Raw genomic sequence first — 144,179 nt, 5'->3', positions numbered from 1 at the left:
CTCACTCTTGGGATTATCTCCATGGCAACCAGGAATGCATCCACAACCTTGAGGATATATCTATCTGCCTTTCTGCCTTTCTTGGGGTTAACTTTGTTAACCTAAGTGTGTCAAAACATGAATGGTTTCCAGCGCACTTTTGAATTAACTTAGTGATACATTATGAAATCCTGGGAATCAAGCTGCCCTTTTTCAAACCCATGAGATGCAGTTTGTTAACTGTGAGCAAGTTAGCCTCAGTGACACTCAGCCTCCTTTCTCATGTGTACAGTGAGGATAGAAATATAAGAATATTAGGAGGATTGGATGGATTTTTTGTAACATGTGAAAATAAAACCTAGGATCATAATTGGTCTTTAGGAGTGCTCCAAAAATGTCAGCTCCATCGTTGGAGAGCATCCCTTTAGCTGTATAATGTGATTTAATGGGCATGGCAGGTGTGTCCCAGGCTTTTCCTCTCTGCTGCTGCTGCTGCTGCTAAGTCGCTTCAGTCGTGTCTGCCTCTGTGCGACCCCATAGACGGCAGCCCACCAGGCTCCCCTGTCCCTGGGATTCTCCAGGCAAGAACACTGGAGTGGGTTGCCATTTCCTTCTCCAGTGCATGAAAGTGGAAAGTGAAAGTGAAGTCGCTCAGTTGTGTCCAACTCTTCGCAACCTCATGGACTGCAGCGTACCAGGCTTCTCCGTCCATGAGATTTTCCAGGCAAGAGTACTGGAGTGGGTTGCCATTGGCTTCTCCACTTTTACTCTCAAAGGTTTCCAAATCCTCTTCTTTTTGAAGATATTGATAGCGCCTTCCACAGTGCAATAAGTCAATTACATTTCCCAGTTGAAATGAGTCTGTGGCTCATCTCAGAAGCCTGGTGGAAAAAAATTGGGGACATCCAGATTAGAGAAACCTGTGGTGAAACATAGGTTAGGAAACAGCCAGCCTCACACACTGAAATCCAAATACATTGATGGTTGAAGAGAATTGGCTTTAATTACCAAAATACCCTTGTGTAAATTGCCTCTCTGTTTGAGAAAATGAGCTTGAAAGGGATTGAAGAAAACCACTTCTTTCCTATCTTCAGATCTTCAGAGGTGGAAGGAATAAAGCCCACCTCTCACCACACCACCTAAAAGGAAACTGGAATGGCCAGTTTTCTTCTGGGAATTTGACAAAGGAAACCTGAGTGAATGGTTCTGAATGGTCAGCTGTTCCACAAGAGATGCCTCACGATGAGACTCAAATTACAATTAAATCCAGTCCAGCCTCCCAGATGTCCACCAACTGAAGCAAAACCTTTTCTGTAACAAATGGCAGAGCTAAAGTTTGTGTGCTGGATTCTTTTAAATGTTTCTATATTCCAACTAATAACAAAATCAGTAGTAATTCCTACCTTTCCCCAGTGCACACCATCTAACCTGATCAAACCCATTAACTTGCTGCCACCACACAAGAACTTTGTATACACGGGTCTTCGTACCTTTGTACACATGCAGAATGCTTCTCTTCACTTCCACCTCGCTATTCATCCTCTAACCCTAGAGCATCCTCTATCCCTTCCACGTGGTTTTCTCTGCCACCTGCTGCTCTCACTGATGTCTGTCCTCAGAAACCCAAAGGAGCTTACCATCCCTTCTGAGCAGCGTTTCTTATACCATATACCATTTACTCATTTTCTGTAAATGCTAACAATTGCTTTTCTTCACAACTAGTAATTATTTAAAGACAAAAACTAACTCTACCAAAAATTTAGAGAAGAGCTAACACCTATCCTGCTCAAACTCTTCCAGAAAATTGCAGAGGAAGGTAAACTTCCAAACTCATTCTATGAGGCCACCATCACCCTAATACCAAAACCTGACAAAGATGCCACAAAAAAAGAAAACTACAGGCCAATATCACTGATGAACATAGATGCAAAAATCCTTAACAAAATTCTAGCAATCAGAATCCAACAACACATTAAAAAGATCATACACCATGATCAAGTGGGCTTTATCCCAGGGATGCAAGGATTCTTCAATATCTGCAAATCAATCAATGTAATACACCACATTAACAAATTGAAAAATAAAAACCATATGATTATCTCAATAGATGCAGAGAAAGCCTTTGACAAAATTCAACATCCATTTATGATAAAAACTCTCCAGAAAGCAGGAATAGAAGGAACATACCTCAACATAATAAAAGCTATATATGACAAACCCACAGCAAACATTATCCTCAATGGTGAAAAATTGAAAGCATTTCCTCTAAAGTCAGGAACAAGACAAGGGTGCCCACTTTCACCATTACTATTCAACATAGTTTTGGAAGTTTTGGCCACAGCAATCAGAGCAGAAAAAGAAATAAAAGGAATCCAAATTGGAAAGAAAGAAGTAAAACTCTCACTATTTGCAGATGACATGATCCTCTACATAGAAAACCCTAAAGATTCCACCAGAAAATTACTAGAAATAATCAATGACTATAGTAAAGTTGCAGGATATAAAATCAACACACAGAAATCCCTTGCATTCCTATACACTAATAATGAGAAAACAGAAAGAGAAATTAAGGAAACAATTCCATTCACCATTGCAACAGAAAGAATAAAATACTTAGGAATATATCTACCTAAAGAAACTAAAGACCTATATATAGAAAAAACTATAAAACACTGGTGAAAGAAATCAAAGAGGACACTAATAGATGGAGAAATATACCATGTTCATGGATTGGAAGAATCAATATAGTGAAAATGAGTATACTACCCAAAGCAATTTATAGATTCAACGCAATCCCTATCAAGCTACCAACAGTATTCTTCACAGAGCTAGAACAAATAATTTCACAATTTGTATGGAAATACAAAAACCTCGAATAGCCAAAGCGATCTTGAGAAAGAAGAATGGAACTGGAGGAATCAACCTACCTGACTTCAGGCTCTACTACAAAGCCACAGTTATCAAGACAGTATGGTACTGGCACAAAGACAGAAATATTGATCAATGGAATAAAATAGAAAGCCCAGAGATAAATCCATGCACATATGGACACCTTATCTTTGACAAAGGAGGCAAGAATATACAATGGATTAAAGACAATCTCTTTAACAAGTGGTGCTGGGAAATCTGGTCAACCACTTGTAAAAGAATGAAACTGGACCACTTTCTAACACCATACACAAAAATAAACTCAAAATGGATTAAAGATCTAAACGTAAGACCAGAAACTATAAAACTCCTAGAGGAGAACATAGGCAAAACACTCTCCGACATACATCACAGCAGGATCCTCTATGACCCACCTCCCAGAATATTGGAAATAAAAGCAAAAATAAACAAATGGGACCTAATTAACCTTAAAAGCTTCTGCACATCAAAGGAAACTATTAGCAAGGTGAAAAGACAGCCTTCAGAATGGGAGAAAATAATAGCAAATGAAGCAAACGACAAACAACTAATCTCAAAAATATACAAGCAACTCCTACAGCTCAACTCCAGAAAAATAAATGACCCAATCAAAAAATGGGCCAAAGAACTAAATAGACATTTCTCCAAAGAAGACATACAGATGGCTAACAAACACATGAAAAGATGCTCAACATCACTCATTATCAGAGAAATGCAAATCAAAACCACTATAAGGTACCATTTCACACTAGTCAGAATGGCTGCGATCCAAAAGTCTACAAATAATAAATGTTGGAGAGGGTGTGGAGAAAAGGGAACCCTCTTACACTGTTGATGGGAATGCAAACTAGTACAGCCACTATGGAGAACAGTGTGAGATTCCTTAAAAACTGGAAATAGAACTGCCTTATGATCCAGCAACCCCACTGCTGGGCATACACACTGAGGAAACCAGAAGGGAAAGAGACACGTGTACCCCAATGTTCATCGCAGCACTGTTTATAATAGCCAGGACATGGAAGCAACCTAGATGTCCATCAGCAGATGAATGGATAAGAAAGCTGTGGTACATATACACAATGGAGTATTACTCAGCCATTAAAAAGAATACATTTGAATCAGTTCTAATGAGGTGGATGAAACTGGAGCCTATTATACAGAGTGAAGTAAGCCAGAAGGAAAAAAATATAAATACAGTATACTAACGCATATATATGGAATTTAGAAAGATGGTAACAATAACCCGTGTATGCGAGACAGCAAAAGAGACACTGATGTATAGAACAGTCTTATGGACTCTGTGGGAGAGGGAGAGGGTGGGAAGATTTGGGAGAATGGCAATGAAACATGTAAAATATCATGTAGGAAACGAGTTGCCAGTCCAGGTTCGATGCACGATGCTGGATGCTTGGGGCTGGTGCACTGGGACGGCCCAGAGGGATGGTATGGGGAGGGAGGAGGGAGGAGGGTTCGGGATGGGGAACACATGTATACCTGTGGTGGATTCATTTTGATATTTGGCAAAACTAATACAATTATGTAAAGTTTAAAAATAAAATAAAATTAGAAAAAAAAATAAAGACAAAAACTATGTGAGATGTTTTTCCCATCTTTTCACAGCATAACAGGCTCAGTAAATATTTGTTGGTTGGTTAATAATGACTTCTAGGTAAACAAATGCTGCCAAATTTGTAACAAATGATCAGTTCGAATACTTGACAGTAAAATATCTTTTCCCCAGCTCTCATCTTAAGAATATAGCATTTTAAAGCCAGAGATAAGAGTCTCAACCCATCTCCTCATCTTTAGATGAATCAACTGAAGCTAAGGAAGGTGCAGTGACTTGATTAAGGTCACACATCTAAATAGAAGCCAGTTAGGGCCACAGCCCAAATCTGCAGACTTCTAGAGATGTACCTTTTTTGATAACACAGCACGACGCCCCAGGGTTACACTCTACTTGTAAAATTTTTTGAACTTTTTATTTTATATTAAGATATTGGAAAGATCCCCTGGAGTAGGAAGTGGCAACCCACTCCAGTATTCTTCCCTGGGAAATTCCATGGGCACAGGAGCTTGGTGAGGTATAGTCCATGGACCTGCAAAGAGTCAGACACAACTGAGAAACTGAGCATGATAGCTGATCAACAATGTTGTAATAGTTTCAGGTAGACAGCAATCTACTTGTAAACTGACCATCACAGTTCAGTAAAGAAAGACTGGGAGCTAGCTGACATGGGGCCACATCCTTGTTCCTTCACTAATTCATTGTGTGGCCTTGGGAAAATCATTTAGCCCTTTGGCCTCAGGCTCCACAGCTGCAAGATGAAGGATGATAATTCTGCACAATCTTACCTCAAAGTTCAGCATACTACAGCCTACAAGCCAAATCCAGTACACACCTGTTATGGCAAATAAAATTTTACTGGCTTATCCATTTATTTACCTATTGTAAACACCTGTAATGCCAAAGTTGAGTAATAGTGAACACAGAGGCCATATAATCCACAAGACCATATTTACTGTTTGGCCTTTTGCAGAAAAAAAAATATTGGCTCTCAATCTAACCTGTTATATGGTACAGTTGTATGACTCTAATACAGTTTAATAGTGTATGCAAAGATTATTTGCACCTGCAAAGGGCTAAGCCCACCTTTAAAAAATCATTGTCATTGACAACAATAGTAGCAATAGTAAATTGTGAAATATCAATATCAAAAAATTCTCTTTGTTACTAGGTGTCATCTAATGACAGTATTGCTTGATTAGAGGTTGCCTCACCTCTGTATTGTTCATCATAATGAGTTTTTCCAGAACCAAGTGACAACTTTAACAGATCCAGGAATATTTCAGAAATAATTAGAATGCTTGTATATAAAATATAAAACCAGTGTTTTCAGAAGAATAGCAGGTCACCCGTTGAGGGCATCTGCCCTCATTTTCATCACTAATCTGGCTCACTAGGTGCACACCATCCTGTGTCACAAGTACCATGTAACGAAATTGACATTCACCTGGAAATAGTGATGACACACACTGACCTTTGACAACTGATTCTGTGTCTCTAAATGTATTAAGCTTTTTCATTGGCAGGGTTGTTTTTTTAGAGTCTAATTGCTTTACAATGTTGTGTTAGTTTCTGCTATACAATGAAGTGAATCAGCTATATGTACACACATATCCCCTCCCTCTTGAAGCTCCTTCCCACCTCTCCATTCCACCCATTTAGGTCATCACAGAGCACCGAGCTGAGCTCCCTGTGCTATGCAGCAGCTTCCCACTAGATATCTATTTTACATATTTTTTTGTTTAGTCACTTTAGTCGTGTCTGACTTTTTGTGACCCCATGGGCTGAAGCCTGCTAGGCTCCTCTGTCCATGGGATTTTCCAGGCAAAAATACTGGAGTGGGTTGCCATTTCCTTCTCCAGTTTTACATAGGCTAGTGTATATATATCAATGCTACTCTCTCAATTTGTCCCACCCTCCCCTACCCCTCACTGGCATTTTTGAGAAGGAAATTAGTGCCTCTCAGTAGTTTTCCCCTGCCATGTACTCTGGGCATAGACATTAGCCAAGGAAGACAAACTGTTTTCAGGAAAGTGCGAGATTAATTATTGGCCACGTCCAACTTGGAAGCTTCCTGGTGGCTCAGAAGGTAAAGAATCTGCCTGCAATGTAGAAGACCCGGATTCAATCCCCTGAAGAACAGAATGGCCGCCCATTCCAGTATTCTTGCCTGGAGAATTCCATGAACAGAGGAGCTTGGAGAGCTACAGTCCATGGGGTTGCAAAGAGTCAGACACAACTAAGCAACTAACACACACACACATACACACATCCATAGACATAATGGATCCATATGATCTATGGATCCATAATGGCATGAGATTTGATCCTAAGAAATACACCAGTCATTGAAAGGCCTTAGAAGAGCTCTTTCTCTGAAACTGGAACCGCAGTGTGGAGAATAAGTAGGGTGGTATAAGAGCAGGTATGGGAAACGGCACAGAGGCTAGAGGACTAGCCCAAGCAGGAGACAGGAGTGGCTTTGACTAGAGTTGACATGGAGATTCCCAGGTGGTTCTAGTGGCCAAGAATCCACCTGCCAATGCAGGAGACATAAGACATGCAGATTTGATCCCTGGGTGGGGAAGATCCCCTGGAGGAGGGCATGGCAATCCACGCCAGTGTTCTTGCCTGGAGAATCCCATGGACAGAGGAGCCTGGCCGGCTACAGCCCATAGGGTCACACAGAATCAGACACAACTGAAGTGACTTCGCATGCACTCACGACATGGAGATGGGGATTTGCAAACCATCGAGGACAAGCTGAAGCCAGGGGGTGCTGTGGGAAGAGTCAGGGGAGGCAGGACAGGCACTGACCCAACCTAGTGCTGCACGAGGGCAGATAGTGAGAATGCAGTGAGATTACCTTTGCCTCAAATCCATCTCCTGCCCCTATTTCAATTGGACTGAGAGGCCCATAAACCCAATTCCTGTTAGGGCTCTTTATTCTTCACCAATAAAACTTAAAACTTTCGATTCAGTAAAATTCTTTTATTTATTTTTTATTTCCTTCTTTAAAACACTATTTTTACATGGTCTAAATATAACAGTTATTTAGTAGTGACAAATACATTCCTAATTAAATAACTATTTTCTTACACATTTTCAGCCTAAAAATGTTTAAAGCCTGAGATCTGTCAGGAAATATATTATTTTATTTATAGGAATTGATATGAGAGACCTGATCTTCCTGGTATAAATGAGTCAGAAATGACCTGGATAAGATGAGGCAGGATTTATTAGGTTCTATGGCTGGGGTTCCTGTTTTCTTCGAAGTATTACTCTGCCTGCCTATATTTGTACGTGAGCGATTGTTCATACGTGTGTGTGTGTGTGTGTGTGTGTGTGTGTTTAGTCACTCAGTCATGTCTAACTCTTTTCAACACTCTGGACTCTAGCCTGCCAGGCTCCTCTCTCCATGGAATTATCCAGGCAACAGGGTATGAATGGGTAGCTTTTCCCTTCTCCAGAGGATCTTCCCAACCCAGGGACCTAACCCAGGTCTCCTGCATTATTGGCAAATCCTTTACCATCTGAGCCACCAGGGAACCCTGTATGTATGGGTATACAGCGCAATTTCCCGTGAAAGATAAGAAATGTCTATGTGATATGAATCCTCTCCTACCTCCATCACTAAAACATTCCTCTGAAATTTCTATGTCAAAAAAAGGGCCTGACAGCTTCCCTCGTGGCTCAGTGGTAAAGAATCCACCTGCAAATGCAGGGGACACGGATTCAATCCCTGATCCTGGAAAATCCCACATGCAGAGCAACTAAGCCTGTGCGCCACAACCATTGATCCTGTGCTCTTGAGCCTGGGAGCCACAACCTCTGAGCCTTCATGCAGTGACTTCTGAAGCCCAAATTCTCCAGGGCCTGTGCTGGACAACAAGAGGAGCCACGGCAATGAGAAGTCCGAGCACTTGCAACAAAGGGTAGCCTCTGCTCTCTCCTCTGCCCATGCAGCAGTGAAGACCCAGTACGGCCAAAAATAAATAAAATTATTTTTTTTAAAAGAGCCTGAAACTTCTAAATGTTAAAAGCATATACCCCTCAGAGAGGTGAAATAGGAAACTTTGATCAGCTATTAATGACTCAATGGAAACTTACGTATCTTCTCCAACAGCTAAGAATAAAGCATTGAGGCCCTGGGAGTTTTGATGGAAGATATGTTGAAATCACAAATTGGGACCTGGCACTTTTAGACACCACGATAGAAGTATCTTGGATACTAGACACTGTTATTCTATTTCTTGAGAACAGCAACCAAAGACCAGATTTTCAGTTTTGTATTTTTTTTTAAACTTTACATAATTGTATTAGTTTTGCCAAACATCAAAATGAATCCACCACAGGTATACATAGATTTTCAGTTTTATAACTTGGCAGAGGCCAGCCCTTACTCCTAACCAAACCATATATTAAACTTGGGCTTTATTTCTGCCCACTTGTATAGGCTTCTCCAAGGCTTGTCTTGGCCCAACCCAATGCTGCAGAAGTTGATTTTCTTTATGTTATGAGAATGAGGTTTCTAATAATGTGGAACATTCACCCAGCCTTGTGAGTTAGTTTTTGAATAACAAGAACGGGTGTATATAAACCTAGCCACACTCTATTTTTTTGGAACACCTCAACATCAAAGTCCATATAAAGAGGCCGGAATAGGGACTGAAATGTAGACCATCTGTGCCCACATAATAAGAAGAATGATCTAAATTGTGCATCCTTCTGTGCAACCATTTTTTTCATCAGTTCATTCCTTTATTCAACTATTCAGCAGTTATTTCCTCAATACCACCTATTCTGGACCCTGTGCTAGAGACTAGAGATATAGGAGCAAGAAAGACAGTCCAGATCCTGGGCTCATGAAGATAAGACCTGGTAGCAGGCCAAGGCTGAACTTCATTGGAAAATGTCATCCATCCTAGGACAGTGGATAAAGTCACCAACTCTGTCTCTGTTTTACCTCATGACCTTGGGAAATTCTCTTGCCCTCTGAGACTCAGGTTCCTTATCTAGGCTTTAGACCAGATGGTCTCCAGGATCTAAACCATTGTTTCTTGTGGCCTCCAAACACACATGACCTGCTGATTGGCAGCCATGCTTCTCAGCAACATATATATATATATCTGGATTTCTAGGAAACGCCTCTGGGGAGTTTGGAAGCGGATAAGACTGTGTCATTGGAGGTGGTTTCACTGAGCATCCTGGCTTTTATTTTTCCATTCTCCCTTCACTTTTCTAAATCTCTGCTATATACTGGTTAGAGAAAGGAAAGCACATGCCTGGCACTCTCCATGTGTTTTTTCTGAAAGTGAGAGTGAGGAGGAGGAGTGTGCATCTTAGGGATTCTTTATCCAACCTCTTCACTTTTCAGGGAAATAACCTAAAAAAAAGGGAGCAAAGTAACTTGATTAAGGCCCCACAGCAAAAAGGAGTCAGTCTAGGGCCAAAACATGCACCACTAGCCTTGCAGTGGCATGCACCTTCTGACACCAGCATGCTGCCACAGTGTTCCACCATCCAGGTCACTTGGTCCTCATGGTCCAGTGGGGAGTCCGTGCTCTCTCCCCAGTCCACTGTGCAGCCAAATCACTTAACTCCTGTGGCCTCAGCGCCCGCAGCTGCAAGAGGCCAGATGTCTAATGTATAATGCTGTCGTGCAAACAGAATTCAGGTCACTGGTCAGACAAAGGAGCTTTTCAACTCAACAGTGCTACATCCTTGCAAACCGCTGGAATCATTGTAGAAATAATAGCCATAGTAAATCATGAAAGATACACTTCACCCAAGTCCATCAGGATCCTTGTCCATTAAATGTGTGGCAGCCAAATCGCCTCTGTGGTATCCGTAAAAAAAATGTTTTATAAAACTAGATTATTCCTTAGAAGATTTGTTAATAATTCTAGAAGCAATTGATATAAAGATTTGTGTACAAAACACAAGTGGATGTTATCAGATAAGCAGCTCACCCCCGGAAGGCATCAGCCACCACTGCCATCACTAATGTGACCCACCAGGGGCTCCTTTATGAGCCATAAGTGTGTCGTTAGAGCTCCCACCTGGGACCTGACTTTGGAGCAAACTGACTTTTTATGTTCAGATGCTGTTGCTGTTCAGTCTCCAAGTCGTGTCCGACTCTTTGCAACCCCATGGGCTGCAACACACCAGGCTTCTCTAAGGCATTGGATGTATTATTATTATTTTGTTAGAATCATTATTAGCATAGGATTAGTATTTGCATTTTTGAGAGAGAGGTTTGTGCCTCCAAATGGTTGATTTCCTGGTCTGCTATGGACATGCTGTTTCCTTAGTTGAGGAAAATACTATTCTCAGAAAAATAGGAAAATGAATCATTGAACCCATCCAGCCCCCTATCCTTCCAGCTCTTGGGAGAGGATTTACTTATGGAAAGTGCCAGCTTCAAAATCAGAAATCCAGTTTCTGCTTTATGTTCCAAATTCCCCAAACACCATTCTGGGTTTGTTTTCTCCTTAAATACATGGAGCCAATATATTTTTTTTCCTCCTTATAAAGGGTTTTGAGAAGAAAATGAAAAACAAAATAACAGTTATGATCAACGTGGGATGTTTAAAAAGAATAAAGTACATCCCAGGTAATTGTATAATATAGAGAAAAACTAGCCAATATGTAAAAGTATTTTGTGCCAGACACCATTCTAAGCACTTTACATAAAATAAACAGTATTGACTAGTAATAGCAATAAACAGTACATTTAATAGAAATTTATCCATATGGATAAAGCAGAGCGTCAGCACTTTTCAGCTCTATCCACATACACAGCTGTGTCTCAGTTATAGGACAGGAAGTAGAAGAGTCAAGGAGCCTTCTGCAATCTGTAGGAAAATCTGTGCAGACCATTCCACCCCTACAGAGCCTTGAGTGACTGGCGCCTGACCTAAAGTCCTCAGTTTAGTGGATGGAAAAATAGCCTTTCCCACAGGGAAAGGGGAAGAGAGTGAAACTGTTTGCTCTCCTTCTGATACAATGCCCATGCCAGGATTATGGTGTGAGCCTCAGTTGTAAACCCCATAGATAAAAAGATAACTTAAAAATGCACATTTCATCCCATCTGTGGGTATTTCAAAGGACTTCAGAGTTCTCAGGGGACAGAAGTGTAATGACATGGTAGTTATTTAAAGACCCAGAGGATTGAATGACTTTGTTCGACTACTGCTGAACTGTTGTTGTTCAGTCGCTCAGTCGTGATCCACTCTTTTGAGACCCCATGCACTGTTGCCCAGGCTCCTCTGTGGCTGCTGAACTGATGTGTCCACAAAGAGAAGATTTAAAATGCTGACTTCCAGCCGCAGGAGCTAAATAAACCCTCTTTGTGTTGCTATCACTGTTGTCATTGTTTTCTTTTTGCAGAAGGTAATATTTGCTGTGTAACAATTGGAAGTTTCTCCAAGACAAACACCCATTAACAACTTCTAAAAGGGATGGAGCATGGCTGGGGTCAAAAGGATGTGCAGTCTTGTTGCTCATTGGTGGGAACAACTTCAGAACTAAAAGAAAATGGAGACTGCCTAGCAGATGAAGTCCTGTGAGAAGCAGCAGGGCACCTGGCGTGAGGAGCTGAAGGAACTGTGGCTATGTATATATATACTGAAAAATTACTTAGCCTGAAAAAGGAATGAAATATTTTCATTTGCACCAACATGCTTGGACCTAGAGATTGTCATACTAAGTGCAATAAGTCAGATGAAGATACATCACTTGTATGTGGGATCTGAAAAATAATACAAATGATTTATTTAAAAACAGAAACAGATTCAGTCATAGAAAGCAAACTTATGGTTACCAAAGGGTAAAGGGAGGTGGTGAGAGATTAATTAGGAGTATGGGATTAACAGATACAATTTACTATACCTAAAATAGATATTCGACAAGGGTTTACTGTACAGCACAGGAAACTGTATATGTTGAATACTGTATATTCAACATCTTGTAGTAACCTGTAATGGAAAAAAATCTGAAAAAAAATATATACATAACTGAACCACTTTGTTGTACACCTGAAACTAACTCATTATTTTAAATCAACTGTACTTTAATTTTTTAAATGAGGTAGATGCTGTTATTATCACTACTATACATATGAGGAAACTGAGACACAGAGAGGGTAAGTAACTTACTCAAGGTCATTGGCTAGTGATTGGCATTGCTGGGCTTTGAGTCCCAGCAATCTGGATTCCTAGACACCATATTAAAAAGCAGAAACATTACTTTGCCAAAAAAGGTTCATCTAGTCAAGGCTATGGTTTTTCCAGGGGTCATGTATGGATATGAGAGTTGGACTATAAAAAAAAGCTGAGCATGGAAGAATTGATGCTTTTGAACTGTGGTGTTGGAGAAGACTGTTGAGAGTCCCTTGGACTACAAGGAGATCCAACCAGTCCATCCTAAAGGAGATCAGTCCTGAGTGTTCATTGGAAGGACTGATGTTGAAGCTGAAACTCCAGTAGTCTGGCCACCTGATACCAAGAACTGACTCATTTGAAAAGACCTTGATGCTGGGAAAGATTGAAGCCTGGAGGAGAAGGGGACGACAGAGGATGAGATGGTTGGATGGCATCACCGACTCAATGGACATGAGTTTGAGTAAACTCAGGGAGTTGGTGATGGATGGGGAGGCCTGGCATGCTGTAGTCCATGGGGTTGCAAAGAGTCGGACACGACTGAGCGACTAAACTGAATCTTGATTCAGTGCTCATGAGACCAACGACTGCACTCTACCGCCTCTCCTATGGCAGAGGGGACAGGACAGGCATAGGCATGATCACACCCTTTGCTGAGTGTTACCCAAGTGCTTTGTAACTATGTGCTTCAGAAAAGGTACATGGTTGATTAAAGAAGGCTTCATGGAGGCAGAAGGCTGTACTAGTCTTCTCTGTTGCCTTTTTGTATGAAGCATGTAGAGCTCCACAGGTAGGGATGGGTGGAGGTCACCTGCAGCTAGTGGGAATGGCATGAGCCAAGTCATCCTGGTATAAAAAGCTGCTTCTCAAACTCTAATGTGAGTACAGTCACCTGTTGTTGAAAGGCAGTTCAAGCACAAGTTAGTGAGATTCCAACTAGATGAGGCTTTTCCCCAAATTCATTCTCTGCCCCTGTTTAAAATGAGCATGCTGCTGCTGCTGCTGCTAAGTCGCTTCAGCCGTGTCTGACTCTGTGCGACCCCATAGACGGCAGCCCACCAGGCTCCCCTGTCCCTGGGATTCTCCAGGCAAGAACACTGGAGTGGGTTGCCATTTCCTTCTCCTAAAATGAGCATGCAGGTACATAAAACCAAGTCCTATTAGAGTCTTTATTTTTCTCCAACAAAACTTGAAAAATTCATTTGATCCAGTAAAATTCTTAATAACCTCTTTTATGTCCCTCTTTTTAAATCAATTTTATATGTTCTAAGTAAAAATAATCACTGACTAGTGAGAATGTTTCCCTGATTCCACAGTTACTTTCTTAAAATTCCCTACTTAAAAATGCTTCAAGCCTGAGATGTGCCCAGAAAATAAATTATTTACTTAATGCATATTATAATTTTCTCTTAAATAATTATCTAAGGGTTGGAAAGAAAACAAATTGGGCTGAAAGCTCAAGTATGTAACCTTAGACCTGATCTACCTGAAAGAAATTGAGAGAATTTGTTACCATGCAATGAGGATTGATGAGCCTCCGTGATTGAGGCCCTGGTTTTCTGTGGAAAGTGTGTGTGTGTGTGTGTTTTCACATAAGTGTATTGCCTGTGCACAGGCATATGTGTGTACCCATGAATGATCATTAAGGAATAGGTGTCTTTAAACAAGAGCTTCATTTTCAGCCCCAGTGGCTAGAAGTTGAAGTAAGTGCCTATGTGGCAAATCTCCACCCACTCCCCTGAAAGGTTCCTCTCTCTTTCTCTAGGACAGCAGTTGAAATGTGTGTTTTGTAGCTAACTCCCTAGAAAGGTGGTAGAGGATATTTCAGTTAGCTACTTAATGTGTCCGTGGAAGTATAATTATCAAATACTCTGTGCTGCAGGAAGTGGGGTTGAGGGCGGGGAGTCCCTTCCAGGGTCCGAGAGTCGGCTGTTGTCGAACACTTGGAAATAACTTGTCAGAGGAGACGTGCATGCTGACAAACCGAGAGACCTTGTTGGGAAGGGGTACCCGGGCAGACAGCAGCAGAGTAAGGGAACCCAGGAGAACTGCTCTGCCACATAGCTCACAGTCTGGGGTTTTATGGTGATGGAGTTAGTTTCCATATTGTCTCTGGCCAATCATTCTGACTCCAAGTCCTTCCTGGTAACATTCTCGTTGCTCAGCCAAGATGGATTCCAGCAAGGATTCTGGGAGGTTGGTAGGACATATGAACTGGTGTTTCCTCTTTCCTTTTGACTTTTCCCAAATTCTTCTGGTTGGTGGTATCTTGTTAGTTCCACATGCCTTACCAGGACCTCTTGGCTTAAGTTAACTCATGCAAGTGTTACTATCTTGCCTGGACAGGATGGGCAGCTTCTGCCTGTGCTCTTCAGGTCATCTGATGAAACAAATACAGAGCCCTGGGCACTAATAGTAACTCTCATCGACTGAAAAAACAAATGTGTGACCTAAAAGTTGAGAGATATGTTTTTTTTAGTGGACATTCTGAGGACTTCAAAACTGGGAGACAGAAATCTCAGATTGCTCTGAGGAACTGCTCCAAAGATGCACAGGGGCAGGAGCAGGTGGAGGGGCCAGGATATATGAGAGTTTTTACAACAAAGATCAGGTAGTTGAAACAGCAAATAATTACTGTTAATTAAAGAAAACCAGACATCTCAGGTTAATAAAATTAGTGCTTTTCTACGTATGGAAAGATGCAAAGCCTGGGCTCGTTGAAATCATGCCTTTGACATGCACCACAGCTATCTGGGGCCAGTGTCTGGTGTTTACTCATCCTGAGTCTCCTCAGCGTGCACTGTTGAGGGGTGACTGCAGCAGTTGACTGCTAGAAGGCAGGTGTTCTGTTTCCATCTCAAGTTCCCACAGGGTTCACCTTCTATTTTGGTGCAGCCTAAGTTTGCAATGAATGGGGTGTAGACACTTGAGGGTTCAGTTCAGTTCAGTCACTCAGTTGTGTCCAACTCCTTGTGACTACATGGATGCAGCATACCAGGCCTCCATATCCATCACCAACTTCCGGAGTTTACTCAAACTCATGTCCATAGAGTCGGTGATACCATCCAACCATCTCATTCTCTGTCATCCCCTTCTCCTCCCACCTTCAATCTTTCCCAGCATCAGGGACTTTTCCAATGAATCAGCTCTTCGCATCAGGTGACCTAAGTATTGGAGTTTCAGCTTCAGCATCAGTCTTTCCAATGACTATTCAGGACTGATTTCCTTTAGGATGGACTGGTTGGATCTCCTTGCAGTCCAAGGGACTCTCAAGAGTCTTCTCCAACACCACAGTTCAAAAGCATCAATTCTTCGGCACTCAGCCTTCTTTATAGTCCAACTCTCACATCCATACATGACTACAGGAAAAACCATGGCCTTGACTAGACGGACCTTTGTTGGCAAAGTAACGTCTCTGCTTTTTAATATGCTGTCTAGGTTGGTCATCTCTTTTCTCCCAAGGAGTAAGCGTCTTTTAATTTCATGGCTGCAGTCACCATCTGCAGTGATTTTGGAAGCCAAAAAATAAAGTCTGTCATGGTTTCCACTGTTTCTCCATCTATTTGCCATGAAGTGATGGGACCAGATGCCGTGTTCTTAGTTTTCTGAATATTGAGTTTTAAGCCAACTGTTTCACTCTCCTCTTTCACCTTCAAGAGGCTTTTTAGTTCTTCTTCACTTTCTGCCATAAGGGTGGTATCATCTGCATATCTGAGGATAATGATATTTCTCCCTGCAATCTTGATTCCAGCTTGTGCTTCATCCAGCCCAGCCTTTCTCATGATATACTCTGCATATAAGTTAAATAAGCATGGTGACCATATACAACCTTGACATACTCATTTCCCGATTTGGTCCAGTCTTTTGTACCACGTCCAGTTCTAACTGTTGCTTCCTGACCTGGATTTCTCAAGAGGCAGTTCAGGTGGTCTGGTATTCCCAACTCTTTAAGAATTTTCCACAGTTTGTTGTGATCCACACAGTCAAAGGCTTTGGCATAGTCAGTAAAGTGGAAGTAGATGTTTTTCTGGAACTCTCTTGCTTTTTCAATGATCCAATACGTGTTGGCAATTTGATCTCTGGTTGCTCTGCCTTTTCTAAATCCAGCTTGAACATTTGGAGGTTCACAGTTCTCTTACTGTTGAAACCTGGCTTGGAAAATTTTGAGCATTATTTTACTAGTGTATGCTGCTGCTGCTGCTAAGTCACTTCAGTCGTGTCCGACTCTGTGTGACCCCATAGATGGCAGCCCACCAGGCTCCCCCATCCCTGGGATTCTCCAGGCAAGAACACTGAAGTGGGTTGCCATTTCCTTCTCCAATGCGTGAAAGTGAAGTTGCTCAGTCGTGCCCTACTCTTAGTGACCCCATGGACTGGAGCCTACCAGGCTCCTCCATCCATGGGATTTTCCAGGCAAGAGTACTGGAGTGGGTTGCCATTGCCTTGTCCTACTAGTGTATGAGATGAGTGCAATTGTGTGGTAGTTTGAACATTCTTTGGCATTGCCTTTCTTTGGGATTGGAATGAAAACTGACCTTTTCCCATCCAGTGGCCACGGATGAGTTTTCCAAATTTACTGGCATATTGAATAAAGCACTTTAACAACATCATCTTTTAGGACTTGAAATAGCTCAACTGCAATTCCATGACCTCCACTAGCTTTGTTCATAGTGGATGCTTCCTAAAAAAGATCTTCATGACCTGATAATCACAATGGTGTGATCACTCACACTCATGTAGAGCCAGACATCCTGGAAAGTGGAGTCAAGTGGGCCTTAGGAAGCACAACTGAGCAACTGAACTGAACTGATGCTTCCTAAGGCCCATTTGACTTTGTATTCCAGGATGTCTGGCTCTAGGTGAGTGATCATACCATTGTGACTATCTGGGTCATGAAGATGTTTTTTGTACAGTTCTTCTGTGTATTCTTGCCACCTCTTCTTAATATCTTCTGCTTCTGTTAGGTCCATACCACTTCTGTCCTATATTGAGCCCATCTTTGCATGAAATTTTCCCTTGGTATCTCTAATTTTCTTGAAGAGATCTCTAGTCTTTCCCATTTTATTGTTTCCTCCATTTCTTTGCATTGATTGCTGAGGAAGGCTTTCTTATCTCTCCTTTCTATTCTTTGGAACTCTGCATTCAAATGGGTATATCTTTCCTTTTCTCCTTTGCTTTTCACTTCCTTTCTTTTCACAGCTATTTGTAAGGCCTCCTCAGACAGCCATTTTTCTTTTTTGCATTTCTTTTTCTTGGGATGGTCTTGATTCCTGTCTCCTATACAATGTCATGAACCTCCATCCATAGTTCATCGGGCACTCTGTCTATCAGATCTAGTCCCTTAAATCTATTTCTCACTTCTACTGTATAGTCATAAGGGATTTGATTTAGGTCATACCTGAATGGTCTAGTGGTTTTCTCCACTTTCTTCAATAAGGAAGAAATAAGGAGTTCATGATCTGAGCCACAGTCAGCTCCCAGTCTTGTTTTTGCTGACTGTATAGAGCTTCTCCATCTTTGGCTGCAAAGAATATAATCAGTCTAATTTCGGTGTTGACCATCTGGTGATGTCCATGTGTACAGTCTTCTCTTGTGTTGTTGAAAGAGGGTGTTTGCTATGACCAGTGCGTTCTCTTGGCAGAACTCTATTCGCATTTGCCCTGCTTCATTCTGTACTCGAAGGCCAAATTTGCCTGTTATTCCAGGTGTTTCTTGACTTCCTACATTTGCATTCTAGTCCCCTATAATGAAAAAGACATCTTTTTGGGGTGTTAGTTCTAGAAGGTCTTGTAGGGCCTCATAGACCCATTCAACTTCAGTTTCTTCAGCATTACTGGTCGGGGTATAGACTTGGATTACTGTGATATTGAATGGTTTGCCTTGGAAACGAACAGAGATCATTCTGTCGTTTTTGAGATTCCATCCAAGTACTGCATTTCAAACTCTTGTTGGCTATGATGGCTACTCCATTTCTTCTAAGGGATTCTTGCCCACAGTAGTAGATATAATTGTCATCTGAGTTAAATTCACCCATTCCAGTCCATTTTAGTTCGCTGACTCCTAAAATGTCAACGTTCACTCTTACTATATTCTGTTTGACCACTTCCAATTTGCCTTGATTCATGGACCTAACATTCCAGGTTCCTATGCAATATTGCTCTTTACAGCATCGGACTTTGCTTCTGTCACCAGTCACATCCACAACTGGGTATTGTTTTTGCTTTGGCTCCATCTCTTCATTCTTTTTGGAGTTACTTCTCCACTGATCTCCAGTAGCATATTGGGCACCTACCAACCTGGGGAGTTCATCTTTAATGTCCTATCTTTTTTCCTTTTCATACTGTTCATGGGGTTCTCAAGGCAAGAATACTGAAGTGATTTGCCATTCCCTTCTCCAATGGACCACATTTTGTCAGAACACAGTTGATGGTTAGGAGGAAGAAACTCAATACTACAGACACTGAGACAGCACAACAGCCTTAGCTTAGAAACAGCTCCAGAGTGGGGGAGAGGGGAAATCTCTTGAACCACTGTAGGTCACAGCCCCAGCCCTTGAATCAGCATAGCCAGAGCTAACCCTCAGGCAGACTTGGCAACAAAGCACATCCTCCAGCAGAAGTCAGCACCTAAAAAGACACACGTTAGTGTTAGAAAACTGAAGTCTTAGAAATATGGATTCATGGGCGTGTGAATTAGTACAACCACTTTGAATCATTTTCCAACAGTCTGGGTAAAGTTGAGGACACGCACCTCTTGTGACCCAGAAATCCTTCTTCTCGGAATGGGCCCAATAGAATCCAGCCCACAGGTGCCCATGGAGACACGGGCAAGACTGTGCTAGCAGCATTGTCTGTCATTCCATCAACACAAGAATGGATGCATAAATTGTAATACATTCGCACAAAGGAGAAGATACCTGGACAAAAAAAGGTGTGTATTACATGCATTTGTCTCACAGATCTACTTTTTTTTGTAAATGCAAGTTTCAGAAGAATACAGTATGGTTGCTGCTGCTGCTAAGTCACTTCAGTCATGTCTGACTCTGTGCGACCCCATAGGCAGCAGCCCACCAGGACCCCCTGTCCCTGGGATTCTCCAAGCAAGAACACTGGAGTGGGTTGCCATTTCTTTCTCCAATGCATGAAAGTGAAAAGGGAAAAGTGAAAGTGAAGTCACTCAGTCATGTCCAACTCTTCTGACCCCATGGACTGCAGCCAACCAGGCTCCTCAACCCATGGGATTTTCCAGGCAAGAGTACAGGAGTGTGGTGCCATTGCCTTCTCAGATACAGTATGATAATATCTTGTAAATTTTTAAAACAGGTCAAAAAATACCATAATTTTTGTTAGAGATCCATGCATATGTAGTAAAGATATAAATGATGAACAGTAAGTTCAATAGCTTCCCTGAGAAGGATGAGGGCAGATTGGTACAGGGAACCACATGAGACATTCCCGATATGAATCACTATAATATAATTCATCCTATTAGTCTTTATATATCTTTTTGCATATCCAGACTTTTATGCAGTTTTTTTAATTTAATATAAAAAATAAGAGTAAGATTTACTTGTTCATTCATCCATCTGTATGTTCATTTATTCAGTATGTATTTATGAACATCTACTCTGTGCCAGGCACCTCCCTAGAGCCATAGAGGAAAATGAGGAAAATAAAAAGGATAAGTCACTGACCTCAAAGTTCTCTTCAGGATAAAGAGACACAAGGAGCTTAGACAACAGTGTAACTATTCACAGTGAAGGAATCTGTGTGGAAAAAGACACAGCTTGGGGCAAAATAGGCACAGAACCTGGCTTCCAGGAGTGTGGCTAAAGATGAAGGAGGGAAGCCACCCCAGCTCCAGGGTCATGGGACACATGGGATCCTCCCCTTTCCCTCCCAGGATGCATTGCTTCCCATCATCCTGGCAGGTGCACCAATGCAGGCCTAGGCTGTTTCAGACAATTTGCACGACCGCTGAAATTCTGCACAGAGGGTGATTTCATGCTGTGTTGTGCTTCTTTTTCAGTATAAGTGTCACAATCCTTGGCAGAGAGGTGTAACAATGATAGCAGTACATTCATCAGTCATTTTAATGCCTTGTATTGGAAGAGCTCTTTGAAGCTATTTTTCCCCCCAAGAGTACTTTATATCAGAACATATTGGTTCAGACTACAGCCCTCTTTTCTGCTGTCCCTCACAAACCAAGGAATGCACTGAAGGAAGGCCCTGTCGTCTTTGTTACAACTATTTGTGGGGAGCTGGTGGGATGTCACTGGTCGTTACATGTTGTCAGAAACTGAGCAAGTCAGGAGGATGGGTCAGTGTTCTATCACATCCAAGATAAAAATAACTTCCAATCTTCTTTTACAACCTGTATGATGCTGATGACGGCAATAAACTAAATAGGAAATGATATACATACATACTACTTGAGTCATAATTCCAAGGATATCAATTATCATTAAATGACACACAGAAAGTCCAGAAGTAGTTTGTGGTAGAAATAATATTACTCTTGCATTCAGAGCCTATTAGACATCTGGAACGAAAAAATGATGGCTAAATATTACTAACATTTTCAACATCCGCAGTTCTAAATGCTTTTAAAATATGCCTGTGTGTTAATTTGTACTTTATAGCTTTATAGCCTTTTGCAGGAGGATTAAGTCTCTCACACACACACTTGTGCAGATGGGTTAAACAGCAAAATCTAATGATTTGTGAGAGCTGGAACAAGAAACGGATAATTCTGAAATAACTTGGCCTTTTATTCCTGGGCACCCAGGGGCTGTAAACAATGAAGATTGTTTCCCTTCCGAGTAGTGGGGTGGGGAAGTAGCTGCCTGCTGTATGCAGGATTCATTACCCGTGAGGCTCCCTTGTTTAGAAATACTTAATAAAGATGACGTCTCTCCTCTGTCAAGGGTGGCATCCATGCTGCAAAAAAATCAGAGTGTTTGAGTGCAAGAAACATGAAGTGTATCAAGCCCAAAATAAAAAGCAAGGGCTTTAACTTTCCTTGAAATATAAGGTGAAGTGAATCACTGGGTGCAGCTTGGTTGGTTTGTTTGTGTTACTTTTAGCTCTAGGAGGAAAGGAGATGTAAGATTTTCCCTGGGCCTGGACCATGTGTCTGTGGGCAAACTTTGGTGTCACCACAGAAGCCCTGGCATCTTACCACTCACATTGGAAGCAAGTCATTCATTTTATTAATACTTTCCATTAGGTCCTTCAGGTCTGAGTGCTGATGTCTGAATTGCTCTGGGGTATAAAACTCTCTGGAGTCCAAGAGAGGTCCATGCAGTCATAGAAATGCCTGCCACTTGCATATCTCACCTGAGTTCTCCATGTGAGGGCTTTTTGGGGGTCCAGCTTTTTCCAAATCAGAGATAGGGGTCACCTAGATGCCCCTGACTGCCCCATCTTACCCAGCAAGCAGCGATCATAGGGCTCATTTGGCAGCCTCTCAAGAAGGCTCTGGATTTAGCACAAGCGCCCTCTGTTGACCACGCAGTACTTATTTTCCCAATGCACTGGTCTCCAGACTTGAGATTCTCCTGTGTTTGTCTTGTTACTCTGACTCTAATCACCTTACCATCCATGGTTTACAGTCTCTGGGAATTGGCTGAAAGGTGGTATCAATCTTGAACTTGCTGTTTTTCCCAGGGTTAGGCACATCTCAAGCCATACATCTTTCAGAGAACTAGCAGCAGGGTCAAATCCTGCCCTGATCTGACACACCATGAGCTGCACCAACAGGGCCTCTGAGCTGGTACCCATAGCACCACATGCTGTAAAGAACCAAATGGTTCAATGTGGAAATGACCCCTTGTCACATAAACCACAAAGCCACCAGAACAGGAAGGCAGCCAAGATGTCACAGAGGCAGGTGTTGATCCCTTGTGACTTTACCTCTTTTTGTCCCTTATTAGCTGGATGGTGTAGGGCAGTTACTTCCTCAGCCTTAATTTCATCATTTGTAAAATGGGAATAACAATACCAACTCAATTCAGTGGGAATTACACCTAATGTTTCCTGCTGGGGGGAGTGGCTAGTACTAAAGAATTTTTAATAAATGGTGGCTCTTATCATTATTACTCTGATTAGTGGAACATGTGAAAATGCCCGGAATATAGTAGTTGACAAACAGGTATTTGTAGAAAGATGTTGGCTTATTTCAAGGCATTTAAAAAAATATATCTCCTTACAGATATGGAAAAGCAGGTGCCCATCAATCCTTTCACTGACTCCTACCTTTACTTGTCTTTGCTTTCCTGCACCATGTAATTATCCCTATGGTTTTGTAGAGCCCAGAAAGCACAGCATCATGTCAGTAGTGACGCTTCAGCATTTGCATGGCACTGAACAGTGTTTTCATCCACATCTCTTGCATCCTTACAACGGCCAGGTGGTGCATTTGAACAGGTGCTGTCCCCTTTCAGTCGACAAGGTCATCAAACAGCATCTAACCAGTTAAGTATCAGAAAAGAAACCAGAGCCCAGATTTTAAGATTTCTCACAACAAACTGTGGTTCCATATTACAGGCTGAGTCTATTATATGTTCCACATTTTCCCAAAACCTGATATCAGAGAGTTAAAAGTAACTATGTCACCTGTAACCCCTTTCATCTGTCATAAGTCTGTATTGAACAAAGCCATTCTGCAGGGCATCAAACATTAACTCTGTGTAGGGGACAGGGTGACCCTGAGTCACCTCTGTTCACACTATGTCTGCCGTCTCTTTGGAGGGGACAGAATGACTGTGATGACAGCAGCCTAGGCTAGATATAATTTTGTAGCCACTATGTTAAGAAGCATTAGAAGACTTGTATTAGAACCTAATCCATGTAGATCAGGTGCTTGATTTTGTATAATTCATTAGTATTCTCTGATAGCAAATTACTCACAAAAGGGTTTTGGCTATTCCTCTCCTAGAAGAGACCTAGAAACAAAATGAGCAAAAGGAACTCTTAGGCAAACAGAGATTAATAGGATTGCTGACTGAAAATCTTCCCTAGGTTGGAGAAAAAAATTCCTCTCTCTCTCTCTCTCTCTCACACACACACACACACACACACACACACAACACACACACACACCAAGAGTATTGGCATGATAGAACTGGAAGCAAAAGGTATTCCATTATTTTTGAACCTGTCTAGGCCTGGGAGGCATCACTTTACTTCTGATGACAACGTCCTAGGAGCTGCCATTGGGTTTGTCAAAGTGCCTTAGCTTCGGATGAACATCTTCACATCAGACAGAAATAAAGCTCTGGGTAAATAGAGTTAAGACATTGCAGGATGGTGACCCATTAAGAAAGGCAGCCCACATTAAGGGGAATGAAATTTGGGAAGAATTGTTGAAGCCACCTATGTCATTAGATTCCTTCCCAAAACATGTTGCTGTGCATGGAAAAGAGATATTTGTAACACAAGACTTCCTGGAAAGTGGGCAGTTCTAAATATATTCACAGCTGTCTCCCCTCAGGGTTTGAGTTTTGCTCCAGAGCCAGTTTCAAAGACTTATTTCAATTGAAAACTTTTACCCAATCTGATATGTATTAAGATTCCATCAGGTAGAATCCATTGAGGGAAATTGCTTCCTGCAATGATATATGATTCATTCATTCACATCTCTGAGCTATTTTAGAGGAAATTATCCATGGATTGTATCATTAGTTTAAAAGCCACTGCAGTTGTTTTTCTGTCAGTATAATTTAAGCCACGTAAGATCATTAGTTGGGAAAACATATATGAAAAGAGTATATAACTTGTTCTCTCCCTGGAACAGTATGATTTATGTCAGAGAAACCTAGCATTGGAAATTAAACTTGTAAGCATAAATCATCCTGGGGAATGACATCCGAGCCCCTCTTCTCCCTTGAAGTGCCCCATTGCAAAGGTGTCCCAAAAGTGCAAGGATATTTCCAGGGGTCCAGAACACTATTGTGAAGATATCCACGTTGCAGGTGCAAAATTACTGTGATGACAAAATCCATCTCCATTGGCTCACTCAGCAAAAAGCCAAGAAGTTTATTTGCCATTATTCTGTTGTACCATTCATCAGCCAGAGCTTCCTTTCTCAGCTTGGTGGCCTCCTTGAGGGTTATCAGTGTCTGGCTGCCGACAGCTTCCTTAGGTATGAATTAGGAGGTAAAAGTGCCAGTAACCTCTCTGCCCATATTGCTGACACGGCCATCTTATTTAGAGACCTGTTCTTGACTTTAAGATCACCTCTTCCTCTCTCTTCTATATGAGAGTAAAATTCAGTGTGAGATGAAATTTAGTATGAGATTCATAAATGTCATGTTGTGGTTTTACCATCCAGAAACATCAGGACAGAAATGTGCTCAGAATCTTACCTTTTGTTCTCAGTGTACTTAACTATCCAGCACCAGCTGAGTCATTCGAATCTTTCTTAGGAATGAAATATAGTCTGAAACATTTCCATAAGCGACATAAGGAGAGAGGGCAAGGGTGAGTGCAGCCAAACAAGTTTAATAGAAGGGAAAAAATGACGATTTGCTTGCCCATTCTCTGGGCTACCATCAGAACTTGATTTTGATGGTATGTGCTACATACTAGGAGCTACAGAGGGGTATTCAGTGACATTGATTCTCAGGGAGCAGAGTTTGGGGTCAGTTCCACAGCATTCCCTTGATTCCTCTGTGACAAAAGGGCTGGAGTTCAGTCTCGGCTTTGTCACCTTAATAGTTTTGTGACGTTAAGAATTATTCAACCACGCCAAGTTTATAATCTTCATATGTAAATCTAGGGCCATAGTAACAAGCATAATTTTGAAAACTACGTAACAGAATGTATGCAAAGCACTTAGTACAGTACCTGGTTTATATCAAGCAAGTAAAAAATAGTCATCACTGTTAAGTAATAATAATGCTACTATTATATTTCTTCCTAATGAACGTTTTGCAGTCATTTTAAAAATCAGTTTATCACCCCAGTGTGAAAATAAAGGGGAAAAAATATTCCCCAAATTTCAATTCACATGATTATATAATAGTCAAAGCCTTTTAAAACAGCCCACTCTTTCCAAAGTACATGTTTATGGAAGGTAAACCAGTATAAACCAGCATAGCACTGGCGGAATCTGTAGGATCTGTCTTTCAAGAAAGGATAGGCAAAATTTCAAAATGGAAAGCAATATGAATATTTGCTGCTAAGAGCTTATTTTCTCTTTATATCAGAAAATAATTATGTGTACCTATTCAAGATTTATAAATACCTGTCATTACAATAATATCCTTCAGTTATACATGATGCACAAATCAGAATCATGTATCGCATTTTAATGTCGCATCATATTTGTTTGGCTTTCCTTGTGGCACAGTGGTAAAGAATCTGCCTGCCAATGTAGGAGATGCAGGTTTGACCCCTGTCAGGAAGATTCCCTGGAGAAGGAAATGGCAACCCATTCCAGTATTCTTGTCTGGGAAATCCCATGGACAGAGGAGTCTGGTGGGGCTATAGTCCATAGGGTCACAAAAGAGTCAGATTTGACTTAGCAACTAAATAACAACATATCTCTTTGGTCTCTGTGTGTAACAGTTCCTCGGTTTTTCCTTGCTTCTCATGACCTCACCATTTAGAAAGTCCTTTAAGTTTTTCTACTGTTCCGTCATGATTTTTGCGTTTTAAAAAGGAATCCCATAGAAATTATGCTTTGCTGGTCTCAGTGCATCATATCAAGAGGCACGTAGCAGGGGCATCATATCCATGAGCCTTGTCATGACAGCTGTGAACTTTCATCCCTTGTTCTGGTGCCAGCCAGATTTCCCCTTTGTAGAGTTAACTGATAAATATGTTGTACTTACTTGAAGTCATGTCTCAGGAATCTTCAGTTCTGAAATCATGAAATGTCTTCCTATCTGGTGTAAAAAAGTGTTCCCTTATTCTCAGGAGATAGCTGACTGTCATGGTTTTAAACAAAGAGTGAGGATTATTTAAATAATTCACATAGATTAATAGAAAAGTCTGACTTACCTCATTACCTTGTCATTAAAATCAATGGATAGATCTTTATCTTCATCTTATTTGACATTTTAGTAGCATTTGACATTTTGACCCTTCCTGTATGAGACTCACTTCTGTGTTTTCTGTGATGTCAGTCTCTAGTGCTTCTCTTCCGAAACAGGTGGCCAGACTTTCTCCTCTGACTACTTCTATAAACTTTTGGTTCTCTATTTTTGTGATGATATATAACAATAATAATATTTTAATAGCAAGGAGAGATAAGAAAGCCTTCCTCAGTGATCAATCCAAAGAAATAGAGGAAAACAATAGAATGGGAAATATTAGAGATTTCTTGAAGAAAATAAGATACCAAGGGAATATTTCATGCAAAGATGAGCACAATAAAAGATGGAAATGGTATGGACCTAACAGAAGCAGAAGATATTAAGAAGAAATGGCAAAAATACACAGAAGAACTATACAAAAAATTTCTTCATGACCCAGATAACCACAATGGTGTTATCACTCACCTAGAACCAGACATCCTGGAATGCAAAGTTAAGGGGGTCTTAGGAAGCATCACTACGAACAAATCTAGTAGAGGTCATGGAATTCCAGTTGAGCTATTTCAAATCCTAAAAGGATGCTGTGAAAGTGCTGTATTCAATATGCCAGCAAATTTGGAAAACTCAGCAGTGGCCACAGGACTGGAAGAGGTCAGTTTTCATTCCAATCCCAAAGAAAGGCAATGCCAAAGAATGTTCAAACTACCACACAATTGCACTCATCTCACACTAGCCAAGTAAGACTCAAAATTCTCCAAGCCAGGCTTCAACTGTATGTGAACCGTGAACTTCCAGATGTTCAAGCTGGATTTAGAAAAGGCAGAGGAACCAGAGATCAAATTGCAAACATCCATTGGGTCACTGAAAAAGCAAAAGAATTCCAGAAAAACATCTACTTCTGCTTTGTTGACTATACCAAAGCCTTTGACTGTGTGGATCACAGGAAACTGGAAAATTCTGAAAGACATGGGAATACCAGAACACCTGACCTGCCTCCTGAGAAATCTGTATGCAGGTCAAGAAGCAACAGGTAGAACTGGACATGGAACAACAGACTGGTTCCAAATCGGGAAAGGAGTACATCAAGGCTGTATATTGTCACCTTGCTTTTTTACTTCTATGCAGACAGAGTACATCATGCAAAATACCAGATTGGGATAATAACAGGCTGGAATCAAGATTGCCAGGAGAAATATCATTAACATCAGATATGCAGATGACACCACCCTAATGGCAGAAAGCGAAGAAGAACTAAAGAGCCTCTTGATGAAAGTGAAAGAGGAGACTGAAAAAGTTGGCTTAAAACTCAACATTCATGTTACTCTTCCATACATCTTCCCCTCTCCCCGTGTCCATAAGTCTGTTCTCTATGTCTGTGTCTTCATTGCTGCTTTGTAAATAAATTTGACAGAAAACAACAAATTCTGTAAAGCAATTATCCTTCAATAAGAAATAAATAATTAAAAAACTCAACATTCAGAAAACTAAAATCATGGCATCCAGTCCCATCACTTTATGGCAAATAAATGGGGAAACAATGGAAACAGTGACAGACTTTACTTTTGGGGCTCCAAAATCACTGCAGATGGTGACTGCAGCCATAAAATTAAAAGACGCTTGCTCCCTGGAAGAAAAGCTATGACCAACCTAGACAGCATATTAAAAAGCAGAGACACTACTTTGCCAGCAAAGGTCCATCTAGTCAAGGCTATGGTTTTTCCAGTAGTCATGTATGGATGTGAGAGTTGGACTATAAAAAAAGCTGAGCGCCAAAGAATTGATTCTTTTGAACTGTGGTATTGGAGAAGACTCTTGAGAGTCCCTTGGACTGCAAGGAGATCCAACCAGTCCATCCTAAAGGAAATCAGTCCTGAATATTCATTGAAAGGACTGATGCTAAAGCTGAAACTCCAATATTTTGGCCCCCTGATGCACACAAATGACTCATTGGAAAAGACCCTGATGCTGGGGAAGATTGAAGGCAGGAGGAGAAGGGGACGGCAGGATGAGATGGTTGGATGGCAATATTGACTCGGACATGAGTTTGAGTAAGCTCCTGGAGTTGGTGATGGACAGGGAAGCCTGACATGCTACAGTCCGTGGGGTCTCAAAGAGTCGGACAGGACTGAGCAACTGAACTGAACTGATGTCCAAAAAAAAATGAGTTACAACGTTCCAAACTGTTCACAAGAAGCAGGGCTTAACCCTTTCCAGCCTGGACACAAGCCAGCCTCAAACAATGCTCATTAAATTGCAAAGCAATCAAGCTAGAAGGCCTAAAAGACCCAAATTTGTTTTATAGTGAGAACCAGGATATCCCAAATTGTGACGTGAAGTCCCTCTTGAGTCAGTGATAAAATTGGAAGGAGAGAGCTTTTTCACTGCCCAGGACAGTAGAGTTTCCCACACCATCCTGCCACCCGGCCGGGTGCCTTACAAGAGCCACGTTTCTCTTCTGCCAAGAACAATCATTGGTTGACCCAGAGTATCCTTGGAAGTTTTGTCCAGTGCCTCTGTTTATCCCAAACTAAAGCTCGACTGTGCTCTGCCTTTCACCTTGACAAAAGAAAGAGATCGGGAAACTTGGGCTAGGAAAAACTGGCCTGGAAAAGTAGTTTGTATGTTTAACAACTCTCATTACTTTATCACGATTTTAGCAAGGGAATAGACATTTAGGGAAGAATATTTGGAAACTACATGAGCAAAAAAGCTCTCAAATGAAAATAAAAATGAGCTGCAATCCTGTCACAAAAGCATAAGTATTTGTTCTTCTAAATCTCTGTATGTACATATATAACAATAGATAATATTTTTTTCTAGCTGCTAACCTGCTGCTTTTTTAACAAAACAAATGGAGCTTACTAGAGTTTCATAATTGTTTGTAGACTTTTTTACTAATTTATATCCTGGCAACTTTTTTCTATGTCATTAATATTCACATAAATAATATTAATGCTTGCTTAGCAAGCATTAGTGTGTCCCATAATGCATCATTATTTACTTAACCAATTTTGGAAACTTTAGAGCATTTTCTGTTAAAAAAAATGCTTCAGTACATTTCTTAATAGAATAGTCTATAAGTATAGCTATGATAAGGCAATGCCAAAGAATATTCAAACTACCGCACAATTGCACTCATCTTACATGCTAGCCAAGTAATACTCAAAATTCTCCGAGCCAGGCTTCAACAATACATGAACCATGAACTTCCAGATGTTCAAGCTGGTTTTATAAGGCAGAGGAACCAGAGACCAAATTGCCAACATCCGTTGGATCATTGAAAAAGCAAGAGAGTTCCAGAAAAACATCTACTTCTGCTTTATTGACTACACCAAAGGCTTTGAGTGTGTGGATCATAACAAACTGTGGAAAATTCTGAAAGAGATGGGAATACCAGACCACCTGACCTGCCTCCTGAGAAATCTGTATGCAGGTCACGAAGCAACAGTTAGAACTGGACATGGAACAACAGACTGGTTCCAAATAGGAAAAGGAGTACGTCAAGGCTGTATATTGTCACCCTGATTAGTTAACTTATATGCAGAGTACATCATGTGAAATGCTGGACTGGATGAAGCTGGAATTAAGATTGCCGGGAGAAATATCAATAACCTCAGATATGCAGATGACACCATCCTCATGGCAGAAAGTGAAGAAGAACTAAAGAGCCTCTTGATGAAAGTGAAAGAGGAGAGTGAAAAAGTTGGCTTAAAGCTCAACATTCAGAAAACGAATATCATGGCATCCGGTCCCATCACTTCATGGCAAATAGATGGGGAAACAATGGAAATAGTGACAGACTTTATTTTGGAGGCTCCAAAATCACTGCAGATGGTGACTGCAGCCATGAAATTAAAAGACGCTTACTCCTTGGAAGGAAAGCTATGACCAACCTACACAACACAAAAAGCAGAGACATTACTTTGCCAACAAAGGTCTGTCTAGTTAAAGCTATGGTTTTTCCAGTAGTCATGTATGGATGTGAGAGTTGGTCTGTAAAGAAAGCTGAGCGCTGAAGAATTGATGCTTTTGAACTGTGGTGTTGGAGAAGACTCTTGAGAGTCCCTTGGACTGCAAGGAGGTACAACCAGTCAATCCTAAAGGAAATCAGTCCTGAATATTCATTGGAAGGACTGATGCTGAGCTGAAACTCTAATACTTTAGCCACCTGATGCAAGGAACTGACTCACTAGAAAAGACCCTGAGGCTGGGAAAGATTGAAGGTGGGAGGAGAAGGGGACAATAGAGGATGAGATGGTTTGATGGCATCATCGATTTGATGGACATAAGTTTATATAATCTCTGGGTGTTGGTGATGGTCAGGGAAGCCTGGCATGCTGTAGTCTATGGGGTCGCAAAGAGTCAGACACAACTGAGCAACTGAACTGACTGATAACTATGATAATCTCCTAGGAGAGAAAATTAGGTCATTGTATATATATAAATCCTGGAGGAAGAAATGGCAACCCACTCCAGGATTCTTGCCTGAAAAATTCCATGGACAGAAGAGTCAGGAAGGCTACAGTCCATGGGGTTGCAAAGATTCAGACACAACTGAGCAAATGGACAAACACACACACACGCATTTTAAGGATCACTGCTTTCTCAAAAGATTATACCAACTTTTTGTCCTGTCCCTGGTGGCTCAGAGGTTAAAGCGTCTGCCTGCAATGTGGGAGACCCGGGTTCGATTCCTGGTTCGGGAAGATCCCCTGGAGAAGGAAATAGCAACCCACTCCAGTATTCTTTCCTGGAGAATCCCATGGATGGAGGAGCCTGGTAGGCTCCAGTCCATGGGATCACAAAGAGTCGGAGATGACTGAGAGACTTCACTTTCACCTTTCACTTTCATTGTCCTGTCAGAAGTACATTAGCAAACTCACAGTGTGTAATCATTAGGGGGGAAAAAAGCAACTTTGCTAATATAAGTGAAAACATTTTTTTTTAATTGTGGTAAAATATACGTAACATAAAACTTATTTCAATTATTTTTAATTGCACTGTTCAGAGGTCTTAAAGACATTCACTTTGTACAAGCATTACCACCATCCATCTCCAGAATGCTCATCTTTCCAAATGAAACTGTATACCTATCAAACACTCACTACCCATTCCCTTCCCCGTCAGTCTCTGTCAACCACCATTCTATTTTCTATCTCCGTGAATTTGACTATATTACTTACCTTATATAAATAGAGTCAAACATTGTCTTTTTGTGACTGATTTCACTTAGCGTAACATCTTCAAGTTTCGTTCATGTTATGCCATGTCAGAATTTCTTTCCTCTTCTTTTTTTTTTTTGATCACGCAGTGTGACATGAGGGATCTTAATTCCCTGATCAGGGACCAAACCCATCCCCCCTGTATTGGGAGCATGGAGTCTTAGCACTAAACCCCCAGGGAAGTCCCTTTTTTGATAACATATTATTTTAATTTAGTTCCTCATATTGTTTATCTGAATCGCTAGTAAGTAATGTAGAATTCTGAACCAAAGTATAACAAATAAATTTTTCTAAACCTCTGAATTATATATTTGAAGAAACTATAAAGGAGTCATCAGGCTTTTACAGTTGTATTAAGGAACTTTGGTGCATATTACTGTGTATGATTGTGCATTATGGTGGTAGTTAAACAAGGTTGGATTGCTGAAGAATAGAACCCAAAATGATGATGCTTGCAGATCCCCAGTTCGCTACAGAAAATGCACACTCAGGATAGCAAGGGCATTGAATAAAGACGTGCATCACAGCCAGAGTCTGGAGCACCCAGGTGAAAGCTGCTCGTGCCCCCACCGTAAGGCCCCGGCAGAATATACTTTCTCAGAAAGATCAGTAATCACCGATGTGTGCAGAGAACACCCCAGAGCCAGGAAATCTAAAATGCAGTCTCAGCTGGGAACTTTCATATTTTCCTGGTCACATAGGCATCTTTCTGCTAAGTAACCAGCCTCCACAGCAGAGCCCTCCAGGGGGCTCACTGAGACCAGTTGCAACTCATCAGTCTCACTGTTAAAGAACACTGGCAGTCAGCCCTGAAACTCCTCAGACCCAAGATTGCAAAGCAACATTATTAATCAGTTACACTTCATGCCTTGATCAGGGGCTAGTGCCATGCAAAACAGCTCACCCTGATTCCAGATCTGCTGAAATTAACCCTCATGGCACAGAGTGTAGCATTTCAGGGCATGCGTGAATTACCTGGTTCTATTTCCATTTACTGTAAAGGTAGCTTCAGGTTTTCACAAATACTGGTTACTAATATAATATGGCTATGGAATGGTGTTATGAAAGAATCAGATATTTACTCTTTATCTCATCCCATCATTCTTTAAACAAAGAGGCAAGTCTTCTCACATCAGATACTGCCAGGAGGTATCTATTAAACTGCTGCTACTGCTAAGTCATTTCAGTCATGTCCAGCTCCGTGCAATCCCATGGACAGCAGCCCACCAGGCTTCTCTGTCCACGGGATTCTCTAGGCAAGAATATTGGAGTGGGTTTCCATGTCCTTCTCCACTATTAAACTGCAAATATCCAGTTTACGTATAAATATATAGTGTTGCATCTTCTCCTAGAGCAGATGACCCTATGGTTTACTGAAAAATTCTATCCTGAAATGTCTTTCAAAGTAAATGTTACTGTTTGCCTCTTATACTTTTCCTTTTATTACTTTTATTTTTAGGTTAGCCATACACTGGACTCTGCTGGAAAGAAAACATAACAAACAAGCTGAAAAAGACTTAAATCTTTTCCGTATTTAAAAGAAAATTCATAAAGTTAGTGAGCTTTAACTTTTCATGATTTAATAGCTGAAATTGGGCTTATTTCTTTTTTTTCCTCCTGTTCTCTTTATTTTTGTGCATGTGAAAAGAACATTTAACATGAGATCCATACTCTTAGCAAATTGTTAAGTATACAGTACAGTATTGTTGACTATAGGCTCTATACTATACCATCGCTCTCTAGGACTTATTCATCTTATATACCTGAAACTTTGAATCCTTTGACTAATACTTCCCCACTTACTCTTTTCTCCAGCCTCTGGCAACCACCACTCTGTTCACAGCTTCTATGAGTTTAAATACTTCAGATTCTTCATGATGGTATCACATAGCATTTTCCCTTCTATGGACGGCTTATTTCACTTAGTATAAGTCTCTTGAGAGTCCCGTGGACTGCAAGGAGATCCAACCAGTCCATTCTGAAGGAGATCAGCCCTGGGATTTCTTTGGAAGGAATGATGCTAAAGCTGAAACTCCAGTACTTTGGCCACCTCATGTGAAGACTTGATTCATTGGAAAAGACTCTGATGCTGGGAGGGATTGGGGGCAAGAGGAGAAGGGGACGACAGAGGATGAGATGGCCGGATGGCATCACTGACTCAATGGATGTGAGTCTCAGTGAACTCCGGGAGTTGGTGATGGACAGGGAGGCCTGGCGTGCTGCAATTCATGGGGTCGCAGAGAGTCGGACACGACTGAGCAACTGATCTGATCTGATCTGATAATGTACTCCAGTCCAGATTCAACCATCTTGCCCCAAATGGCAAGATTTTCAGCTTTTCAGGCTGAATAGCATTCCAGTGTACATATATACCATATTTTCTTTATCCATCCAGCCATCCATTGATGGACATTTAGGTTGCCTCCATGTCTTGGCTAATCTGAATGATGCTGCAGTGAATGTGGGGGTGCAGATATCTCTTCAAGATGCTGATTACAATTCCTCTGGATATATATTCAGAAGTAATTGCTGGATCATATGGTAGTTATTTTCTTAATTTTTTGAAGAACCACCATACCGATTTCCAGCTGACTGCATCAACTTACATTCCCACCATCAGTGTATAAGGGTTCCTTTTTCTCAACATCCTCACCAGTATTTGTTATCTCTTATCTTTTTTATAAATCTGTGTTTTATTTTATTTACGATTCATAACAACCGTGTACTCCTTTTTGACTTTTGCATTTTTTATTGTGTATTGGGGTGTAACCAATTAACAATGTTGTAGAAGTTTCAGGTGAACAGCAAAGGGACTCAACCATACATATACATGTATCCATTCTCCCCCAGACTCCCCTCAACATCCAGGCTGCCGCGTAACATTGCACAGAGTTCCCTGTTGACAACAACCATTCTGACAGATGTGGGGCAGTATCTCAATGGATCTGGATTCTCCTAATTATTAGTGATGTTAAGCACTCTTTTGTAAAACTATTTGTCATTTGTACATCTTCTTTTGGAAAATATTCAGTTCTTTTGCTTGTTTCTAATTGGATTATTTTGGTAGTTAGTTTTTTAATTTTTTGAAGAATTTTTTGAGTTTTTTTGCTTTTGATTTCTGTGAGTCCCTTATGTATTTATTTAGCATCATTGATGTACAAAGAAGTACACATGTTTAATGTGTACAGTCCATTGTAAGCATTTACCATATTTTGTTTATCCGTTCATCCAACAGTGAACACTTGGCAGCTTTTACTTCTTGGCTATGGTAAATAATGCTGCAGTGAACATGGGTATCATATACCTGTTTAAGCCCCTGCTATCAACTCTTTCGGGAATACTCCAACAAGTAGAATTGCTATATTGCATCATAACACTGTTTTTAACTTTTTGAGTGAATAAATAGTTGAATATATTTAAAATTTTCAATTTATATATCTTAAATTTTTTAGCGAGGAGTGACATTTAGAATAATTTTATAGGTCTTGGCATTTCTTTGGTTGTGATTTATGAGTCCACATTTTTGAACATTTATAATTTTTATGAACATTAATAACAGTAACTATTTCCTCTTAATAGAATTTGCAAATATTTTTCCATTTATTACTTACTTTTTACTTCATTAAAGGTGGTGTGTGTATTTCTGCATGTATTAATTTTAGAAGTGGGATGAAAGGAATAGAAACATTCTAAAATAAATATGTGCACTGTGAAAATTCAGAGTTCATATGCTGACATGAAGCACAGTCTGACCAAAGTGGTTTCCAGAGAACAACACATGTGGCATTTGGTTCTGCCTTTGCCACGATCCTTGACAAGCAGGCACAGCTGTTCACAGAATAAGTTCCCTCTGCCCAGTGTTTAAGGAGGAAGATGTTCTCACAGGAAAAGCAGTAAATCTACAGGAGAGATGCCCATAAAGTCTCATTCAAGATGCTTAGTGTGAGAGACTCTGGTGGAAAAAGAAAATTCCGACTATATTGTCACTGAACTGTTTGAAAAACAGGCAATCGGGTCTTGATTAATGAGCATTTCCTGCATCATCTGTGCTCAACCTCTCTGCAGCTCGCTTCTGTAAACTCTAATACACGGTCCCGGAGGAAGTACTATTTTCTCTGGTTTTGAGGTTTCTTTGCTTCCTATGTCACTCCTGCTTTCTTGATCACACTCATGGCAATCAGGTGACAAAAAGAGCAGAAGAATGATCAGGCTTAAAAAACAAAAAGACAAAGAAAAACCAAACAATTCTCAAATATGAAGAGTCTAGTTTAAACCTTCACCCACAGATATATTTAGATTTCTTAAGGCTCTTTTTCTTGATCTCTAGACTATCAATTAGCTGTTTTTCTTTCTCACAACTCAATGTGGCATCTGTATGAATTAGTCAAACTGAAAGGCAAGTGGGAAACCTATATCTTTGCTCTAATCCTAAGCTCAAACCTACTTCCTTTACAACAGTGTTTTCAAACATTTTTTCCATTATTATCCCCCCAAAGAGCCCTTTCAGACAATTTTTACTAATTACCCTCCTTTAATGAAATTCACTGGAAGGACTGATGCTGAAGCTGAAGCTCCAATACTTTGGCCACCTGATGCGAAGAGCTGACTCATTGGGAAAGACCATGATGCTGGGAAAGATTGAAGGCAAAAGAAGAGGGCAGCAGAGGATGAGATGTCTAGATAGTGCCATCAACTCAATGGACATGAGTTTGAGCAAACTCCAGGAGATAGTGGAGGACAGGAAAGCCTGGCATGCTGAAGTCCATGGGGTTGCAAAGAGTCGGACAAGACTGACTGGGGTTGCAAAGAGTCGGACAAGACTGACTGAACAACAACAACAAATGAAATTTTAATATCAGGGATACATTTATGAGCTGATGGGATTTACTTGCTCTATGCAATAAATTCCAGAAGCATCTCCTTCACAGTTCTGGTTGATCTCTTTTCCTAGGACAGAGTCATACTCCTAGAGCCTTTGGTGATAAATTAATTCCTTGACCCTAGGACTATTTCCTTGTGAAGCTTCTGATTTCATTGAGTGGTATCTGCATATCTCCTCTGTAGTAAAACCTCATTGACTTGTATAAGAAGACTAATAGAGAATAGGAAGATATGAAAAGAGAGGAAAAATAGGATCCACAGAGAATATATCCACTTGATAAATTCATGCAGCTGGATAAAGTCAATGAGGCATGAGTCAGGCATAGAAAGTAGAGAAAGTCAGTGGTTGAGAAAAGGGAAGGTGACCTCTGAGGAGGATGAGGACAGAATACTGAGAGAGGAGGTGATGGGCTTCAAGGAGTGTGACCTGGAGAGAGTGTGCACCAGTGTGAGATCTGCTCAACCACTCATGGGAGATTTTAAATCAAATGATTGGGTGTCTGCACATCTTTGGTATGAAATCTGGACTGGCCCAGGGGGAGATGTTGACTTAAGAGAAATGAATGAGGTTGGTCCCATGGAGCTTTGCAGGGGAACAGGCAGATGGCTCTGGTGGATGAAAAAGAGACCTTCCTGGCCGTTCTCTGCCATGGTCCCTTCTCTGGGTGGGGCGGGAGGCATTCCGTTCCCTCTGATACATTCTTTCTCTTCCTGTATCAGCCCACAAATAGATATTCTTTTGCCTCCAGATAACAACAACGACCCCAAAGCCATGCTTTTTTTTTTTTTTTTTAAGAACTTTTATTTTATTTATTTATTTTTGGCGGCACTGAGTCCTCGTTGCTATGCAGGGGCTTTTCTCTAGTCATGGCGAGTGGGGACTGCCCTCTAGTGGTAGCGTGTGGGCACTCATTGCGGTGGCTTCTCTTGCCGTGCAACACGGGCTCTAGCGCACACAGGCTTCAGCAGCTGGGGCGCAGCGACTTAGTTGCTCCACAGCATGTGGATCTTCCCGGACCAAGGATCGAACCCAAGCCATGTGTTTTGATTCCTACCAATCTGTGCCCTGCTTCCAGCCAGGCCTCCTTGCTAAGTGAGAATGGAGGCAAACAAGGCTCTCCAGACTCAGGTTGTGCATCTTCCCCCAAAGTTTCCTGGCTGAGGCTTTACGAAGTGAAAATTTCCTTTTTAAAAAAGTGCCCTGCAAAGGGCAGCCCTGTATTTCTCTGTGACTTGAGCAATGTCGTTACTGCCCAGAGGATGGAGGGAGATAGGATTTACTGCTTAAAGGGCCCCTCCGTAAGTCACCACCCTCGGCAGAGATGCATATCCATAATTTATGGAGGAAGTGATGAATCACTAGAAAATACATCCTGCCCATTAAAGAGAGCTGCTGGCCTCGGGACTCCTGTCAGCCCATCACGCTGAACTGAAGGGTCTGGGCCAAGGACATGATACTACCTTTCTCTGCCACTGGTATTTAGGGCACAGACAGGAATTTTGTCATTGTCTCAGAGGCTTCAGGGGCTTCCCTGGTGGCTCAGATGGTAAAGAATCTATCTGTAATGTGGGAGACCCCAGGTTCTATCCCTGGGTTGGGAAGATCCCCTGGAGAAGGGAATAGCTACCCACTCCAATATTCTTGCCTGGAGAATTCCGTAGATAGAGGAGCCTGGCAGGCTACAGTCCATGGGATCACAAAGAGTCAGACACAACTGAGCAACTAACATTTTCACTTTTCAGAGGCTTAACGACCTCTAATGGAGTCCAGGTTTGGAAAATAGGTTCATATAAGGGAAACTAGGAGAAGCAGAGGGATCTATACTTCATCAGGTCCACCTTAAAGGGAGAGAGAAACTGAAAGTGAAGTCGCTCAGTCATGTCCGACTCTTTGTGACCCTATAGAATGTAGCCTCAGAGAAGGCAATGGCAACCCACTCCAGCACTCTTGCCTGGAAAATCCCATGGACAGAGGAGCCTGGTAGGCTGCAGTCCATGGGGTTGCGGAGAGTCGGACACAACTGAGCGACTTCACTTTCACTTTTCACTTTCATGCATTGGAGAAGGAAATGGCAACCCATTCCAGTGTTCTTGCCTGGAGCATCCCAGGGACGGGGGAGCCTCGTGGGCTGCCGTCTATGGGGTCACACAGAGTTGGACACGACCGAAACAACTTAGCAGCAGCAGACTGTAGCCTACCAGGCTCCTCCATCCGTGGGATTTTCCAGGCAAGAGTACTGGAGTGGGTTGCCATTTCCTTCTCCAGGGGATCTTCCCACCCAGGGATCGAACCTGGGTCTCCCGCATTGTAGGCAGATGCTTTACCGTCTGAGCCACAAGGTTCAGCTCTTCCTGCAGGTGATGCGGAAGCATGCAGGAATCAAGTCTTCTATATGTGGCCAGAAATGAGATTTAGAGATTGAAAGCTGGTGGTCAAGCTGAGGATACAGAGACACACAATGAGCATTGGCTTATCTAATCCACTTGCAAAATAAGAGGAAGGGGCAAGAGGGACACTGAAGGGAAAGCAAGGGAACATGTGAAAGACAGAAATAACCACAGAAGAAAAATGAAAATGAACTCTTTACTCATTAAAGAACCAAAGGGAACAAAAAGTTGAAACCTAGAACCATAATATGTCTAGAATTGCTCAACAGTGTGGCAAATTTGGCCCAGATCTAATATTATTCTCATTTTCAAAAGCTCAGGAACTTTAAGAGGTACCTGTTTTGGGTCCCTAGAATTTACCGAAATGGAAAAACCCAGACACCAGAGCAATTCAGCAGACTTTCACAACCCACTGGCCTGAACTCCTGCTGTTTCTTCAGACCACACACACCCATCAGGCCCTCTGGAGAGGAGGAGGCTTTGACCAATAGGAGCAGCCGGGAGATATTTTCCTCCTGGTTCCATTGAGGCAATGCTATAAGGGCCTCTATGGGCGGAAGTAAGAAGCAATGGCCCTCCGCCCCATGTTCTTTGTTCTTCGTTCAGGACTCCCACTCTTGCCCTAACACAGCCTGCTCACAGAGACATCATTTATACCAAGATATCAGTGGAATTTCCTCTTCTCTGTGTTTTCACATTTTAATGGAGACCAAGACCTAAATCTAAAAGAATGAATTGCTAAGAATCGGATTTTAGTAATAGCCAGCCTTATGAATAGGCTGTGCATGTGTGCATGCTCTTGCTCAGTCATGTCCAACTCTTTGCAACCTCACGGACTACAACCTGCCAGCTTCCTCTGTCCATGGGATTTCCCAGGCAAGAATACTGAAGTGGGTTGCCAGTTCCTCCTCCAGGGATCTTCCCAACCCAGGGATCGAACATATACCTCCTGAGTCTCTTGCATTGGCAGGTGGATTCTTTACCACTGCATCACCTGGGAAGCCCCATGAGTAGGCTGGTTCCAGGCAAATCACTCTTGATATGGCCTGTTAGACACAAGGATCCAGCCTCTGCCCAGGCTGACTTATGTCCACCTGTGATACTTGTCTCCCTTCGCAAACACACCACCCTGTCATCAGCCCCAGGGCCTTTGCACTTGCTCTTGTATCTATCTGTAGCTCTCTTCCTCAGCCCTTCACATAGTTAATAGTCCACGACTATTTATCCCAGGACAAATGTCACTCCTTCAGGGAAATCCTCCCTGCCTCCCAAGATAAGGTCCTGCTCCCTAGTGGAGGCTCCCCAGGACTGTGCACCACACCTCCATTCCTTCTTTGTCCTAAAGGCCTCAGATCACAACAAGCTTGACAGTCTCTGGATACCTTATAAAATATCAGTGCGACTGGGGTATAGTGGGCAGGAGGGCTCAGTAGGTCAGAGAGGCAAATTAGCCAGGCCCGGGAAAGCTTAATTCAGGATTTTATTCTAAGGACAATCAGAAAACTCTGGGGTTTTAGGGCAGTGGAGTGGATTTATATTGTAAATAATTGCTCCAGCTACTGTGTGGAAATGGATGGAGGTAGGAGACAACCTTAGAGGCAAGGAGGTCAGTTGGAACACTGCTGTGCTATGTGCTAAGTCACTTCAGTTGTGTCTGACTCTTTGTGACCCTATGGACTGTAGCTTGCCAGGCTTGCTTCCATGGGATTCTCTAGGCAAGAACACTGGAGTGGGTTGCCATTTCCTTCTCCAGGGGATCTTCCTGGCCCAGGAATTGAACCCGCATCTCCTGCATCCCCTGAATTTCAGGCAGATTCTTTACCACTGAGCCACTAGGGAAGCCCAGTGAATTGTACCAGAGGTGTTTAGTGGAGGTGCAAAGGAGCAAATGGATTCAGTGCGTGTTTGGGAAGAAGACACCAAAGATGTATTCATAGATTGAATGTGGTGTTTGAGGGAAAGAGAACAACTAGTTTTTTACTTGAATACCTAGTAAATGCAGCATTGTTTATTGACACGAGGAAGACTGATAGGAGTAGGAAAGTGAGGGAAATCGATGATGTTTCGGGAAGTTAAATTTCAAGTCTGTTAGACCTCCAAGTGGAAATGTCAAGAAAGCAAGTGGAATTGCTAGGAAAGGTCAGAGTGGGAAAAAGATATTGCACAATTATTGATTTATAGATTGGTTTACCAGGGCCAAGGTTCCTACTTAAGTACAGTGGAGAAAGGGACTGACATCAGTGTTTGCAAGTTAGAACCTTGGAGCCTGACTGAGTGAGAAGGGAAGAAAGGACACAAGAGCAGTGAGAACAGGGGAAACGTTAATAGCATAAGAGATTTGAAAGCATCAGTGAGGGACGTCTCTGGGAGTCCAGTGGTTAAGAATCCATCTGCCAATGCAGGGGTCACAGGTTCAATCCCTGGGCCAGGAAGATTCCACATGCCCGGGAGACTAAGCCCCTGTACCACAACTATTGAGCCCACATTCTGGGGCCCTTGAGCAACCACTGAGCCTGCGTGCCACAACTCCTGAAACCCACACACCAAAGCCCATGCTCCGAAACAAGAAAAGCCACTTCGACAAGAAGCTTGTGCACCATAGCTAGAGAGTAGCCCCCACTCTCTGCAACTAGAAAAAGCCTACCCTACATGCAGCAACAAAGACCCCAGTGCAAAAAAAGAAAGAAATCAAAAAGCAACAATGAGGTTATGTAATTGCTCATGAAGCAGATCCAGAGTAGGCAAGATGGAAGCACAGAAGATGGTTGTCAGAGAGTGGATTTAAGAGACAGAGACCTTACACATTCCAGATCCCAAGCCTTTGTTTTGGTGCTGGTGGTGTTGCCCTGCTCCAAAACATCTTCCCTCCTTTTTCAGCATCAGCCCCTCCATGGATGTTGTTACCCACTCTGTAGCTTTAAACCAGCTTGATGCCCATTAAGCCGCCTACACATTGACCATGAAGTAGGCACTGAACAGCTCCATCAGTGACCACCTTCCCACATCACTCCTGCTGCTGTGGCTCTGCCTGATTCCTCACCCTGCAGAACTCTGTGGGGCTCTTATCATCTTTGCTCTGGTCTAGAGTCTCGGTTCCTTTTTCCATGCGACATCATACCTCCAGCTCTGGATCCTCTCGGAACTACTGCTGCGGTTTGCTTTTTGGAACTCTGCCTCTGGCTGACAAGTCACCCCCAGCAGGCTCCGCCTGGTTCTCCAAGAGGGAGAGGATGAGAAAACACCCACGACTTCCTCCATCCTCCCTTCCCCACAGCCTTCCCTCACAGATGCCACACTGATGAGCTCCTCTTCCTGTTTTCTCTCCACGCCTAAGAATACGTTCCCGTCAGCTGTGTAAACATATTCCTCTGGCCTGCTTTGACTGTAGGAATCTTATGCTGCTCCTTATTCCCTTTTTTTTTTTTTAACACTTTTATATGAAATTTGATCTTGATCTTTTTGTCATTCATTTTTACATGGAATTGGTTGTTTTCCTTCCTCGCTTCATGGCTCTCGAGCTCCCTCTTCTGCTGTTTTTGTGAAATGTTCAGAACATGTTCTTTCTGAAAATTTCACCCTGGTCTCTCCTCATTCCTTCGGAACTTTCTTCCTTCCTTGCCTCTGTTGACCCCTGCTGCTCACTTTGAATCTTATTCCCGGCAGATTCAATTCAGTGAGGGGTGTCATCTTAGAAGGAACTTCGTCTGGTTAGCATTGAAAGTTCACCGGGTCCTGAATGCCAGGACGCAAGGGTCCTGGGAACTCAGCAGAGGCACACAGGCTGGCAGAGTCTGAAAATCTCCTGGTTTCAGCAGCTGTTCTCAGGTTGGCCCTCCAACCTCCACTGCATACCTGTCTGCTTGTGGTACCCATCAGATGCCCACTGCTTTCCTTCGCTTTCCCAACACTCGTGTGGCTATAATTCCAGTTTTGGAATTTTGATGGTTTGACTCCACCTACTCATATTTACTGTTCATGCAGATACTTTGTCAGCTAGCTTTTTTATAGATGTTGACTATAAATTTGGAGGAGTTGGGGTTTTTCCTACCTAATTGGTCTGTTTAACTTTATAGGTATACTTGTGTTCAGTCGCTCAGTCATGTCCAACTCTTTGCGGCCCCATGAACGGTAGCCCACCAGGCTCCTCTGTCCACGGGATTTTCCAGGCAAAAATACTGGAGTGGGTTGCCATTTCCTTCCAGAGAAATGACAAAATTATGCCACCACTGCTGTTTTCCCAGACTCCCTTGGGTTACCTGTTTAAGCCTTTTAACAATCCTCTTAAGTACTTACCATCATTATTCTCATTATATAGATGAGAAGACCAGAGCCTAGGGAAGTTAAGCAGATTTCCCAAGGTCAAATACTATAAGCAATAGAAATCAGATAAGAAAGTGCCATTACACCACCAGAGGAATAAGTAGAAATTGGACAAATGATCAATAGGGAGAAACCTGTTCTGGGTTGAAAGAATAAAATAGACGAAAGCCCTGAGGCCTTCCTGCTTCTGAGGAATTAGACGCCAGGGTGGCTACAGACTTTCTGAGACACAAGGTGGTGCGTGAACAGGAATCAATGTAGATTATTCAGGACACTGCAAGACAGGAAGAGATTTTGGATTTTATTCTATATGCAATGCAAAGTCATTAACAAGGCTGCCTGCAGCATTCCAAAAGAGCTTGGAGGAAGGATCACTCTGCTCCACTTAAAGAACGGAGTTAGGTATCTTTGCTGTTTTATCCTTCCAGTTTTATTGATGTATAATTGACATACAGCGCTGTGTAAGTTTAAGGTGTACAATATAATGATTTGACTTACATACATCAAGAAATGGTTACCACAGTAGGCCTAGTGAACATTCATCACCTCATATAGATAAAAAAGAAAAGAAAAAGGAAAAATACTTTTCCTTGTGATGAGAACTTGAGGACTTATTCTCTTAACAGCTTTCATATATAACATTTAGCAGCATTAATTTTATTAACCATGTTGTACGTTATATCCCTAGTACTTATAACTGGAAGTTTGTATCCGCCGGCTGCCTTCGTCACCAAAGAGACTGCATAATTATGGACTGTATCCCTCACACTGCACCTTTCATCCCCATTACTCCTTATTTTGTAACTGGAAGTTTGTGCCTCTTAATTCCCCCATCTATCCACTCATCCTCTCACCCCCACACCTCTGAATTAGGTATCTTTGAACCTAAAAAATGATTAGGCCACAGACAAGATGAATTGTGTTGTTGTTCAGTCACTAAGTTGTGTCCAGCAGCACACCAGGCTTCCCTGTCCTTCACTGTCTCCTGGAATTTGCTCAAACTCACATCCGTTGAGTTGGCAATGCCATCCAACCATCTCACCCTCTGTCGTCCCCTTCTCCTCCTGCCTTCAGTCTTTCCCAGCATCAGGTCTTTTCCAGTGAGTCAGCTCTTCAAATCAGGTGGCCAAAGTACTGGAGCTTCAGCTTCAGCATCAGTCCTTCCAATGAATATTCAAGGTTAATGTCCTTTGAGATTGGCTGGTTTGATCTCCTTGCTGTCCAAGGGACTCTCAAGAGTCTTCTCCAGCACCACAGTTTGAAATTATCAGTTCTTCGGGGCTCAGCCTTCTTTATGGTCCAACTCTCACGTCCATACATGACCACCAGAAGGGGAAGCATCATGAGAGAGGAGGCTAGAGAGCTTGTCTAGGGGCCAGACTGAGAAGGCCCTGGGCAAGTCCTTACTCAATGGGTTCCCGGGAGCAATGGCCTTTCTTCACACCAATTGCTTTTGGGAGAAGTGTGGTGACAGAGCCACAGAACCTGTGACACAGTCAGAACTAAAGAGAACCGCTGCTTTACACTGAAGAGAGCAGCGCGTTTTTTCAGGAGGCTGCTTCCACTTTTACAGCCTTCTAGACTCTGCCTCAGAAGGTCAACCACACTCCCCTGTTGAGATATTTTGGGTAGTAATGACTCCCTTTCTTGCTGTTCACATCAGTTGCCTTTTGTTACAGTCACTGAGGCTTTGTGAGCTGCCTTTGTGAGAAGTGTTCTTCACAAAATATATGCGGCATTTTCCTATTCTTCTTTAAACCTCACAAAAGTATCAGGGAAAATGAAAAAAAAAAAGGATGATGCCTATGACATGGGTATTATTTTTATCTACATCTCATGGAGGAAAGATGCTTAAATGTGGTGGGATTATTTTTCTTGGAGGTCACTATGCAGTAAACAGATAAAGCAGACTCCCTTTTCTATACCCTTGCTGATGAGTCTACTTCTAGAGCTGCTCTGGGTTTCTACTTGAAACCCTGCCTTCTTGTTTTAAGTCTGCAGTCTTTGGGAATTCTCTGTGGAAAGGCCACTGAATGAACAGACAAAGGCCATAAGCTGAAGGAAGATTGAGACAGGTCTAGTCAGCCAGGGGTTATCATGTGGAAGAGACTGCAAGTGTGAGTCACTAGCAGCAGCGGGGGGAGGTGGGCACCAACCCGACCAAGGCAATCTGGGTGAGGCACCAGGAGCACCCGCCACCTGGGCTTAGGTGGCGCCACTGCCTTAATATTTCCAAGAACACTTTGGTCTGGTTATTAAGGGATCTACTCAGTAATCAGTCAGTTCAGTCACTCAGTTGTGTCCAACTCTTTGTAACCCCATGGACTGCAGCACCCCAGACTTCCCAGACCATCACCAACTCCTGGAGCTTGCTCACAGTCATGTCCATGGAGTCGGCAATGCCATCCAACCATCTCATCCTCTGTTGTCCCCTTCTCCTCCTGCCTTCAATCTTTCCCAGCATCAGAATCTTTTCTAGAGAGTCAGTTCTTCACATCAGGTAGCCAAAGGATTGGAGTTTCAGCTTCAACATCAGTCCTTCCAATGAATATTCAGGACTGATTTCCTTTAGGAGGAACTGGTTGGATCTCCTTGCAGATCAAGGGACTCTCAAGAGTCGTCCCCAACACCACAATTCAAAAGCATCAATTCTTTGGTGCTCAGCTTTCTTTATAATCCAACTCTCACATCTATACATGACCACTGGAAAAACCATAGCCTTGACTAGACAGACATTTGTTGGCAAAGTAATGTCTCTGCTTTTTAATATGCTGTCTAGTTTTTCATAGCTTTTCTTCCAACGAGCAAGGGTCTTTCTATTTCATGACTGCAGTCACCATCTGCAGTGATTTTGGAGCCTACTCAGTAACATCTTAGTGTTTTCGGAAATGTTAACAAAGACCGTGACATTTGTTTGCTCTGCAATTTTGTCTTGGGGTCATGCTCTGGCTTTGGTCTTGGTGCTAAACGTGGTTCTGGGGGCAGAGGAGGGGGACTGCTCTCCTACATCCCACTTCATAAGAGGTGATGGTGATTCTGTTCCTACTGCTGCTGTTTATGATGGTGATGGTGATGATGATGGTGACAGATTTGTCCTTCTAAAATAATGAGACGGATGTGCTGTGGAGGCTTACGGAAGGGCTCAAAAGACAATCTCCTCCAAGAATCTTCCCTACTACGAAAGGAGGCAACATTTTTCTCCTCTTGCCCATCACTCAAAATCCCTTGTAGAATCACTGGCATAAATGTTTGAAATAAATCTAAGCTGGAGGCACGGATTTTGTTCTTATTGTTGTATAGTATTCTTTTTTAAATAACATTTTGAAGTAGAAATTTTGGAATCAGAAAATTTGCGCTTGAATCTGAGGCAACTTACTTATTGTATATCTTGTTGTCTTAAGCAGTTGACTTAGCTTTACTTAACCCTTCTAAGTCTTAGTTTTCTCATCTGTTTAGTGGAGATAATAATATCTGCCTTATAGCGTTATTGTGAAAATTATAATACAATTGCTTATGCTTACTAATAGAGTAAGTACTTTTTTGTCTCTTCTTTTATCTCTTTTGGGGCTTCCCTGATAGCTCAGTTGGTAAAGAATCCACCTGCAATGCAGGAGGCCCCAGTTTGATTCCTGGGTCAGGAAGATCTGCTGGAGAAGGAATAGGCTACCCACTCCAGTACTCCTGGGCTTCCCTTCTGGCTCAACTGGGAAAGAATCCGCCTGCAATGGGGGAGACCTGGGTTTGATCTCTGGATTGGGAAGATCCCCTGGAGAAGAGAAAGGCTACCCACTCCAGTATTCTGGCCTGGAGAATTCCACAGACTGTATAGTCCATGGGGTCGCAAAGAGTCGGACATGACTGAGCGACTTACACTTTCTCTTATCTCTTTCACTTGCCTTGTGTAATATCACTGCACACAGGAACCCCAAGGGTGGGATTCATTTTCACAGGGGAAAATGAAAGGCATAACCTTGTACTTTCCAGTTTCCAGTAATCCTTATATTAGTAATGATCAAATTCCCCCACTGAACAGATACATTCCTTAAGCCTTCGAGGTTTGTGTACCATCTTTCTAGAATGTTAGAACCAAAATGGGTCTTCAAATTGGTCTATTTAATGAAAGCTCTTTATTTTTTAAATGAAAAAAATAGTGTCCACAAAAGTTGAAATAACTAATTCAAAGTCATTTGGCCAGGTGGGAGCAAAGCACAGATTACAATTTGTTCTAGTTCATCTTCCTCTCTGTTATCCTAATAGCTGAAACTGAAGACACCAGGATTTTCTCCTGCTAAACTTTTAGCTTGAAAAAGGGAAAAGAATCTGATTTCTCTTCCCACTTCATCTTGGCTCCAGATCAGGCACCTAAGTTTTTAAAACAGAGGACAATGGAATAGACATGATTATGGATGTATTCAGAGAGCAGCAAGAGCAAAACAACTCCATGGAACTCAAAATACTTTTTAAAAAAGAAGATAATCTTTGCAGAATCCAGTAAGGAAGCACAAGAGCCCTCCCAGACCACCCACATGGTTGTGCGTTCAGAAACATCCAGAAGGAGGCCAACAATGTGACCCAGAGAGAAGGCAAATTAAAGCACGCAGCAGGGAATGAAGCTGGCACACCTGCATCCTCAATAACTAGGGTTTGTTTGAACAACTGTAGCCCTGAGAGAAGAAAAGTCCACTATTGTAGTTGATTCAGAGAGAGGCATGCTACAGTTTCTTTGATATTCTACTGGAGTGGATCTGCAACAAGCAGCCAGGCTTGAGAATACAGAGCTCTTCGGTGGGAAGGTTTAGCATTAAGACCAAACGATGTCAGGAAAGCTCAATGGGAGGGACCCGGTGATTTCTACACGTGTGACTTGGATGCAGGGCAAGGCTGTTTACCCCTGATAGACTTGTGTGGCATCCATCTCTGTACCATGCCCTAAGGTGGCCAAGACAGTGGCGGGAGGTAGACCATGGTCTTCTTGATCTAACTGGAGAGGGACAAGGCAGCCCCACACTAATGATACTAACTGCCAGGAACATCAAACCCCAGTGCCCGGTGAGTGAAACAGCAGTGACAGCAGGAGGAGTCCGGCTGAGCAAAGACCCCCTGGAGTGGAGCTGAAGGAGAACTTTAATTAGACAGGAGGTCCTGACTCTCTCGCCTTCCTGACCACCTGCTCCTGGGCCTGTGGAACTTCACCTTGATAGTTCATTTAGGGCCACTGTAGTATCATCCATTACTGCCCTCCTTGTTCCTACTCAGGACTGATAGAAAAGTTGGGAACATAAGCTCCAGCTCTTCTGCCACTTCCTCGTGTTCCCAGCACTGGCCAAGGCTGCCTGGGAGGCTCTTCACCAGCTCAACCTTAACACCATATGGTGATGATGGTATCATGGTCCTGCTAACACACTCTTCAAGCCACATGTCTTCCTCGCAAGGCCCCTAACAGTTTTCATCCCCATTTCTCCAAATCTTCATGACCCCTTTCCCCAAAACACCTCTGAAACAGTCTCCTTCCTTCCCCAAATTATTAGCTTATTGATGTGCCTCATGGACCCCTGCAACCACTGGGGGTTTCTACTCCCTAGTTCCCTTTATTCATATCTTTAAATGATGCAGCTTCTGGGTAATTGATGATTTGTGCTTATCTGTATAACATCAGTGAATCTCTTCACTCTTCTAATACAGAGTTAACTTGGACTTAAATATTCCAGTGAGCTACCCACAATATAAGAAAAATTAAAAGTTATCTAAAAGCCTCTTAGTTTCCCCAAGACATACTCCAAGGTTGTTATCCTTAAGTATTATTGTATTATTTAACAATGCACTGGCTTCTGGGAAGAAACAAAGGTGTGTTTCAATGAGTTAACAATTTAAATCAGAGAAAGAAAATACACATGCATATATGTATATACATATACATATTTCTAGGAAGTCAGGGAAAGCACAACAGGAAAGGAAATAAAATACTAAGAGACTGTTAATTACTTTGTAAGAATGATTGAGATGCATGGAGTGGTGTGTGTTTCTGGGCATGTGTTTAATAAACCTGGGAACCCACCAGAAGGTACTTTTGAGACTCTTGGAGTGTTGCTTTGATGACTTAAACCAGCAGCAAATTAGTTTCCAAATGGAAAAGGTTTCCTTTACTCAGTTTAAACAGTTGGTGTTAATTGTTCTAATTACTTTGACCAGTCCACCCACAGGTCTCTGGATCCTGGTGGTTAATCTCTGGCCATTTCCAGAAGGGTCATACCTTTCTACAAGTAGGCTTGTCACTGAGCATGGGCTGTAACCTACACATTCTTCCTACAGGAAGGAGTAAGATTCCAGAAAGGACAGAAATTCAAAGGTCCAGGGGATACAGTGGTGAGCAAAGCAGACAAGGTCGCTGTCTTCTTTGAGTTTACAGTGCAGTGCAGTGGACATGTTCGCTTGTGCACCTGTGTGATTGTGTGTCAAATTATACCTGCTCTGGAGGTAGAGTCCTGGGAGAGCTCAGGTGAGGGACAGGGATACAAACTAGTCCAGGAATGGAAGTGGCCAGAGTTTTCTTTGATTAAGCAAATGGTGTGAGAGGTGGAGATGGGGAGAGAGCATCTGGACGTCCATTAGCACAAGAAAGGTGACACATTTGAGAAAACCGAACAATGCTGATCAGTGTAACTAGAATGCAGGCAAGACTGGTCAGATACGGGTCCCAGGAGCCAAACCAGGACCAGGTCAGGCAGGTCTTGTGGCTCACATGGACAATCTTGAATTTTATTTCAGGAACAATGGTGAGTCACTGAGGTATGTGAAACGATTGGATTTGTGGGGCAGTATCTACGAAGAGTGGAGCAAGGCATGAATGTTCAAAGTAGGCTTGCATCTGACCGATACAAAATAGTTCTTTGAATATCTCTCAAAGGTGTGTATGTCTTTCTACAGGAGAACCTTAAAACTGTCAGGGGAGGCTTTTATACTCTCAACATCTTCCTGGAATCTCTGCCCTTGACTGCCCAGATGGGGTGAACCCGGCTCTGCTTTGGCTCTGGAGAAAGTAGAGCTCTCTTGTGTGCTGTACGCCTGCCTTCCTGTGCTTCCTTCAGAGATCTACCCCGTAAGCTGGAGCTCGATCATGGAGTAACTGGGGAGGTGACCTAGGGAGCGGGGCGTGGGTCAGGTCAAGTTCCCACGTGGAAGAGGGTAGCTGGTACTTCCTTACCCTCACTCCCAGCTCTTCAGGGACAGGTGTTCGAACCTTGGGTTATGCCAGCTAACATGGACAGCTATGGAGTTTGGGCAATAATTCAGTATCCATTTAAAGTTAGCAACCTAAAAATTGAGCAAATCCAAAAAGATAAGTGAAAGCGGTGTCTTGAGGCACACCTCAGCTTAGAGAGAGCTCAAAATTAAGAAGGAAACTTTGCTGCTGCTTCTGAACCCCTGCCGCCTTTTTTGGTTCATCCCTGAGGACCGTCTCCCTCCTCTTGCCCTTTCTTCAGGCACCTCCTGGCACAACCCACTTCCTCTCCTCCTCTTCCCAGCCAGCAACTCTTGCTCACCTACCCAGTCTGTCTCCTAACTACTTTCTTTTCTCTTTTTTTAACTCTCAATGATTTCCTTACAGAATGGAACCGAAAAGGGAAAAATGTATGAAGAAACTGTACACAACTATACTATGTCAAGAAGAACTTCCTCAGCATCAGGTCCAGTACATGGTAGATTGAGCTTCCAAGAAAATTAATGAGACCAATCACCCAAGTTATTTAAAAATCAACTGGACAAAGACACAGAGGATGTGCTGGCAGGAAGGCCCTAGTCTCAGCCACACTGGAATGAAGAAAATTATCCTAATCGGATTCTTCTCTCGTCATCTTACTTTTTCTCTAGGGTGAATTCTTTAACTCGTGCTGAAATCAGTTCTATCCAAAGACAGCAAGATATACTACTTTTCTGTGGCCAAATTCATCAGAAACTAGAACAAAAGCAAGGAGGGGGGATATTAAAGAATCCCTTTTTCTTTTATTTTCTTTTACCTTGGCCACACCACACAGCATCAAATATCCTAGTTCCCCAACTAGGGATCAAATCCATGGAATTCCCTTGCATTGGAAGCATGGAGTCTTAACCACTGGACCTCCAGGGAAGTCACAAGATTCCCTTTTTCAACTATCAAGAAACACCGTGGTCCCATGGGAGAAAATCAGTAGAGCTCTCATTCTTGGCCTGTCTTGCTTCTGTGATCAAAGGAAAAACTTTCTGGAATCAAGAGGGTAAATTCTGCTAACATTTCACGGTTAAAAACTTCTATGTTATACATAGCTTCCTGCAGTGTTTGCATATAATTTTTGTCCATCAACAAGTAAAATTTTATCCCCCAAACAGCATGTGTTCTCCCATTACATGTTTATGGCAATTTCTCTGAAATCCATTTGTTTTTTTATACAGCTTTGCAGAGCATTGCAGAAAACTTTCAGACTTAAAATGTATGAAATATGAGCATTTCTATATTGGGGCAGATCAATGTCCTACCACCTAGCGCTCTACGATCCAAGCAAAGATGTTATGGTTTTCTATCTTAGCATCAACAGATAAACATATCCCTTTACTCGACCGAAGACATCAGTGAAAAATCTACCATGATTGGATAATCAGATAGCACCTCATACTTGAAGCACTTGTACTTTATAAACTCTTTCACTAGTATCCACTCTTTTGATCTTCAGTTTGAATGTTATTAAGTCCAGCTTACAAATGAAGGATCTGAAGCTCAAACACAGGGAAATAACTTGCTCAGTGAATGATACAGAGAGAGCCAGGGCAGACTGGAACAAAATCCTGGATCTGTCTCCAAAACCCTGGGTTCTTCCCATTCTACCATCTTGCCCTTCTTGGGGAGTTAAGGGAGCCTCAGCCTAGAAACATCCAGATGATGAGTTTTAGATGCTGAATGCATCCTTTCTATACATCAAACCAAAAACCTACACCCTCCAATAGACAGGTTGTATCAATAAAAACAGCGTTCGAATCACTGACCCAGATGAAATAGCTGCTTATCTGCTTTCAAGTATTTTTCATTCATGGGGAATCAAGTATGAAAATTAATTTGAACTTTGTGTCTCTGGGTTGAAGGAACTCACCTGGTCCCTGAAAACAAGATCCATTCTGTTCCCTTTTCAGAACCCTCTCCTCCTGGCCTCTTTATACCCCCAGGGCACTTACAAGTGTTCCCCTAGTACTGAGAACACTGTGTGTTGGAGTAACAGTAGCTTACTGCTGATTAGATTTAAAGGGGAGATCAAGAAATGTAAACCCACACAATGCCTTGAGCAGAAACTTCCTGTCTCCTCCAGCTGATTAGTTCTCTTGCCATTTCCAGGGACCATCAAAAACGGCCAAAACTTGACCCTAAGTGTTGCAAAGAGTAAAGGAAGCAATCTTATGAATGTAGAATTAATGCCTTACTGAAGGGAGTGTTAGTCACTCAGTCATGTCCGACTCTGTGCAACCCTGTGGACTGTAGCCTTTCAGGCTCCTCCACCCATGGGATTTTCCAGGCAAGAATACTGTGGTGAGTTGCTGTTCCCTTCTCCAGGGGATTTTCCCAACCCAGGGATCGAACCTGGGTCTCCTGCATATCAGGCAGATTCTTTACCACCTGAGCCACCAGGGAAGCCGTACTGAAGGGAACCTCAGTAAAAATTTTAACAAGGTTCATCACTATCCCTGAGTGCAGGCAGGACCTGAGACATGCTTCTAACTAATAGAATATTGCAAAGGTGGTGGGATACTATTCCCAGCTGGGCTTGGTGAAGTAAACATCCATGTTCACAGAGCTCATCTCTTAAGATTAAGATGATGGTGTGGGGCATTGTTTTTAGTTTTCTGTTGCTCACAACAGGAGTTATCCTCACTGATATTATACCACTGGCAAACTCAGAAGTCTGGTTTCCCAGGTTGATCTCCACAGCAACACAGATCAATCAGAATTATAGATTTTTAAGGGCTGAAAAGAACCCATTGGGTTTCTAGTCCGGCACACTTTCTTTATGAATTAATAAAGTCTACAGTGTTTGGAATAGAACCCTCAAGTAGGTGACAAACTATATATCAAGACCAAATTTCTTGACCTGAAGTCAAATGAACTTTTTCGACTATTCCACACTACTTCAATAATACATTAAGAATCTTTTAGATAGTGATATTTGATAATCAACTATGTGCTCAGATTTCTGCTCTCACTTTAAAAAGACAATATTGAGAAATACTGCCCTTTGGAAAAATCAAAGAAAGACATACGAACATCTGTGCAACCAAGAAAATAGCAATAAAAATTCTGTGCCCCCTCCAAACACTCTAAGATGATATAAGATTTTGTGGGACTTATATTTACCCACATCTAATTTTCTTATTTTTTCCATTTTTTTACTGTGGTAAAATACACATAGCATAGTATTCATAATAAAAGTAGTGAGTAGAAATCTAGCTGAACTACACTTGTTAAGGACCTCTTAACTATGTGTTTAACTCCAATACTTTGGCCACCTGATGCAAAGAACTGACTCATTGGAAAAGACCCTGATGCTAGAAAAGATCGAAGGTGGAAGGAGAAGGGGACGATGGAGGATGAAATGATTGGATGGCATCATCAACTTGATGGACATGAGTTTGAGTAAGCTCCGGGAGTTGGTGATGGACAGGGAAGCCTGGCATGCTGCAGTCCATGGGGTCACAAAGAGTCAGACACAACTGAGCGACTGAACTGGACTATGTATTTGCAATTACTCCCTCGTTTCCTTCGTGCTATCATTGTCATGTATTTTAATTTTACGTGTGCTATAAACACACAAAATATTGTTACTATATTTGCTTTAAACAAGCATGTATCATTTAGAGCAGTTAAACTTAAGTAACTTTTTATTAAAAATAGGGTATTATCCTCTCTCTCCTGTCTCTTCTTCCCTTTTCTCAGCCACCATATCATTTATTGCAAGATATATTTTAGTCAATGAACTTGATCACAGTCTAATTTAATTGACAGGTTCTTAAAATTTATTTTAATAGAGCTATTTTTAATGGGATTCTGGATATAGGGTGAAGGTAAGAAACTCCCTATTTGACCATAATTTTCAATTCCTTTGTCATGTAATAAGTAATTTCTGAATTATAGCTATTAATAAAATTAAATTATCTATCCACAAAATGTAATATTATCTAGAAATTGTAAACTTTTCTTTGGTCATTTTTTTTTAATACACAGTTCTACATGGTGCTGGAGCCAGAAGTGATCATTTGAACCTCCTATTTTACTTGTTTTCAGTGGGAAAAAAATTATGTTGATACCAAGAAACTATTCTTTTTAGAAAGGAACCAGCTAAAAGCACTGGATCAGGAATCATCTCTAAATATGGATTAGTATTACATCTGCTTCAAGAGGGCTTTGGGGACCTGTTTCAATCTGGTTTAATTATGGGATGTACATTCAAATGTAAAGGAAAGAGATTTTGCTTCTGGCTGTAACAGAATAGCTATAGCATCCTATCTTTTATTCTGTTCTGTAGCCAGCTTGTCCTAATGGATATCTACAGAACATCCTACCCTAAACTGCAGAATGTACGTTGTTTTCAATTTCACATCTGATACTCACCATAATAGATCAGATGCTAGGCCATAAAATAAGAATCAACACATTTGAAAAATTGAAATCAAGGAAAATATGTTCTCTGACCAAAATACAATTAAATTAGATATTAATAGCAAAAAGATATCTTTAAAAATCTCCATGTATTTAAAAATTAAATAACATACATCTAAATAGCCTATGTGTCACAGAAATCACAGAAGAAATGAGAAACATGAGAAACATGTTGCATTCATGAAAATTAAAATAGCATGTCAAAATATGTATGACGCAACCAAACAAGAATCTGCAATGAATCCATGCGCAGCACAAGGAATATAACCAATATTTTGTGATAACTATAAGTGGAGTGCATATGTGTCAGTTGCTCAGTCATGTCCAACTCTTTGCAACCCCATAGACTGTAGCCTACCAGGCTCCTCAGTCCAAGGAATTAATACTGGAGTGGGTAGCCAAGGAATTAATACTGGAGTGGGTAGCCATTCCCTCCTCCAGAGGATCTTCCCAACCCAGGGATCGAACCTGCATCTCCTGCATTGCCGGCAGATTCTTTACCATCTTGCCACCAGGGAAGCCTATAAATGGAGTACAACCTTTAAAAATTGCGACTCACTATGTTGTACACCTGAAACATGTAATGTTGTGGCTCAACTATACTTCAATTTAAATAAATAATAAAATAAGAAGAAGTGTCTGCAGGAAAACGTATAACTTTGATTGCATTTTTAAATGATAAACATATAAAAATCAGTGTATGACAAAGATATTATAAGAAAAGAAAACTACAGGCAGACATCCCTTCTGAACATGGATTTTTTAATTATTTTTTTATTTATAAGGTAAATCCAGAAATATATTAAGAAGCCAAGAAATTATGATCAAGTGGAAGCAGACATTTCACAAAAGAAGTTACATGAATGGGCAATAAGCATATGAAAAGATGCTCAACATTATTAGTCACCATGAAAATAGAAACACAATTACCACTTCACATACACTAAAATGACTAAAGTTAAAAGGCTAATGATACCATGTGTTGGTGAGGATACAGAGCAACTGGAACATTGTGTGTTGCTAATGGAAACATAAATTAGTACAATTGCTTTAGAGATCATTTGGCAATATGCTAAAAATTTAAATCTACATTTACCATATGATCTTGTAGTTCTTCTCCTAGATACTCACCTAGGAGAAATGAAAATGTATGTCTAGAAAAAAGACATTTGTTCACAGAAACTTCATCTATAGCAGTCCAAAACTGAAAACAATGCAAATGTCCCTCAACAGGTAAATGGATACATTGTGCTAGATTTATACAATTGTGTCCGACTGTGCAACCCCACAGACAGCAGCCCACCAGGCTCTGCCGTCCCTGGGATTCTCCAGGCAAGAACACTGGAGTGGGTTGCCATCTCCTTCTCCAATGCATGAAAGTGAAAAGTGAAAGTGAAGTCACTGAGTCGTGTCCAACTCTCAGCGACCCCATGGATTGCAGCCCACCAGTCTCCTCCGTCCATGGGATTTTCCAGGCAAGAGTACTGGAGTGGGGTGCCATTGCCTTCTCCATTTATACAATGGAATACCACTCAAAAACAAAAGGAAAAGACTACTGAAACGCACAACATGGAAGAATCTCAGAAACCACAGGCTGATTAAAAGAAGCCAGAAACAAAAGAGTGTGTGCCATATTGTTCCATTCATTTACAAATTTTGAGTAGGTACACCTAATCCATAGTAACAAAACCCAGAGGTTTCCTGGAGCTAGGAGTGAGGGGCATTGAGTGGAAAGGGACATGAAAACATTTGGAAGGGTGATAAAAATGTTCTGTATCTTGATCATGGTGATGGTTACATGGATGCATATATTTGCCAAAATGTTAAACCGTACACTTAAAACACATGCATTTGATTGTAGACAAATCACAATAAAGTTGGTTTTTAAAAAGAAAAAACAACAACAAAAAAGAAGAGTCAGCTGCAGGGGCAAAAATACTCTTCCTTGTTCAGATTACTCCCCAGATTACTCCTCCAGTTACTCAGATTTTTCACATGATATTGGCCCTTCCAAAGGACAGAGTGCTAAATGTGCTGATGAGCCCATGTGCCAAACTGACAGCTTCCTTTTAGTGACATCCAACTGTCACAAGCAGTGCCTGAGAGATGCCTTGAGATGTCCTTTAAATGGGTCTTATGTCTATGAACAGTGGAAGGATGGCAGTTCTGCTTTCCTGTCCCGGGGGATGAAGATGGCGTTCTGACTTAAGGACTGAGTAACTTCCTTGTCAGCATAACCAATGTGTTCTCCCAGTGGCTGTGATCAAGGGAGACTTGTTCTCTGGCCCCATGAGCAGACCTTCTCCCAGTTTGTTAGGATGGAGCAGGAAGAGCTGGCCGATTATGCAGAGGGAAACCAGAGGTGTTATATATCACTGGTGCCACATAATTCTCGCACTTGTCGACATCTAGTCATCTCTATAACTCAGCCATGCTTTAAAATGGCAAGCAGTTGTTTACTGGAGCCAACAGAGGTCTAGCAATTATAAAACTAATTACTAAGATGTTCCTGCAAAAAAAAAAAAAAAAAAAAGCAGTAGTGAATAAGTATTCTCCTTGCAGTTTTTTTTTTACTAAGTTGTTATCAAGAAGCAAGTAACTTAGCTGGCATCCCCAGAGAGGGTCATGGTATGATTTTAGAGAATACATATAGCTGAAAGGACTTTTTCATGAATATTTTCCACTTAAATTTACCAGGGATGTTGAGAAGCATAGTGCCAGGAAGAAATAAACCAGACAATGAAGGATACTTTACTGAACTCAAGGATTTACTAAATAAAGTGGCTCAGCCAGTAAAGAATCGGCCTGCAATGCAGGAGACCCAGGTTTGATCCCGGGGTCAGGAAGATCCCCTGGAGAAGGGAACAGCTAGCCACTCCAGTATTCTTGCCTGGAAAATTCCATGGACAGAGGAGCCTGGTGGGTCACAATCCATGGGGTCGAAAAGAGCCGGACATGACTGAGTGACTAACACTTTCACTACTTTCACTTAACTTCCTCATCAAAAACTGACATTTGGTTCAGAATACAGTGAAACAAGGAAAGGGTATGTGGGTTTGTTGGGGGAGAGGGCAGTCTCAAAGGAGCCATCTGCTTCAATTCTGTTTAAAAAATTGTGAAGTTTGGTAGCTAGAGGGACCTAGAGCCTTCTAGTTCTGAGGTTCTAACCCTAGAGGAATGAAGTGGTAATGCCTGTGGGGGCTAGGAGTCCAAGGCAAATATGTCTCTGCTTCCAAGATAATTCTGTGCATTGAGGTTTTCTGCAAACACATTCTGTATTAAATAGTACACACACAGTTGTACTAAGTCAAGTGAGGGATTTGCCTGACATTTTTTAAGCGACATTGTCAAAGTCATCCAAGCATGAGTTCATGATTGCCTCTTCTGTCCCTTGCTAAGCCAGGCCCCTCCTCTAGCTGCCTGCCTGCCTCCACATGCCGCAACTTGGTGTCCCTGTCTAGACCCACTGGTCCAGCCCCACCTCGAGCCAGCCTGCCTCTCGGCTCCTTCATACACATCATGCCCTTTCTGCCCCTAGCTCACCCATAGTACCTTTGCTGAGAACGTCCCCTCTCCCTTCTGCTCCCCCTCTTTAAGTCACCCTGGCCTTCCCTGATCACTGTCTTCGCTGAAAACCTCCTCTAGCTACTGCACTCCACAAGATCCCGACATCCACACATTTCATGTCTCGGCAGTCCTCAGCACCGTAGTGGTTGACTTAATTGTTTTCCCTCTTGACTTGCTATGTCTGTGCTGCTCTCATCTTTCCACAGGTGATATGTCCACTGAGAGCGAGGTTTGTGTCTTATATGGCTCGCCTGCTCCCCTGGGTGTCTTTCTCTGCCCTTCCTGATGCCCTGTGTTTCCCTCCATCCTGTTGAAGGAGCGAGTGCCAGGGAGCAACTATGCTCATCCCCTGGACCTTCCAAGAAGGAGAAGACCCTAGATTTCAGAGGCCAACCAGCCTCTAATAGTGTGGCAAAACCAATGCCAACAAACAATTTTTGATGGGTAGGTTTTGTCTCAAAGCATCACTCTATCTTGCCATTCACTACATCTCCATGCTTTGCTCTTTTTTTATGGCAACACCTTTCCCTTTCTGACTCACAAGATGGGATTGTCTTTTTCTGCTAATCCAGTGAAGTAGGAGCTCTGGATTCTCAAAGACTAGGATTGACAGACCGGAGAGGGCAATGGCACCCCACTCCAGTACTCCTGCCTGGAAAATCCCAAGGATGGAGGAGCCTGGTGGGCTGCAGTCCATGGGGTCGCTAAGAGTCGGACACAACTGAGCAACTTCACTTTCACTTTTCACTTTCATGCATTGGAGAAGGAAATGGCAACCCACTCCAGTGTTCTTGCCTGGAGAATCCCAGGGACGGGGGAGCCTGGTGGGCTGCCATCTATGGGTCACACAGAGTCGGACACGACTGAAGTGACTTAGCAGCAGCAGCAGCAGCAGGATTGACAGACACCAGCTGGGTTTGTGAGCAGTGTTGTGATTTCTCATCCAGATTCTTCTTATCCAGTTAGGAGATTACAGAAATGTTTTGTGTTTACTTCATTACCAGAACTTTAATACTTAGAATTTTGCTTGATCCTTGCCACAAAGTTATGAGGATTTTTATTATACCGAGGAAGAAATGTATTCAACCAGTATTTACCGAGTGTCCTCATGGGCCAACACTATGTGGTGGATATGAAGGGGAACCACACAGACCTCTTGTTTTTTAAATAAATGTATTTACTTATTTATTTGGCTGCTCTGAGAGTCACAGCACACAGACTCTCTAGTTGTGACATGTGAGCTCAGTAGCTGTGGCTTGGACTTAGTTGCTCCTCAGCATGTTGGATCTTAATTTCCTGACCAGGGAGCACACTTGTGTCCCCTGCAAGATGGATTCTTAACCATTGGACCATCAGGGAAGTCCAGTTTTGTTTTGTTTTGATCCGAATAGTTGTTATTTATTAATCAGACACAAATTTAATCAGCAATGGACTTCAGTTGTGTCTCTCCCTGAACAGAAAGATGAGCGCATGTGCTTCTACTCTGCCATTTTAGAAAATCACCAGTTTCCTGTTCACTGTCTTGTGTTGTATCCAAAGAAAACGCATCTGAGAGTTCAGTTGAGCTGGACTCAGATTCCTCTGATGGAAGTGCCTGGGTTCCCAGGGAGCCACCAACACTTTTCCTTCGGCCTCCTTCCTCCTGAGAAATCTGTATGCAGGTCAAGAAGCAACAGTTAGAACTGGACATGGAACAACAGACTGGTTCCAAATTGGGAAAGGAGTACTTCAAGTTTGTATATTATCACCCTGCTTATTTAACTTGTATGCAAAATACATCATGAGAAATGCTGGAGTGGATGAAGCAGGAGCTGGAATCAAGATTGCTGGGAGAAATATCAATAACCTCAGATACGCAGATGACAACACCCTTATGGCAGAAAGAGAAGAATACTAAAGAGCTTCTTGATGAAAGTGAAAGAGGAGAGTGAAAAAGTTGGCTTAAAACCCAACATTCAGAAAACTAAGATCATGGCATTAGGTCCCATCACTTCATGGCAAATAGATGGGGTAACAATGGAAACAGTGAGAGACTTTATTTTGGGGGGCTCCAAAATCACTGCAGATGGTGACTGCAGCCATGAAATTAAAAGACACTTGCTCCTCGGAAGAAAAGCTATAACCAACCTAAACAGCAAATTAAAAAGCAGAGACATTACTTTGCCACCAAAGTTCATCTAGTCAAGGCTTTGGTTTTTCCAGTGGTCATGTATGGATGTGAGAGTTGGACTATAAAGAAAGCTAAGTGCCGAAGAATTGATGCTTTTGAAATGTGGTGTTGGGAAAGGCTCTTGAGAGTCCCTTGGACTGCAAGGAGATCCAACCAGTCAATCCTAAAGGAAATCAACCCTGAATATTCATTGGAAGGACTGATGCTGAAACTGAAACTTCAATACTTTGGCCACCTGATGTGAAGAACTGACTCCTTGGAAAAGACCTTGATGCTGGGAAAGATTGAAGGCAGGAGGAGAAGGGGAAGACAGAGGATAAGATGGTTGTATGTCATCACTGACTCGATGGACATGAGTTTGAGTTGGTGATGGACAGGGAAGCCTGGTGTGCTGAAGTCCATGGAGTCACAGAGTTGGACACGACTGAGCGACTGAACTGAACTGAACTGAACAGAAAGTTTGGTGAGAAAGCATGCTGGAAAAAAAAAGTCAGTAAAAAATATCTGGTAACAACAAAAGGAAGCAACCACTCTCCTCTCAGAAATGCTGTTATGGCTTTCCCCTGAAACGGTAGCAACAAGAATGATTCCAGGCAGCTTGAAGAGGTGATTATTTTCCATCCAACCTGAAACACTGCACCTGACCCAAGGGATGATGATGTCCCAGTGGGTTGTACAGCTGCCATGGTGCAGACTCAGTCACAGAGCAGAGGGAATGTGACAGGTTGTTCTGGATCCACTGGAAACCCCATGTCCAGCTCTAGGTCTAAATGGAGAACTGTTGCCATGTCTTCCATCTCCTGTCTCCTGAGGTCCTGGGGAAGACCCCTCATCATCACCACAAATTTCTGCTATCTCATACTTGGAACCAAACTTTTTTTTTTTTTTAATGTCTTTTTTACTCACACCTAACCCTAACCAAACTTCTTTTTTTTTTTAACGTCTTTTTTACTCACACCTCCTGAAGGTGTGAGAAAAAAATAATAAAAAAAAAAGTTTGGTCAGCAAATAAACAAATAGAGCATCCCTGGTGGCTCAGATGTAAAAAATCCACCTGCAAAGCAGCAGACTCAGGTTTGATCCCTGGGTCAGGAAGATCCCCTGGAGAAGAGAATGGCAACCCACTCCAGTATTCTTGCCTAGAGAATTCGATGGTCAGAGGAGTCTGGCAGCAAGTTACACTCCACGTGGCTGCAAAGGGTCAGACATAACTGAGCGACTAACACACACACAAATAGGTAAATAATTCTGTGATAAGTGAACCCTGCTAACACCAGACTACCTTATGTGTGGTATTAATAAATGTGGATGGTTGTCCTTAGTCATCTGCTATACCCAGAGAGACCAGGGGAAAGTCTAATGATGGGATGCTCTTTTTTGAAGGAAGACAGTTCACCAAGTGGACGAAGCTTTAGAGAGAAAGAAGAGGGCTTTCTCTACAGAGGGAACAGGGTATGCAGAGATCTGGTAGCACTGGTTTGATGAACAGTGTTCAAAAACTGCATCCTGAGGGCAGGGCTAAGTTTCTTGGATACAAGATCCTGCTGCTCTTCAAGGCTTGACTTTAAGGATAATTCTCTTTCCATGGCACCTTTATCCCTAGTGGGACATGCCAGGCTCTCCCAAACACACTGAGTAAGCTTCCTGAAATGGAATGCTGCCGGCCCATTTGCCCTCCAAATGGGTACTCACGGCAAATCATCTCTGTTATTCTTGATTTCAAGCTGCCTCTCTCCAGACAAGTCGTCTCTATATACTGGCAAATTGCAACAGCTATGATCATAATAATAACATCACAAGAATAATCAAATGCTATTGAAACAAAATGCACCAATTTAGGCCAGGCTTCAGCTACTGTAATGTGCATTTAAGTTCATGCATATTTGTGATTTATAACAAAGACAGTGCCCTTTATGATTCCCTGGAAGCTGTGATAGACTACACTCTGCAATCCAGTTTTGTTTGGCCATTTATCTCCCCTTCCCCCCATCCTCAAGCTTGAAAGGAGGGAAACCAACCACTTGCTGCTATCTGAGCCCAGGTATACTAAGGTGAAGCTGAAGCCATGTGCGTGCGTGCATGCCAAGCTGCTTCTGTCATGTCTGATGCTCTGTGACCCGATGGACTGTAGCCCACCAGGCTCCTCTGTCCATGGGATTCTCCAGGCAAGAATACTGGAGTGGGTTGCCATGCCCTCCTCCAGGAGATCTTCCTGACCCAGGAACTGAAACCGTCTCTTATGTCTCCTACATTGGCCGGCGGGTTCTTTTCCACTACCACCACCTGGGAAGGCCAGGTTGGAGCCATGATGAACCACTAATTGATGATTCCATTCAATCCACTTTCCTCCAGCAGGACCAGACTGGGTTTGTGTAAATTACCTTCCCTCAGTCCCTTTATCACTTCTCTGAGGCTGGGTGGACTCTATGTTCCCCATGTCAGCTGGTTTCATGCTGCCTACTCTGGTAGCTTTCAGACTCTTGAAAGCAGACAGCATCTGCCACTAATCTGCTCTATGGAAAGAAGAAGTCTGGTTGCAATAGGAGCCAGAAGACTTTTTTTGAAGCTATATTTGCGTGTCAAGGACACTAGGTTTACTCCAATCATGTGTTTACTTGGGATGACCTGAGAAAAGCTGATGCAAGGTGGAATTAGAACTCTCCCAGCTCAGGGTAGGAGGACATGGCAACCCACTCCAGTATTCTTGTCTGGAGAATCCCATGGACAGAGGAGCCTGGCAGGCTACAGTCCATTGGATAACAAAGAGTTGGACACAACTGAAGTGACTTAGCACACACAAACACAGCTCAGAGACTTCACTGGTGGTCCAGTGGTTAAGACTCTGCACTTCCAATGCAGAGGACATGAGTTCAATCCCTGGCCAGGGAACTAAGATTCCACATGCTACATGGTGTGGCCAAAAAAACCTTTTTATTAATAATAATAAAAGAGAACTCTCCCAGTTCAGGCCTCAGTACAGCTAGCAGGAGACCCCATTGCTCTTCCACACCCATTTTAAATTTCATATTCCCCAGGTAAAGTCCTCTTTCCATCTGTACCGTTATCTGGGTACTCTTCACCTAGCTGAGCACTTTTTACAGTCTGCCAGGTACAAGGATTCCTTTGATCTATGGATCTTTTCTCAATTCCATAATGAGCTCTGAGAGAAGAGAATCATAGTTATCTCTGCTGCCCCCATCCCCGCAAGTATATTAGAGGTTCAGTAAAGCCTGGGCAGCTTGTCAAAGGCAAGAAACAGTCAATCATATCTCAGTAAAGCTGAAGGAGGAAAACAAATGAATATGAAGACTGATCGTGTTCAGGCTATTGCAATAAAAAGATCTCAGGATCAGAATGTCTCCGCGGCGGGGGGCGGGGAGAGGGGTTGTTTTGCTTCCCTTTAATGGGAAGCAAAGGAGAATAAATAAGCTACAGATAAGGCGATTTACAGTCAGGTTGTTTTGCAAGCAGGGCAAGTTTCAATCAGTTGTCAGACCAGGAAATGTTTTTCTCTGTGGTTAGCTAGTTTCGGGGGACAAACGGTTCTAACCTCAGCTGATCAATCATGAGACAAAGACCAGGAAGCTGGAGGGGCTGTGTCCAGCCTTGTCAGCAGGCTCAGACAAAGGGGGCATGAGCTGTGCTTGGCCTTGTCACAGGTAAATAAGGCAGCCACCCACAAGTCTGGCGAGAGTCCTGGGAAAGTGTGCACTGTCGGCTTCATCTAAGCCACGTGCGGAAGGCTAATTCTTTGTGGTAAACTGACTATAGGGATGCAAAGGTTAGGGGAACTTCTTAACTGCCACCGTTTCCAGGAGCTCAGGGCTCAGGTAAAGTTCAACGTTGTCAAACTGAATGAAAGAAAACATGCAATATAGATAAATAGACAGACAGATAGATAGGCCAGTGGTCTCTTCAAAGAAAGATTATTCCTGCTCTCTGTCCCTGACTCAGCTCGCTATTTGTGAACTACTAAACTGGAAAACAAGAGAGAGAAGACAGGAACTTCCAAATGGAAGAATTACCTTTAAGGTTACTGGACTTTTAAACTTGCAGTATAAATGTCACACTGTAATTCTGCAGTTTGAAGATGTGAGAAGCAATGAGCGTAAAGGATGCTGCTTCTGCATGTGTATTCAGGAGAAGATGGTGGTCACAAGGACTGTGATCCTAGGAGCTTTAGTCAAGGAAGTCATTGTCATTTAGATTTTGTTTGTTTCTTTGTTTTTTTAGCTTATTTTATTGACGTACATTTGATGTACGTTGTTTTGTTAAATTCTGCTGTACAAAAGTGATTCAGTTATATTCTTTATACATGCCATGCTAAGTTACTTCAGTCATGTCCAACTCTTTGTGACCGTATGGACTGTAGCCCTCCAGGAGCCTCTGTCTATGGAGTGGGTTGCCGTGCCCTCTGCCTGGGATTTTCCCAACCAAGGGATCAAACCAGGGTCTCTTAAGTCTCCTGCATTGGCAGGCTGATTCTTTACCACTAGCACCACCTGGGAAGCCCCCTTTATACATACATGCATTCTTTTTTATATTGTCATTACAATTTGGTTTGATCCTTGCTTACTCAGCAGAGATCCATTACTCACCACCCCTGCAGTTTGAAGCTCCATATACAGGTTGTTTCTGCAACCACCAACCTGTACCTGAGGCTCACTGGGTTAGGGTCCCAGGGAAAGAATGCAGCTCACTCAGAAATCAAACATTCTTCCTCCTGACACACCTTTGCCTATGTTTCTAGCCGAGGCTTGAGCCAGAAGGAAAAGAGTTGTAAGCTGAGGAAGTCCTTTGAAAAGCAAGCTTTGTTTGAAGTCTGGGCAGAAGTTCTAGTTGCCTCTCCTCTTTTATTTTTAATCACTTTGTTTATTCCTAACCGCAGACAAGCAATGCTGGGAAATTTCTGTTGTTCATTCACTAAGTTCTGTCTGATTCTTTGTGACCCCATGGACTGTAGCAGGCCAAGCTCCTCTGTCTTCCACTATCTCCTGGAGTTTGCTCAAATTTATGTTCATTGAGTTGCTGATGCTATCTAGCCATCTCATCCTCTGCCATTCCCCTTTTCCTTCTCCCTGCCTTCAATTTTCCCCAGCATCAGGGTCTTTTCCAGTGAGTCAGCTCTTCGCATCAGGTGGCCAAAGTATTGGAGTTTCAGCTGCAGCTTCAGTCCTTCCAAAGAATATTCAGGGTTGATTTCCTTTAGGATGGACTGGTTTGATCTCCTTGCAGTCCAAGGGACTCCCAAGAGTCTTCTCTAGCACCACAATTCAGAAGCATCAATTCTTTGGTGCTCAACTTTCTGTATCGTCCAAGTCTCACATCCATACATGACTACTAGAAAAACTATAGCTTTGACTGTACGGACCTTTGTTGGCAAAGTGATGTCTTTGCTTTTTAATACACTATCTAAGTTTGTCAGGGCTTCCCTGGTGCCTCAGACAGTGAAGAATCTGCCCGCAAAGCAGGAGACAAAGGAAACTCAGGTTCAGTCCCTGGATTGGGAAGATCCTCTGGAGAAGGGAATGCCAACCCACTCCAGTATTCTTGCCTGGAGAATTCCACGGACAGAGGAGCCTGGCATGACCCGTCTCCAAGAGAGAAATCAATCAATAGAAACAAATACAGAAATGAAAGGCATAATGGGAGTAGCAGAAAGGGCTTTAAAATAATTATTACAGGAGATAGAATAACGCCCTAAGTAATTTTCAATTAATCTTAAAGAATGCAGGAAAGGAGGTAAAAGAACGCTGCTGCTGCTGCTGCTGCTGCTGCTGCTAAGTCGCTCCAGTCGTGTCGGACTCTGTGCGACCCCATAGACGGCAGCCCACCCTGGGATTCTCCAGGCAAGAACACTGGAGTGGGTTGCCATTTCTTTCTCCAATGCATGAAAGTGAAAAGCGAAAGTGAAGTCGCTCAGTCGGTAAAAGAAGAGATGGCCCAAATAGAAAACAAACAGCAAGATGCTAGACTCAAACCCAGCTGAAAGTACGTAGATCAAACACTCCAGTTAAAGGGCAGAGGGTGTCTGGATAAAAGTAAAACTGGAAATAATCATGTGGGTCTACTTCTTTTTTTGTTACATTCACTATATTTTTGTATTTTTTTAATGGTTACCAGTGAGGGGGGAGGGCACTATAGGAGTAGGGGATTAAGAAGCACAAACTATTATGTATAAAATAAGCTACAAGGATATATTGTACAATACAGGGAATATAGCCAATATTTTATCATAACTATAAATGGAACATAACTCTTAAAAATTGTAAATCACTATATTGTATTCCTGTAATTTATATAATCAGATCAGATCAGTCGCTTAGTCGTGTCTGACTCTTTGCGACCCCATGAATCTCAGCACGCCAGGCCTCCCTGTCCAGCACCAACTCCCGGAGTTCACCCAGACTCATGTCCATCGATTCAGTGATGCCATCCAGCCATCCCATCCTCTGTCGTCCCCTTCTCCTCCTGCCCCCAATCCCTCCCAGCATCAGAGTCTTTTCCAATGTGTCAACTCTTCGCATGAGGTGGCCAAAGTACTGGAATTTCAGCTTTAGCATCATTCCTTCCAAAGAAATCCCTGGGCTGATCTCCTTCAGAATGGACTGGTTGGATCTCCTTGCAGTCCAAGGGACTCTCAAGAGTCTTCTCCAACACCACAATTCAAAAGCATCAATTCTTCGGCACTCAGCCTTCTTCACAGTCCAACTCTCACATCCATACATGACTACAGGAAAAACCATAGCCTTGACTAGACGAACCTTTGTTGGCAAAGTAATGTCTCTGCTTTTGAATATGCTATCTAGGTTGGTCATAACTTTCCTTCCAAGGAGTAAGCGTCTTTTAATTTCATGGCTGCAGTCACCATCTGCAGTGATTTTGGAGCCCAGAAAAATAAAGTCTGACACTGTTTCCACTGTTTGCCCATCTATTTCCCATGAAGTGGTGGGACCGGATGCCATGATCTTCGTTTTCTGAATGTTGAGCTTTAAGCAACTTTTTCACTCTCCTCTTTCACTTTCATCAAGAGGCTTTTTGAATCAATTATACTTCAATTAAAATAAATAAAGATAAAGGAAGGGGAAAAAGAAAATCAAAAAGCAACATAAAAAAAATGTCTTCTTATAAAACTACAAAAGAATCACGTGGGAAATGACAAATGTCCAGTTTAACCAACTCATCAGATTTGGAAAGATTAGAAACAAGAGATAAGCCTGGGAAGTTTGATGAAGCCAGATTATGTTGCGTCATAGAGGCCAAAAACCTATACTCGCACCTTCTATGTGCAAATAAATAGTCTACCTTGTAAAATGAAATGACCTTCTGGGAGAACAGCTATAAAGCTGACTTACTTTCCAGAATAATTTATTTCATAAGAAAAGCAAATATTTCTCCTATCTCCTGGTTTTCCATTTCCTCGTGAGAAAACAGGGTGGCTATAGTCATGCATTTCAGCTGCCCGAGCCCCCACCTTGCATAAATAGGCCAGGTGACAAGCAAAATGTTCACCTTTAAGCTACATGCTATGATCTTTCTTTTAAGGTGAAATGTACTTGGAAACTGAAGAAAACAGTAAGTCTAATCTTCCCTTGTCATTAAATCAATAAAGAAATTAAAGACAACATTACTCAAAACTGTAGTTCTTAAAAGACATCACTTTTTTATTATTGTCATTATTATTATTGCTATTTCATTTTTCAGTGGCCACCAAGTATGAAGGTTTCTGAAGTTAAAGGCATAGCAAGATATAGAAAAGATATTGCTTTTGCCTGAGTTTCATGAAGCTGATATCAATCTTTTATTTCATAAACTTCAGGCTGGTTATTGCTTTAAACACGTGCTTTGGTGCATTAAATGTGGCTCTGAGAGGAATACAAATAAGAGAATTCCCAATGATACTCAGCAGGGGTGGGGGCGCTAAGGAAGAACTGACTTCCCTCCCACGCCTGGAGAATGGAATTCAAGAAAGGTCACAAAACAGCCAGACTTCGGGGATAAATCTGAGCTAAAGTGACTCAATGAACAACACAGAGGGACAGTTTTCACTGTTGTTTTTTTCCCAGTAAGAAGAGAAAGGACAAAGGATTTGATTGAGCCTCCAAAAGACATCTGACTGTGTGGAGGCTGAAGGGGCCCAGACCTCAGAGTCAGACGATCTGGAGTTTACCCCTATCTCAGCCCCTAAATAGCCCACCCCTCTGAGACTAGTTAGATCTGTGAGATGACAGCATTTGGCAGCAGTTAATCTCTAAAAACCCTTTCTGGCTTGAAATTTTAAGGCCCTAGTACATACCTCCATGGAGCAATCGTTCATATTTGGGAAATACTTTCCAAAACACCAGTGGCCTTGATACTAATCCCAGCCTTGAGAGGAATAAAGGGTTGAGCTAAGTGAACTGACTTTTAGCTAAGCTGAAGGACACACAGGTAGCTAAACAGTGACAGGTCTGGTCCTGGGCTGCAGGTCTCCTGGCTCCTAATCACGTGTCTCTTAATCCCATCCCACACTGCCTCTCAACAAAGAGAAGATGAGTCTTATTTAAAGGGAACATTCAAGCCAAACAGGGAAATGGTGCTTTTGAGTTGCTCAGGAAGGATGGATATCAGACCAAACTGTGAAAATGGAATGGGATTGTCCATCAGATCAGGATGAAGGGAATTTGCCCACTTCTGGGTATTTGCACAAAAGAATTGAAAATAGGTGCTCAAATCATCTATGAATGTCTTTAATATCAGAGGATATGAACAGGAAATCTGGATAATTTCTTCTCGGACTACAGGTTAAAAGACAAAGTCCTTAACTTCCCAAATGCCCCCAGTCTGGCCTTCTCTTGCATCCCGAGTCTAAGCTTCGCTCTTCCCTTCACGCACCTGCCTAAGCGTCCCTCTGCCACGCCCTTGCTCACACTAAACCCTCAGTCCAAAGGTGTATCCTTTTGTTCATCTAAACCCATCTCCATTGTTCCAAGTGTTCTCTGATTCTTCCAACTGTAACAATTTCTCTCTTTCTCCTAAACACTTGCCTCTTTCTCCTCTACAGACTTGACTTCCTCTCCTTTATTCCTGAACCTGCCTTATTTCCCCTCTTAAATGGTACATTCCTTTAAGGCTAGAGGAATACGGACTTTCACAGGCCATGGATTTAGGGATTCAAATCCATCTAAACCCGATCTCTGAGGTACCAAGAGCTGCTAAGTGTCCTCTCAAATTGGATAATAAACAGCTCAATATATAGTATGTGCTCAAAAAGATTTGTTGAACATTATTTGGTTTTTTCATTTTATTTCAAAGCCACTTCAACACTTAAACCTTGTCTTCCATCTTTATTGGTTAATTTATTTTAAAACTGGCTTTTGGAGTAATATTAGCTAATATGAAACAAATTTGTAAAATAGCTGAGAACATTTTAGGGAATTTTCTTTTATAAAAGAAAAATAAGAACCTAAAGTCCAAGACCCAGGATCTTTCAGCCATCAGTTGTGCTATCACCAGGAGAAACTCAGCTTTTTTTCTTTTTTGGCTGTGCCCAGAGTTAATTGCAGCATGAGTTGCAATTTAGTTGAGTTTCTTGACCAGGGACTGAACCCTGAGCCCCCTGCTTTGGGAGCATGGAGTCTTAGTCACTGGACAACAAGGGAAGCGCCAGGAGAACCTCAGGTTTGAAGATAGAATTTTTTCTATGACGTATTCTTAAAGCCCTCAGATGAAAATATGCTGAACTTGAAATATTTTCATTTCATTGCTTTAAGCCCGTATTCATTTAACTACCAAAACACACACCTAATCACGGCATATATTTAAAGCCGTGAAATATTTACAATGCAGTGCCTAAGGCAGATGATGTATAGTGTATTCATTCTACGCTTCAGTAAATTCTGGATACAAAGACTCAAACTGATGCTCTCAAGTGATTGTGTCAGTGCAAACAAGCTTCCCTTAAAAGACAGTTCTTCCCCACCAGAATTTGATTTCCATTCTGAAATACGGTCTTCTCTAGACACATCTTAGCTGACAAACAAAGCTAGGCTCTAGCTCTTTCCTACAGTCATCAGAGTCCATTCTGCCTTGTGATTGAAAATCTGAACAGCTAAGACTCTTCCCATTGCTCATAACATTTAAGGGCTACCCCATCAAAGACTCTGCCTAGGTACGTATCTGATAATAAAAATTCTCCGTTGAATTTCCCAGAGTTCTGAACAACCCCCGACTACTTACCCAGACCTCTTGCTAAAACTTTTCTAAGGCAGGTTTTCCAGCTGCTTCACCTTCTTGGTCTGCCTTCTCTGACCGCTAGATCAAGGTGCTCAACAGGCTGGCTCAAGGTGGCTTTATCTCCCTAATCAGTCTACAAACCCCGTAAGAATGGGGACCTTCATCATAATTGTGTCTATAATGCTCATACATCCTGGCATCTTGCATCACTTAACGTTAGACCTATCTTGCTTTGGGATGTAACTTGTGATTTAATTAAGCACTGCATGCCCAGCCCTTACAGAGCCTAGCTTGCAACATCCCCCAGAGACAGCAAAGAGCTTGCAGCTCTGGAATGGCATCCTCGGCTGAACTGAGCATTTATATGATCACCTGGCACTCCAGTTCACTGTGTCATTCTGCCTCCTACCATCCTGGCAGGCTTAGAAAACTGAGGCTCACATGACTTTCCCAAAGTCATGAGGAGGATCCAGGATTTAAACCCAAGTCACTCTGACAAGCAAGCCTGTGATTGTGGTCACTAGGCCATGATGTAGGCAGATAAGGAAACAGAGACTCAGAGAGGTCTCATAGCTGGGACGGGAATTGTCCCTCCGACCAATGAGGAAACAGATCCAACTGCCCCCTGCCAGGGTCCCACTTCCTGCCAGCCAGTCCCCCTTGTTCCTGCCTCTGGTCTCTGTGCAAACCCTCTGTTCTGCAGAGGCTCCTGGTTACCCACGAGGTAAGCCTTTCCCACTCTGCGGCCTCTCAGAACTCATCAGTTCTCTTGGGTGCTGCCTCAGCTGCCCAAGAGTATGTGATGGGCTTCTCTGAGAATGTTCTTAAGTCGTGTGTGTGTGTGTGTGTGGTGCACATACATGCACGCAGGTGCACGTGTTCTTTCCCCAACAGCTTTCTGTCCCCTTGTGGCAGAGAGACTTGGATGGTCTTCACAGCACCGACCCTGGAGCCTGCACACAGGCACTGCACATAGTGGCATTAAACCGCTTCTGTCCTGGACACGCCGAGGGAGACAGCAGGGCTAATGACTACAGGCAGGAGATAAGAAGACACAGGAACAGTGGCAGGTGACCTGTTGTGGATAAATTATATTCAGACAAAATGCAGAGTAAGAAGTGCAGTAGCCATTGGAGAGATTCGGAGTTCTGGAGAAAACTTCCACTTTGGGTTATAATAATAATCCAGGCAGGCTACAAGGAGAGGGTGACGTTTCCTCTGGGCTTTGAAGGATGGTAGAAGTTGGGCATCTGGGAGGGTATGGGTGTCTCAGAGGCCAGCGGGGACAAATCTCTGAGGTGGGTATCACAGGGAGGATGTGAGAGAGAAAGATCAAGTCCATTGAGCTGGTTCATCCGGCACAGGCAGGGCACAGCAGTGGAATGAAGTTGGTTAGGCAGGTGGGGTCCAGATGGTGAAGCCAAAACAGCTACACTGGAGATTTGAGATCTAGTCTGTGGACCGTAGGAGGTTTTAGAGCGGAAGAGTGATGCAATCGGAAATGTGCTTCAGAAAATATTCAATTGCTATTCACATGGAAAAAGGACTGGAAAGGGAGGGGACTTGCAGCAGAGATACGGGTATGAATAGGTCAAGAAGAAACAAGGCTCTGGAACAGTTAGGGCAGCAGCAGTGGGAAGGGAGAGGAGAGGGTTTTGGGGGGCCCCAGGAGCAGAATGGATAAGATGGGGTAAGGGAGACGAGGGAACCATCGGGACCCCTGAGAGGCTGGGACTAGCACAGCACTGATGGGATGTTCACTAGTGGTAGGCACTCGGTGCAAGTCTCAGCCCACAGGATCCTCACTACCCGCTAGAGGGAGGCTGCCCATTTCACAGGCGTGGTCACTGAGACACCAAGAGGTTAAACAACGTGCCCGAGCACACTCAGCTGGTGAAACGCCACTAGGATTCGAACTGGAACATCTGTTGCCACAGCCAACACTCTGCATAACAAGACGATTGAATCACAGAAATTGGGATGCTGAGAACTCAAGCAAGTTAGGGCAGGAGAGGCTGAAAAGCCAGAGAAGAACCTAGAAAGCATCAGAGAGCTGGAGGAGCCCCTGGGGAGTCCAGGCGTCGAGGGAGGAGGGAGCTTCAGGAAGCTACTTACCAAGCACTTACCTCATGCCCAGAGCCATACCAGGTACTTTAAGCACTTCCCTCTCTGAAGCCAGCAGCTGCCCTATGAAGTAGGTAACTCTTGTTCCTCTGATTTCTGATAAAAACACTGAAGCTGAGGGTTTGTGTATAGATGAGGTTCTGGAATTTAAAGTCACACCTGTTTTTTATCAAAGCCTGAGCTCTTAATCAACACTTGGCCAAAACTGACACAAAGTTAACACAAATGAGCAAAAGAGGCCACTGTACATGACTACCAAGAGGCAGTGCGGCCAGAGAGCTCAGCACCCACGTCAGAGCGCTGCCGCGAGGGCAACACGGGGCGCTAGTCCTAACCGTGCTACGAGAACGCGGGCGAGAGGGGACCGTCCCAGGCAACCTACGCGTGTGTTCATCTGGCTCAAAGGACGCTGGCTTTAAAAAACAAATTAATTAAACAACAAAGCAAAATGGTAGTGAGGGTGGAGTCAGTTAACAGTGAGTGGAAGAGAAATAGGGGCATGAGGAGCCGGAAAGAGTGCAGAGGGCTGCAGCGTCCTCAGAGTCTGAAACATTGAAAATAACTTGCGAGGCAGCAGGACCTGCCGTCTGTGACCGGGACACTGTCCATCCTGTCCTTGTACAGGGCCCAGCATAGGCACTTCCCACATACATACTGATTCATTAATCAGGACCAGGAAAGGGGTTGTTTGTTGGAGAGAAAAATACCGAATATATTTGTAGTCAGAAGGATACGACTCTATGGGGGGAAAGAGATAAAACAGGCAAATACACAATAATTCAATAACAATTTGATTATTATAAATTAATAATACCCTCAAGTGTATAAGTGGGCAAAGAATTTGCCTTGAAAAGGAGAAGTTTCTTCTCTTAAGAAATAAATAAAATGAAGCTGCTGTGAGCAAAGGACTTGCCGATGGAAGCAGACAGCTCTTCAGCAGGGGAATTGAAGAGCCTAGGGTTAAGGACAGCTCCCGTGGTGAGGGTATCAGCAACACCCACTCCACACTTCAACCATCAACTGAGCCCTACCAGGTGAGCCTCTTCACCTTCCTTGAGCCCCACCCACCACCCCAGACAGCCAGGACCCATCCTGCACTAGCGCAGCCTTCAGCTCCATGGTTCCTGAAAAACAAGGAAGCCGGAAGCAGCGAGGAGTCCCGGAGCTAAGCTTCAAGCTGCAGACTCACTTTGGCCAGTGACTTGCTTTGTCACCCAGAATGGGTGCCTCCCTTCTCAGGAGCTCCGTTTCCTCCTCTATCAAACATGGAGGTTGAACTTGATCAGTGGGTCCCAAAGAACTAAAGACTCAGGGTAGGCAATGATGAAGCATGTGTTTTTAACACTTAATTCCTGTATAAGACATACAGAAAAGTACAAGTTTTATAAGTACAGAGTTCTCTGGATTTTCACAAACTGGACATGCTATGAAACCAGCACCCAGATGAGGAAGCAGAGCATCACCAGCAGCTTTAGAGCCTTTCATGCTCCCTTCTAGTTACTTACCCCCAAGCCCAGGTAACCAGATCCTGACCTCTGGCCACGTAGACCAGCCTTACCTGTGTCTCCTGGAGGGAGCCTCACCTGTGCTCATCCTTTCTCTATGTGACTCCTGGGGGGTGCCCTATTTTGTGCCTGGTTTCTTCCATTTAGCATCTTCCATGGTTGTGTGTGTAATAAGGATGTTTGCAACAAAACAATCCCCCGAAATGAAAAAAAAAAAAAAAAGCCAATATCATAAGTTTTACCATGAGTTAAAATGTGTTTACGTTAACTGTCCTCTATTCTGAGATGATGTTTGCATATCTATTTTGTAATAGTGTCCTGGAAGTTTGGTTGGTTTTTGTTTTGTTTAATGGTTGGTATATTGGGGTTTGTCTCTGCTTAGCAAATTCTCTCTTTAAATTATGTTGGCTTGAAATTTGACTGGGCCAGGATGGTGGGCCCTGCTGGTCTGAGCTCCAGGGTTCTGGGCCCTGTGATGTACTGGGCAGAGTTTCAAGTCTCAGCTTTCTGATTGGAACCCCCTCTGATGACTGATTCTGAAAGGAGAGAAGTCCACAGATTTTCAGCTGTGCCTGGGAAGCTGCAGAACTAAAACGTCTGACTTTTCTCGAAAGGAGACAGAAATCGGGGGAGGGATTTGTAGCCTCCATGTAGTGGGTCCACACAGTGACCCATAACAATAGCTTCAAATTCTCTTTTTAAAAAAGACTGCTGTTCAGTTGATAAGTCATGTCCAATTCTTTGCAACCCCATGGACTGCAGCAACCCCAGGCCTCCCTGTCCTTCACTATCTCCTGGAGTTCACTCAAATTCATGTCAGTCCTTATAAGAACTTTGAAACAGTATGCCTCCATTTCTTTCTTAGTCCTTCATGCTGTTGTTTTATATTTTAACAACTTCAGTCAGTTCAGTTCAGTTGCTCAGTCATGTCCAACTCTTTGCGACCCCATAGACTGCAGCACACCAGGCTTCCCTGTCCATTACCAACTCCCAAAGTTGATCAAACTCATGACCACTGAGTCAGTGATGCCATCCAACCATCTCATCCTGTCGTCCCCTTCTCCTCCTACCTTCAATCTTTCCCAGCATCAGGGTCTTTTCCAATGAGTTGGCTCTTAGCATCAGGTGGCCAAAGTATTGGAGTTTCAGCTTCGCATCAGTCCTTCCAATGAATATCCGGGACTGATTTCCTTTAGGATTCACTATATAAACCATACTCTCCTCAGCTTTTATACCAAGTCCATCTCCTCTAAGCAGTACATAAAGGTACCAGTTTTCAACATCTTACCAATATGTTGGAACTATCATATCTAAAATTTTATGTCAACGTAAGTGAAGTGAAGTTGCTCGGTCGTGTCTGACTCTTTGCGACCCCATGGACTGTAGCTACCAGGCTCCTCAGTCCATGGAATTTTCCAGGCAAGAGTACTGGAATGGGTTGCCATTTCCTTCTCCAGGGGATCTTCCCAACCCAGGGACTGAACCAGGGTCTCCCGCATTGTAGGCAGACGCATTACCGTCTGAGCCACCAGGGAAGCCTCAGTTATGTCAATGTGGTATTTATGAAATAATATCTCATGATTATTCTTCATTTCCCAGATAAAATGTTTGGGATAGAGCATCTTTTCATTCCTGTTCAGTCGTTAAGTCGTGTCCAACTCTTTGTGACCCCATGAACTGCCACACTCCAGACTCCCCTGTCCTTCACTATCTCCTGGAGTTTGCTCAGACTCATGTCCACTGAGTCAGTGATACTATCTAGCCATCTCATCCTCTGCCATCCCCTTCTTCTCCTGCCTTCAGTCTTTCCCAGCATCAGGATCTTTTCCAATGAGTTGGCTCTTCGCTTCAGGTGGCCTAAGTATTGGAGCTTCAGCTTCAGCATCAGTCCTTCCAATGAATATTCAGGATTGATTTCCTTTAGGATTGACCGGTTTGATTTCCTTGCAGTCCAAGGGATTCTGAAGAAAGACTAGATGAGGTTTCTTCAGGCAAGGGAAAAGTCTGTAACCCACTCACAGGACAGGACCAGAAAACAGAGCAAGAAAGCATCAATTCAAGTCTGATAGTCCTCAGCCCAGGGTTTCAGGGAAGAGGAGGATGGGCCAGGGGCTGTGTCCTCAGGCCCTCAGAGCCAAAGCAGGACTTTGAAGAGATGGCAGTGCCTTGTGACAGGCACTCAGGTTTAAAAAAAAAAAAAAGACATTGCACTGACTTCTGGGGCAGAAGGTAAGAAAATGGTCCGGGCTGCTATAAACATACCATTTGTGGTGCAGTTGAGCCTGCCTGTACCAGCATCCAGAGAAGGCAATGGCACCCCACTCCAGTACTCTTGCCTGGAAAATCCCATGGACAGAGGAGCCTGGTAGGCTGCAGTCCATGGGGTTGCTAACAGTTGGACATGACTGAGCGACTTCACTTTCACTTTTTACTTTCATGCATTTGAAAAGGAAATGGCAACCCACTCCAGTGTTCTTGCCTGGAGAATCCCAGGGATGGGGGAGCCTGGCGGGCTGCCGTCTATGGGGTCGCACAGAGTTGGACACGACTGAAGTGACTTAGCAGCAGCAGCAGCATACCAGCATCCATTCAACATGCACCCTATGGAGAAACCTCAAAAGAAAAACTCATCTCCTCCCCGCCCCTGAAGGAGCCATGGAGGCAAACGGACAAACATGAAACTAAAAAAAGTAAGAAAATCCCAGTGTTCCCAGGTCTCAAAAAATAACTGTCTGGTGAGACGATGGTGTCTGTGATGGAATCTTCCATCAAGATCGATTCAAGGAGAACTTCCTTCCCTAAACGTGTGCAGTTACAGAGGCATCTGCATCTCCCCACCCCTACCATCATGGTCCAACCCATTAGCTCTAATTTTACCCACCTGGTCACTGTTAGGTTTTAACATAATTATTGCTAAATCAGCACAGATACAAAACACGTGAAAGAAATTTGAGGCTTAATAAACAATGACAAACACCCTGTAACCACAGCCCTGTGTTACTCCATTTCTTCTTCTCCAAAATGTTGCTGCAAAAGCTAATGACAATCTCATATATTTTCTACTGTGTGACTGGATCATTCATTTGACTACTAAAGAATTCATTTTCCTTTAAGGTAGAATAATTTTTCTGATGGTTATTTTGGGGTTCTCGAGTCCATCGAGCACCCCTTCATAATTTCCTTCGGTGTCCTGCACAGCTGCTGACAACACACTGGCTACCCTGCACTGACTCAGTTTAAGAAGGTGAAAAATTCAGGACGTGGATGATTGTTGACAGTTGCACAACAATGTGAATAGACTTAGTGCCACTGAAATGTACAGTAAAATATGCTTAAAACTGTTTAATAATATGACTTTTACTACAATTAAAAAAAAATTTTTTTTTAAGTTTGTGGGGATACATGTCCCATATACTTGGTATAAATCTCATCCACGAGTTTTAGTGTGCTATCCCGGCTTCTCTGTGTTTTTAGGGAATGATTTGAAGAGATTCAAAACCTCTGACACAACAGCCATTACCTTGCCAGAATCTGAATTTTTGTTTTCAAATTCTGATCCTATGAGTTTCTCATTCTTTGTACTCCATCTGCTTTCAGGGACCAGCCACCACAGTACTGGCATTAAAATTACCAAGCACCCCTCCTGTCTTCTCCCAGCCCTCTGACTCCCCGCTTCTGTCTCTCCCTAGGAGCCAGCAGGGCTCAAGCTGAAAGGTGTCACCAAAGGCAGCCTGTGAGTCTTTGTGTCATTGTTGGTATAAATCCCCAGCTGCCAGGAAAAACCAAGGGCAAGCCCTCGCTCTCAGCTTGTGAGTACATGAATACCTGCTCCAACCTGACGATAAATGGTTGTTACTGCAGGGTGGCTAAATGCTGGCGCCGGCCTTTAGGCTGGATAGGTGCTGAGAGTGAGGATGGTGGGGCGGGCCCCCCTCACAGCATAAGCAACACAGATTTTTTTTTTTTTTTTTGGCTGAACCGGGTCTTCCTCGTGATGCTCAGGCTTCTCACTGCGGTGGCTTCCTTTGTTGCAGGGCACAGACTCTAGGGCACATGAGATCAATAGTTGTGCAGGAGCTTAGTTCCTCCACGGCATGTGGGATCTTTCTGGACCAGGGATCAAACCCATGTCCCTGGCACTGGCGGGCAGATGCCTAACCACTGGGCCGCCAGGGAAGCCCCCCAGATGGATTTTTAACCAGAGGGTGAGCAAGCTTTCAAAAGGCAGCCTCTGGGCTATTCACAGCAGAGGCCCCGTATCATAGCCATTTTTGAATCCCATCTTGTACCTAAAACTTCAAGAGACAGTAAAGGAAACAAGACAAAGACTTCACAGAAGAGCAGCTTCCCTGAAATTCTTCCACAAATTTAGCACAATGCCTGCTTTTGCAGCCAAACTTTTGTTTATCATTTAAAGTGAAGAACAGTGATTCATTTGATCCTCATTTTTAACTCCCCATCGTCTCCTCTGAGCTCTTGCACATCACAGTTTTATTTTGGTCCTCGGTCTTTTTGGGGCCATCTTGCCTAGTTTATGTCTCTTGAACTTCATGCCAAGACACGCAGGTCCGGGCAGGAAGCTCTTGGCACCAGGGAATTTTTGTTTCTTGGGCTTGAGCCAATTAAATCAAACTCTGCTCTGAGGCTGCCTTGGGAAGTGACAGGCTTAACAGCCTGGTGAACGAACAGTGGAGTTGCCGTCACAGTTGAGTTACAGTCTGTTTAAACTCCAAAACAGCTGCAGTTCACAGCTCCCATTTCCTGAGAAAGGGTAAGTTTCACATGTCACAGAGGAGAAGATGGTCTGGGTGCTCAAGGGGGTAGGGGTGTGGCTCCAACTTTCAGGTGGATGAGAGGGTGATTAGTAAGTTCTATCATCAGAGGGAAAACGCCTGTTTTAAGTCTAATCTTACGGAACATATTATAAATATGAGCAAGAGTGAACCAAAGGCATTCAAGGATTGATCTCTGGCTGATCAAAATATATCCTGTCACTGTGTGGCACTGCTTCTGTGTTTTCCTAGCTTTGTTACAAATATAGCCCGAGAACTGGCTGTCTATCTTGCTTCCTCCCACACAGCAAATTGGAATCAATGATCCTTGAGAGGAAAGAAGGCAGGAGGGGTGGTGTAAATGTTGACAAGTCCATTCGTAGGTATTCTGGCAATTTAGGTTCACCCTCTCAGTCAAGTTTGCTTTGCTGCCACCCTGGTTCAATACAGATTGAAGTGAATGTGTTAGTTGCTCAGTCGTGTCCAACTCTTTGTGACCCCACGAACTGTAGCCCACCAGGCTCCTCTGTCCATGGAATTCTTCAGGCAAGAGTACAGGAGTGGGTAGCCATTCCCTTCTCCAGGGGATCTTCCCAACCCAGGGATGGAACCTGGGTCTCCTGCATTGCAGGCAGATTCTTTACCATCTGAGCCACCAGGGAAGCCCTAGTAAATACAAATTAGTTCGTTTTCTGCTCCCCAGCTGGAGAAAGTAATGGGCACTGGCCCGTGCCAGCCATGCTTTGGTGAAAAGCCAACATATGCTTCTACTTACCTCTCACAAATCAAAGATGATTTGATTTACCGCCCAAATCAAAGATGTAATTTAAGATTCAATGAGACTGGTTTTAAAAAGATACAGCCATGCAACAGAATAGTCTACAGTCATTAAAAACAACTGGATCTATGTGTACCAATATGGAAAAATAACTTGGATATATTGCCAAGTTAAAAAAGGAAATTGCATATGTATAGAATGGCCCGATGTCTGTACATGATGTGCATGTGTGCAAAAATATTCTTTTATCTGTGCACACACATTCTACATACTACTGAATACTAAATACAAAGAAAGAAACTGGCAAAAAATATGCTGCAAATAGTGGTTATACGTACAGGGTATGTCTTGGGTTCCTAAAGAAGCAGACCCAAAGACAAGGATTTGCATGGAAATGGCCTCTTGGGAGATGACTCCAGGAAACACTGGGGGGAGAAAAGGAAAATGAGTCCCAGGAGGGAAGGAAGAAAATAAAGGGTGCGTCATTGAACAAGATCCCACGTCAGCAAGAAGGGCTCAGTCCCACTGAGAAACCCCAGTAGACAGCGTAGACCACACCTCAGACATCCCGGCTAAGGGCTGAGGGGTTCATTTTCCCAACCCAGTCCTCACAGTCTGAGGCCTCAGAATCATAAGCTGGGCCAGCCCTTGAGGCTGCCCAACGTGTGCAAGTCCAGGGAAGGCCCAAGGACAGGAAGTCGCAGGCACCAGCCAAAGACCACTTCCTACAAACAGTGAGACAATGGGACTTCCAAACTGTCCACTGTAGACTGGATCACAGAAGGCTGTCACTGTAGACATGGTTTTTTGGTGTTTTTTTTTTTTTTTTTTTTGGTATATCAATGACATTTTAAAACCAGAGGCAAGGAAGGAAAATAAAAATACTCAACAAAAACATTGGGCTTTTAGAGAAAAGAAAAAGAAGCTGAAAATTAAGTCAGAAGAGATAGAGGGAGGCCAGGGATGTCTCCCCAAAAGGCACCCCCGCCCCCGACCTAGAACATGTGCCCTAAAGAGGAGCCTACCCCACACACAGTAGAGTATACGGTGCCAGGAGGACAGAAACAGCGGAGACGAAGCCCATTCTGACATTTTAATCTCAGGTCATAAATACAGTCTCGTGCGCATGAAGGGGATCATGAATGAGGGACTAGCACCGGGAACGTGGCCGTCGCAGAGCCCTGCCTGCTTCACCAGCGCCGGCCGGAGGGCTCCCTGTGGCCGCTCGGGGCGCCCACCCGATCGAGCGCTCGGCTTATAGGTACCCTCCTTCTGGGACAGCAACTTATTCTTGGCTCATTCAATTAAAAAAAAAATCATAAAAGATTGAGTGTCTGCAAGAAAATATCAAAGAGGATAAGAACATTCTCATTTCTTCTCAGAGTCTAAAAGTAAAAAGGGGCAGTAAGGAAGAAGGAGGGGACATGGGGGAGATGTCAGGGGTGTGCCGGGCTTCTTCCTTTCCCCAGAGCATTTTTGTTTGGTTTTTTGTTTTTTATAAAAACCAAGGAGGTATTAAGGCTGTTTGGAGATGGGCTGCGTCTCTCTGATGAGCCACTCGAGGGCTTCCTGGCGGCCCTGCTTTTGCAGCTCCTTCCCGATCACGTCCCTGCAGGTCAGGTGGTAGCTGTTGAGCCAGTCACACTGCAAGAGGGAGGGAAGACAGACGCGTTTTCACCATCACACCTGCACCAAAGCCTGCCCATCAAGCAGCGGGGCCCCACGTGCAGAGCTCACAGGTTGAGAGTAAAGGAGCACAGGACCCTCTCTCCCTGCCCAGGGACAGCGATTTCCTTGTGTTCTGCCTCCCTGGAAACAGACAGGGTGAGCCACAGGGCTGATGGTGAAAACGTTCCCAGAACTGTCTGCCGCACACGGGCTTCAGTGACTCTGGGGGAACGGTGAAAGCCTGATGGCAGGCTGTGGCTCTGGGCTCCCCTGAGTGCAGGGAGACTTGCAACCAGAGTTCCCTTCAATAGCCCCCCTGCCTGGAAGCCACGATGAGAGAGAAAGGGGCAGGGCTTCTCGTGGCTCCTGCACCCACCCTTACTGCCTCAACCGCTGTGAAGACACATGTGAGGCTGTCCTACCGAGGCACTGAATTTCCTATTCTGTATCCACCTACAAAGCTGAATAAAGGAGGATCAGCTAGGTCCATGACAGTCTCGCCAGTGTGGCCATCCAGATGCACCCAAAGCCTCTGGTGGTCAAGGGCTGTGCTGCAGAGTGGGGTGGGGAGTAAGCTTGACTTTCAGACGCTCAACTGAATAGGACCACCACACCAGGAGATAAAAAAGGAGGCAAAAAGGAAGGACTTGGGGGATGTGTGTGGGGCGGGGGGCGGTGTTGACGTGCTGGACCTGATGACAGAGGCTGTGCATGTGTAAAAGGTTAGATCTCCTCCTCATGAGGAGGGAGGGAGGCTGAAGTATGGAAGAAAGCAAGTTCTACCTAGAGCAGAACCCACTCTCTACTGTCCATGAAGGGGGCCTGCCCACTTCACATTAGACAGATGGCATGATGCTGCCAATGGCTTTGACCCAATTGGGACTCCAATTCCCACTGATAAGAGTTACTAGTCTGTCTGGGAGGTGGGGTCCTTGGGGGGGGCGGGGTGCGGTACCAAAAACAAGCAAGCTGCTACATGTCACCAGCAAGGCCAGGCAGGGGTGTAAGGCAGCTCAACAGTGCAAGAGACAGGAGCAATGAGGGGCCACAGAGAAACTCCCAAGACCCTTTTGGTTGGGGGAAAAGGGGGCCCCCATCAGAAGCCAAAGCATCACCACAAAGGCCCTGGCAGCCTGCAGCACCCACTCGTGTCCAAAGTCCTCTGCTGCCACCTGGTGACAGATGGATGGGAATGCAGATGCAACCCCAAAACTGCTAAGACTGTGAGGCAGTAAAGGGCAAGGACTGGGAGTTTCAAAGCCCAGTGGGCAGTATCTTGTTGTGGGGTATCTCTATGCCTAAAGACAGAATGAAGTCCCAGATTTATTGAGTGGTATATGGGAAATGAACCCTTTTGCTACAAGAGATAATAAATGTACTCTGCTTGGTTATATTAAATACTGTCCTCTACTTGTTATTTGTGGAAACTTGCTAATGATTCCAAGGTAAGAAGATATTCCCTGTCCTACAAAAACTGACTGACTAAAAGAATAGTTCAGTGATTTGAGTCCATAAGATATAGTCATGAACACTGGACCAGACAGAGTGTACTAGTCTTTGCCAATGTCATGGGGGAATCACAGGGTAACAAAACTCTCCCTCAAGGAAAAACTGGCCTCGCTTAACTTTCCTCATGCGCTGTTTCCCTGGATAAAATGGAAAGTCACATGGGAGAAATGTCTCCTGACCGGTACAACTCACATGGACAGCAAGGCCTCTCCGACCCGGGATTACTTGGCAGACGACACAGCCTTCAGCATCCAAGAGTGCAAAGCAGCTTCTTAGTGGAGACTCTTTTGCTAAGACCCTGGAAGCTGCATTTGGGGGCCATGAGAAGAGACTGGTTCCTTGGGGCTGAGGGTTGTAAGCAGGGAGGCTCCCATGCTCACTTCTGCGTTCTCATCCGCTCCCACCTAGGCTACCCCTGCGGGGACCAGGGAAGAGCCCCAGGACCACAGGAGAGAGTCTTCCTGCTGAACAGACACACCTGGTGCTGCTTCCTGTTCCATATCCATCTCTGACCTGAATGAATAAAGCAGCCTCAGGAGCCTGTGTCGGTCCTGTGAGCAGGAAAGTTTGGCTGAACTAAGGGCACTGAAGGTCAAGAAGAAGTGCCTACACACAGAGGGCATCAGACTGAGAAGTGGATGACCTTCCTGTCAGCCATCTGTGAACTGGATGAGGCAGAAGAAGGGGCCTCTGGTGGACAGAACCCCATCCCACAGGCCTGTAGCAGGGGCTCCTCAGCCCGCAGAGGCACCTTCCTCTGGTGCCAAGAACAAGACCCACGTGGGCTCCACTGAGAATACAGTCCCATCTCACAGCCCCTGGGATGAGGCCAGCAGCTGCCCCTGGTAACAACCACCTCTTATTCCCACCACGCTGGCCTGCCTTTGGCTCCTGCTTGGCTGCTTTTTGCTGGGCTTCCAGCCACCTGCTTTGCTCTGGAATTGGTATCCTTTTGGCTTCTATCTTCCTGGCTCAAGCCTGATCACTTCACAGCAGATAGCTGGAGTGATGGTGTTTCTACCATTTTTGACCCTCATCCCTACTCTGACCTTGATCGCCTGCCTGACCCTTCCAGTCTGCCTACAGAATTCTGGATCTGAGCCTGGGGACCCACCCGAGGGTCTGAAGGGGTTTCAAGACCTATCACCCTCTGAGCTTGACAGGTGAGCACGGCCATGCTTCTGCTTTGTGAAGGGTTTCAGAGCCCAGAGCAACCACCCACCTCCTCGTCTGTGTGAAAACCACGCATATGATCATAGACTGTGCTTCTCAGTTCCTTAGTGTTTCAAGCAACACGAGGAAACAATCTGGTGTGTGCAACAGCCAACAGTCCCCCTGCCCACCTGGCTTTTTGTGGGAAGACACATGGTCCATGTTTGCTAAACATGCCTCCCAGCAGTTATGGCACCTGCCCTCCCGAGAGGCAAGAGCACGCTGTTCATTCCCACCTATGAACACTACAGCCTCCAAGGGGGGGCAAACGGCTGCTACCTACCTCGAAAGCCAACAACTACAGGAAAAGCACCTACAGTCCTTGGGGAACCTAGGATGTTCCAACTCAACCGGCCTAGACTCTGACTTCAAAGTGAGGATGGAGGGGAGGACACAGGGCAGAGAGGACTTAAAAGTGAGGATGGACGGGAGGACTCAGGGCGGTTCTCCACCCCCGACCCCACACACACACTTCTGCCCCCTGCCCCAGGAGTCCCTTGTTACCTCTTTGTCTGTTAGAGAATCCACATCTATCATTTTGGTCTGTATTGGAACCAAAGTCAGAGGTTCAAAGGTCAGGCTTCCCCGGTTGTTGAAGTTATACTATGGGAAAGGGAAGACAATAGGAGCGTTTATTCCTCTTCACCACGATGATCCACCCTGAGGTCACCCACCCAAGACATGACCACCCCTCAGCCAGGTGTAGCAAGAAATCAAGAGTGGTTAGCCGGTCACCATTTCTAACAGATGAAGGAGACAAGACAGGGCAGGGCCACTTTCCAAGAGCTGCTCCGCTGTGCAGACCACAGCCTGCGCCTTCAGGAAAGGCCAGACTGAGTGCTGAGGACCTGGTCAGCAGGTGCACAAGGCTCCTGTCTGCTGTGATGGGAGAAGGCATCGGGGTGGGGGGTGGGGGCGGGGCATCTAGAAGCAGGCGCATCTCTGGTTTGCTTCTCAAGCCTCTGCTAAGCCGTAAGGCCCCAGTAGATCTTTTTTTTTTTTTTTAACATCAAGTACGCGGCCTGCCTTGCCCCAGCCAGGCCCCTCAGGTGACGTTAAGAGGTCCGTCCAGTGCACGAGGCATGGAACAGCAGGGCACATGGGCCATGCTGGGTCTCCCTTCCTGGCAGGGCCTGTGGGATGGGGAGAGGCGAGGCTGCGCCAGAGATGCCAGTGTGCAGGCAGAGAGCAGACCCGGTGGCCAGCCTCCCTGCAGGCCTAGGAAGTCACTTCCCTCCAACTGTGGAGGAGGAGCAAACAGGTCTTGGAGGTAAAGCCCAGCACCTAAAACCTGCCTCCTCTTGGTACTGTGATGGGGAGATGGCACCACACCTGTCTTATCGCCTATCTGTGGTACCTGACCCAGCGGCTAGCTCAGGCTTCCTCAGTTTTACCTGGTAACAACCATCTGGGGCATTTGTTGAAAATAGTTCCCAGGTCCCAGTCATGGAGGTTCAGTTTCAACATCTGGAGGAAGCTTTTAAACAAGCACCCTCCACCCTCGCTCCCCCGACGCCCACACACACACACAGTGAAGGTTTCATGATGAGACCGTGCCTCCAGTAAACTCAGAGCCCCACGTTACATGAAGCAGGGGCCTGCCTGAGGCTCCCTGAGGTCCCGTTCAGGGTCCCTGTTCAGGGTCCCCGTTCACTCAGGATTTTCTTTCTAGCTTTGCAGAAGAGAACGAATTCCAGGAAAGACCCCAATACCAAGGGAAGGAAACTCCATTTTGGCCCTAGAATGGCATGCTCTTGGTTTGAAGGACAAAAGCCTTCATCTTCCCCCATGAAGGAATAAGGGAATTTTTAAAACAAAATAAATACATCATTACTCACCTTGGTCTTAACAGGCACCACCAGGACAACATTCTCAATGCGAATTCCAAAAGCCCCATCTTCATAATACCCTGGCTCTAAAACAAACCAAACCCCTGAATGAGGAGCAGCCCGTGATGAAGACATGCAGAGAAGCTCTCACTGCTGGGCAGACCACACTTCGAAGGAGAACAGAGGAAGGGCCACTCAATCCAGTGCAAGAGCCCAGATACACCCCTTTCCATGGGGCATTTTTATCTAGAAGTCCAGAGACAGAAAGGCTTGGAATTCCTGAGAACTGGCTGCAGGGCAGGGAGTAAAATAACAGAACATCGGCCAAAGTATGGGGCAGAGCCGTAAGACACAATGATGCAGGTGTTAAAAGACATTCACCAAGATTTGGTAACAATATAGGGACATATTAGGTAAGAAAGCAGAATACAGACCATACGTCCGGTGTAATTTCAATGATACTAAAAAAGGTATGCAGATATATAAAGAAACAAGAAGTTAACATATACAAATGTTAAGTCATGTTTCCCCTGAATTACAAATTGGATTACAAATAATTTTCATTTTCTTCTTTATATCATTCCACAGTCTCACATTTTCTAAAATGAATATTTATTACTTTTATAATTAGCAAATGTGGTTGTTGTCTAATTCAAAGTGACGGGAAGTCAAAGTGTTAGTCGCTCAGTTGGGTCTGACTCTTTGTGACCCCGTGGACTGTAGCCCACCAGACTCCTCTGTTCATGGAATTCTCCAAGCAAGAATCCTGGAGAGGGTTGCTATTCCCTTTTCCAGGGCATCTTCCCGACTGCATTGCAGGCAGATTCTTTACCATATCAACCACGAGGGAAGCCCAAAGTGATGGAAGGGGAAATTTTTTCCACTTTATAATAAAAAATAAGAAACAACACAGAGCTTTCAAAAAGGCAGAGGATCCACGCGCAGCCTCTAGGTGAGGGACACCTACCATCAGTGACGATCATGCCGGCCTCCAAGGGCTCATCAGAGAATGTTTTATAACTAATGCCACATGGACCCTCATGAACATTCAGAAAAGACCCAACACCATGCCCCGTTCCATGCAGGTAATCCAGGCCAGAATCCCATAACGCTGAGCGGGCAAAGGAGTCAAGGAGGTGGCCTGAAAGACACATAAAGGACCACTTGGTGATATCTGTACAGCACTTTCCAACTTGCAAAGCACTTCAGAGATTAGATTTGTTAGGTTTGGCTCCGGAAGATGAAACAGAAACCAGAGGGTAAAAGTTACTGGAGGATTCAGGTTTCAGTCCAGCACAAAGAAGAACTTTCTGACAACCAGAGTTCCTGAGCAGGACGGCTCCCCCACCAGTTGGAGCTCACTCTACAGCTGGAGGATGCTGGTCAGGGACGTTGCCAGCAGCAGGTAAAGGCTGCAGTAGATGGCATGAACGTTCCCTTCCCAGTGCTGGAACCCTACAGTTCTGGAACTGCAAAATGAGATCCTAACCAGATTGCAAGCATGAAGAAAGTGGTACCAGGGAGATGAGTGCCAGGGCAATCTAAGCAGATTCAAGGACCGGGTCTTATCAACTTCCCATGCAATGGCCCACCCACCAGTCCTCAGGCAACAAGGTCTAGTTCTCAAGTCAGGCTCCCAGTAAAATAAAATCCCAACCCGAGTCCTAAAAGGAGCACTGGCCCAACACCCGGGGCAGACAGGAGGCTGCACCAGCTTCCCTGGGGGCCTTCATGCCTTGCTGCCCTCTCCTGAGAGCCACCCCCCCGAGGTCACCCAACACAAGTGGTCAGGAGGGAGGTACAGCTGACCCTGGGCCCGATCCTAAGTCTGGCTCCCTGGAGGTCCTCTCCGCTCAGTCCAGCAGCAACGCCACTTGCCCAGGCTGGGCCTGCAGTAGTCTGCAGGCTGTTATGGCAAGGGGAAGACATGTGTTTTCACCCAAATTTAGACATGCTCGATGCCTGAACAAGAAGAAGCCTGCCATGTGACACAAGGCACCACCTACCTTTGGTTCCAGTCGGGAAAACCGCTGCGCTCACAGCTATGTGGCCCTTGAGGACGTATGTGAAGCATTCCTGCCAAAGAAAACCCAGGGGCATGTTCAAGATGGGCATAGATGCTTTCATCCTGCAGTTTTCAGGTAGTTCTGAAAACCTTGCCTCTTACGGTTTTATAGCAATCAGTTCAGTTCAGTGGCTCAGTCGTGTCCGACTCTGCAACCCCATGAACCGCAGCACGCCAGGCTTCCCTGTCCATCACCAACTCCCAGAGTCCACCCAAACCCATGTCCATTGAGTCAGTGACACCGTCCAGCCATCTCTGTCGTCCCCTTCTCCTCCTGCCCTCAATCTTTCCCAGCATCAGGGTCTTTTCAAATGAGTCAGGTCTTCGCATCAGGTGGCCAAAGTATTGGAGTTTCAGCTTCAACATCAGTCCTACCAATGAACTCCCAGGACTGATCTCCTTTAGGATGGACTGGTTTGATCTCCTTGCAGTCCAAGGGACTCTCAAGAGTCTTCTCCAACACCACAGTTCAAAAGCATCAATTCTTCGGCACTCAGCTTTCTTTATAGTCCAACTCACACATCCATACATGACCACTGGAAAGACCATAGCCTTGACTAGACAGACCTATGTTGGCAAAGTAATGTCTCTGCTTTTTAATATGTTGTCTAGGTTGGTCATAACTTTCCTTCCAAGGAGTAAGCATCTTTTAATTTCATGGCTGCAGTCACCATCTGCAGTGATTTTGGAGCCCAAAAAAATAAAGTCAGCCACTGTTTCCACTGTTTATAGCAATACCACAGAGAAAATCAGAGGAACAGGAAAAAAAATGGTGGGAAAAAAACTTGGCCTTGGGACCAATTTTCTAGAAAATCTTGAAATTCAATGTAGTAAAAGAGAACTGTCCAAGAGACGATCCCACTAGTCTTTCCTTTGAAATGAACTCTCTGCCATCAGAGCCTCACAAAGACTGAGAAAAAGTAGTAAGAAGTCCTGATGACACTACCTAACACTATCAAGCTACTCCTCGGTGCCAGGCACAATATTAAGCACTACATGTCTAACCCCACACTTCAGGACAGAGGCACTCCTGCCATCCTCACTTCACAGGGGGATGAAGTAATCAACATGCCAGGTCACACAGTTCATAAGTGGCAGCATCTGGCCTTGGAGCCAGGTGGTCTTGCTGCTACTCTGTGCACCTCGCCACTACCTATACTCAGCGTTTAGTCCTGACCGCCCAGACAAGAAAAGTACTGTTTGGATGGGTGGTGGCTTGCCAGTAAGGTGCAAAATCAGCACTAAACTGCACACTGTCCAATCTGGTCCAGACTGAACACAGCACAGGAATCCCTGGTAATACACACACCAAAGGGGTGTGTGTGTTAGTCACTCAGTCGTGTCTGACTCTTTACGACTCCATAGCTCCTCTGTCCATGGAATTTTCCAAGCAAGAATGCTGGAGTGAGTAGCCATTCCGTCCTCCAAAGGATGTTCCTGACCTAGGGATCGAACCTAGGTCTCCTGCACTGCAGGCTGATTCTTTACCGTCTAAGCCACCAAGGAAACCCCAAACTAAAGGTATCTGGACCCAAGGTCAAATTCATCCAAGGTGCTGGTGCCAACTAATGAAAGACACGAGGGACCAGCACTAGGAAATCTGCCCTGCTGCATCCCACAGAGCCCTCCTCCCTGGACAAGCTTCCTGAAGCAGCTCCCAGGGAAAAGAGAGAGACTCAGATTCAACCAGTATTTGCCAAGCAGTGGCTAAGATCCAGGAGCCAGCTGGGCTCACAGAACCTTCCCAGCCAGCCTTGGAGGTGAGTACTCTGCCCCCATTTTTATGATGGTCTAAGTGTCAAGAATCAAGGTCATGGAGCCTGTGAACAGCAGAGGTCTGAAGCCCAGTGTCTAGACTCCCAGCATACATCTCTCTACCTTATAGCTATATGCTGGAAAGCCCAGACACCGAGCAATGCATGTCATTTCAGAGGGTTCCTAGAGAGCTGAGCCTATAAATAGGAACACTGAAATTGAAAAAAGAAGGGGGGTAGCTTTGAGAATCAAATCTAGACACGTTCATTAAAAAAAAAAAAAATTCACTACCCTGCTCCCTTCCCCAAAGAAGGCCAAAGTTGTTTAAACTTGAATCTGAGCCTGACCTTAGCAGACAGAATGCTCTTAAAGTCTCTCCAATAATCAATTAAGCGGATGTCATAAAGCAGATAAGCCTGACTCCACAGTAATGAGCTATTTTACTGTCCCACGTGTAACTTGTACTTATTTATACAATCCCTTTTCACGAGAGGGGACGGTCAGAGAAAGTAGCGGGCCTCTCGAGCGTTCTCTTACCTTCTCGTAAGCCGTAGGAGTTCCAAAATGCATGGTGCGGGTGACGTCTGTGGTTCCATCCCTGCCCAAAAGAAAGGACAAGCTACAGTGTTCACTCCAGAGAAGCTCTTCCTCAAATAAGAGACAGGTGAAGATGTGGAGAAAAGTGAACCCTCATGCGCTGACTGGTGGACGTGTAAATAGTACAGCCACTTAGGAAAACAGTTTGCTGGTTCATAAAAGGTTTCTTAAACATGGAGTGACCTTATGACCCAGCACTTCTACTCCCCCGAGTAAACCCCCGAGAGAACGAGAACGTCCACAAAAACAGGCGTACACTCATGTTCATGGCAGCAGTGCTCTTCACATCCCAAACATGGAAACAACCCAAGTGTTCAACCACTGATGAGTAAACAAGACGCACTATATACATGCAGTGAAACAGCTGCCGCTGCCGCTAAGTCACTTCAGTCGTGTCCAACTCTGTGCGACCCCACAGACAGCAGCCCACCAGGCTCCCCTATCCCTGGGATTCTCCAGGCAAGAATACTGGAGTGGGTTGCCATTTCCTTCTCCAGTGCATGAAAGTGAAAAGTGACAGTGACGTCGCTTAGTCGTATCTGACTCTTAGCGACCCCATGGACTGCAGCCTACCAGGCTCCTCCATCCATGGGATTTTCCAGGCAAGAGTACTGGAGTGGGGTGCCATTGCCTTCTCCGAATGAAACAGCATTCAGCAATAAAAAGGAATGAAGCACTGATGCGTGCTAAGCATGGATGAACCTTGAAGGCATTATGCCAAGTGACAGAAGGCAGACACTGATGCCATATATTAATATTACATAATTCCATTTATATGAAATGTCCAGAACAGGCAAGTGCATACAGACTAAAGCACATTAGTGGTTCCCTGGCTAGGGGAAGATGGAAAGTGACTGCCAATGGGAATAGTGATTCTTTTTTGGGGGGTGATGAAAATAGTCTAAAATCGATGGTGGTGATAGTTGCACAACTCTATGAACAAACTAAAAATCACCAATTGTACACTTTAATAAGTGGAATTACATTTCAATAAAGTTACTATAAAAAATAAAATGAGACAGAGTGTGAAAGCAAGGATGGCCCAGTGCAGTGGGAGTGAACCCAGTCAGGCCTTGACACACACACACACACTCGAGTCTACAATGTGAGCGCTGTTTCATGGAGGACACCATTCCTGGGGTCATGAATGAAAGGGAAATGGACCTTCTGGCAAAAGAAGGTCAAACTCATTCCTCCTGTCAGGATGGCAAGCAGTTTACTAGAACCTAAAAATACCCAAATGCACCTTTTAGAACACCCCAATCCACCCCCAACAAAAAAACGATAACTTCTAGAACGCTGCTAAAATGTAGCAGTGACCCAAAGTTACACCATTACCCAAGTAATCTCAATACTCTATGCTCTGGGCTGTTATTAACACCAGCCCATACTTCCCAGGCTAGATTGTGGCTTCCACATACTTGGCTGAGCTCATTTAATAACAAGGTTCTCCACCAGGCCAAGTCCCAGCTGCAGTGGAAAATGGAGGATTAAAAGGCCTGGCTCATGCTCTCTCGATGCAGACAACACCTATTCCAGCTCCTCCTCGTGGGTTCCACCTCAAGACCCAATCAAATCGTGGGTTCTCTGGGGAACTATTCTAGCTAATGACTGTGAAAGCAGCAGGGCATGAAGAAAGAAGTTCAGAAACTCAGGGATGACCCTCATTTCTCATTCATCCTTTCAAAACTAAGCCCTCACTCCCCAAGGCCCTGAGGTCACTGCAAGTTGGGGAGCTGGCAGGTGGTTTATGGGCTGAGGCAGAAGACTTCCCAGTGGTTCTGAAAGCTTACTTTCAGTTATTTATTTAGTATTTAACAGCTTCCAGCCAAGGACTAAACATTTCTAACAAACAGTCTTTTGTGGGAACAGAATCACAACTGGGCTATTTCAACAAGGGGTGAGGAAAAGGACAAGACATGGGAACAATTCCATCAGTGACCGGCGCAGAATGAGATGACCCGCTGAGAAATCTCGGCTGGAGCCTGGCCTGTCCACCTACTCAACTGCCCTGACTTAGTGGAGTCAGGCTCTCCAGTCGCCCCGATTCACTTACTTGTATTGAGCACCCGAGTCAATGAGGTACACCTCATCCAGAGACAAGGTCCTATTCGTCTCAGGGACCGGCCTAAGAAAATTAATTACAAAGTAATTATTCCACAAATGTAAATGCTTCCTGAAGCCGGGAGGAGGGAATACGAGAGTTCTTTGTACTAGTCCAACAACTTATGTAAGCCTGAAATTATATCAAACCCAAGTTTCCCCAATGGTTAATTACTGCAAGTAATATTAACCATCTACTCAAGACTAGTCAACCTATCTCCCCAACTAGATAAGGAGCTCAAGAGAAGGAGGAATAACATATTTCTTTATATCTACCTCCATTTGAGACTAGAACAAAATAAGTGTTCATGAGATAACTGTAAAAACTACAAAAATAATCAACAGAAGCAAGAGGACCAAGCTGGAAAATGTGAAGAGAGCAGTCTGGAGTCATTTGTCTTTATTTGGCAAGGTGGGGGCGGGGGAGGATGGTTCAGTCCCCTGCCTCAAGCCTCCACTTCTCTCCCTCAGACCTAACCCCACCAGGAGCCTCCCCACTTGCTTCCTAGACCACCAGAGGGGCAGAAGGCGAGTGTCTCACTTTGGGAGAAAAACTAAAGGGACTTTTGCTGGGGGAAGGAGTAGATCATGATGCTGTTATACTAGAGCACTATTTTCAAATGAATGTGAGGTATTTTTTAAAGTAGTTTGATTCCTCCATATCTCCTTCCAGACAATACACTTCACTGGGAAAAGCTAGATGGGACATGAGCATTCCAAGTCTCTGCCCTGCAGTGCAGAGAGGGTCTCACAGAGGTTCTCCTTCATTTGCAGGCAGTAAGGGGGCCAGTAGGCACTCGATCCCAATGACTAGAAAAGGCCACCAGATATGGGCCCAGCACCCTGCTTCTCAACAGGCTTCCAACAGCCACAATGAAAAAACACAAAGGGAAAGTGAGATCCTCCCCTCTTGGACTGAAATTTTTTTTTTAAGTTCTAGGGTCATATCCAGCCAGGAAATTCATCACCTGTGCTAAATATAAGACAAGAACTCAAGTACTTTTGATAGTTTAATGTTGGAACAGAAGCATTAATATGAGAGAACCGTACAGCCACACCCGTGACTAACTCCCACACAGCAGCTTCAAAATTTGTCCCAAGACTAAAAACTCTAAAAGCGATTAGTAAAAAGGGTGGAGGGGGGACTTGTGCCCAAGTACAGCACAGTGAGACAGCCAGAGTGCTCCATCACGATGCACGTCACAGATGGGAAGCAAAGAACTCAAGATACCCCACACGAGGCAAAACCATGTGAGCCAGGCGAAGCTGAAGCTGGAGCCCATGCAAGAAGCCTAGATCCATTTCCCACCACCTCCACAGGTGGGTCTAGCTCTCCCAAATTCATCATTGCCCTCCTGGTCTCACAGTGGAAGGAAGCTTGGCTCTGTGGGTCCACAGGCTCATGTGGTACAAATAAATCCCCAAAGGCTGGGGAGGAAAGAGACGGTACAGATTATCTCCTTAAACACAACAGGGTGCTCCACAACCTAATGGTAAGTTTGTTTGGTATGGAGGTCATGGAGCTCACAAGATGTTTGGACTAGTGTGTCAAGAAGGCTGCCACTGTCAGAAAAGAAAAACACTAAAACTTCTAACTGTTAAGATTCGGGGATTATGACAACAGACACTGCAGTCTCAGAAGGAAAGAGGGATGACCCATTTGACTACATCATGGACAATGTCGATGGGCAACATCGGTGCCAGAGAGTCGCTCCCAAAAGGCAGAGGCTTCGGACTGAGAGACAAGAAGACCTCAAAGATCTTATTTCACACAGAAGAACAATCTCAACAGACACATGGAGGTGGGCGCAGGGGCCTTTGATAAAACAATATCTCTCCCCTGCTCAGGCTCCTGTGCAGAAGCAGCAGCAAAGCCAGGCAGCGTGCTCCTCCGCATGCCTTACGCGTAGTGAATGATGGCGCCATTGGGTCCCGTACTGGAAATGGTTGGGAAGCTCAGGTCCACAAAGTCGGCCTGCTGCCTGGAACAGAAAGACACACACAGAGCAGAGCGGCCTAAAGGTTCTTACTGTGCCAGGAATCAGGGCCCCGCCCAGCTTCCCTGAATGTGCCAAGGACAGGAGCACAAGACTCACAGGGCCCCCACAGTGATCCTTACCTGCGGAATTCCTCAGCTTTGTTGGCAGCTGAGATCTCTGTCACACCACCTTTGGGCACCTACGAGAAAGTTGCTTATAAATGACTGGGGCGTGATAAATTCACGGGTCTCCCACATACTATGAAAAGTGTTAGTCACTCGGTCGTGTCTGACTCTTTGCGACCCCACAGACTTAGGCTGCTAGGCTCCTCTGTTATAGGGAGTACATTAAAAGCTTACTTTTTCCTCAATCTCCACATTCCAACTGTCCAACCTACAAGACACAGCGTATGTCTCATCTTCAACAAGGAGGGAATTCCCAAAGGCTCTTAACCAAAGCTATGTAAAAGTAAAAGGACTTCTATCCATTGAATTTTTCCCCAACTGTTTCCCTCAGTTTTATATCCTAAAACTTCCCCAAATTTAATACACCTAAATTTAAAACTTCAAAAGCATTCCCACCTACAATATCCTAAGAAAAAGATCCTAAATAAAGATAAATGCAAAGATATTATTACAAGGTGCTTGGTAATTACAAAAAAAAAAAAAAATTCAAAAAACACTCTTAACATTTGAAAATAGGAGGAATGGGTAAATAAAGCAGCCTAGCCACTAAACACAGTCTCCATTTTGATTATTTATTTAAAATCTCAAAGAAAATGGGAAATGCTCACACTATGATACTAAGTGAATAAAACAGAATACAGAGTGATAGCGATACAGTGAGAGACACGTGAAAATGACCCACACTGAAAAAAAAAAAAAAAATGACATACACAGATGAACAATTGCCAGACGGGAAAAACTTGTGGGAATCAAAGTATTTTCTTCTCCCAATGTAAGCTACTTTCAAAGAGTTGCTCATAAAGTATTTAAAGGGAATACGATACCGTTTAGTAAGAGCACAAAGAAATCACGTCCCTATCAGCTACAAGGAGTGAAAAGGCAAGAAACTAATGACCAAGAATCAATTTAATATAAAAAGCTTTATGGCTTAAAGTTCAGAATATACACAAAGACATTTTTTCTCTTGATACAAGCAGCTTGCCTGTAGTCATTTTTCCTTATAATGAAAGTCCACTTCATTACAAGACAATTTCTTAACCCAGAAAGGATCCATTCTATTAAGGAATTTCTTTTTTCATCTTTGTTACTATTTTCTACAGTTTTTAAAAACACACACAACAAATTTCCACAAAGAACTCTTAAAAGAGAGTACTAAAATTAGATCAAGATCTTAGACCTCATGGTCAACCAGAGTCACAGTTAGAATCACATGTAGATAATTTCTGAATAATCTATGTCCACGTGTTAAACAAAAACTAAGAACCAACCTCTTTTTCCAGCCAGTTAAAGAGTTCACATAAGGCAACGGCATCTTTAATCTGTGCAAATAAGAGAGACATTTTTTAAAGTTGTGACTGAAAATCAGATGGGCAGATCCAAGGCCCAGCCCTAACGCAGAGGACCACACACCACCAGCAGTCAGGGCTTTCCATGCAAGTGATTCCCATGACCCCTCCAGTATTTATTTCATTCTCTCATTAACTCTGGAAGGCTCAGAGACATTCCCACCTGCACCATGGTCAAAGCCACAAAGCAGGTAAGGGAGTCGGGCCTTCTGACCAGCACACACCCCTCTTCTGCACAGGCTGCTTTACTCACGTGAGCTCGCCTCATGCCTTCTGATTCAGCAGAATTCTTCACAGCTTTGGCGATGCAGATGGGGGTGTAAGGCATACAGCAGCGATGATCCTGGGGCGGGAGGCGGTACTGTGGGACTCACGCACCCCAGACCAAGATCACCCCTCCAGCCAGGACTCCTCACTTTAGACAGATCGCAGAGAGCTCCCACTCAGACCCTCCCTGCTGTCGCCTGGGGCCCAAAGACCTGCCCTTTTTGGGTGGTGACTCTGGGCTGGAGAAAGGGGCTTGAGCTCATCCAAAAAGATAAAGTACATCAAACAAGCTATTTCTCGTCTTTCCCCTCACCCCCTCAGCTCTCTGAGACAGCTGGCTGCCAGCCAGCAGCAAGATGCTGCTTTTCAAACCTCCGTGGTCATGGTCAGGGTTCACGAACAGATCAAAGCTTGACCGAAATAACCCCTTCCTGGCTGCACAAAGGAGGCCTTTCCCACTGTCTGGGGATGCATGTGACCCATGAGGTGGGGGGGGGCTCCTGTTCCTTCCCACCTCATGCTCAGGCATCAGCTACCATTAAAGTCAGGTCTTAAAGGGCTGGGGAAGAGCCTTCCCAACTGAGAACAAGTCAGAATCCAGCCCTGTGTTACAGGGAGCAGGGAGTAATTTTGTATCACCTTGCGCCTGCACGGAGCTTCCCTCTCTCCACACTGCTTGTTCTCTTTCTCTTGCATACCTGCCCCTCGTGAAACAAAGGCAGGCATGACCCCAGCGGAAGCAAAGCTCTGAGGAACTCCATCACACAGCGTGATAGTGACAGGGGTGCAATGGGAAAACCGGGCTAGAAGGCCAGGCCTGGACTCCTCCCAGCATGGCCCCTGCTTAGTGAAGGAGACAGGATATTGCTGGCTTTGCCAAAGGCCACTTGGCAGCCAGAGGCCCAGAGTAGGACAATCAAAAAGTCTCAACTAAGGCGGCATGGACTCCTGCCCCAGGCCTCAGTGAAAATGAGGGGGTACATGTCAGCTGCTTAGCACCACCCAGCAGGGGTTCGGTCAAGGGCATCACTATCACTATCACTTGACCTTTGATAAATCCCTGGGCCTCAGGTCTCCTTAACTATAAAATATGGTGGGGGACAGATACAGAGTAGTGTTTCCCAAACTTCAGACACTCTCACACCATCTGCACAGGGCTTACCTGGGTTGCCTACTCGCTGGACCCTTATTTACTTAAGACTCTTCTTTAGATGATCTTTGAATCAACAGTCTATTGAAATCAACTCTCTCTTAAGAAATAATTTTTATAATACATGGTCTCATATGCTAATTGTGTTTTTTCAACTACACACTAAAATGCTTTTTTTAATTGAAGTATGCTGCTGCTGCTGCTGCTGCTGCTGCTGCTAAGTCACTTTAGTCGTGTCCAACTCTGTGCGACCCCACGGACGGCAGCCACCAGGCTCCCCTGTCCCTGGGATTCTCCAGGCAAGAACACTGGAGTGGGTTGCCATTTCCTTCTCCAATGCATGAAAGTGAAAAGTGAAAGTGAAGTGGCTCAGTCCTGTCTGACTCTTCGAGACCCCATGGACTGCTGCCTACCAGGCTCCTCTGCCCATGGGATTTTCCAGGCAAGAGTACTGGAGTGGGGTGCCATTGCCTTCTCCTACACAATATATTATATGTCTTAGATGTATAATAGAGTGATTCACAATTTTTAAAGGTTAAACTCCATTTAAAGTTATTATAAATATTGGTTAAATTCCCTGTGCTATATAATATATCCTTGTAGCTTCTTTTTTTATACATAGCAGTCTGTACCTCTGAATCTGGTACCCCAATCTTGCCCCACCTCCTTTCCCTCTCCACATTGGTAACCACTGGTCCATTCTTTAAATGTTAAAATGCTTTAAAAATAGATACATTTAAATAAACCTAAGTATGAATGTACACCACCTAAAATCATCTCTCATGCCACATCTTGGAAAACACGGGACTCACTGGGTTCCAAGAGCCCAAAGGGCTCATTGCAGGGATGACACCTCTGATATGACACCCAGTCCTGGGAACCTGCCTGAACAACCAACCTCTCTCTGCTTCAGAGAGAAGCCGCACGATGCCAGGACTTGGAAGGGCTTGGTAGCCAGAGTGGCAGGTTTTGATCGGCTCTGGGGCTACCAACCTTGGGGATGGCCTCGCTCACAGCATAGCTGGCCTTGTCACTGACCCACACCTTCTCCCTTGGGGAAAGGCTGGCACACAGGATCTTGAGCTCGCTCAGGATGGACTTGTACGGAAGCACCTGGATTCTGTACTCGGCTTCCAGGCCCAAGTCAAGCAGTAGGTGTTCCTTCACAATGGGGGCGTCTATGCGGTCACCATCAATGAAGAGCCTGCAGAGGGGCCAGAGGAGAGGTGAGAGGAAAGGTGGGCGCAGGAATCAGAGGACAAGAACACAGACCCACACTCAAGAGACAGGCTCCACCTTCCAGCATCCCAAATGAGCAGCTTCTCTTCCCTCCATGCCCTTCCCAAACCTGTGCTCCCTGCCCCGTGCCTGCTACCTTCCACCCTGTCCCCCAAGCCAGGACCTGGGCACTGTCCTCCTTGATGGCCCTCTTTCCCTCCTTCATGGAGATCTTTGAACTTACGTCCTAAGCACCCCTCAAACCTCTCCTGCTTTCACTGTAGCCTTGCCCACTTGCTGCCCAGGTCAGGGTTAGGGTTAACCACTACCAACTCCCATGGATCAGTGCCATGGCCTCCTAACTGGTCTCCCTGCCACTAGTCTTCCCTATCCACCCTATTTTCCAATCATCATAATCCACCCCATAATTTCACTCCAGTCATAAATTCTCTATGATTTACAAGCCTGACCATGTGGTTTCCTGTGGAAACTCACAGCATCCTCAGGACAAGAGCCCAAGCTCCTAAACCTGACTCACAAGGCCTTGCTTATGTGGCCCTGACTACCTGCCGGTCTCCCGCTCCAGGTTTCAACCACACTGGACCACTCTGGGTCCTTCACCTGCACTGCACTCTCTCCTGCCCAGTCTCTGAGAATGCTGCTCCCCAGCTTAGATCACCTGTTTCTCTTCCTCCTCATTCCCTCCTCACCGAGCTAACTCCCAAGTACCCTGAATCTCTGTCTCAATATTACTGTCTCCTCTGATCAGGTCAGGCCCCTCCAATAACATCCATACCTGCCCCACTGACAAGTGAGTGCCAACTATGCATCGGAATCCCCAACTCTAACCCAGGACCCTGTCTGCCTCATTCATCCCAACACCTAGTGGAGACTCTAGCGCATAATAGGCACTCAATAAACATGTCTGAATGCAGAAAGCCACTCAAACAAGAAGAGCAATGGCAGGAAGGCCGCAAGCAGCAGTTTAAAAGACAATTCAACAAGGCACGACTCAGGGGTGTTTCCTGCATCACTTCTGACTTTCTGAATGGTGAGGTCTATTTGCATTGTGGACCCAGGACTGTGTATAACAAAGCCCATATCCCTCTCTGCCTTGGCTGCAAGGAGTCCAATGTGCTGCCTAAACAAGTCTCTGCAGCAGGAATTCTGTGAACTAAGCTTACTCTCTCTGGTTTTATTCTAATGTCCTCAACACTTATTTTTTTATCTTCTAGCACTACCAATAATTTTCAGGATTATAAGAGAGGCAGGATCTAAATTAATAAGTATTGTTAAGGAAGGCAGAAGGGAAAGGGAGGCAGGAAAGGGCAGGAGAAAAGCAGGACCCTGGCGCACATCAGGCGGAGACCAGTGGGCCCGGGCCAGGGTGGTGGACTGGGGCTCCAAGGAGCTGGGGAAGACTTTCAGGTGCGGGGCCAGCACTCACATGATCGTCTCTAGTCCTAAGATTGCATAGGAGAAAAATACAGGATTGTGCTCTACGTCTGATCCTCGGAGATTGAATAGCCCTGGAAAAAAAAAAAATTCCTGTCACCCGCCCGACTGTGAGTTAAGGGGCAGCTGGGAGGATGCAGGGAGCACTTCCACTGGCCGGGAAGGGCAGGGTAGACCTCTCAGAGAGGCCGGGAGCCTCCCTTCCCTGTCTCGCCTCTGAGCTGCAGTTGCACATATCCACCAAATGAGGGCACCAGAACTGTGTCTTTCGCTGCCACATCACCACCCCGGGAAGGGAACGGAAAGAGTTATTAGTCAGAACACCCGAGAATTGCCCTCCAGACAAAGAGTTGAAATGGTCCACCCAGCGGTGACCCGCCAGGCCTGGCCTTGCCGCAGAAAAACCTCTGGCACTCCCAAGTACAAGGGCGGGAGCCAAGCACTCGCTCCCTTCTGAGGCAAGAGACTGAGGGTAGAAAAACGGAGACCCACCCACCAGGGAGGCCAGATGAGGCCCTCTGTGTAAGGGTCAGGAGCCCCGGGGAGGCGGAGCTTCCCAGCAGAGGAACAAAAGCAGTGAGTCAGTGGGGCTCTGGGCCCATGAATGAAACCCGAGCCGGCGGCCCACCCGGAACCACGGCTGGGTGGAGGACCTGCATGGCCAGTGTCAGGGCCCTGGCGAGGTCACTGCGTGCTGGAGAAACTAGAGGGACCGGTGCTGAGCACAGCTCTCATCCCAGGGCCTCCCACAGCCTAACACTTGCTCTCCTGACAATGAGAGTGCAAAAAAGACACTGGTATCAAACGCACTGCCTCTATTTGAAAACCATGGCTTCTTCAAGTACAGCATGGAGGCAACATGTTTTACCCATCAAACCCAACTAGCATTCTTTTTAAATGATAGTACCTGGGGTCGATGAGAGTGTGGCAAGAGGGGTGTATTCATATGTGCTGTGCAACCTCTCTGGCAGGTACATGGCAATAAGGTCAAAGGCCCTAGCATGCACACACCCTCCAGCCCATAACACCACCTCCAAAAGCTGAAAGAAAATTATCAGAAACCAAGACACAGATTGCGATGCACCAAGACTTTGATGGTAGTCCTGTAATACAATCATGAGAAAATGTGGAATAACTCAAAGGTCATCCTGAGAGGAATGGTTAAGTAAATTCCACTATAACCACATGATGGGATATTTAATATTCACTTAAAATTATGTTTATATATGCTTAGAGTAAATAGAGTGGAAAAAATCAAGTTACAAAATTATATATGCACAGAAATGTTAACTGATTTTGTGCAAGAAGATTATAGGTGACTTTTTTTTTTTTTTTTCTACTTGCTCTGTACTTCCCAGATTTTCCACAATGAAAACAGGGGATATTTAAATAATCAAGGGGAGAAATTAGCTTCATATGTTATTTTCTCTGATGTTGATGTTATTAAGTTAATTAGGGATATAAATCACTGATACACGTGACAAAGTTTGGGGGCTAGGCATTAGAGATTGTGCGGTAAGCCATCTTTCTCTAGTGAGAAAATAAAAAGATAAAGCAGTGTCTCTTCTCAGGTACCTTGGGTCAAATCCAGTCAGAAAATAGAAAAAGAAGGTTCAACCTTATTCATTCAGGTTCTAGAAGGCATTGAACAATTCCATGAGGATAGTCTAAGATCTAAAGATTAAAAAACTGCTATTGCACCAAAAGGTTTGGTAAACTTTCAGCTCCTGAGTTTTCCGAAGTAGAAGTATTTCTAGAACATCCTCATTGTGAAGAATCTGGGAAATACAGGAGAAGTATAAAGAAAAAAATATCTCCTATGAGCTCACTTCCATACCTATAGAGACAAACGAATGTTAACAGACACAAAAAGTTCGGAGAAAGCGCCCCTGCTCGGAGGTGTCACAGTAATGAGTAGACTGGCCAGAGGGGGACACCACCACATATTCAGCATCAGCGCCTCGCTGTAATACTGCTCCAGACCAACCACAATCTCCTCCCCAATGCCCTGTAATTCTCCATCCAAAATAATCCCTTCTCCATCCCACCTGGCATGCCATATACCCACTGGTGATGGTCTTTTGCTTATTCTCTGACCATGCAGAAAACTGAATTCTGTGAGCACACAGATTCCCAGAGAACCAACTGAGAGACTGGGTAACACACCCCAACAGTGAAACCAGAGCACTCACACGCAATCTCATCCAGGGCAGTGACCACAAACCACACGACGTTCCTCTCAGCCATTTTCAACCGAAGGTCTGCAACCTTGTCCTTCCAGGAGATGCCTGCAAGAAACAAACACACTTGCCACTCCAGTCCCTGGTCTGGTCCCGGGGACTGTTGAGAGCCAAGTGAAAGAGCCCATTCCAAACACTCTTAACCAGCACCACATCCAGGGAGCATGTTATCTGAGCAGACAGAATGCCTGGATACTAATCCCATACAAGAGAAGTGACTCCGTCTAAGCTAGTTGACTATCCAGAGCCCAGACTGCCTCACAACAAAATTAATCCATTTGTTCATCCAACAAATGTCTATGAACCATCTCTCCTGCCCAGGCATCAATATCTGCAGATGCTTTGCTGGTCACTGCAGTTACAGCTCTGAGCTACACACAAGCCCTGCCCTCATGGGGCTTACAATCTGGAAGGGAAGACAGATAATTAAACCAGCAATTAGTTACACTTCTGTATAAAGACTGCTGCCATAGAGGAAGCACAGGGAGCTTTGAGAAGACACTAACCAGCAGAGAGAACTCACCGAATCTTTAGAGGTCAGGCAAATATCACCCTCTACCTTACATTTCTAGAGCCTCAAGACCTGCCTCTCAGTGCTAAGATCTAGAATTCTCCACAGCCTGTTTCAGTGCAACTACCACTTCCAAACCACACATGCACTGTCAGACACAGCCGGCCACTCCCTGCTACTCCTGTGGGCCCCAGAGAAGCTCACCACCACCTGACACGAGACAGCACTTGGACCTCATGTACAGCCACCTGTGAACAGGGCAGGCATCTGTCTCATGCACGCAGCCCCTGGCAGTGCCCTGCACATGGTAGGCACTCACGTGTCTGCTGACCCGAAGTCTCACCAGCCAAACCTGCTCTCCCTGCTCTGTAAAGAACAGGTCAGAGCCTCTCCTTCAGTTCACAGAATCCAAAGCATGCTGATGGACAATGTTTAGCTGACCCAGGGCCCCTCACTGGACCCATCCCCCTCCCCAGTCTGCAATACCCTCTGTGAGAGTGTCACAAGGAAGCAAGCTAGGGGCGTCCCCACAACCAAACGCTGCTGTGAAGATCAGCTCGGGAATTCTGCTTAAAACTTGGCTGAGAGTCTGGATTGTAATGCTTTCTTCCCAGGACCCCTCTGGGCAATGTGCCTGCATTCCAGACATCCCCGCTCCACCTCTCCTCTGCTGTTTCTACAGCAAGATTCACTCCCCTCTGCCCCACCTCCAGGCCTTTCCCTCTGCACTCCTCACTCTTCCATAAATCCACACTTTCATCTCCCACAGACTGTTCACAGAACTTGCTCCTCACTCACCACTATCACACAAGCCAAAGAAACCCACCCACTCCCCAAAGCCTCTACGGCAGAGGACAGACAAAGGGCAGGGGGCCTGGGAAGGTAAACCTACAAGTGCTGGCAGAAGAAAAGGACACGGAATCTAGAAACCTCTAGGCTCTGTGTCCAACATCAGATGCGTGAGAGGGGCAGTGAGGAACTGAATGGTAAAAAAAAAAGCCATCTCAGCAGCACCCATGGGTCTGCCCAGAAGAGCTCTGCGAGAGTAAACTATGCCCAAGCAGGTGCCAACAGTGGAAACAAACTGAACTCCTGCTGCCCCAATGCCCCACATGCCCGAGCGGGGCCAAATCCTCCCATCGGCTCGATGATCTGGCTCCAGAGGACTTGCATTCAGGTGGAGGGGACGATGGCCAGGGCCTGCAGGGCGCAGCCGTGGTTCTGACCTGTGTAATCCAGGCCCAGTGTGATGAGCGGTTTGCAGGGACGCTCGGGGCGGTCTGTCCAGATCTTGTCCACTAGGTTGTCCTTGACAGGAATGAGGTGGTGGCCAGCACTTCTCAGAACCTTGGCCATCTTCTTCCAGTAATCTGAGGAGAAACACTGGTGGTCTAGCTGTGAACTGAACACCCTCTACAGGCAGCAGGGCTCTGAGAGCCTGGCACCTTCTGACAGGCGATCCTGCTGTGAACTGAACACCCTCTACAGGCAGCAGGGCTCTGAGAGCCTGGCACCTTCTGACAGGCGATCCTGCTGTGAACTGAACACCCTCTACAGGCAGCAGGGCTCTGAGAGCCTGGCACCTTCTGACAGGCGATCCTGCGGCCCTCTGCTAACTCTTCTCCTCACCCTGACCTCTGCTGTGACCTCATGTCATGCTGAGCCCCCAAAGGTTCCACCACCCACAAGCAAACGAGGAGGCTGGGGAGGCATCTAGAACCCCAGTCCTCACCCAAGCTGGCAGGGCCTCGGCTTACTCACCTGTAGGAATGATCAGTGGGTCTACACCAACCCTGGATCCTTCAGGAAGTACACTCACCAGCCAGTCTTCCTGAGTTGGTGTGTCCTTCAGACCTACAGAGGGAAGAACTGATGAGAAACAACTCCCAGGGATCCTGAGCTCGCTATCCTACCCAGAAGGGTGCAATTCGCCAATAGCATGAGAACAGGGTCTTTATCAAGCACCTTCTTTAAAAAGGATTGACAGCACTTGGAAAATCTGAACTTCTCTTCATCCTGGAAGGCTAGAAGAAGAGTTAGATGCTATAAAAGGAAAGCATAAAGTAAGATGGTATATAAGGGGAGGGTGAGACAGAAGAAAGAAGAAGCAGGATTTTCCCTGGACCCCGGGTAAAAGGCATCCTGGGAATCACTGCAACACAGGTGCATGATGTCATCCCGAAGATCATCTCTTCGGCCTTCTGTGACTTCCCCACTAATGGTGATGAGAGAATGAGTGGTGAGACGGTGCAGGCGGAAGCTCAGAGTCCCCCTTACGTCCCACCCAGGTAAGGCAAACACACGCGCAGGGCTCTCGCCTCACCTGGAGGGCATCATTGCAGAGGAAAGGCCCTGCCAGACAATCAGCCTGACTGGAGGGCTGAGCTCAAGTCTCAGCAGCAGAAACCTATCCAAAGACTGTAAGAGGAACACACAGGAACCCAACATTGTGTCTTTAACTGGCTCCCTGGGCTTTCCAATTACCAAGAGCACACAACCCTTTCTGTTTCTGAGAGACTAGTCATAGGACACGGAGTAAGCTTCACAAAAAGAACTACAATTATTTGTGATATCCCAGTTCTTCTTTAATCCAACCCAGTATATCTTGTACGTTTCAGATGTATACTTTTTCATCAGATTTTTGCTAAACAATTAACAAACATTTCGGTAAAATATCAAAGAGTGAAAGTTCACATATTCCAAAACAGTACTGACTTTTACTACCTTCCCTGAGTACTGATAACCACATAACGGACGGTCAAAGGTTTATAAAGAAATGAGCTCACGAATCTCAATTCTAAAAGCCTGCCTAGAAACTGCACTGAGTGATTTTCCTATCTGATTCTTTCCTATTTTTTCCTCAAACCGCTAAACAAGCCAATTATTAAGCAAGTTCCTTGAATGCCCCTAGTATAACTTTCACAGGGTGAAGTCATATCATCTCCTAGCAGACAGATGCTGGGCAAAACCCCAGGGATCAACCACTCCCCAGCCACACCTACCAGAACCTCCCTACACAGGAGAGCCAGTGAGGAGGCGGGCTGCGGGCAGAGGCTAGAGACGGCTTGGAGGGAAGAAGGACTCCTCCCCCAGGGCTGGTCTAGGGAAGAGGCAGATAGTAGTTGCTCCTCTGACACTCTAACCCCAAAGCACTGACATATCTTAACAGCTGGAGTTTAGGCCCCAAAGAGAGATGCTCACATCCCAGGAGCACATTAAAAGAGACCCTGGGGTGCAAGCAGAGAGTATCAGAACTTCCATTTGTACTTCTTCTGAAAAATTAAGATATTAAACTTTGCTTGTATCTGAAATACACATGGACATAGCACATGCATCTAACATATAAACAAATAAACAAATATACATATATGCTAAGGGCGCATGAACCAGCAACAGAGAGGCATGTAATCAAAAAGTACGAAGGCCTAGAGGCCTATCCACTTCTAACAGCCCCACAATCCCGAAGGCCTGTGCGTGTGTGTGAGAGAGAACGCAACTGGGACAACACCAAGCTGCAGTGTTGACGTTTCTATATTTTAAAAGAATTTTGAGAAACCCAAGTTTAAAATAAACCCATTGCCAGGATAAAAACATTCTTAATTCCTCCCTAAGCCAAACATTCATACATGCATATGGAAAGTGTGTGGAGCATGCAGGCGTGCGCGCGCGCGCACACACACACACAACCTCAGTAATAGATCCTGGGGTCAGCTCAACTCAGTATCAACAGCCCTCTGCTCCCTGAACTGTGAGTCTGGTAACAACCCGATTTCCTCATAACTTCCAACAACAAACAAGAAACATCAGGGATTTGGCCTTTTCTCCTCTTCCTCACTCAGCCCTGGCAGCTGCTTTCCCCTCCTTCTATTGTCCAAGTTCAAAATGCAGCAGGCTGCACCTTTGTACAATCACTAAAACCATATTTCAAAAGACTACTCTGATGACAAGGAAAAATACAGCACGCAATTAAATGAAAAACCCGTGTACACACACACACACACATTATCCTTATCCAATAAACACCGAGCTCCATGCTTTCCATATATTATTTCTTTAATCCTCGCCATTTTATGGTACAATTATCATTCCACTTTATAGATGAGGAAACTGAAGATGAAGTAACTTGCCCAAGAAAGCTGCAGACCCATGCTCTTGCCCTGTGGCTAAGCTGCCAGGATTCTCAGAGGGAGAGCTTCCTAGCTCAGCTGCCAGGGGCCCCTTACCTTCACCTCATTTAAAATCATGAGGCAGCAGAGAGCAGTGGGAAGGCCCCCAGGGCATGAGTCAAAGGCACAAGGTCCTCTCTGGCCCTCAGCTACTCCTCACTGAAACGAGGGTTCTGAGCCAGGGCCTTCCAAAACTGAATGCGTGATGGTATGTATATAGAAGCCTGTCACTTCCTTGTTCTTCCTTGTACCATGAACTGGACTGTTTCCCCTCAAAATTCATACATTGAAACCCTACCTCACAATGTGACCAATGTTTGGAGACAGGGGCTTAGGAGATACTGAAGGTTAAATGAAGTCATACGGTAGAATTCTAATCCAGTAGGATTGGTAACCTTCTAAGAGGAAGAGAGAGAGAGAACCATGTAAGGATAAGTGAGAAGGTGGCTGTCTGCACGCCAGGAAGACAGCTCTCACCAGTCTGACCACACTAGCACCCTCATTTCATACTTCCAGCCACTAGCCATGAAAAATTAAATTTCTGTTGAAAAAATAATTTTTCTCCCCAAAACTTTAGACTTTTAGATTTCCAGCCACCAGCCATGAAAAGATAAATTTCCGCTGAAAAAACTTTCTCCCGCCAAAACTTTAGACTTTTTATTTTGTATTGGGGTATAGCTGCAGTCCATGGGGTCACAAAGAGTTGGGTACGACTGGGCAACTGAACAACAACAGCCGATTAACAATGCTTTGGTAGCTTCAGGTGAAGAGTGAAGGTACTCAGCCATACATATACATGTATCCCTTCTCTAAATTTCTGTTGTTTGAGCCACCCCATCTACGGTAGTTTGTTACTAAGACACCTTGGATTCTAAAAGCGGTCCCTGATCCCATAAAAGGGTTAAGATCCAGAAGCCCTGAGGAGCTCCAGGGTCTCCTCCTGAGCCAGCCAGCTAAGCTTGAGACGGCTGTGCCTCTACGCACCCATCTTCATGAGTGTCCAGTTGCTGTCCATCTGCTTGGCAGCCTGGAGAAAGTAGCGCCCGTCAGTCCACATGGCCGCATGTTCTTCTGTGACTATGGCTGTGCCTGGAGGAGGGGAGCAAAGGAATGAGAGAGGTTCCTGACAAACACCTAGAAGCTGCCCAGAATGGCAGCAGGCAGGCGAGCACAGTGAGAGGCCCCAGACTCCGTGTGGCCCCACCACCCACCCCCACTTTGAGGGGAGCAGGTAGGCCTCTGACTCCAAGGAAACCTCCGGGCAAGAGAAGATGGTACCACTGACAACCAGCTGTGGCCCAACCGCTGAAAGCAGCAGTCTGGAGGCAGCCCGGGTACTGGTCCCTGCATAGAAAGGAGCCCATGTGCATGACGTGAGTCAAGGCCAGGAGGACAGAGGTCTGTGGACAGAGGGCCAGGAGTGAGCTGGAAATGGTTCCTGCTCAGCAATCACAGCCACCTGCTCCAACAGACGCCCCAAGGGAGGTGTTTTGCCCTTCCCAAGAGAGACCACCTGGGCGCTGTGAGCATTCAGGGAGACGCAGGGAGTTTATATCTCCACCTCTACCGCCCTCAGCTCCCACAGGCCCAGAAGAACTCAGGGCTTTCAGCAGAGGTGTCAGCCTAAACCAGATGGAATGTGCCAACCAACACATGCACCTACATCAATGGAAGCAGTGCGCTAATTGTGAGGAGAGGGGCTCCCGTCAAACCCAGCCACTTAAGAGGATGGGAGCCTAAAGGGGAAACCCACCCTGAAACTCAAGGGCGCAACAGCTCTTGGAAAATTAATGCAGCGCGCCAGTGTAGCTCAACATTAATCTTTATTATTCAAGTTGAAAGGGAAAGGGGAGAAACCAAGAGTTAAGCGCTTAGAGAATTACAGAGGACCAAAAAGCGAAGGAAGGGGTCCTGAGGATGCCATTCATGTCCCACTTCTTATCTGCAGTGCCAGTTACACAGGGGTATTCATGATATACTTATCTGTGTGCATGTTATATTTAATAAAAAGTTCAACAATATTTTTTTTGGCTGTACTGGGTCTTCATTGTGGCAGGCAGCCTCAAGAGCCTGCAGGCTTCCCTGGTTGCAGCAGGAGGGTTTGGCTGCCCCAGGCATGTGGGATCTTAGTTCCCCCACCAGGGATCAAACATGCATCCCCTGCTTTGAAGGCGAATTCTTTCCCACTAGATAACCAGGGAAGTCCCCCAAGACTGTTTTTAAAATAAAATTTTTTGACTTGAAAAGCAAAGAGTCATTAAAAAGAAGCATCATTAACACATGAGAGAAGAGAGTCACTAACACGTAAGCCTAGGAGCTGCAGGCGCCGGGACCACGCCCCCTCTGCAGAGGGTCAATGGGGACTTCTGGTCTGTATTTTCTCTTTGGTTCTGTATCACAGACTGAAACTGGGTCCAGTTATTTTAGGGAGGCGAACACAAGTACCACAAGGACAAAGAGAGAATTTAGTGACTCACCTGCAGAGCCATCAAATCCAGAGACAAAGGCGCGCCGACAATCACACGGAGCAATGTACTCACTCTGGAAAACAGAGAGGTCAAGAAAGTGGACCTTGATCAGTCACAGCCCAGCAGGACCACAGAGGCTGGCAAAAGCTGGGCACCTGCCTTCAAGGAACTGACAATCTAGCCGAAAAGGCAAACTGAACATTAAAAAAAAAAGATTAGTGCACGCTATAGGCGACCCTAATTAATTAAGGGCTAAAAGGGCTGCTCCCTTGAGCCTCGATTTTTTTCACCTGGAAAACAAAGCAAGAGAAATAGATCCAAACCGCTCTTTCCTCGCTGAGATCTTACTCAAAAACAATCTGATAGCCTTCTCCCTTCCTTGCCACTGACATTCAGGCATCTGTTATTTTTCTGAAAAGCCTGAATTTCTGTTTTATGTGCCAATAACTCTCTAACTTAATTCTCTTTAGCTATCAGCTTATTTCTGAACTTCCTGTCTGTATCCCCCATCCAAGGCAGTGTCACCAATCTCTCCCACGCAGACCCTGTCCCTTCCTGTTAGGGAACAAATGCTTCCTCCAACCCAGAAGGCTTCAGCAAAATAAAACGTCATGTTCAAATCCAGGTCCTCCCCAGCCTCTGAATGGAATGGGATCAGGGAGAAGAAAGTAAGAGGTTCCATTCCTGGGGAGACGGTACGAGGCCACAGTGTGTACTTTTGTGCCAGTAAGGCACAGAGACTCAAGGAACTTGTCCAAAATCACACAGCTCAAAAGGAGCAGAGTCAGGATTTGAACCTGGGCAGTCAGCTCCAGAGCTCAACTCAAGCCCTGTGCCACACTGCCCCACTAAATACATCATCTTGCATCCTCAAAATGACTCTCTGGGATAAGACCAATAGCAAATTAGAAAACTGAGGTTCAAAGACAGAATCTTTAAGTAACTAACAGGCCAGCAGCAGGGCCAGGATCTGATCTGCTTGAGCCCAGAGCTGCTGTTGCTTCTGTCAGCAGGTTGTTCCAGAGCTAAAGGACCTGGCAGGGTTAAGAATGCTTAGGAGAGGGTGCTCCAGGGGCTAAGATTCTGTGCTTCCAATGGAGGCGGCTCAGGTTTGATCCCCGGTGGGAGAACTAAGACCCCCAGTGGTGCAACCAGAATGCTCAGGATAGAGAAGGGCGGGGAGGGTAGGCACTGGCTGGACCCGAGGGCATTTGGGGACAATCAACACAACATAGGGGGAAAACTGGCTCCCGGGTTTCATTCCTGCCACGTAGATGAAAGCCTCCCCTTTCACCAAGGCAGTCATAATTGCAGCCTCAGACCAGTCACAGACCATGACCCACAGAGGTGCTGGAAAGGCCACAGAGAATCACAATGGCGGCATGAAGGAGCTCTGTGATCTCTGAGCCCCAGCTGCCCTCCAGCAGGCCCAGTTACGTGCTCTGATGCATCTCCCCGGCTCTCTCAGCCTCAGTCCTCACTTCCACAACGGGTCGTTTCAGATGGTTGACTGCAACGGCAAGCAAATGTTTGATCCCCAAAACACAAAGGAACATTGACCAGATAGCACTAAGCACACAGAAAGAAATGGCCACCAGCATCAATGATGAACTGTAGAGTCCTTTGTTTATTAACCCAGCAATTATTGAGTGCAAGACTGGAAAAAAAAAAAAAAGGCCAAGATGGGGGAGTGGGTTCCCACCCTTGTCCAAGTTCTGCTGTGAGGAATAGCAAGTACAGGTTCCACACAACTCACCAGAAACCTGAGGGTACTGCACATACACAAGAGAAGAGATGATACCAATGTCTCCTTCCTGAGTGCTGAAAAAGCAGGAGAGAGGCTGGGAAAACTAAACCCTTGTGCTAACAATCACAGCACACAAGAGGACACAGCACACAAGAGAGAAGACCCGGAATGGACACGTGAGTGACAACAGGTCCCCTTGGCTTGGGGCTCTCCCGCTTGACACACAGCAAGGACTGGGGTGAGGGGCTGGCAGAGAAGAACTGCTGACCTTGATGTGGCTTGGCTCTGGCACACAGGGACAGAAGAGTGCCCGCTCCCAACCTGGGGAAGCCTGGAAGGAGGCATGGGGCCCCCAGGGGTTTACCTAGAGTTTCTCTGAAGAGAGGTGGAATTAACAGCAGGTGGACGAGTTTGGTTTGGGATCAAGATGAGGGCTGGGGTAAGAATGTCTAGACATGACCTAAGTGGTCAACATGCCAGAAAGACATCGCTGACCGAAGCTGTCACCTCCACACCAACAAGGCTAAGCAGACGCCAGACAAGCACTGGCCCAAGCCTCCCCCACTTTCCTCAGCCATGAGGCTGGCAAAGCCTGGGAACATTCTCCCTAGAGAGCAGCAAAATGCCTAAAATACGCCAAAGCCTTAGCATACTAGGGAAAAGGCTCAAAGAAACACAGCCATTGGCTTTTTCTCCAAAACTATAATGTCTCTCCATCTTTAATACCCCCATCCAAGCCTCCCTCATCTCTACTTGGACCACTGCCCCTGCAATCCACTCTTAACTCACAGCGAGCTTTTCAAACTGTGTGTGTGTGTATATATCATATTAGCATGTGTCTATGTGTGTGTGTGTATATATTAGCATGTGTGTGTATATGTGTGTGCATCATAATAGCATGTGTGTGTGTGTATATGTTATGGTTTTCAAGGGGATGCATGCTTAGTCATGTCTGACTCTTTGTGACCCTATGGATTGTAGCCCACCAGGCTCCTCTGTCCATGGGATTTTCCAGGCAAGCATACTGGAGTGGGTTGCCATTCCCTACTCCAGCAGATCTTCCTGACCCAGGTACCAAACTCATGTCTCTTGCATCTCCTGCACTGGCAGGCGGATTCTTTACCACTGGCAGCACCTGGGAAATCACATCTCATTAGCAGCATACTTACAACCCGTCAGTGACTTCCCAACACACTTGGGGTAAAATTCAGACCCCAGCACAGTCCCCAGAACATGGCTTGATCAAGCCCTGCTCTCCTCCCAGAACGGTCCTCCGACAACCCACCCATTCACAGCACTCCAGCCACACCACCTGCTTCTTGCTCCTTGCACTTTCCGATCTCACTCCTCCTTCAGGGCCTCTGCACGCGCTCTTCCTTGTGCCTGTCAAAGCCTCCCTCTCATCATGGCACGGCTAGCTCCTTATATTTCAGGTCAGCTGTCGCCTTCACAGAGAAGCTTACTATCCAGCTCCAGGAGCCACGCAGCCTCTTCTGTCTCTCGGTTTAGCACGTGCTCTCCTTCGTGGCTCCTTCATGCTGTTACTGCATTGTCCTGCCCACCAGAATGTAACACCAGGAGATCAGGGTGTTTGTCTGTCTTGTTTGTCACTGTCCCTGAACAAGGCACAGGCCCACAACCAATACTTGTGGAATAAGTAAACAAGCAGGAAGAAAGATGAACCTTTCTTCATACTTCAGACTTTAGCCACCTCTTTGAAAATGGGGAAAAAGCTCTGAGGCAAGAAATGGAGGTGGCCTCTAGAAACTGGAGAAGACAAGGAAATGGACTGTCCCCAGAGCCTCCAGAAGTCACCAACCCCTGCTGATTCCAGCCTTCCACAGCTGGAAGATAATAAATGTGTGCCAGGATAAGCCACTAAGTTTGCTACAGCAGCAACAGGAAGCTAATGCTTTGTCCAACAGGAAGAAGACCAGAAGGGATTATAACTGGGGTTCTGAACTCATAAGCCGTAGGGTACGGCAGGTAAACTAAAAGAGTAAAGCAGGACAAGGGACTGCCTTTTCTAGAGAGCAGCTCCTACTCAGCTCTGATTCCTGTCATGCTGCTGTGTGGGCTCCACCTTCAGTATTTCAGGAGAGGCTAAATAGATGTATGTTCGTGAGATACCATCCCATTTTTAAATGTTGGCATCTAATTCAAACAATGAAATAACACACAGCCAAATAAAGCGTATCAGTAAGCTACAGGAAAAAAAAAAAGAAAGCCTCAGCCATATCTCATAATCCAGCTCACACTTGCCCCTTTCCACAAGCTTTCTGACCTACCCAGCTTTCAGAGACCTCCCACATCTCTGAATTTCACAGAACCATCCACATTGGCATTGATCCATGCCCCCCACCCTGGGTGATGATAACAAATAATACTGGCTAAGACTGCATAGTTGCCAGTAACTATCTTCATTCCCCCTAATTCTAATCTTAACAGCAGCTCTGGAAGGTATCATCCTACCTACTTATAGGTTAAAAAAAAAAAACAAAAGAAACAGCAGCTCAGAGAAGTAAATTACCTACTTACCTCCCCAAGACACCACTGCTCTAAAAGCAGAGCTGAGATCTGATCTCAGGTCTGACATTCCAAAGTCCATGCCCTTGCCACATTGCCAAGCAACATCTTTTATTCTGTATAGAGACTGCACATCTGGTCTGCACAATTGGATTATAAACTCTGAGGGAACCAGGAACACAGGTATGCCCCCCATTCACCTCTATGTGAATTCACCTCTTTCATCAACCATGTGACAGGTGACTCCCACACCCAGGAATCAAACCTGTGTTCAAGCCTGGCTTCCGCACTTACTGGCTGGGTAAACCTTAAGGTTCAATTTTTCATCTGTAAGGCAGGGATGATAAAAACACCCATGTGGGAGGGTTGAGGTGTAACATAAAGAAACTAGCACATGCTAAGCTTTTGATAAACTACAGCACTTATTACTACCAGATGATGACCTAGACCCTATGGGAAACATAAGAAAATATCTTCTCAGAGTGGACAGTCCAGCAAACAAAATAAGACAGGTGTCAGTGAAACATCAGCCCTAATAATCAGCACATGAATTATGCTGCATATGCAGTATGGTATCTGCTATAGTTTCAAACTCAGATGTGATCTGAATCCTTCAGGCCAAGCTCAGAGGTTAGACCTGGCCCACCACAGACAGGTGAGGAGAAGCAGGAAGGTAACACAGGGAGGGAGAAAGTTCAAGAAGGCCCAGAAGCAGAGGTTTGTGGCAGGACAGTGAACGATTAGTCTGACTGCTGAGGCAGAACGTTCTAGGGAGTGGCAGCAGAGATTCCTGGAAAGGCAGGCTGAAGACAATGGTCAAGGACCTCAAACACCACACTTAGAGGCTTGAACTTTCTCCTGCAAGTTCTAGATAGAGAACAAAAGTTCAAGAGTGGGTAGTGACGTGACCAGAGCTGGGTTTTAAGAAGAGTGAGCAACATGGACACATGCAGACTGAACAGGGCAAGCAAGGCAATGGCTGGGTGCCATGGTAAGCATGACTCAAGTTACGTGAGCCTGTGCGGGGTGACATCTGTGCCCCCCACTGGCCCTTCACCTCCGTAAGCCATAAGCCTGGCACAATGCCTCAGATATATGAGGCTTTCAAAAAAAATGAAACCGAAAGACTAAATGGCTGTGTGTGCACAGGAAGTCCCCGAGTTCAGACTGTGAACAGAGATGAGAACCACCAAACTCCAAACACTGAGGTAACATCCAGTCCTCAGTATTTTCGTCTCTTTTAAATGAAACCAAGAGATGGGGAAACAGTGGAAACAGTGTCAGACTTTATTTTTTGGGGGCTCCAAAATCACTGCAGATGGTGACTGCAGCCATGAAATTAAAAGACACTTACTCCTTGGAAGAAAAGTTATGACCAACCTAGATAGCATATTGAAAAGCAGAGACATTACTTTGCCAACAAAGGTCCATCTAAGCAAGGCTATGGTTTTTCCAGTGGTCATGTATGGATGTGAGAGTTGGACTGTGAAGAAAGCTGAGTGCCGAAGAATTGATGCTTTTGAACTGTGGTGTTGGAGAAGACTCTTGAGAGTCCCTTGGACTGCAAGGAGATCCAACCAGTCCATTCTGAAGGAGATCAGCCCTGGGATTTCTTTGGAGGGAATGATGCTGAATCTGAAACTCCAGTACTTTGGCCACCTCATGTGAAGAGTTGACTCATTGGAAAAGACTCTGATGCTGGGAGGGATTGGGGGCAGGAGGAGAAGAGGACGACAGAGGATGAGATGGCTGGATGGCATCACTGACTCGATGGACTCTGAGTGAGTCTGAGTGAACTCTGGGAGTTGGTGGACAGGGAGGCCTGGAGTGCTGCGATTCATGGGGTTGCAAAGAGTCGGACACGACTGAGTGACTGAACTGAACTGACTGAACTGAAGTCAAGGTAACAGGAAAAACACTGGATAGCAGTCCAAAGAGTCAAAGATACCCTTTCCCTACTGTACAGTCACTGAAAATGGTTGGTTTCCCATCTAGGACTTCATTTCCCAGACCCCCTTGCAGCTAGGTGGGGTCACGTGACTGGTTCTCACCAATGCAGATTGGTTGGGAAGTGCTGTCTGGGTCAGGGCAATGCAAGACGGATGTGCCCTGTCCATACTACTCCCCTTCCGCCAGCTGGAATGGTGGCATCATAGGATGGAAAATGCCTGGATCCCTGAATCACCCCTCTTTCTAGTGGAAGAAAGTCACCCACCAACCAGGAGCACCCACTCTGGACTGCCAAAGGAACGAAATAAGGCTCTATATACAGCACCGAGTCACTGCAACTTTGAGATGTGTTCCCACAGCAAACATTACTCCAATTAAGACAGTGGCTGAAATCACTGTGGGATAAAAATCACTACCTCCACCCCAGGAGAGAGCCTATTTAAGAAATAAAAAACAGGAAGCCAACTCCGGGAGGAATGGGAGTAGAATCCAAAGAGTCTAGGAAAATCTGATTCATGTCTTCCAGAAGGAGGAACCATAAACACAGCCAAAAACTCAAGTTGGCGGAGTCAGCCCTGCCAGAACGTGATCTTTTGACTAAGCTGTGCCCAAAAGCAGAATGAGGGGCCTTACAGAAGGAGGGGATGAAGAGTTCAGATTTCTCAAAGGTGGTGCCAGGGCAGTTCTGGCCCCAACCAATGATTCTCCTGGTTTGGGGCCAGCGGTGCCCACAAATCCCAACATTTGACTTCGACAGTACAAGAAGATTACAAGAGAAAAAGGACACATCCTTGCTGTAAAAGTCCCTCAGGGCCCAAACTCATTAACACCAAAACCCTTGTTCTGAATTTAAAAGAAAAAACCCTTAGAGTTGCTGAGGACAGAGAAGAGCAGACCCCTGGAGCGCCAAGACCTTGCACAATCATGCATTTGGGATGCATATTCTCTCCAGCAACAGTGTGTGGGTGTCTGCATTTCTGGTTTGGAAAGTACACAAAGGACAGAATTCAAGATTCTTCTTCCTTTCTCCAACACCCTCCCTCCCTGACCCAGAGGAGAAATCCCATCAGCCCAGAATCCAGCCTGAAAGGAAACAGCCGGGGACAAGAGCCCCAGAGAACAGCAGCCCCTCTATTACTGAGGAGGCTGCTGCGGCAGGTCACAAGCAAAGCCAGCCCTCCTTCCTGGCCTCAAAGTCCTGGCGCGGACCCAGGCCCCACTTCACAGTCATCCCAGCTTTGCCCTTCCTCTTCACGGACCCGAAACAAGAACGTGGGTCTTCTCATTTCTTTCTGTGGATGGCACCACAAACCCTCCCAGTCTCCAAACTTCCCCATTCCCTCATTCATCTGCCTGCAAGGTTCATGCTCAGTCTATCTGCTGCTGCTGCTGCTAAGTCGCTTCAGTCGTGTCCGACTCCGTGTGACCCCATAGATGGCAGCCCACCAGGCTCCCCCGTCCCTGGGATTCTCCAGGCAAGAACACTGGAGTGGGTTGCCATTGCCTTCTCCGAGTCTATCCACTGCTTCTCCTCTAAATCCTTCCCTTATTCCCTGCTCCTAAGGACAGCACCAAAGTCCAGGACCTCTGCACCCTCACTCCAGGATCCCGCAATGACCTCCAAATAGGGCTCTCAGTTCCCAGTGTCTCCCTTCTCCAGTCTACACTGAACACTGCTCCCACTGACTGATCGCATCACCCTCTTGTCCAAAGACCCACAGTGGGTCCCTGCTACCTTTAAATAGGAATGTGAACATGATGCAATTCCATCATGCAGCCTTCCTTACCCTGCCAGCTTCAAATATTCTCTCTGACCAATGAGCTCAGTCTGTACTTTACCTAAATCTGTGCTGACCATTACAGTAGCCCCCAGATACATGTGGCTACCAAGCACCTGAAATGTGGCTAATGTGACTGAGAAACTAAATGTTTAATTTTATTTCATTTCAATTAACTTAAATTTTAAAACTGATGCTCAAGACTCTATTATTATAAATTTTTTTAACTATGTTTGGAAAAACTTTGGCACCTAAGTCCACTTTTCAACTGTAGATCTTATGAAATCTAAATACAGATCAAATATTTCCAATGAACAGTCTACACTCTACACTTAAGTTGAGATGTTCTGTAATAAAGTAGATACCGGAATTTAAGCCCTAGTATAAAAAAATGAATGTAAATTATATCATTGATGATTTTTATACTGATGATGTGATGAAATGACAATATGTTAAACATACTGGGGTAAAAAAATTGTTTCACTGTTTCTTTTTCCTTTTTTCCACCATAAATATTAGAATTGCTAAACTACATACATGCCTCACATATTTCTATTGGACTGACTGGGTTCTTCCCTTGAGATTTACTAGTTGAACTTTGTGTTATATTTGTGACAGGGGCTATCTACTCTTTAAGGGAACATTTCCCTTCATTCATCGCTATAATAGTAATAATAGCAACAAATATAAAGAGACTTATTAGGTGACAGATACACTTTAAGCATTTATATCTTTTAACTCATTTAATCCTAGTAACAGCCCTATGAGATAGGTATGTCACTATCCCTTTTTTGCTGATAGGGAAACTGAGACCCAGAGAGTTTAACTACCACTTAGGAATTTGAGGTAACTAACTTGAGATCAAGCAGCTAGTTAAGTGACAAATCTGGCACCAGAACCCAGACAGTTTCTAGAGCCCATACACATACCAATATGCCAACTGCTGGCCCTCTACTTAGCCAGTACCCAACACTTAGCCCTGTTATGGCAGTCAGGAAACATGCATCAGACACACAAAACACAGCTTCTCCTGCCTGGCAAGGCGGATGGCTAGGCTACAGCAATAGAAATGATAGTCAAAGATTATAAAAGAAAAATGGGGGGCGGGTGTGGTGAAAGAGAAGAGGACAGCAAGAGTCCAAGAATATAAGCTTATGAGCCTAAACAGTAACTTCTGCAATGAAAAATCACAGCTAATATCAAGCAAGCTTAACTTTCTGTTTTCAGGACATTTTTCCACGATTAGAGATTCAGCTTTCTTATCCATGGAGGGGCCATCCAATTCTGAAATTCCAGACCCATTATAGGAGATGAAACACTAAGCGGAAGCCTGGAACATCACCTGGGGTTTGGCCAGTGTCGCTGCCATTCCCAAAGTTGAATAAGAAATTGCTTTGGGCCTATTTGTTGTTATTTAGTCACTAAGTGGTGTCCGGCTCTTTGCGACACTATGAACTGTAGCCTGCCAGGCTCCTCTGTCCGTAAACAGGCAGATTTTATCCTAACTTTAGGCAAAAGAAAACTGAAACACCAACATCACAAAGTTTCCATACACTCTTAAGTGGAAAAAATCTGCAAAGGTTGAAGCAAGTAATACTAACAGGTCACATCTTTCCATACAATGAGGCCTCACCTGGAGGTGAAGGTTCACAAATAAAGCAAAGCTATTAGGAGTTTGGCTGGGGCTCCATGACAGCTTGTGAGACTCTGAAAGGACAGACCCGATTTCAGACAACAGTGTGCGAGGCTGTGAGGGTTAATATTAGGTGGCCTTGACTGGGTGAAGGGATTCCCAGATAGCAAGCTGGTAAAACATTATTTCTGGGTGTGTCTGTGAGGTTGTTTCTGGAAAAGATTAACATTTGAGTTGGCAGACCCAATAAAGATCACCCTCAGATATACAGGGGCAGCATCCAATCCGTTGAGAGTCTAAAAAGAACAAAAAGGAGCAGAAAGGGCAAATTTGCTCTCTCCTGTTTGAGATGAGACATCCATCTTTTCCTGCTCTCAGACTTCAGCATTCCTGGTTCTCAGGCCTTTGATGTGAAAACATCCCTGGTACCCTCTGCAAGCTGAAGAACCAGGAAAGCCAGAGGTGTAACTCCAGTTCAAACCAAAGCCTGAGAACCAAGGGAGCTGATGTTGTGTGAGCCACTGCTCAAAATATCATAATCTCTCTCTCTTTTCTCTCCCTCTCTCCCCATATGCATGTGTTTGGTTCTGTCTCTCTGGAGAACCTTACTGATACAGGGACTTACGGAAGACCCTATACCAACTGCTACCTGATGTGCTCCACCATCCCACCCAATACTGAGATAGGACAGTTACAGTCATATCAGTCCAGGGCAACTGCCTGATGCTTAAAAGGCAAGAGAATGAAAAACACCACTGATGAATCTGGCAGAGAATCCATGTGACCTGAAGCCCAAGTCCAAAGGCTGAACTCTGGGACAGACAGGAAGCAGGTAAGGGCCCATCAGAAGTACCCAGGCAGGGGAAGAAGAAAGGAGTTCCCTGAGGATAAGGCCAAGGTCTGTCCTTCTTAAATGGTGGATGCCCGCCTCCTCTGCTACCTACACTCCTGAGGCCCGACTTGTGCTAGCTCTGCTACCTACTCACGTTCAGTCCTCAGTCAAGACGAAAGATGAAACTCTGAATCCTGTTCATCTAAACAACAGAGGCGAATGGAAGAATTCCATTACCAAACCCCCACCCTAAATCCCACGTCTCTCTCTATCTCCCCACTGCCTACTAAACTTAACATTAATGTACCCGGCCACCACGTCTTCCCACATCCAACAACTCCCTGTCCTGCTTGATCTTCTGCTTCTACACTTAACACCTGCTCTCCCACCTCCTCCTTTAACCTTTCAACCACTTTCACTTGCCAGATTCTCCTCTTCAGCGGCCTCTCCTCTTTACATACTATTCTCCCCTTTCTCTCCCCTCTTCAAGGAGCAAGTTCGAACCCATTATTGTATAGAAACTGCTACTGAAGATCAACAGACAAAGGAATTCCCTGGAACATGGAGTCCCCTACTCCACTCTGAGATGACTGGAAATTCCACAGACATTTAAATCTGGAAAATGCTGAGTATTTCATCTGCTTCTTAAGAGTTACACAGTGCACCCTAGTATATCAAAGGCTCTGAGAAATCCTATGGTTAAGAAACTGTTCAAATGGACACAGTTCCCTGTGCCAAGCCCTGGAGGACACACTTAGATGTGGTTTGACAACTAGAATCCTAGAGTACAAACTTATTTGTACTTATTTTCTGAGGGGAGAAAGGAGGAAACCAAAGGAGGGGTTGATGAATCCCATCACCAGCCCATCTCCACTCAGTACCTGATGGGCGTCTCCCGACGGGATGATGTAGGCCTGGATTGGTTCCGTCACATACTCCAAGTTCCTCATGGCTTGTCTCAGCTGCCGAAGCAGCTCTGAAGTTATCTTTGGAGCCATTCTGCTGTCTGCAACAACAGGGAGAGTTTGTTCCAAAACCAGTCAGACTGCCCCCACGTAACTCAATGACCAACCGAGTTCCAGAGAGGTACGTGGTATAAAAACTGATGATCTACACTGAAACGCCATGATCCTCCAAAGTCCATAGTCTACCCTGGAGTTCACTGTTGGTGCTGCACATTCTATGGGTCTTGACAAATGTATAGTGATGTGTACCTATCACTATGATTTAAGAGTTTAATAGTTTTCATTGCCCTAAAATCCTCTCTGCTCAGCCTATTCATCCTTCCTTTCTCTCCTCCAATCCCTTGATGTGACTAATCTTTTTACTGCCTTCATAGTTTTGCCATTTCCAAGAAGTCACACTGTTGTAATCATACAGTATAAAGCCTTTTCAGATTGGCTTCTTTCACTTAGCAATGTGGATTTAAGGTTCCTCCATGTCTTTTCATGACTTAATAGTTCATCTCTTTTTATTGCTGACTATTATTCCATTGTCTGGATGTGCCACAGCTTATTAATATTTATCCATTCACAAACTGGAGGACATCTTGGTTGTTCCCAAGTTTTGGCAATTTTGAATAAAGCCACTATAAACATCCATGTTGCAGGTTTTTGTATGGACGTAAGTTTTCAGTTCCTTCGGCTAAATACCAAGGAGCATGACTGCTGGATCATATGATAAGAGGATATTTGGTTTGTAAGAAACTACCAAATGTCTGCTAATGTGGCTGTACCATTTTGCTTTGTCACCGTTAATAAATTCACTGGTCCACATCCTAGGCAGCATTTGGTGTTTTCAGACTTTGGGATTTTACCAACCAATTTTTCAAACAAACAAAAAATACTTGGCTTAACCAAAAACATCCTAATGCACCATCCTGTAAATAATGGAGAGTTATATTGAGGCCATTGTACTACAGGTTATCTTTAAGAATTTATACCCTGAGCTTCCCTGGTGATCTAGTGGTTAAGAATCCACTTGCCAATGCAGGAGACATGAATTCGAGCCCTGGTTGCAGAGGCTCCCACATGCTGCAGATCAGCTAAGCCTGCCTGTGTGCCACAACTACTGGGCTATTGCTCTGGTGCCTGGAAGCCACAACTACTGAGCCCATATGCTGCAACCACTGAAGCTCACACGCCCTAGAGCCAATGCTCTGCAACAAGAGAAACCACTGCTATGAGAAGCCCACGCGTTGCAATGAAGAGCAGCCCCCTCCTGCTGTAGCTAGACAAAGCCCAAGTGCAGCAAGGAAGACTCAGCACAGCCAAAAATAAAATAAATCAATAAATCTGCCAAAAAAAGTGTATACTCTGACTCATTGTAGCTTATAGTCTGCTAGGTATGGACCTCTTTTTTTGTTTTGGTTCTTTTTCTTTAACAGTTTTATCTGGTGCTTCTCCATCACCACCACCACCTTGGGCTATAAAAGCCTCAGTCTCTATGGTTATCTCCAATAGATTCCCCTACAGGGTATAATACTAATCTTGGGACTCACTGGGAAAGTGCCCCATCTTATTCATAATCTGCAAGGGCAGCTTCAGTTACTGGCCTTAGGGCTCCCACTCAGAAGTTTCCAAAAGACAGAAGTTTCCAAAAGAGAGAGACACCAGAAACAGTCCTGTTCATGAATCAAACATGTCCATGATCCCTGCATTACAGTTCCTTCTAAATACTTTTCAGAGGGACATCCTTTCCTTTTGTCTGTCCTACTGAGCCTATAATTTCTTATGTACATAAAAAAGAGGGATCAGAAGTATCTAATGACCTAAACTTATATATTAATACCTCCACTGGGTTCAAAATAAAACCTATTGTGACTTCACAAGCTTGCTAGCATCCGAAAACTTTATTATGATGTCTTTCGGGGTTTCAAAATAAATTTGTGCTTCCGAATCATATTTCTGAGCAATTTAATATTTTTAAAAATCAAGCAAAAACGTAGACATCCTTTGGAACAGTTCCAACCTTGGTGGCACATGACAGCTACCTAGGGAGGAGTACAGCCTGAGCATCTGGAATTTTAGAAAGCAACTATATGATAGAAACCAGTGTATTTTCTTTTGACATCATTAATTTCCTCTGTTCTTCCAAATAGAAGAATGTGACTTCTATTTGGACACATCCTGATTTAAGGATTTTGCTGGCACTGACTAGGTGTTTATTGAGCTGACTGTAGTACGGATCAATAGTATCAGTTACTAACTTCATCAGTAAAGTCAACAGACCCAATGGCAAGCACAAAGTCTTCAGTTATAGGTGGCACTAGTGGGAAAGAACCCGACTGCCAATGCAGGAAACACAAGAGACATGAGTTCAATCCCTGGGTCAAGAAGATCCCCTGGGGGAATGGCAACCCACTCCAGTGTTTATGCCTGGAGAATCCCACAGACAGAGGAGTCTGGCTATAGTCCATAGGGTCACAAAGAGTCCAACACGACTGACATGACTTAGCACGGCAAGCACACACTGAAAACCATCAAAGGCAAGATGGAGCCGGTCAAGGACATCTCTGCTTCCTGGTCAACACAGCCTGCTTCCTCAGCACGCACTCTGACCTTCATCACCATCTCTCGCCTCATCAATACATTCCTCCTCCAGACTGGCCTCCCTCAGGATCACCAGCATCCTTAGTTTCACTCCACTACAGGGGCATCTTCACTCTTTCCTCCACAATGCCCCCTGCCACCCTCACCACTATTAACATCTCCCCTGAGCCTGCCTTCCTCATCCTTCGTGCCCCTCACATTTGGTCAGTGTCCTCGGTCTGATGCAGACACGTCTTTGTCACCTGTATGAGACTCAATGCAAAGATTCCCAATACCACAGCCAGAAGATAGGATGGCTGTGGCTGAGGCAACAAATGGGCTGTGGCCATGGAGGCAGCTATCATGGAGATGGACACAATGAGAAAAGGTGGCTGCAGGACAGCAGGCCTTACAAGTGAGTGAACGGGTGAGCAGCTAGAGTTGCGGAGGAGACAAAGCAGGTACAATCACGAGACCCAACCACTGCGCAGGCAGCTGAAATGACAGTCAGGATGGAGGAAACGAAAACCATGGCTGTGATCCTCATAGGCTAGTTTTTATGAGGATTAAATGGACTGCCATGTGGAAAGCATTTAGAAGCAGTGCCTGGCACATAGTAAATGTTGTGTTTGCAATTACTAGAGGTAGATACACAATTAACTACAGTAACTATGAAAGCAATATGAAAAATGGTGAGAAATGGTGGCTATATTGCTTCTCCTTAAGGCGGGGGCCATGTCATCTTCATCCCTGAATCCATGTATCTAGCCCAGCATCTCATACACGCATAAGCTCACTCGAAGATGGCTGAATGAGTGTCACAGCTCTGTGCCTATCTTTTCAGACTCAACATAACAGCGATGAATCTTCTGTGAAAAAAAGCTAGGATCCTAGAAGATGCCGTATTTTAGCATCTGCTCATTCCACATCCCATTACTTTTCAGAAACGTTAGAAGCAGCCAAAAGCTAATCAGGGTGTGCAGAGACGTGGGGAGCCAAGAACAACAAACCTAGTGCATGATGTAAAATTAGCGCATACATTGCCAGGTATTTTTAAATCATGCTCTAAAAAGAATGACTCATTTGAAAGTCTCTTGCATATGTGGATCTGCTTTTAGAAATAAGTTCCTAAGCCTTCAACCTTTATCACAAACAAAAGACTTTTCGCTGCTTGGAATTACATGAAGAGCACCCCCTATTTACCTCACTGGGTGGCTAGAAGAATTTAACATGACAGCCTGTGTGTAAGCACCATACACGGCAACGGATACGCTGTAGAAGCTCAAGAAATATTACTTCAATCTGAATCTGAAGCACCAGCTGGGATTCCTACACGTCTTGTTACGAGAATAGAAGGGGCTGGTTTACTCCAATTTCGGCATCTTAGCATTTTCACAGATGCCAAGCTGCTCCTCCAGCACCCAGAGCTTTAGTTTGTTGCTCTGTCCCACTGCTGAGGAAGGGTCAAGAACTTTACATACATTAGTGGTTAATCCTCATAATAATCCCCGCCCAGGGAGGTTCAACTCTTCCCATTTTACAGATAAATAAACAGAAGTCAAACACTTGATGACCCAAGTCAAGTGGGTCATCAGGATAAGGACCCAAGGATTCAATTACCAAGCCCATGCACTGATACATCATCTTATCTAGAGAACATAACAGAGGCAGTTCTCTTAAAGCAACTCTAAAACCAAAGGAGTCAAAACAAGTGGGCTCCAGTTTCCAGCTGGAATTTACAACCTCAGACAACTGAAGCTCCCTGAAGCTCTATTTCTTCATACGTAATAAAAAGAAAGAGAAATTCTCACCAAACTCTAAATCCAATGGTTCTATCACTTTTCCCTTTCCTACTTCCTCTTCTCATTCCTTCCTCTCCTTCCTCCAACATGGCCCAAAATGTGTTGGATACAGCTACATTTTTAAAGAAAAAGGACCTAAAACTGCATATAGTTACAGCATTGATCTCCCAAAGAGAGATCAGTTATGGTTTCTAATGTGCTTTGTGGGATTGATCTTTTTCAGTCAACTACAAGGAAACACTGTAGTTCTCCTGGGTAGTCCGCAGAAAAGGGACTGGAAATACAGAAATATACCACTTTTTTCGAATTTGGGTTTCTGGCAACCCAACAATATAACTAATCAGTTCTGGGAAGAGGATATGGTTCCAGAAATTTTTCCCCAGAGGATTTTCCTGAATGCCTGTTCAATTTATAAAGCACAGTAATGCATTATAAACTTATTTCATAGTCTTAAGATGAAAACTGAAAGCCAATCTGTAAGGATGTCAATAAATTATATTAGAAATTAGAAAAATCAGACTAGAACTTTTTCAATAACAACCTATCTCTACCACTACCACCACCATCCCACCATGCCAAGAACAATGAATTCAAAAACTATCTCTCTTTACTTTCTACTGAAAAAAGTAACATATATATGTGTATACATACATACATACACACACACACATATACATAAAATACATACATACACACAATAAGCAACAACTCAGGAAGCCAAAAGACAAAATGGTTTTTAATTTCCAGGCATACATCCCCTCAGCCCTAGTCATGATCAATTATTAATCGCTTACCCTCCCTTCTCTCTCAACTTGGTGCTGAAGTAGGGGAATCTAAAATCCTTCTGAGATGTTCCATCTAAAGTAAGAGGCAAAATTATTACCTGTTTCCACACCTGGGTCTCCAGAGTATGTCAACTCGTTAGGTTCAATTATTCTTAAATTTTTCAGCTGAAAATCCTGGTAATTTGCCCTAAGGAAGAGAAAGAATAGGCTATTGCAGACTTTGACCTCAGTAAACGTGGCAAGGTTTAGTCAGAGAGGAACATCAACTTGACTTAGCAATTTTCCTTTATGAGATGGAAAATCTCTCACCCCAATATCAGTGATGAAATAAGTAAGTTTCAGATAAAACATCACCATGGCAGGTAAATCTCAATCTCAGTCTCTAATTCATGAATTTTCTTCCACTATAAGCAGATTCTAAATTCATACAAAAATGCAAAGAACCCAAAATAACCAAAACAATTATGAAAAAGAACAAAGTTGAAGGATTCAACCCTTCCTGATTTCAAAATTAATAAAACTACAGTAATCAAGACAGTGTGGTACTGGCATAAAGATAGCCTTATGTATCAATGAGGGCTTCCCTGGTGGCTCAGTGGTAAAGAATCTGCCTGCCAATATAGGAGACATGGGTTCAATCATTGGGTCAGGAAGATCCCCTGGAGAAGGAAATAGCAACCCACCACAGTATTCTTGCCTGGGAAATCCCATGGACGGAGGAACCTGGCGGGTGGTTACAGTCCATGGGGTCACAAACGAGTTGAACACAACTTAGCGACTAAACAACAACAACCAGATTCACCTCCTAAGAATCTGTATGCAGGTCAAGAAACAACAATTCGAACGAGACAGGGAACAATGGACTGGTTCAAAATTGGGAAAGGAGTATTTCAAGGCTGTATACTGTAACCCTGCTTATTTAACGTACATGCAGACTACATCATAGGAAATGCTGGGCTAGATGAATCAAGCTGGAATCAACAGTGCCAGGAGAAATATCAACAACCTCAGATATGTAGATGATACCACTCTAACGGCAGAAAGCAGAGAACTAAAGAGCCTCTTGATGAGGGTGAAAAAGGAGAGTGAAAAAACTGGCTTAAAACTCAACATTCCAAAAACGAAGATCACGGCATCTGATCCCACTGCTTCATAGCAAAAGTTTGGGTGGGGTCGGATGGGGAGGGGCGTGTGCGGAATGGAAACAGTGGCAGACTTTTATTTTCTTGGGCTCCAAAACACTGCTGATGGTGACTATAACCACAAAATTAAAAGAGACTTGCTCTTTGGAAGAAAAGCTATGACAAACCTAGACAGCGTATTAAAAAGCAGAGACATCACTTTGCCGACAAAGGTTCGTATAGTCAAAGCTATGGTTTCTCCCGTAGTCATGTATGGATATGAGAGCTGGACCATAAAGAAGGTAAGTGCCAAAGAACTGATGTTTCTGAACTGTTCCGCTGAAGACGACTCTTGAGAGTCAGAGTCCCTTGGACTGCAAGGAAATCAAACCAGTCAATCCTAAAGGAAAACAACCCTGAATATTCATTGAAAGGACCAATGCTGAAGCTGAAGATCCACTACTTTGGCCACCTGATGCAAACAGCTGACTCACTGGAAAAGACTCTGATGCTGGGAAAGACTGAGGGGAAGAGGAATAGGGGGCAACAGAGAATGAGATGATTGGAAGGTATCACCAACTCAATGGACATGAGTTTGAGCAAACTCTGGGAGATGGTGAAGGACAGGGAAGCCTGGCACGTTGCACCCCATGGAGTTGCAAACGGTAGGACACGACTTAGGGACTGAACAACAACAACAACATCTAACGGAGAAAAATACAGTCCCTTCAACAAATGATGATGGGACAAAGGGTTATCCACATGTAAAAGAAGGAAGCTGAACTTCCACCTTCACACCATATACAAAAATTAACTCAAAATGGATCACAGACATAAATGTTTTCTTAGAAGAAAACATAGACATAAATCTGCCTGACTTTGAATTAGGCAATGATTTCTTAGATATGACATCAAAAGCATATGCAGCAAAAGAAAAAACAGACAGGACTTCATTAAAGACTTTAATGCTTCAAAGGATACCATGAAGAAAGTGAAAAGACAACCCATAAAATAAAATATTTGCAACTCAAATATATGATAAGATTCTGGTATCCAGAGTATATGAAGAACTACTATAGGGACTTCCCTGGTGGTCCAGTGGTTAAGCAACCACCTGCCAATACAGGGCACAGGGGTTCAGTCCCTGGTCTGGGAAGATCCCACAAGCCAAGGGGCAACTAACCCCATGAGCCGCAACTACTGAAGCCCACATGCCCTAGAGCCTGAAATGAGAAGCCGCTAAAATGAGAAGCCCATACATTGAACTAGAAAGCAGCCTCCACTCACCACAACTAGAGAAGGCGGCACCCAGCAACAAAGACCCAGCACAGCCAAAAATAAATAAAACTTTTTTTAAAAAGGACTATTACAACTCAACAATAAAAAGAAAAATATTAAAACTTTTAAATGGTCAAAGACTCCAAATAGACATCTCTCCTAAGAAGATAGAGAGGTGGCCAATAATCAACATGAGATTTTCAGCATCATTATTCATAAAGGAAATGCAAATGAAAACCACAATGACATACCACTTCACACCCCCTAGGAAGATTATAATGAAAAAAAAAAAAAAAAGACAGTAACAAGTATGGGCAAGGACATGGCAAAATTGGAACAACCAGAAATTCACTGGTGGGAATGTAAAATAGTACAGTAGCTTTGGAAAACAGTCCAGCATTCCTCAAAAGATTAAATACAGTCTTAGCCTATGACCCAGCAATTTCACTCCTAGGTACATTCCAAAGGAAACTGAAAACACAAGTCCACCTAAAAACTTAACAACAAAGTTCACAGAAGCATTATTCATGATATTCAAAAAGTAGAAACAACCCAAACATCCATCAGTTGATGGATAAATAAAAGTGGTCTAAACATACAATGGAATATTATTTGGCAATAAAAAGGAATAATTACTGATATATGCTGCTGCTGCTGCTAAGTCACGTCAGTCGTGTCCGACTCTGTGTGACCCCATACACAGCAGCCCACCAGGCTTCCCCGTCCCTGGGATTCTCCAGGCAAGAACACTGGAGTGGGTTGCCATTTCCTTCTCCAATGCATGAAAGTGAAAAGTGAAAGTGAAGTTGCTCAGTCGTGTCCAACTCAGCGATCCCATGGACTGCAGCCTACCAGGCTCCTCCATCCATGGAAGTTTCCAGGCAAGAGTACTGGAGTGGGTCACCAGTGCCTTCTCCAACTGATATATGCTGTAGTAATCAGTAGTAATCCAACGTAGTAAAGCTGGAAAACATTTTACGCTAAGTGAAAAAAGCCAAAGACGATCATATATTGTATGATTTCATATGCAGTGTCCAAAAGAAACAAATCCATAGAGAGAGAGTAGGCAGTGGTTGCTTAGACGTAGGATGGAGCTGGAAATAAGGAGTGACTGCACTGTGTACAGGGCTTCTTCCAGGGAGGATTAAAATGTCCTAAAAACTGATCATGGTGATGGTTGTACAACTCTGGGAATATTCTCAAAACCACTGAATTGTACTTTTTAATAGGTAAATTGTGTGGTACATGAATTATATCTCAATAAAGTTGTTATAATATTTTACAAAGTAAAAAACCTCTTTTCCTTGGACAGAAAACAAGTCACATTCTTACCTGATTTCCCTTGACTTCATATACACATTTAAAAGACGGTGAGCCAAGGAAGTCAATTTCTCTACATACTCAACTGACTGGTTCACACACAGGACAAGAGAGCTGGAGGGAAACTATTCAAAAGCAGCCCTATTATTCACTTTACATGAGAAGAAACAACTCGCCACAGGCCATAAACATTAGGAGCTGCAAAGACAAGACGAGAAATCAGTCTGACAGGTGATGTTCCCAGAGAACTTGAGTTCAAGCACTCTCTGTCAGCATCACCAACTCCATATTCCTGTAAGGATCAAAGGAGCCACAAAGCAGCTAAACATTAAAACAATCATGCTCCTGTCATATCCTGGTCTCTGCAGAGTCCAAAATCCATCCACCCTTCACTAACTTGGACAGACACATTCTCAGGCTCTCGGAGCAAGGTTATCATTAAATATTAGAGCTAGAATATACCTCAGGGATGATCCAACTCAGCTCCCACCTCTAGAAAGAAACTGAGAAACAGAGATCAACAAATTGCTCAAGGCCTCAGAGCTATCTGATGAAACAGCTAGTCTAGAACTAGAGTCTAGGCCTCCCAAGGTTCACTTCAGTGCTCTTCTCCTGCCCAGGACTTTTTCAGCCTGTGGCTGTTGTTTAGTCACTATCGTGTCTGACTCTTGCAATCCCATGGACTGCAGCCTGCCAGGCTCCTTTGTTCATGGGATTTCCCAGGCAAGAATACTGGAGCAGGTTCCCATTTCCTTCTCCAGGGGATCTTACCCACCCAGGGATCGAACCCATGTCTCCTGCTGGGCAGGAGATTCTTTACCACTGAGCCACCTGGGAAGCCCCTTCTCCAGCCAACACGTTCTCGATGTCATGATGTGCCATAAGATGAGTAAGAGGAAAGAAGCATGCAGAGAACTTCCTATTCAATCTATTTATAAGATGGTTATGGCACATTTTTCTCCCTCTCTCTTTTTAAAGAAATCCCAGCAGTGTTATTACCCTCCCCATGCCCCCAGTCTAGGATGAGAATCACACATGTATATCACTCAGGATGGGGCAAAACAAGGACCAAGATGCTCAGTCATGTCCTGTAAGATGAGACAAGGGTAGAATGGAACAGATTCTAGGGTGAAGTGGGCAATGTTATTTTTGCCTACCCAGAATCCAACCCTCCCTCTTTTGGTCAGAGCACCTTGGTTTTCCTTCTGAAAATGTCTCTTCTCCACTTTCAGCCCACAGCGTTGGAAGAGTCTCACCTGTTCACCCACCAAGTTCTGGGATCCAGGCCCGCTCAATCCATCCTTCCAAACCAGCGAAGGACAAAGGATCAATCCATCCTTCCAAACCAGTGATGAACACAGGATCAAATCGGTCCAGTGAGGATCAGATTTGGAATTTCTGCTCCAACCGTTAGGTAAAAAGACCCTATTTCTGCTGGGGCTGTCAGACTACAATTGTCATAATCTGCCAAAGGAGAAAGTCTGCCTGACAATGAAGCCAACACTAAAGAAATCAGAGCCAAGAAGTACAAGAGAGAAACCAAGGCTGAAGCTGGTGTGGTTACCTGGACTCAGCTACACTAGAAGCTGGCTCAACCCCTTAACTAAGTCAATTTGAGTTCAGTTTCCATCATCTAAACCGAGTCATGTTTACAGTGATAGCACTCAAGTTCTGCCATTAGGGGAAGTACCTGGGGCAAATGGCCCCCTTCTCTCAGCTCTCAGTGGCCTCCTGTGTGAGGTAAAGAGGCTCTCTCAGTTGATGCCTAAAAACCCTTCTATCCCTAAAATGTTGTGAGTCTATGAAACCAGCAAAGACCAACTTGGTCCTCAAAGGCTACTTCTCAGCCTAGGGCCCTAACTCAGGATCCACTTGTCTGAACCCACCTCCAGCACTTAACACACAGGCAGCTCCTTCCCTGTGCAGGTTAGCCACACATCAGACATCCTTTCACAGGGTGGGCAGGTTCTCTACTCATCCCTAACATGCTGTGGCAAGGCCAAGTTCAACTCAAGGTCAGCTTGGGATCCCTCCACTCACAAACACCAGCACAAGCCTTGGTCTGTGTTCAGCAAGTGAGTCTGCCCAGGCTGCGAAGCCTATTCATTCAAGTTTCAGCTGGTTAGAGGATGGCTGACCTCCTGTGGATTGCCAGGGTGCTTGGCTTCTGACCTTTGTGACCCTCAACTTATCTCTCCCCCATTTTGTTAGCAGCCTCCTCCCATTTTGTTAGCTGCTCTGGTAAGTATTCCCTGGGTATAGGGGAAGTACAGGCTGCACCCTGTTAATGTGAGACCAGGGGATTATCCTTCTCACCTCCCTGAATCCAGGGAGAACCCAGGGCAGGTTACCGGTGGGACTTCCCTGGAGATTATGCCCAAGTATTATTCCCTAGCCTCTGAAAACACTTGGGTGGGGAAGGGCCCGCGGTTGCCTATCCTTGTGGCGGTGACAGATCAGTAAGGCGAACTGCAGGTGTCATACTGTCAGGGTTGTAATTTGAGGATTAGATTCCCAGGGTAGAGGGGCGAGGGCAGGGCTCGCCCGCCTTCCCGAACCCCGAGAAGAGCCAGTAGGGGTCAACTTCCTGCCAGAGCGGGCCTTCTCACCCGGCCGGGGAAGGGGCGGCGATGGCCACCGCCCCCTCGGGCCGATAGCCGCAGCTCCGCACACACACACGTCCGGGGACCTGGCTCGGGCTGCCTGGGGGTGCCCGCGACCGCTGGAAACCAACCGGAACTTGCCCGGCTGCATAGTTCCCTCCCCTGTGGCCTCGCTGGGGGGCTCCAGCCAGCCCCAGCCGGCGCCCGACTGCGGTGGGCCGCACGCAGCTCCTCACCCGCTTGTCCCTGCCCTCCGGGGTGCAATATGCGTGCCCAGGCCCGGGGGGCCGCGCGCTGCCCGGACGCCGGATCCCCGGCAGAGCGCCCTCACCTTACTCGCGGTGCCTTTCTGGAGGCTGCCATTCGGCGGTGACGTGCCGGGCCCACGTCAGTGGAGCGCAGACCAGCTGATCGCCGGCGGACCTGCAGGAGCAAAGGAAGTCGGCGCGCGCGCCAGGCCGGCCACGCCCCTCTCTGAGGCGTGCGCCCGCGCCGCGGCCCCGCCTACCCCAGGCCCCGCCTACCCCAGGCCCCGCCCACTCACCCCGGACCGCCCCACTCCTCTGAACCCATCTGCGTTCCCATCCCAATCCCCAAGCTTGTTTCCTCGCGGCTAGTGAGGGAATGGAGGCCGTGCCGTGGCTTGTGGTTTCGGTTCATTTTTCTCGCCATTCCCCAAAGAGGAAAAAGAAGGGCTTTGTCGGCCGAAGGGGCTGCAGCGGCGCGATGAGCTGCCCTTCAGGGATGTTCTAGCTTTTAGGAGGAGGACGTGCCCAGTTCTGAAAGTGCCTCAACACGATCTCACTTCCTGAAGCGTAAGCATATTCCCAAAATCAATTTTACAGGCAAAAGCCAGCTGCTCACTCCACTTGGATAGCTAATAGGCATCTCAAACTTATGTCCGAACGGCACTCCTGGCCCAACGCACCAAAACAGAACCGTGCTCCCGCAGTCAGTGGATAGATGTTGGAGGCATCCTTGCCTCCTCTTTCACACCCTACATCCAGTCTGTCAGAAAATCGTGTTGGTCCTGTCTTCAATACAAATCCGTAATCCAGCCTCTTCTTCTCACTACCCCAACCTGTCCCCCCTCCAGGTCTGTGTCGTACCTTCTCACCCTTGTGATTGATTATTCTGGCTTCGCTAATAGCACCGGCATCTGCACAGCCGAGCCTAAACTTACCAGCCAGGTCAGCCCTTTCACGTCTGAGATCATGTCCTTGCTCTGCTTAGCACTTTCTGTTGGTTCGTCATTTCATTCAGGGTAAAAACTCTGCTTGACTTGTCCCTAACCATTTCCTTCTGATCTCACATTGCTCACTCAGCTCCAGCAAAACTGACCTCCTTGCTTTCTTTGAAAAAGTTGGGCACACTCATGCCCCAGAGCCCGTGGACTTGCTCTTCCCCCAAATATCCAGGCTCCCTTCCTCACCTTCCCGTCCTCTTGCCTTCAAGTCTTTGCTCAAGCATCACGTTCTCAACAGACCTACCATGCTCACCCTATTTAAAATTGTAACTCCCCCCCAAATTCCTAATCCCCTTACCCTGCTCTGTTTTTTTCCACAGCACTTACTACCTTTTAACATGATAAAAAAATATATGTATGTGTATATTGTATTCTGCCCCCACCTTATACACACACACATGATAGCCATTAGTGCAGAAATGGTGTCTGTGTTGTTTAACGATGAACAATACCTGACGTGTCCTAAGTTCTCCTTACATATTTTCTGCTTGAATGAATGTCCCCAGAATGTGCAGTACTCAAGGGTAGGGACGGTGGCTCTCTTGTTCATTGTTATGAACCTGGTGATTAAACCAACACTGGGAACAAAGTCAGCACTTCAGAAACATTTGCTGAATGAAAGCAATCTACACCTCTTCCTTTGACCTTGGTGAAGCCCTGATACATCTGTAGCAAGCAGTTACACTGCAGCAAGAGCTTGGAGTCCTAGTTGTTATTCAGTCAGCATCTAGACAAGCTAAATTAGGGCCTGTAGAAAAAGTATAAAAGAACTAAAAGATGTGGCGCCTTGGAAAGTAGCAGATGTCTGTTTCATTTCCCCAAATTTATGAAGCCAAAAAAAAGATTGTAAATAAAATGACTGGTTCCAGCCCACATCTGAAAGATGGTGGGAAAGATCAAGTTGTAAGGGAAAAAAAAAATAGATGTCAGAGAGACAGATTAAGTGGAACCTAAAGGGAGCAGGTATTTCATAATCACATCGCCTAGAGTCTGCTCAAGATTTATCGCATCTGGCTTTAGGGGAGAAAGAGAAATGCTTTGTGTTCTCTGAACCGGATTTGAATTTCTGTTTGCAGGATAACAAAGCATCCCTCCCCATCTTGAATTTCTTTCAGGAGAACCTCAGGGAGAAATTGTTGAGCCGAATCACCAGCAGAGGGTGAGAACACTGGGGTTATGTCAGGCTCTCCTCCCATCTCTGAAGTCCGCACATGTCTGAACAGTCACGTTGACTAATACTTACTTTGTGCCTCGACCACAACAACCCAAGGAGTAAAAGACTGTCATCCTCATCTTACTGTTGAGGAGACAGATTTGCAGAGGTTAAGTCACTTGCCCAAAGTCCACAAGCTGGTAAGTGGTTGGACTGAGATGTACATTCAGGCGACAGGATGGATTCCTCGCCCTCAGACGCTGAATCATCACTAGGTTATATGGAAGGAACCCTAGAGGTCACCTCATACAATCTCATAGTCCTCATACAATCTCTTAGTCTCACATCATGTATGGATGTGAGAGTTGGACGATAAAGAAAGCTGAACGCCAAAGAATTGATGCTTTTGAACTGTGGTGTTGGAGAAGACTTCTGAAAGTCCCTTGGACTGCAAGGAGATCAAACCAGTCAATCCTAAAGGAAATAAGTCCTGAATATTCATCGGAAGGACTGATGCTGAAGCTGAAGCTCCAATACTTTGGTCACATGTTGTGAAGAACTGACTCATTAGAAAAGACCTTGATGCAGGAGGAGAAGGGAAATGATTGAAGGCAGGAGGAGAAGGGGACGACACAGGATGAGATGGTTGAATGGCATCACCAACTCGATGGACACGAGTCTGAGCAAGCTCCAAGAGTTGGTGATGGACAGGGAAGCCTGGTGTGCTGCCGTCCATGGGGTCACAAAGAGTTGGACACAAGTAAATGACTGAACTAACTGACTAGGGTTCACCTCATACAGTCTTTTAGTCCATACAGTGGAAAGCAGGAAGCAACTGGATTCATCATTCCAACTCAGACTGGATGGATTTTAAATGTAACCAGAAACATTGTAGTCGCTCAGTTGTGTCCAGTCCTTTTCGACCTTATGGACTATAGTACACTAGACTCCTCTGTCCATGAAATTCTCCAGGCAAGAATACTGAAGTGGGTTGCCATTCCATCAGGGGATCTTTCTGACCCAGGGACTGAGACTGAGTCTCCTGCATTGCAGGCAGATTCTTTACTATCTAAGCCACCAAAGAAAGACCCTGATGCTGGGAGAGATCTAAGGCAAAAGGAGAAGAGGGCAGTAGAGTATGAGTTGGTTAGATAGCATCACTGCATCAGTGGAAGTGAATTTGAGCAAACTCTGGGAGACAGTGAAGGACAGGGAAGCCTAGCATTCTGCAGTCCTTGAGGTTGCAAAGAGTCTGACACGACTTAATGACCAAACAACAACAACAAAGAAACATTTTATGGATATATGTTATGGCTTGAATTGTGTCCTACCAAAATTCATATGTTGAAGCCTCAACCCCAAAACCTCAAAAGGTGACATTATTTGGAAGTAGAGCAGTGTAGATATAGTTAGTTAGAATGAGATTGTACTCAGGTAGAGTGGATCCCTAATCAAAATTACTGATGTCCTTATAAGAGAGAATTTGAACACAGAGAAAATGCCATGTGAAGATGAGAACAGAAATCAGAGCAATGCCTCTATAAGTCAAAGAACTCCAAAGACTGCCAGCAAGCCACCAGAAGCTAGGAGAGAGGCTTGGAACAGATTTTCCATCATGGTTCTCAGAAGGAACCAATACTGAGGGCGCCTTGGTCTTGGACTTCCAGCCTCCAGAGCTATGAGTTAATAAATTTCTGTTTGAGCCACCCAGTCTGTGGTATTTTGTTACAAAAGCCCTAGGAAACAATACAAAGTGAGTTCTAAACGTTTCAAGTATATGAACTGTGGAACTGTTATTTTGGCCACACAGCACTCACCCATTATCTTTCTGGTAACCGTTCTTGCATTTCCCCCTGAGGATCCATCTTTGCTTCCATCCTTCCCTCTCTTACTCTCAGTCCAAGTTATTTGGTGAAACACTTGGATTCCAGGACAAGCCACAGGGACAGGCTCAGAAACAGGACCAATGCAACAAAATTTCCGAGGCAATTGCTGGAAGAGAGCCTTGTTCTCCTTTGCCAGGCAAGAACCCAGAAGCACCTACTCTGGAGCTGCTGGCTCTCCATGCAACATGTGAATGGCACTAAAGCAGCAGAAGGCAGAGCACAGAGAGAGAAAGAGAAGCAGAAACCTCATAATATCATTTGTGCCCTGTATCCTGAAAGCCTGAAACCAGATCTCCCTCTGGACTTTTTAGATCTCAGCCAGAAAGTTTCCTTTTGTGTTTAGGTCAGTTTGACATGAATTTTCTGTCACTTGCAATCAAAGAGCCCTCACTGAATCACTTAAGTAAGTTATGTTCCTTCTGTACAACTGGATTTTATGTATGAAATGGGTATAATTGTATTAATATTGACAATTGTGAATTAAGATATTGGGCTTCCGAGGTGACACTAACAATTAAAAAAAAAAAAAAGCCTACCAATGCAGGAGACATAAGAGATGCAGGTTCAATCCCTGGGTCGGAAGGGGTCCCATGCCCCTAGAGGAGGACATGGCAGCCCACTCCAGTATTCTTGCCTGGAGAATCCCATGGATAGAGGCGCCTGCTGGGCTACAGTCCATAGGGTCACACAAAGAGTCGGACATGACTCAAGTGACTTAGCATGCACACCTATTTAATACTGATATAGATTTATTTTTTACAATAAAAAGTAATCGGGGACTTCCCTGATGGTTCAATGGTTGGTACTCATGCCTCCACTGCCAGGGGTTAAGGGTTCGGTCCCTGGTCAGGGACCTAGCATCCCACATGCTGTGCAGTATGGCCAAAATTTTTTAAAATAAATAAATAATCAAGAATAAAAAGAAAGCAATTCACAGAATATTAATAATGCTTACCTCAAAGTGGCAGAATTTGTGATGATCTTAATTTTTCTTTGCTTCTTTGGTTCTTCTGAGATTTTTTTAATCTAAAAGAAATTCGAAGTATCAATACTGATCAATTCTCTGATCCTTTCACCTTTGAAGAGAGAAGGTAAAAGAAGGGAAGTTGTTCCATCCCTCAAATATGAGTATCACAAGTTATAGTAGTCCTTCAATGTTCAACTTGATAACTGGTTGATGGCCTGACCATTGATTGGGGAGGTGGGACATCCCTGTTGGTAAACCCCCAAATGAGAGGACTGAAAAGATAGAGATTCCTGTAGGCTATTAAACAAAATTACAACTTCAGTGGATGATTTTAACCTTTTCAAACATTTCAATTTGTTCTAATAAAATTGATAGTTATAGGAACAGTGATGAGTGAGGCTCTCATAAATTGTTTTAATATGGTCTTATTTTCTGTAAAGTTAACTAAAAGATAGGCCTGTGGTTACACCCTAGAAAGGAATCAGAGAAGAAAAGCCAACTTTCAGGATCGTAGAGCCTGCCAAAACAATGTACTGTAAATTAAGGGTGGGAGAATGCATTTGGCTCAGATCAGAATCCACTCACCCTTTGTATTCAATGAAAACTGAACTCAGACCTTTGATATCTGAGTTCCATTTACTCTTGGCAAAGCTCTGTTTTCTGGTTTAAAAAAAAAAAAAACCTCAAGAGGCCCAGAAGATTTCTTGGACATCAAAAGTTTCTTGCACAAACAACATATTGATGAGCTAAGTGTAAATGAATCAGAAACATACTGAGTAAGTGACTCTAAAATACACACACCCTCCCATGCTATACAAAAAAAAAGAGGCTCGGGGAAGTGCAATGTTTGTCTCTTCCCTTAAGGAGGATTCCTTTTAACCGTATTTTATCCCTTTCTCAAGAAGTCTTGGGGGGACCTTTGTAAGATGCAACAAAAGAAAGAGTATATTTCGCTGCTCCTGACATTGACTTCTCACATTCCCTTCCTGGCTGTGCCTTGCAAGAGGGGCTCTGGATAGAAGGGCTTCCCTGGTAGCTCAGCTAGTAAAGAATCCACCTGCCCTGCAGTAGGCCCCAGTTCGATTCCTGAGTCAGGAAGATCCCGTGGAGAAGGAAAAGGCTACCCACTCCAGTATTCTTGGACTTCCCTGGTGGCTCAGTCGGTAAAGAATCCTCCTGCAATGTGGGAGACCTAGGTTCTATCCCTGGGTTGGGAAGGTCCCCTGGAGAAGGGAAAGGCTACCCACTCCAGTATTCTGGACTGGAGAATTCCATGGACTATATAGTCCATGGGGTCACAAAGACAGGACACGACTGAGCGACTTGCACCTTCACTTTCACTTTTAGCATGGCCTAATGGTCAAAAATCAAAAGACAAACTCCGGTCCTGGCTCTGCCTCTAAAAAGGCACATGACTTTAGAACTGGTAGAGCAACTTCTTCCTTGGTTTCCTAAAAATTAGATGGGACCAGCCCCTTCCAGACCTGTTGTTCATTTGATCAAGTCCTAGTAAGAGAACCTGAAGTTGGCAGCCTCGCAGATATGTTTTATTGTGGCCCTCACTGTATTCTTTTTTAGTACAGCTTTATGGGTGTATAATCCACATACCATACAATTCACCTATTTAAAATATGCAATCCAGAGGCATTTTAGTATATTCACAGAGCTGTGCAGCCATCACCACTATCAATTTTAGAACATTTTCATCACACCGACAAGAAATCTACACCCTTTAGCATCACTCCCCAATTCCCTTCATCCTCCCCATTCTAGGCAACCACTAAGCCACTTTCTGTCTCTATAGTTTTGCCTCTTCTGGACATGTATGAATGGGATCATAATATATGTGTTTTTTTTGTCATTGGCCTCTTTAGCTTAGCATAATGTTTTTAGGGTTTATCTATGGTGTCATGTGTATCAGTACTTGATTCCTTTTTATTGCCAAATAATATTCCCTATAATGTTTACCTATATTTTAACTGATGAACATGTGGGTTGTTTCCACTTTGGGGATATGGTAAATAATACTTCTATGAACTTCTAGGATAAATATGACTTCTATGAAGTCATGTTTAAGTTTTTGTGTGAACATGTGTTTTCATTTCTCATGATTATATACCTATGTGTGGAAACATTGAGTCATATTATCACTCTGTGTTTAACCATTTGGGGAACTGCAGAAATACTTTCCAAAGTGGCTACACATTCTGCATTCCCAACATCAGTGTATGAGGAATTCAGTTTCTCCATATCCCCACCAATATGCGTTATTATTTTTCTTATTGATTCTGGCCATCTAACTGGATGCGAAATCGTACCTCACTGTTTTGACTTGCATTTCCCCGGTAGCTGATGATGTTGAGCTTATTTTCATGTGCTTTTTGGTCATTTGTATTTTTTCATTGGAGAAATATCTGTTCAGATGTTTTGCCCATTTTTAAATTGGATTATTTCTTTCATTATTGAGTTGTAAGCATTTTTTATATTTCTAGATGTAATTCCAGCATCAGATATATGACTTAGAAATATCAATTTTTTTCTCCCATTCTGTGGGTCATTGCATCCTTTATTCTAGTTAGATAGCAACATTTCAAAAGGAGACATTCTCTCTTTAAACACACACACACACACACATACACACACACATCTTGGAAATTCCCCGGTGATTCAGTGGTTAGGACTCCAAGCTTTCACTGCCAGGGGCCTGGGACCAGAGATCTAAGATCCCACAGGTCACATGGCATAGCCAAAAGAGAAAAAAAAAGGGTTGGAAGAAAAGATGTGAGTTCGTTAAATAAACAAATAAAAATGTAAAAGTTACGTCTTCATCTTCTTTTTGAAGATCAGAAGCTTGGTTTGGCAACACTCGTCCTTTCTCCTATGTAGCCGCAACCAGCCAGAGAAGGGGCTACTCCCTTGGGATAGGGTGACGTGATCTTGTCTATTTCACCTGCTAGGCCCCTGTATACATTTTAGTTTGTAATTCCTTCTCTTAGAGAATTTGACAAAGCATGAGCTGAATTTACACTCCACTGAAATAACCCTTGCAATTAATCAAGCACTTCCTGCTAGGCGTCCCTGGTGGCTCAGAATGGTGAAGAGTTATTTACCAACGCAGGAGACCCAGGCTCGATCCCTGGGTTGGGAAGAGCCCCTGGAGAAGAGAATGGCTACCCAAGCCAGTATTCTTGCCTGGAGAATTCCATGGACAGAGGAGCCTGGCGAGCTACAGTCTATGGGGTCGCAGAGAATCAGACACAACTGAGTGACTAACACACATACTTCTTGCTAGAATGTTTCTCACCTTTGGCACTTAAACACCAACTCCCCCAAACATAGCACAATTCAGCAAATTCCCCCACTCTTCCTGTTTTGTGATTTGGATTTTGTAAGGCGTGGGGCTTGGCGAGGGCTCCAGAGTTTTGGCAGCCCTATTGGTACTGATGTCATGAGTGTCCCTTGCCATAATGCATCCTCATCACTAACTCAAACCAGCCAAACTCAAACAAATGTAGTTGAAAAATAAAGTAACAGGCTGCCTGAGCTTCAAAACACTGCATAAAAATACCAGAAAAACAATTTTGTGCTTAAAACCATTGCCAAGAGTGGAAAATCACAATTTCTGATTGCTAACCATCCTTTTCCCTAATCATAATTTGCCTGTCAAAAAAAACCCAAAAAAACAGTCCTCTCTTAAAATAAAATGAAATCTCTAAAAAGATATATTAGTAATTTAACCTGGTCATAGAACATTCTTTTCCCCTGTTTCTCATTAATTTTTGTTCAACACTGTACTCATCCATTCCTTCATTTAAATATTTTTATTCTTACTCTTTTTTTTAAATTAATTTTTGGCTGTGCTGAGTCTTCATTGCTGCACATGGTCTTGCAGCGACCATGGGTATTCTCCAGTTGTGGTGCATGGGCTTCTCACTGGGTCTGGTTGCAGAGAATGGGCTCTCGAGCACAGAATCAGTGATTGTGGCACACAGGCTTAGGTGCTCCACAGCATGTAGGATCTTCCCAGACCAGGGACTGAACCCATGTCCCCTGCATTGGCAGGTGGATTCTTAACCACTGGACCACCAGAGAAGTCCTCTTACTCTACTTGTTTAAAAACAGCTTTATTGAGATATAATTCACATACCAAACAAATCACCCTTTAAAGTGGACAAGTAAGTAGTTTTCAGTATATTCACAGAGCTGTGCAACCATCAACACTGTCTAATTTCAGAACATTTTCATCACCCCAAAAAGAAAATTCTTACCTTTCATCATCACTCCTCATTTCTCCCATTTTTTCCTCTGCCTTCGGCAACCACTAATCTGTTTTCTGTCTCAGTAGAGTTGTCTTTTCTGAACACATCATATAAATGAGATCATACAATACGGCGTCTTTTGTGTCTGGCTTCTTTCATTTAGCCTAATGCTTTCAAGATTCACCCATGTTGTAGCATGTGTTAGTGCCTCATTCCCTTTTATTGCAGAATAATATTTCATTGTATTCCCTGGTGGCTCAGATGGTAAAGTGTCTGCCTGCAATGTGGGAGACCCGGGTTCGATCCCTGGGTCTGGAAGATCCCCTGGAGGAGGAAATGGCAATCCACTCCCATACTCTTGCCTGGAAAATTCCATGGACAGAGGAGCCTGGTGGACTACAGTCCATGGGGTTGCAAAGAGTTGGACATGACTGAGTGACTTCACTTTCTTTCTTTCTTTCTTTCTTTATGGGTATTGGGAGATACAAGGAATTCATACAAACCAGTAGCAATAATAATAATAATCCAATTCAAAAATGGGCAAAGTACCTGAATAGAGATTTTCCCAAAGAAGACTTACAAATAGCCAACAGGTATATGAAAAAGTATTCAATATGACTAATCATCAGGAAAATACAAAACAAAACCACAATGAACTATCATCTCACACCTCTTATGATGTCTATGATTTCAAAAAATTAAAAATATAACAAATGTTGGCAAGGATGTAGAGAAAAGGAAGCACTTCTACCCAGTTGGTAGGAATGTAAATTGGTACAGCCATTTGGAAAATAGTGTGGAGGTTCCTCTAAAAATTAAAAATAGAATTACCATGTGATCCAGTGATCTCACTTCTGGGTATACTGCCAAAAATAAAATAAAATCACAATCTCAAAAGAAAAATCTGCACTCCTATGTTTATTATAGCATTGTGCACGATTGCCAAGATATGGAAAAAATCTAAGTGTCCATCAATGAATGAATGGATCAAGAAAATGTGGTATATATACAAAATGGAATATCATCCAGTCTTCAAATAAAGGAAAGACTCTCATTTGAGATATGGATGAGTCTAAAGGATATTATATGATGTGAAATAAACCAGACACAGGAAAAACTAATATCACACAATCTCACTAATGTATGAAATATTAAAGTCAATTTCTTAGTAACAGAGTAGAACAGTTATTACCAGGGGCTGGTGGATAGGAAAAAGAGGATATATTGATCAAAGGGTTATCTTAGTTATAAGATAAATGAGTTCTAGAGGCCTAAGGTACAGCATGGTGAATAGAGCTAATAATAATGTAGTATACAGTTGAAATTCACTGAAAAGGTAGATCTCAAGTGTTTTTACCATCAAAAATATAGCCATGGGAGGTGATAGACCCATTGATTATTGTAATCATTTCACAATGTATACATATATCAAAACATCACATTGTAAATCTAAATATATATAATTTTTACTAGTCAAAAATTAATTTGATTTTTAATCAATATTTGAGTTGTTTTCACTTTGGGACTATCATGAATAACGCTGCTATGAACATTCATGTATAAGTTGTTTTGAGTAGATACAAGTTTTCCTTTATCTTGGATATATACTTAGAACTAGACTGCTGGGTCAGCTGGGTCATATGGTAACTCTACGGTTAATATTTTGAGGCACTGTTTCTTAAAGTGGCTGCACCGTTTTATATGCCCACCAGTGATGAATACGGTTGCAATTCCTTTACATCCTTGTCTGTCCTTGAAGAAGGAATTC

At 44.3% G+C, this 144,179-nt stretch overlaps 1 protein-coding gene and 1 non-coding gene across 5 annotated transcripts; both read right to left on the bottom strand.

Moving 5' to 3' along the window:
- Positions 1 to 53,047: 53,047 nt before the first annotated feature.
- Positions 53,048 to 53,119, bottom strand: TRNAI-GAU (transfer RNA isoleucine (anticodon GAU)). Its single transcript has one exon. It is a non-coding gene; the product is annotated as a tRNA-Ile (tRNA).
- A 28,232-nt stretch (positions 53,120 to 81,351) lies between these two features.
- Positions 81,352 to 133,358, bottom strand: XPNPEP1 (X-prolyl aminopeptidase 1). 4 transcript variants are annotated; one of them, XM_070363304.1, is made up of 21 exons: positions 133,232 to 133,358; positions 126,677 to 126,765; positions 121,343 to 121,467; positions 110,005 to 110,068; positions 108,512 to 108,616; positions 105,123 to 105,215; positions 104,588 to 104,731; positions 102,803 to 102,898; positions 100,603 to 100,684; positions 98,931 to 99,141; positions 96,774 to 96,863; positions 96,443 to 96,493; positions 95,130 to 95,188; positions 94,915 to 94,992; positions 92,964 to 93,035; positions 90,848 to 90,908; positions 88,497 to 88,566; positions 87,458 to 87,631; positions 86,500 to 86,576; positions 85,166 to 85,264; positions 81,352 to 81,916 (listed from the first exon to the last, which is right to left on the bottom strand). In XM_070363304.1, exons 1-21 carry the CDS (start codon positions 133,261 to 133,263, stop codon positions 81,788 to 81,790), a joined length of 2,001 nt encoding a protein of 666 aa, XP_070219405.1. In that variant the 5' UTR covers positions 133,264 to 133,358; the 3' UTR covers positions 81,352 to 81,787. The 4 variants fall into 4 exon arrangements, with proteins under 4 accessions (XP_070219405.1, XP_070219408.1, XP_070219406.1 ...); XM_070363307.1 differs by lacking the exon at positions 133,232 to 133,358 and adding an exon at positions 133,137 to 133,155; XM_070363305.1 differs by lacking the exon at positions 102,803 to 102,898.
- Between the last annotated feature and the right edge of the window lie 10,821 nt (positions 133,359 to 144,179).

The sequence above is a fragment of the Bos mutus genome, chromosome 26 (genome assembly GCF_027580195.1).
Source record: "Bos mutus isolate GX-2022 chromosome 26, NWIPB_WYAK_1.1, whole genome shotgun sequence".
In the NCBI taxonomy this organism is placed as follows: Eukaryota; Metazoa; Chordata; class Mammalia; order Artiodactyla; family Bovidae; genus Bos; species Bos mutus.
The sequence above is the reverse complement of the archived record's forward strand: the minus strand, read 5'-3'. Positions and strand labels throughout refer to the sequence as shown.

Bases quoted from the DNA above. Each gene is read 5' to 3' on its own strand.
- XPNPEP1 (XM_070363304.1), bottom strand. From the start codon at position 133,263: ATGGCAGCCTCCAGAAAGGCACCGCGAGTAAG. The intron at 108,617-110,004 runs GTGAGTCACTAA...CCCCTCCTCCAG, and splicing joins TGGATTTGATGGCTCTGCAG to GCACAGCCATAGTCACAGAA. The intron at 94,993-95,129 runs GTAAGGATCACT...TTTCTGTTCCAG, and splicing joins AAAGCTGAGGAATTCCGCAG to GCAGCAGGCCGACTTTGTGG.